The 142,683-nt window shown below is 49.4% G+C and overlaps 1 protein-coding gene and 2 long non-coding RNA genes across 7 annotated transcripts; 2 read left to right on the top strand and 1 right to left on the bottom strand.

Moving 5' to 3' along the window:
* Positions 1-48,291: 48,291 nt before the first annotated feature.
* LOC106823081 (uncharacterized) lies at positions 48,292-90,405 on the top strand. 5 transcript variants are annotated; one of them, XR_011502739.1, is made up of 8 exons: positions 48,292-48,424; positions 48,882-50,371; positions 51,743-51,773; positions 55,958-56,071; positions 57,775-57,876; positions 69,580-69,671; positions 75,483-75,653; positions 76,117-90,405. It is a non-coding gene; the product is annotated as an uncharacterized lncRNA (long non-coding RNA). The 5 variants fall into 5 exon arrangements; XR_011502738.1 differs by having other exon boundaries at positions 69,580-75,653; XR_011502741.1 differs by having other exon boundaries at positions 69,580-75,653; positions 76,120-90,405.
* On the bottom strand, positions 65,246-109,636 carry GYPC (glycophorin C (Gerbich blood group)). Its single transcript, XM_014828554.3, has 3 exons — positions 109,127-109,636; positions 67,683-67,742; positions 65,246-65,959 (listed from the first exon to the last, which is right to left on the bottom strand). Exons 1-3 carry the CDS (start codon positions 109,161-109,163, stop codon positions 65,763-65,765), a joined length of 294 nt encoding a protein of 97 aa, XP_014684040.1. The 5' UTR covers positions 109,164-109,636; the 3' UTR covers positions 65,246-65,762.
* On the top strand, positions 93,009-115,010 carry LOC123285348 (uncharacterized). Its single transcript, XR_006527089.2, has 3 exons — positions 93,009-108,936; positions 110,089-111,100; positions 113,793-115,010. It is a non-coding gene; the product is annotated as an uncharacterized lncRNA (long non-coding RNA).
* The last annotated feature ends 27,673 nt before the right edge of the window (positions 115,011-142,683 follow it).

Raw genomic sequence — 142,683 nt, forward strand, 5'->3', positions numbered from 1 at the left:
GGGGACAGGCTCGCCCGCCTCCTGGTCCCTGCTCTTCCCCTTACTCTCCTGGGCAACTTGGGCAATTCCTTTATTCTCTGACCTCAGTTCTCCATCTGTAAAACAGGGTAATGTCTCAAAATATCTGTGTGGGGATTAACTGAAACAGTGCAGGTCGTGCAACTACCTGAGGGTCCTACCTGGGAGCTTCGACCCACTGAGTGTGGGTAGGGAGGCCTGCCACGGGGCTGTCCAGCCACGAGCCCGCACCTCCCAGGAGACACCCCTCCCCCGACAGACACCTGCTCGAGTCGGGCCATGCAATGGCTGTGGAGGAATTTTTCAAAGGAAATGTCTGTTTAATTCATTTTCTGGAAATATGTGAGTTCTCAACACAGAATAAGAATTGTTCCAGAAATAATCATGCTTTTCAAATTTCAACTCCCTGGGGCTGAGCCAGATTCACCTTGCCTGGGACAGGCTGGGGGGCATGAAGGGGCCGGAATGAGACATTCAGAGGGTCACTGTGGCCATGTCCCATGTCCCCAGGTGCCATGCTCTGGGGGGTGGGGTGGCTGGGGCGGAGGCTTAGGAAGAAACTGGCCCTTTACGTCCTCCTCCTTGAAAACAAAACAAAAGGGCCACGTAAGAGAGTAGGGGAAGCAGGGAGCCCTTCATTCTCAGCTGCGACTCCGAGGGGTACCAGCTGGTTCTCTGTTTGACCCTTGATGATCCCGAGAGGAGGATACAGTCAGATGGGGGCTGAGGCTTCGGCAAGCGCAGCTCCTGAAGGAGACAGAGCAGATCACCAGCTGGACCAGATCTGAGCCCATGTCTGAGTCCAAGTCGGTGTGCCTTGCCCCTGAATGCTACTGTGCTGCTGTCCCAGAGAAGAGGTGCTGGGCCTCCGGGAGCAGCCTCCTCCTGCACCTCCAGGTCTGCTTGCCCTGGGGAGGGGGCTTCACTCCAGGCAGGAGCCCCCATGACTGCAGGACTGCGGCCACCTCCTTTTAGAAGAGAAAGGCACTAGTTATTGAGGTCCGATAGAGAGATGGGGAGAGAGTAATACAGGAGTAACAACCGCTGTGAAGGGAACTGTCTTCATTTAATTTTCCACAGAGCAGCCGTCCGCAGTGTAGAGATGGTGCCAGGAAGGGTGGGCGATCACTGGAAACCAGCGTCGCAGGACAGCTGTGGAATTTCCAGGCCTGCTGCCTCTTAATATTAGATGTCGAACATGTTGGCCAGTGGACTCAAATGTGATTTCAGTCTGCTGGCTCCAGCTGGCTCCATCTTTGTGGAAGATCCTGCTTCCAGGGGCTGCTTATCTCACGGAGCCCAGGGCTCCTCACCGAATCCATGCTGACTTGCTGTCTCTTCTTCGGGGACAGGGACAGGATCCCTGAGGCCTAGCACAATGCTGGACACTCGGCGCCTGGACTCTCTCCAAAAGCTGTTGCATTAGAGGACTCAGAGCTGCCGGGAGCTGAGTTCTGCAGAGTCGGGTGGTCCACGTCAGCAGGGACAGTGAAACCCTGCACATCCTGCAGCGAGGAGCAATGCGGGAGGCAGCGCGAGGAGATTCTCCAGAAAACCGAGCTTTCTCCCTCTAAGCACAGACACGCACCTGGGTGGGCTCAGTTAGGTCAGAATAGAGTGCAGTGCTTCAAAGCCCAGCGTGGCCTCAGAGTAATCAGTCCCCCAGGTCTGCCACTGCGGGTGCCCCGTTACCACCCTCCGCCGCCGCGGCCCCTCTCTGCTGCAGCCTCAGGCTCGCAGGCTCCTGTGCACACGCGGTGCTGGCCGTGGCGCCTGGTGCAGAAGGAGCGCTCGCCAAGCCGCAGCTGGTTTTATTATTGCTCCTTCTTACCCAGCAGTAAACGAAGGCTGCCAGAGGAAAGCAGGTGCGCAAAACCCCTTCCTGTTTAAAAGAGAGACGTCATGGAAACCATTGAGAGCTTGCGATGGTTTTTAGCTGTGTTTCTCCGATTTATTCAGTATTGATTGACTCCCTGCCGGGACATACGAGTGGGTCAGCGTTATCTACATTTTCCCCTGTATCGCCTCTTCACACCCGCCCACTCTTATTCGTTTTTATTTTATCTGGACATAAAACATCCTCATTCTATAAGCAGAATTCCTGTAGTTGTTTAATATTAGTAATAGATGTCAATAGATTCATTGCTTACTACCAGTTTTTTAATCGTTTCTCCGTCTCTGGATTCTTTCATTTCTCTCTTAATTGTCTAGACTTTTTGTAAAATGGTTTTTTAAGGGAAGACATATGGATTTGGTAATCTCTGAGTCTCTTCGTGTTTGAATATGTTCACCTGTTGCCTAGTGACCTGAAGGGACATCTCGGCTTCTGCACTCCCGCCTGGCCTGGGGGTTCTCCTTTTTTCCCTGAGGACCTGCAGACGGTGCTCTGCTGTCTTTGGACATTGCTGTTGCTATGGAGAAATTTGAAGCCAGATTGGTATTTTTTACCTTTCTTGGTTACTTATTGTCTGTCAGGATGCCTGAAGAATTCTTTCTTTATCCTTTAATTGTAATAAACTAGGAAATAAGATATTTCAGCATTATGTGCTTTATTTATATTTCCTTGATTAAAATGTGCTTTTTTAATCTAGAGATTCTTTTTAATTTCAGAGACTTTCTTTGAGTTATTATCTGCTCCACGTCTGGGGACATGTTCTGATCGTTTGTGTCTGTTTCCCTTGTGATGACTTCTGTTATCTTTCCCTTTTTTATCTGTGTTCATCGTCCAGCCGCTTAACCTCACTGAGCCTGTTTCCTCGTTAGAAAGTCGGGATAACGTGCTCACCATCAGGGCGTTTCCGGGATTAAAAGGCTTAGTCTAAGGAAAGCTCTTGAAACAGTGCTCCGGCCAGAGCAAGCCATATGCAGGCGGTAGTGTTTGATGCTCCTATGGATTTTTATTGTTATTATTATCAGTAATAGTGAAGTGGTTAATTGCAAGGATTCAGGGGACAGACTGCCACATATTAGCTGTGTGACCTTGGACAAGACGCTAAACCTCTTTGTGCCTTATTTTCCTCCTTTGTAAAATGGAGACAACTCTCCCTACCTCATAAGATTATTCCGAGGATTAATAGTGAATTTAGTAAAGTGATTAGAATGGTGCTGGCTCATATAATGGTGCTGTGTGTTGTTAAATAATTATCTTCTTGAGCTTTTCCTGCCAGTGAGCAATTATATGTGGTGGTTTTTATTCTGTTTCTTGCTGTTTCTGATATATTATCAGTCCTGTAATGATGCTGTTTTGTTGTGAACTTGCTTCCCTGTATCACGGTCTCTGTTTTGCTGTCATTCTGTCTTATCATTTGTCTGAGTTTCTTGTTACATGCTCTAGGCCCTTTCAGGTCTTCTTCAGTTAAAGGCAGTTGTGGGCCATTTACTGTCACTCCTCGAGTCTGTTCTCCTCTGGATTGGGTTCCGCGTTCCTGCAAACTGCGGCCCGTCCTCAGTGTTATTACCTGTGCGCAGGTAGGACTGTGCGTGTCTGCTGTTTGCTCACATAGCTGGCCCCATTCCTCCGGGCTCCTGCTCAGGCAGTGGTGTCCAGAGCTGCTGCTCTCTCTGCTCCACGCTATGCTCACTTTCCCCCGTTATCTGGGGCCATTTGCTTCCTCCTCAGAGCTTCTGTGGGTTCAGTGTTTTGTTGCATTTCTGTAGCCCTAGGACGTGATGGAGAGATGGGCCGGAGCGCAGTCTCCCTGGGAAGATCTGGGCCAGTGCTCGCCCACGTTGCTGAGCTGTCAATACTGGAGTGAATTTCTCATTGCTGTGAAGGTGACTTCAGCTCTGCCCTCCTCATTTCCCACAGGAAGCGTCCGTTCCCAGGCTCACCCCTTTCTCCCTGGTAGCCGGCACCCACTTCTACTTTTCCTCAGCAGGAAAGGTAAGACCCCCCCTGAACCCCCTAGTTTGCCTCAGCCCAGGTTCGAGGGGCTCGTGTGAAGACTCAGGATCTGCAGCCTCACTGGGGAGTTCTCGGCAGGGGTTGGGGGGGGCTGGGGGGCGGGGGCGGGACTCTGTCACTGGTTTGGGGCACGCAGTGCACTAGGGGACGCCCACGCCTCCTTTGGTTGCTGTCTGAGAACCTTTTTGAGGGGAGCAGGGCATTTACCTGATGCCGTCGCTGGCTTTTGCTTATGTCGTGGGTACTGGGCAGGGCGGTTCTGTGAGGCGTTTCTATCAGCCCAGTCCACTGGAGACCCCTGAGTGTCTTTTGATTAAACCTTCTCCCTTTTTGTCACTGCCTCCTGGGCAGTCTTTGAAAGACCACTGCATTATCGGCTGTACGAAGCGAGCCAGGAAAGCGCCTCTGTGCTTGAGTAAGGGCTTTAAGTTGTGGCTAATACATGCTCTTCCCTCCTTCTCTCCTGACCGAACAAAGCAAGTCAGCCACCCTGAAACGGGGCCGGTTCCGCAGCACCCCCATGACTCCAGAGAAGGGTGAATTCTTTTCACTGTCTACAGTTTTGAGGACAGTGAGGGTCAGCTTGGCTAATTTTAATTATATTCCGTTAGCAAGTCTTAAAGCCCATGAATCTAAATGCCAATAAATTAAAACGTCAAGCCCAAGGCTCCCAGCCCCAGCACTAAATCAGCTGTGCAGGGAGCGCCACGGAGAGTGGGCAGAACCCCCAGAAGTGCAAGCATTTCAACTTCACTGGATTCATCTGTCCTGAAAGGGGCCCTCAAGTCCCAGTGCCCACACGGGTGACCATGAGCACTGGGAATTTGCTGAGTATGAACTCAGCCCACTAGCCCCCTGGCTTCTGTGCAGCTGTCCACCCTCTGAGGCCTCCAAGATGGGTGCCACGTCGTCTGGGTACCAGAGCCTGGTACGGCTGCAGGGAGACCTGGTTCTTTTAGGGTGGGTAGGAATGTTACAGTCAGGCTCAATTATGGTGCCTCTGGCTCTGCCACTGACATCAGGAGGGACTTAAAAGCCTTTCCTTTGACCCTCAGGCTGGGGGGCTTGGATGTGGGCAGGGCTGGGATGGGGGTGAGGCGGTAGGTCTCGTGTATTCCACTTTCGTTTCATTTGATGATGGAGTCCTGTTGTGCACACCCAACTTTACGGCTTCTTGGGTCAGACAACACACAGTTCATGACATGTACCTGGGGTTGCATGGTAGCTTGGTGGCCCATGGTAAGCATTCAGTCTCCACTAAGACCCAGTAGCAAGCCATAAGCCATTTCTCAAAAGATGTTTAGTTATCCACAGAGGGTGGGAGGGTTTGCTCCAAAATCTTAAGGGTGTGTGCTGTGATTCACTCATAGGGGTCTGCCAAAGGCTCCGAACAGCATCTCTGGGTCCAGTCTGCAAAATGTCATCAATCTAAGGATCGGCATCATGTCCTATGGAAGAGAAAGCTGGTCCAGATCCCTGTGGACTAAATCATAGCAAAGGGCTAGAGAGTTGATAGAACCCTGAGGTAGGACGGGGAAGGTGCATTGGCCTTGCCAGCTGAAAGCAAACTGCTGTGGTGGTCTTTATTAATAAGAGTGGAGGAAAAAAGCAGTTTCCAATACCAGGCATATCAGGCATTGGGGGATGTGTTAATCTGCTCAAGCAGTGCAACCATGTCCCAGTGGCAGCTTCAGTTGGAGTCACTGCTTGGCCAAGCTTGTGATAACCCACTGTCATTCTCTAAGACCCACCCACCTTCTGCACAGGCCAAAGAGGAGAGCTGATTGGGGACGTGGTGGGAATCACCACCCTGCACCCTTCCAGTCCTTGGTGGGGCTCCATCTCTGCAGTCCCAGCGGGAATGCAGCATTGCCTTCGGTTTACTATTTTCCTAGGTAGAAGCAGTTCTAGTGGCTTCCACTTGGTCTTTCCCACCATTAATAGCCTTCACTCCACAGTCATGAAACCAATGTAGAGATTCTCCCAGTTCCCAAATATGTCTACCCCAATTATGCATTCTGGAACTGAGGAATTAACCGCAGGATGGGTTCAGGGACTAATTGGGTACACTATAAGATGGGCCTGAGCTAAAACCCCATGGACCACCTGACCCCATAAGTGCTACTCTGACTGGTGAGCACAGGGTCTCCCAGCGTTAGTATTAGAGCAGAGCCAGTGTCCACTAATCCTCCAAAAGTCTGCTTGTTTCACTGTCCCCAGTTCACAGCCACTCTGGCAAATGGTCATAGGTTCCTTAGGGAAATGCTGGGAGAAAGAGTAACAGTGTGAACTCTGGCAGGATAGTGGAGTCTTCTCCCAGGGCCTGGCCACCCCGTCATGCAAAGGGCTCTGGGTCTGTAACTTGGCTTGTCTGGGCATTGGTTCATCGGGGGGACTTTCTGCTTTGGTCATTCAAGTCAGACTCTGTCCACTGCACCTAGAGTTCTCGTGCTTATGAAGGTCAAGTCAGAATTTGGTTGGCTGCAGTCTACTTCTTTCCTAGGGCACCATGATCCACTAGCTGATGCTGCAGGTCTCTGTAGGTCAGGCCCTACTGCTTGCTGCTTTGGCTTGGCTGTCCTTTTGGTCCTTAGCCTGGCGTCAGAGGTTGTCCATGGTCTGGCCCCCACACTGCCTTTTCAGCTTCAGCTCTCTTCTCTCCCCGTCTTGAACTCCATGCTCCAACAACACTGAAGTGTGTACTCACTCTCTCCCTCGGTCAGTGTGTGCCCCTGCCCTCTCATCTGGTCCGTGTGTGTGCCCATGCTCTGCCCCAGTCAGTGTGTGTGCCCGCCCCATCTCCCGCAGATTTCTCATCCGGACTCTCACTGGTGCTGTCCCTGGTGGCCACCACTCTTTATGATTCCACTCAGTGGAAAGGAGCACCTGTGACCCCCAGCCCTTCCCTACATTTCTCTGCCCCTACACTTTCCCAGGTGTTTGGCGTTTCCCCAGCGGGCTGTGACGTTCTCGAGGAGAGGGTTGCGTGTGACACACCTATGCATCCTCAGCACGGCCCTCGACACTTAGCCAGCATGTGGTGAAGTGCAAGCTTAAACTCTGGGGCTGAAAGTATCTGAAGGATGCATTTGGTCTTTCTCTGACTGACCTGTCCAGGTGAGAGATGCAGACATTCCAGTGCATTCTCATGGGTTTAACTGGGATGTAAAAGCCGTCTTCCCAAATTTCACTTAAAACTTTCTCCATTCTGCACATCCACTCAGCGATGCTGGAGACTCGGCACTCTCTGCATGATTTTTTTTTGTTGCTTTTGACAGCCTTTGCTGTCTGTCAACATGATTCCCCATAAATTGTTCTAATTTATAAGGCGTTTCAAAGTACATGCAGCTGGCAGGAGCATGGGGGGAGGAGGTGGCGGGGGAGCCAGCTCTGTGGCTTGTAGGGCTGCTTGTATTCATGTCGAATGTTTGAGAAAGGCTGCTCTCCTGACTGCGTGTGGGGTCAGCACTGGGCAGGAATTTAAATTAAAGGCAAAAAGTTGGCACTTCTGGGCTTTACCACTTCCCGCAGCTCCTAGCTATGCTCTGCGGGCCCTAGAAACTCCTGCATCAAGCAGTGAATTATTCAGCAGGAGAAGACAAGTAAACAAGGAGGTGGAAGCGTGCACCTCAGCCCCCGTCTGCTGAGGTGAGCAGAGAGCTCACAGTGGCGAGAAGCATAAACTTAGCGTGGAAGCAAGAATATTTACAATGCAAATGACTTTTAACCAGCCAAATCCAACACAAGCAAAGAGTCAGTGCGTGTTTTTCCTACTACTTTTGTTAGGCTACTGATTTATTTATTTATCTGTCCTCTTTAGGGGCTGGCAATGTAGCATACATATTTATTTATTTATTTTTAGGGATTTAGTGATTTATTATTATTTTTCAGGTTATATATTGAAAGTCATTTCACAAGAACACATATGGTTTTATTTATGTTTGCCCAGAGATTAAACTTACAAAATACATTTATCTTATGAAGAAGTTTTCAGTATTTAAAAGTTATGTCAAGGTTGCAAGAATCATTTATCTTAGGCTTTTGGGGGGAGCAATTTGATGTTCTTATTTCAGGGTTTAAATAAAAAGGCAGAGAATTTATTTCTGGGATCGTTTCAGTAAGGAGATATATTAGAATATTGAGAGCGGGGTCTGTTTTCAAACCACACCTCCTCCCTCCACCTTCTCTCTTGCCCCAGTTCACCACCCCTCCGAGACTGGGAGCCGCGTCGGCGCTGAGCTGTGATGGACGTGAGCCGTGCAGCCAGGGCGCAGGCGCGGAGAGCCACTGCGTCATCGCCCGGGGGAGGAGCAGTGGACCCACGAACCTCTTGGGAGGGCTTAAATTTCTCTAGTTCCTTCTGGATGAAAATAAATGTCTCAGTTTTTCCTTTAACATCGAATTCTTGTTCGTGCTGCTGGCTGTACCTTCAAAGCTGTTTAGCAGACCCTCTCAGTTAGAACTTTTCTCAAACACCGTATTTCCACCTTACACTGTTTATCTCATTCTTCACTGTATTTCTTTTGTTTTGTTTACATACTTTGTCTCTCCAGACTGACTACAAGTTATCTGATTGCAGGATGCGGACTGAGTTGTCTCTGTGTTACTCATACAATTATTACTACTAATAATAAATAGATGGCTTATATATGTTTAATGAGTGAGTGAGTGAATGAGTGAAATCTCCAATCTTAATGTTCTGTAAAAAAAAGATACTATCTTTTGCATATTTATTTTTAACCTAACAAGAGCTCAGGGATAAGGAGGTAGAGTGGCATATTTATTACTTTTGTTGGGAATAACAACGTCGCTGTGATATGAAACGAGCTCTCACAGGGCCAGTTGACAGTGAAGGAAGCATTGTGTGGAGATGTGGGAAATCAGCAGTCTGGCTTTGCCCAAGACTGGTCCAGGGCACTGGGGGCCCCTGTGAGGTCAGACAGATAAGAGCTTCTGGCAGGTGCCACGCTCACTCAGGTGTTGGACAGGTGCAAAGGCCTAAGCATGACCCAGATGCTGTGTCCACTGTAAGGCGTTGGGGCGCTCCTGGGAAGGCCACAGGAACAGCATTTATTCAGAATTAGAATAGATTCAACAGAGACTTCATGAATAAAACCCAACCCTGGTCCGGGACTGTCAGCCCAGGGCGGGAGACAGAAGTGTTAACAGGGAGTTCTAAGCAGCTGGACAGCTGCCAGGACGCGCACTCTCCTGGGCTACCCGGGGCCATAAGTCAGCTAGCAGGAGTCAGGGCCGGCTTGGCAGAGGTGGCAGCATTTGAGTTGAGAGTTGACGGGGAGTCAGAGTTTGCTGGGAAGGTTAGCGTTTGCTGGAGAAAGACATCCTGGGAAGAGGGAACAGCCCTGGGTAAGTCAGCAGGTACAGGTGTGCGTGTGTGCTTGTGTGCGTGCATGCGTGTGCACAGTGATGCAGAGGATGTGGGGAGAGAAGCGGGTTCAGGTGAGGACTTCGGGTCATTGGGCTTTGTTGGAATACGGTACGTATAGTATTTCCCCTCACTTACTTGTCCCCGTCTGGTTCCAGACGGGATTGCTGGGGGCTTGCAAGGAAGTGTGGGCTGGGGTTCAGGCGGTCCCGGGGCGCCCGATTCACACGTCTTCCGTGTGGAGGGCGCTGCTCTTGGGGCCAGGGATGCTGAAGTGGACAAAATACATGGGAATCCCTGCCTGCGTGGGCCTGCGCTTCACAGGAAAACAGACTATAAATGGTACAAGTCGGTACAACCTGCACAAGCCAGAGAGTGACAAGTGCTGAGAAGAAAGACTCAGGGTGGAGGGCGTGAGGGATGGGCTGGGGCTGCTGCTTTGAAGCAGGTGGCCAGGGAAGGTCCCCTGAGTGACACTGGAGTCAGAGCTGAAAGAGGTGATGCTGTGGGGTGGATGCACCCAGGCTCCCTTGCTCTTTGACATGCGGATGACGTTGGCTCCAAGCCCTGAGACCTGGATTGCAGACACACCCTCCCAATAGTGCTAGCAACCAGTTTTCCTGTGTGTGACAAACACTAAAAGAGGGGGCCGTGAAGAGGTTTCACATGGCTAGTTTTCCTAGCTTCCAGTCGTGTGGGAAGGCTCCTGCCTCTCTTGGCCTCAGATTGGTGGCCGTTACAGAAGCCACCTTCTTCAAATCTCCACAATGTTCCACGTTTCATGAGGAAAACCCCTTCTGACCCACAGAGCCTGAGGTCCCCCCAGGGCCACTAGGTGGTTCTCTGGACATAGCTCTCCCAGCCGTCTGAGTTACTCAGTCCAGAACAGTACTGTCTAATCGGGTGCTCTGTGATGAAAGAGAGGTCCTGTATCTGAGCAGAGTGGTGGAAATGTAGCTGGTGCCACTGAGGATTTAAATTTTTAACCCAAGTGAAGTTTAATAAAATGTAAATTGCCACAAGAGCTTAGTAGCTCCTGCATTGGACAGTGCAGGTCTGGAGAACACCCCTGGAGTCATGGGGTCTGGTCCCCATGTGGTGTGCTGGTCCAGGGTCCAAGGCTCAGTGCTGTCGAGGGCTCCCCACCAGGTAAGATGTTCTCCTAAGTGTCTAGCTACTGAAACACACACACACACACAGGTCCCTCTAGGACAAACACTGATTTTCAGAGGGATTTCTACATCAAACCAATGTCACACCAGTATCAACAAGCACACCTGTGCCCAGACCTTGGTTTCTAAGTACCACCCTCCACCAAAGGAGCCAGGGCTCCGTGGAGAAATGGGGATGCAAGGGCTGGGACAGAGAAAATCAGGATGAACCTGGAACATCTTGTGCTAGAGAGAGTGTGCAAAGAGCAATAGGGACACGTCAGAGGATCAGGAGCCAGCTTGAGAGCCTACTGGTCACATCTAGGACAATTTGAGCATCAGAGAAAATGATGGTAATAATGGATTATCGGACATGAAAAAAATAAAAATCTGTGAGTCCCTGCTGATAATTAATGATTAATTAAATGGAGGAGAAGAGGAAACCAATACAGTAGAAAATCAACTCATAAATGTAGAAGGAGTGATGGAGTTGGCAAGCTGGCCCTCACCACATTGGAGCACCACTCGATTCGTAAGAGGCGTCAATGGATGCAAAGTGATGCGGGAAAGTTTGATGACAACTGTCCATTTCCATACTTTCAAAAGATCTCCCCACAAATTACTTACTAATTATAGAGGGAAAAATAGTAACTCCGTAGCGGAGAAACCTGGCAGATATCACCTTAACCAAACGATCCAAGTTAGCATTATCAGAAATGGGGCAAATCGTGCACTGAGCATCACCTCCGGGCAGTCCTGCCCAAAACGCATAGCCTGAATTTAATTATGAAAAGACATTGGACAAAGCCAAATGAGGGAAATTCTGGAAAAAAGAAAGCTCTACACTGCTAGAAAAAGTCAATATAATAAAAGACAGGGGCTAGCCCTGGGCCGAGTGGTTAATTTCACCTGTTTGGATCCTGGGCGCGGACATGGTGCCGCTCGTCAGGCCATGCTGAGGCGGCGTCCCACGTAACACAACCAGAGGCGCTCGCAACTAGAATATACAACTGTGTACTGGGGGGTTTTGGGGAGAAGAAGGAAAAAGAAAAAAAGATTGGCAACAGATGTTAGCGCAGGTGCAAATCTAAAAAAATAAAAATAAAAATAAAAAAAATAAATAAAAGACAAAGAGGCCAAGGAGCCGTCGTGTTAAAGGAGACTAAGGAGACAGGAAAATTCTGTGCCTGAAGAAAGCTGCAGCCCAGAGGAATATTATGGGAAAATTGCTGAAATTTTAATAAGGTCTGCAGAATAGGAGACATGTCTGTATCAGTGTGCAATTTCCTGATTCTGAGCCTCATAGTTTATTTTATTATTCTTACCATTTCCCTGCTGAAGTATTTAGGGGTCAAGGGACACGTCAGCAATGTACTCTCAAATATTTGAATAACTGAGGGAGAGAAAGATAAAGAATAAAGCAAAAATAGAACAAAATGTTAATAATTTGTATATAGAGGTTCTTTGTAATATTCTTTCAACTTTTCTGTAAATTTGAAATTAAAATAGGAATCCCAGCCTTTGGCTTCAGATTACAGGGCCCTGAATTCAAGCACCTCCATGTATTAGCTGTGTGTTTGTGGGCAAGTTACTTAACCTCTCTGGGTCTCAGCTTCTCCTTCTGTAATATGAGCATAGTGACAGTGCCCTTCTCAGGGCTTCAAGGAGATTAAAGAGTTAATAGATGTAAAGTGCTTAAAGGAGTATGTGGCCTGGGGCACACACTGGACAGTGGTGGCTGCCGTTGTTTGTGTCTCAGAGATAACCCCATGGGACCAGGGAGGCGCTCTCAGAGCGAGGACGCGTGTGAGGAGGGGAGCTGTGCTCTGGAGGGCAGCTCACGGCCCTCAGCCCAGGCCCTGGCACCACTCTCGGTGCAGTGCGGGGGTAAGGTGGCCCACAGTCCCACTCCCTGTTTTCGACAAGCCTGTGTCTCTCGGAGGCCCCTGAAGGCAGCGAGTCAGCTGGTGGAGTGCTGTGTCCCCTGGCCAGACCCCGGGCCAGGCCTGAGAAGCCGCTCATGTGCTTGGCCCTGGGAGGTCCCTGAGGCACTACTGGCCACCTGGAGTGCCTCTGGGTCTGCCACCGTCTGGCTGGTGATCCTCAGCCTGTTACCTGACTCCTCTGGGCTTCCATCTCACCACCTACGGTAAGGACTAAAACACCCGCCTCGAACAATAAATAGTAATATTTACTGAGCATGTGGAATGTGCCAGGCATTTTGGGGGGATTATCATTTTATCCTCAAAACAAACCTCTGAGGTAGGTACTGTCATTATCTCCATTTTAGTCGTAGGCCATTGAGGCCCAGAGAAATTAATTAAATTGCTCAAGGTCACACAGCTAGTAAATGGTGACATGGATTCAACCCAGGCCTGTGGTGGTGACTACTAGGCTCTCACCACTTTTTCATTACTTTCTAATAACCCTTTCCTCAGTTCTGAATATTTTTATCCCAGCTTTTACTATTCTTTTTTTGTAAAGGAGGAAAAGTGCCCAGAGAGGTTAAGTTACTCTTTTAAAGTCACAGAGCTTGTAAGTTGCTCAGCAGCTGTGTCTCTACTTTGGCCAGTTGGTGAACACTGCAGGGGGCAGGAAGGTGTCTTCGGACCTGGCCAGGACATCTGTCTGGTGGTCCAGCATGTGTGCTGAGTCAGTTTCCCTGGTGGCCAATCTCAGGCGGCCTCACTCTGCCCGGTAGGTGACAGGTTGGAGACAGACAGCCTGGAGGCTTTGGGCCCAGCCCGGGGGGCCCGTGCCCACAGAGGTCCGGCAGCAAGTTGCGGCTTCCTCTGAAGTGCCGGGTGGGCGGCTGCAGGGAGGGCAGCCCCGGCCCTGCTGACCCTCTGGAGGGTAGTACGGAGCCTGGTTCTCAATGCCCAAATCCAGACAAGCAGCCTAAGCAGAGCTGAACAGCTGCCCCCGCCTGGGGGGGACTCGGGGGACTCGGCGGCTCAGTGTAGCGGCCCCTGGCGCCCTCACGCCCCGGGAGCAGCCCCGAGATCAGGGAGCCGGATAGCGCAGGTGTGCAGGGCACTTGACCACCCCGGCCCACAGTGCACACTCGCAGGCAGCTTGGCCTTCCGCTTCTGCACACACGATCTGTGCCCACTGCAGACCCTCGCCGCACAGCCAAGCTGCCACCTCCCTGTCCAACCTGGAGCAGGGCCAGGCATTCCCTGCGGGGCCGTCTTTCTCCCAGCATCTGTTGGGGGTAGGGGAGTGTCCCAAAGTCTGCCCACCCGCCAACCAGGGCCACTGGTGCCGCCTGGCTGACCACTTCCTGGGCCCGGCTGCTGGGTCTGGGTCTCGGCTCCCTGGCCTGCTCCCCTTGCCGGTCCCTCTGCCAGGCTGCCCCTCCTCACTGCGCCCTACTCTCCGGGATGCGGTGGCTGCCTATGTCCACGCTGCTGTTCCCAAGAGCGGCTCGCGCTGGGGCAGGGCAGGAGAGGAGCATTCCTGACCCTGTGGGGCATTTGCCCCTTTCCTGGAGGACTTGGAAGATGTTCATTGAGGACGAGGGTGATTTGCACCCAGGGTCCAGCGGTGGAGCCAGGTGACAATGTTCTGGGGAACGGGGGACGTTTGCGCTCCTGGAGACCTGTTACGTGCAGGCCCTTTCCTTAATGTCACCGCCTTCCATCCTCCGTCCTTCTGGGGGCTGGCTGCTCCTCCAGTTGACACGAGGAAGCTGGGGCCCGGGCACGGTGAGTGGTCTGCCCAAGGCCGCTTCAGTAAGGGGATTCCAGAGCCTTTGCTCTTTCCGCAGCAGCAGACTTCCTGGGGTTGGGGGTGGGAGTGGGTGGGGAGACGGGCACACACTGGGTATCCTCAACATCTGAAGACAGCGGGAGGCCCAAGAGATGGGCGGGAGAGTTCGGCTGGCCGTGAAGAAGATGTTTCCCACATTTAGAACTTCCCAGGAGCAGTGACTGCCCCTCTCCCCATCAGAATTCCCAGGCCGGAGGCCGGCTGGTCAGGTGTAGGGGGTGCAGAAGGAGTGGCGTTAACTGCAGGTTGGACTTTGAGCCCGTGGGTCAGAGAGGTGGCATGCTAGACACTCAGTCCTCTATTCTAGTGAGAATTCACTTAGCAGACTGGACGTCCTGCTGGTTATCCCTGCTAAACATCTCTTGAGTCTGTCCAGTCCCCTTCGTCTCCAAAATCACGTGCTCTGAGTGCTGGCTCGCCTGGGCTGTGGCTTCCTCATTATCTGCCGTCCTTTTGGGCCCTTTATCCATCTTTTTCTGGTCTACTGCCACTGTGATTGACTCAAAATGTGAAGCAGTCAATGTCCCCCACCCGCAGCCCGCCCCCGTACAGACTCTTTGGAGGGCTTTTTGTTACTCTTAAAGTCTCCTGCCCTGACGACAGGCCCATATGGTATCACCCCTGCCCAGCCTCACCTGCCTCTCCTCCCATGTTCCTCATTCCTCCACGCTGGGCTGTGGGACAGTTGATTCTGGGGCCGTCCCATACAGGCCTTTGCACATGCTGCTCCTTCCCCTGATCACTCTCCACCACCTGCTCGCCTTCCATTTCTCTTAGTTAACTCCTGCCCAACCTTGAACTCTTAACTCAGGCTTCATGGTCCGTGGAAATCTTTTTGGATGCCTGCCTGCCCTGGCCCCGCAATTCCATCCTTAATAGTGCTCATGTTCTGCTGTAATTGCACACTGTTTATGTGATTATTCCTCCCTCCGGTGACTGCTGTCTGCCAGGGAGCGAGTTCCCTGAGAGCAGGCACCGAGTCTGCCAGCTCACCATGTAGCTCCAGCACTTGGCAAAACAGCAGATTCCCGGGCACACCTATTTCATAAATTAACTGCAAATCCTTGAGGCAATGGGACCCGGGACAGAGGATCTGAGAGATGAAGGGCTAGCCTGCGGAAGGCTGGGCAGGTGCGTCGGGGTCAGCTTCTGGCAGCCGGGGAGGGCAGAGAGGCCCCGGCATGGGCGAGCCCTCCACCAGGCCACCTGCTCCCTTGGAAACGCCTCTCCCGTCTCTTCAGTGCAGGCATCTGCGCCCTGGTGGGGGTGGAGGTACAGGTCACGGTGCTCAGACCCAGGACCTGGCAGGTGCCCTGCAGACTCTCCTGGGCAAGAAGCTGCAGCTCCCACCTGGGAGAGGAGTTCACCCACCCTTCGGTGGCTTCTCTTGTCCTGGCAGCCTTCAGGATTTGTGCGATCATGCATTCATTCATTTGTTTGGCCATCATTATTTCAACCCTTCCTGAGCATCAATTATACGGCCGAGAGGGAAGAATTGTGTTCATCGAGACAACTGCTTTACAAGTAATGTTAATGTGGGTGAATATTCTTATTTCCCTGTAAGAATAAAATGATAGTTTAACCTTTCTGAACATGGTTTGATATTCAGCCACAATGAGAAACCAAAATTCTTGCTAAACCACCTCCCTTCTGCTTGAGAGCTGACACCTGCCGTCTGGCTGATGGAAATGTGAGCTCATCCATTACCTGTGCTAAAGCCGAGGCTCGCGCTGACTCGGATGTTCCAAGCCAGCTAAATATTTCATGTGTGTCTAGTTCACTTTATCTCCTCCGCCCCGAGTTGGTTTCTCCCATGACTCTCATCCCAGCCTTCCTTTATTAAAGGGGCTTCCTCACCGAGCCGGGTCCCAGGTGGACTGAGTGATAACTACTGAGCGACGCTCCTCAACGCTGTCAGACCCAGGCTCCCCTTGCAGAAAACATTTCGTAACACTCCCTTTACAATACTGACATGAAATTCAAAGATGGAATGACTTACCTGGACACATGATTTTTAAAATGTCGATAAAGCCCTGACCACAACAACTGTGGTAAAAAGGGGAGACACAAGGGAAGCAGTCATATCAAAATGCTGTGTATTTTAATGTGTAAATGGTCAAGCCTGACTCCGTGAGAAACGTGATGGTCTCAAATGTTTGTACTGACTTATGATGAGTAAATGTGGATGAAGAGCAAGAAGACAGGGGTTTTGTCGAGATAGTTCTTTGTTAGGCATTTTGAAGGAAGGGCTACAGTGGGATGCTTGCCCACAGGATGTGCTTGCTCTTGGGATCACTGTGCTCACGCGATCACAGATGCAGATGTGCCCAGGTGTTCTGTGCTGGAGAAGACTCGAACACCTTCAGGGATTTTGCCATCGTGACAGGATTTTCCTAAAAGAAGAGCAATTCTCAGAAAGGAAGCAAGTCTTACCTTGATTCACATGATTGTTGCATTTGAAAATTCAGTGCGCATGAAACTGGGTAAATACACCTAGTGTTTCTGTGCAAAATGATGGAACATTCAAATAACAAACAGGTCTATTGCTCTACGCATGTCCAGCAGCCTGTTCAAAAGTGGGGTTGGGACCCCTCCATGGCCATCAAAGGGCAACTCATCATATGATAACCCCAAGAACCTCCACAAAATTCCAGAACATCCCTAGGGGCCGTCGCCCCTACGTGTGTGGAACCACTGATGGAGAGAGCTGGATGTCAGTGTGGCCCCTAGGAAACAGTGCCGAGTCCAGGTCTCTGCCCGTGGGTGTGAGGGAACCATGTCAGTCAGTAGCAGCGCTAGCAGGATGCTGGGCTCTCACAGCCTGCCGGCCACCATGGCAGCACTCCCCCTACGAGGTTAACCCGCATCAGCCCCCTCAGGTTGGTGCTATTCCCACTTTAAAGATGGACACACTGAGGCTCTGGTGTTAGGCAACTTGCTGAAGTTCTTAATTCCTCCCCTCTCTGATGTATGAAAAGCAAATAACGTGTATGTACTTTCAATAGAGGAGGAACAAAGGCAGTGGATGTAAGGTTTTCGTCCCAATAGGCTATGGGGGATCTAGTGTAGATTAGTCTGTGTTAAGCATGAAGTAGTTACAGAGTCATTCCCTGTTGTGTGTAGCCACGGGAGATGACCAAGGGTGATCAACAAGAAGCATAGAGAGGTCTAAATTTCATATTATGACCAAGAAGTGACTCTTGTGACCATTTGGGGTTTAAAATGTCCTTCCTGTTCTCACGGAGCGGACAAAGTGGATGGTGCCACTGGGTGTCAAAGAGTGAACCCTTGGTTTAGAGGGAGAGGGAGCTGAGTCTCAGGGAACCAACCTCCTAACGAGCAGAGCAGCTGGGGGTGCAGCACAGAGCCTGCTGGAGGGGAACACCCTTGAGGCATCAACTGATTAAGGATCAGCCCTTAAGAGGGCTGTGTTTTGGGCAAAGACATAGGCAAAAGCTGAGGAAGTTCTGTGATTCGTGGAGAGTGAGGATGGGGCATTGAGAAATCGGTGCTCCAGGCGTCGTTCCCCAGAGCACACTGGGGCCCAAACACTCCGCTATGAACCAGCACTCTCTCTTTGACACCTCTGTCTAAGGTTTCTCATCAGGTCTTTGGTGAAAGGGAAGTGAAGGCTGATATCCCGACCCTTTGAAGCTCCTTGTCCAGTGTGTATGCATGTGTGTGTGTGTGAGATAAGATATTCTAGCTGAATCAGGCCACTGTTTATCAGAGCAGAGGGTCTTCTTTGCTGGAAAGGGAGAAAAATCTTTGTTGGGGGACTAGGTGTGGTTTTGTTTCTCTCTGCTTACTCTTCTTCTGGTTCCAGCCAAGGGAGCTAGACACAGAAGAATCATGGCTAAATAGAAAAGCAACCATTCTTATTACTAGCTGGACATCCCCTCCTCTGTTTTCTGCCCCCCATTTTCCCCAGTGCATGGTTGGTTAGCAGGGCCGCAGCACAAGGGTTGGGGAGGACCCAGCTGTGCCCTGTAAAATGGCTATTGGTGAGCCCCGAACACATCACATTGGAATCCCAGGACCACTGGGCATGGAGCACTGGGGCTGAGCGATGTCCTGAATGATGGAACATCCCCTCACACCCCAGGAAACCCCTCTGGGATCCGAGTGAGTATGCACCCCAGGCTGAGTCCATCTGCCTTCAAGGAGCCTTAGAGGGAATCCTAGAGTCTCAGGATGTACTTCCGGGTTCTGCTCCAAGGCCAGGTTGGGATGGCCAAGTTTTGACTTTTGGATGTGACAGATCAGCCCTGGTACTTTTGGGTGTCAAAGGAGGGGATCTCGAGGTGGTGGGAGTGGAGGGGACAGCCCTGTACGTCTGGGCTGCCTCCTAATCTGGGCATGCAGTGGCTCTACGGAAGGCCGAGTAGTTGAACCTCAGCTGGGAAAAGCAGCATAAACTAATTGCACAGAGCAAATTCCACATAGTTTTCCTTTAAAGCGTGGGCTTAATTCTTATTGTTATCTTAATACAATTTTGAGTTAAAGAATCCATTTGCTTACTGTCACAGACTGATAACCTGGGTTGCTTGAACCCTACCTGGCTCCTTGAATTAAACTCTAGAGTCCCAGTAACTGTCTTCATAAGACTTCACAAGACAAGAGTTGGTCTGGGTGCCTGTGCCTTAGACACTATCTTTTCTGTTATCATCAGTGCTCTGAAAGACGGTCCAAGAGAGAAGGAATTGCTCGAGTCACCACTTCACCCGTGCAGGAAGCTCTTAACGAGCATCTGCTTGACTTGAAGGATCCTCTTTAACTCCTCCTCTTAGGGGAGATATCCTAAAATCTCCTCTTAGGAAGACAATTCCTGCCAGAGGCCACAGGGGAAAGCTTGTTGGATCTGGTTAGTTTGATCTAGTGCAATAAGGCAAGAAAATGAAATAAATGGCATCTAGATTGAAAAGGAAGAAGTAAAACTACTTTATTTGAAGATAACATCATCCATCTTTAGAAAATCCTATAGAAACTGTGAGGGAACACTAGAATAATGATAAATGAGTTTAGCAAGTTTGCAGGAGACAAGCTCAATATACAAAAATTGTCTTTTTACACACTGGCAATGAACAATCAGAAGTTGAAATAAAAATATCTTTGAATAACAAAAAACTAAATACTCTGGCATAAATTTGACCAAAAAACCTTGCTAGACCTGTACCCTGAAACTAGAAGACATTGCTAAGGGAAATTAAAGAAAATCTAAATAAATGGAGTGATAAATGTTGTGCATGGGTTAGAAGACAATAATACTATGTTGATTCTCTTCAAACCAGTCTATAGATTCAATAAATCTCTATCAAAATCCCAGCAGCTTATTCATCCATTTCTTCATTTACTTGTTTTGTATTATTTTGTAGAAATGAACATACTATTGTCTGGGGCTCATGGGGGTTAAATTACTAAAGTAGAGAGTGACAGAGCTAGGATTTATAACAGCAGACAAGCAGAGTCAAGGAATTTGAGAACCAGAAGGGACCTTTTCAAGGAGCTAATTTAACTTCCACAGAGTAGAAATGAGAAAAGCAAGGTCAGGAGAGAGGAAGCAGCTTCCCAGGGGCTCGCTGTAAGTTAATTTGCTGACCTCCAGACCCCAGATGAGTGGCCTTTCCAGATCAGAGCAGAAGCTGGTCAGGCTGCCCCGGCCACTGAATAACCATCCTTCCGGTGCTGGTCTTGTATAAAAAAGATTTATTCCTCAAAACGGATGTCCCTCATTATTTTTCCGTAGGTGGGGAATTGAGACAATATCAGAAAATGATAGTCCTCTTTTCCCTCTCCAAACTCGAAGTGTGACTGTGCTAGATGGGTTGTCACTCAAGCTGAGTTGGCTGCATTAAGCTGTTATATGGAACCGTGTTAAAATACTTGATTTTGAAAGAGGAAATCGTGTCTTAAGGCTGTGCAAATCCCAAGGCCATACGCAAAAATGCAAAGTCGGGCAATTTGTGAAAAATTGTGGCAGCATCAAATGAGCAGGCACCAACTGGGTGGTAAATCACAGATCTTTTAAAGTTCCTGGAGACCCTCTCAGCAGGAGATCCATCTGGCCTTTTGTGGTGAGAGAGGCGGTGGCCAGGCCATCTCTCTGAGTTGCTCACCTGCCGCCAAGGACATGGGTCCTGAAAGCTTGGAAGAGGGAATTTTTTCAAATGAAACTTTTAATTTAAGATAATTGTAGATCAACATGTAGCTTAAGAAATAATACAGAGAGACCCCATGTGCCCTTTACCCTGTTTATTCCAAGGTACCATCTTGGAAAACCATAGTACAGTGTGATAACCAGGACACTGACATTGATACACTCCACAGGGCTTATTTGGATTTCCCCACTTTACTTGTACCTATGTGTGTGTGTGTATGAGTGTGAGTGTGTGTACATGAGCATTTAGTTCTATACAATGTTATTTCATGTGTAGGTTCATGTGGCCACCGCCACGTAAAGCAGCTTCCATCAGCACAAGAATCTCTCATGTTGTCCTTTAAAAAAATTGTTATTGATCTGAAATTCACATAAAATAAAATTAACCATTTTTAAGTGGACAATTTGGTGGCATTTAACACATTCATGGTGTTGTGAAACTACCATCTCTATATTCTCCCCAAACAATTTCACCCCTCCAAAGTAAAATTGTTTGCTCATTAAGCAGTTTCTCCTAAATTATGCCTTCTCCTTAGAATCTGCTAAGTATCACAATGCTTTTTCTCTCTATGGGTTTATCTACTCTGTCTATTTTATATAAATGGAATCACACAACATGTGACCTTTTGTGTCTGGCTTGTTTCACTTACCGTAATGTTTTCAACATTCGTCAACGTCGTAGCATGTATCGATACTCCATTCATTTCTATCATTGAATAGTATTTCATAGTATGTGTGGACCACTACTTACCCATTCATCTGTTGATGGACATTTGGGCTGTATCCATCTTTCAGCCATGTGAATAGTACTGCTATGAACATGCTTATATATGCACTGCTTTGAGTATCTGTTTTCAATTCTTTGAGGTATTTGCTTAAGAATGGAATTGTGGGCTCATATGGTAAGTTAATGTTTAACTTTTTCAGAAAAGGAAAAACCCATTTGCAACAATGGCTAAACCATTTTATCTTCCGCCAGCAATGTATGAGGGTTCCGATTTTTCCCCATCCTTGGCAATATTTTGGGAGACTGTTTGCATTACTGAGACAATCTCCTTACCTGTGACAGGTTGTATTAGTCTGCTAGGGCGCTGTAACAAAATACTACAAATTGAGAGGCTAAAACAACAGAAATTTATTTTCTCAGTGCTCTGGAGGCTGGAAGTCTAAGATCAAGATGGTGGCAGGTTTGGCTCCTCCTGAGGCTTCTCTCGTCGGCTGCAGACGCCGCCTCACTGTGTCCTCACACGGCTTTTTCTCTTTGAGTATGATTCCTGATTTCTCTTCTGCTTCTTGTAAGGACACCAGTTGAACTGGTTTAGGCCCCACTATTACGAGCTCATTTAACCTTAATTACCCCTTTAAAGGCCCTGTCTCCACATACAGTCGCATCGGTGGTTAGGGCTTCAACATACGAATTTTGGAGGGGGTACCATTCAGTCCATAATACTCCACCCTCTGGAGCCCCAAAACTCATGTCCTTCTCACTTGCAAAATAGGTTCACTGCCAGCCCAACAGCCCCCAAAGCCATAACCCATTCTAGCATGGACTCTAAGTCCATACTCTCATCTAAATCTCATCTAAATCAGGTTGAGTGAGACGGGAGGCAGGATTCATCAAGAGGCAAGGTTCCTCTCCAGCTGTGAACCTGTGACAGCGTGTAAGTCATGTGCTTCCAAAATATAAAGGCAGGCTAGGCACAGGATAGCTATTCTCACTCCTAAAGAGAGGAATCGGAAGGAAGAAAGGGGTGATGGATCCCAAACAAGTCCAAAACCTGGCAAGGCAAATACCATTAGATTGTGAGACTTAAGAAGAATCCTCTTGGATTTGATGCTCTGCCTTCTAGGCCCCCCGGGGTGGCAGTGTTGCCCTCTCAGTCCTGGGTAGAGGCCCCACCCCTCGACTCTGGGTGATGGCACTGCCCCTGCAAATCTGGTCGGCAGCTCCTCCCCTGAGGCACTGGGTGGCTATGACCTGGCCTCCTGAAAATGGGAGGAGATAGACTTGCCCCCCCAGGCCTGTGGTGGCAGTGGCAGCCATGCCAATCTCTGAATCACCTTTGGGGTCACTGTTCCCTTTACTTGAAAGATAACATATGTTTTCAGCCAAATAGCCCTGTTGTCTCGTCCTGCAGAATCCCAGAAGTGCAAAAGTTTTCCTTCCTTTTGTCCCGTCTGTCCCCTTTAGTACAAACTGGCAGTGTCTCTGCTGGTGTAATCCCATTTCCATTGCTGACTTCTGCTGAGGTGACTGATTAAATCCAGGAACCACACCCACGATCTCCTTATCGAGTGATTTTCCAGCCACATCCTTGGTGTTTTCCCCAGAATATGCTTTCTCCTTTTTTGCAATATGGATAGGCTGAGAGTATTTCAAATCTTCGAATTCTGGTTCCTTTTTGCTTAATGGTTCCTTTAATTTCTCTCTCTCCTCTTGCATTTTACTATAGACAGTAGGAAGAAACCAGGGTGTACCTTCCACACTTAGCTTAGAAAGCTCCTTGCCAAATATCCAAGTTGGTTACTTTTAACTTCTACTTTCCTCATAACACTAGAACACAATTCAGCCAAGTTTTTCAGCACTTTATAAGAAGGACTGCCTTTCCTCAAGTTTACAAAAACATATCCCTCATTTCCATCTGAGATCTTTCCAGAAGCATCTTTAATGTCTGTATTCCTACCAAGAGTCTCTTCAAGGAAATCTAGACTTTTTTTAAACATGAACCTCAAAATTCTACCCATCACCCAGTTACAAAGTCGCTTCCATATTTTCAGGTATTTGTCACTGCAGCACCCCACTCTTGGCACTGGAATCCATATTAATCTACCAGGGCCGCCATAACAGAATACAGAATGGGAAGCTTAATCAACAGAAACTAATTTTTCCAACAGTTCTGCAAGCTGAAAGTCCATGATCAAAGTGGTAGCAGTTTTGGTTTCTCCTGAGGCCTCTCTCCTTGGCTAGCAGACAGTGGCCTTCTTGGTACATCCTCACATGGCCTTTATGTGTGTGCTCATCCCTGCGTGTCCTCTTCTTACAAGAACACCAATCATGTCGGATCAGGGCCCCACCCTTACAAGCTCATTTAACCGTAATTAATTCTTTAAAGCCTCATCTCCAAATTTAGAAATGTTGATGGTTAGGGCTTCAACACATGAATTTGGGGGGACATGATTCAGTCCATAACATAGATCTATGTAGATTTTCTATTTCTTGTTGAGTAACTTTTGGTAATTTGTGTATTTCAAGGAATTTGTCCGTTTTCGTTCAAGTTATCTAACTTGGTGTGTAATTGTTTGTAGTATTTTCTTATAATTCTTTTAATTTTCAAAAGGTTGGAAATAATGTCCCTGCTTTCATTTCTGATTTTAGTTATTTGTGTCTTCTCTCTTTTTTATCTGTATGACTGTCAGGTTTAGTTCATTTATAGTCCTGTTCAGTAGCTATTTCTTTATTGATCTTCTGTCTAGATGCCATATCTATTGTCAAAAGTGGAGTACAAAGTCTTCAACTATTATTCTAAAACTGTCTATTTCTCTCTTCAGTTCTGTTAATGTTCACTTCATGTATTTTTGGGCTCTGTTGTTGGTGTGAATGTGTTTATAATTGTTGTATTTTCTTGATGAAGTATCCCTTTTATCAGTATATAATGACCTGCTTTGTCTCTTGTAACAGTATTTGACATAAAGTCTATTACTCTATTAATATAACTACCCCAGCTCTCTTTGGGTTACTATTTGCACAGAATGGATTTTTTATTCTTTCACTTGTAATGTATTTCGTCTTTGGATCTAAAGTGTGTCTCTTGTAGACAGTATGTAGTTAGATCATGTTTTTTAAAATCCATTCTGCCAATACCTGCCTTTTTATTGAAGAGTTTGATCTGTTTATATTTTAGGTAATTACTGATAGGGAAGGACTTACTTCTACCCTTTTGCTATTGGTTTTCTGTGGGTTATAGACATTTCTTGTCCCTTATTTCCCCCCTTACTGACTTCTTTTGTGTTAAATTGATTTTTTTTTTGTAGTGTGCTTTTTGATTTCCTTCTCATTTCCTTTTGTGTAATTTTTTAGATATTTTCTTAGTGGTCACTAGGGGAATTACAGGTAACAACATAAACTTATAACAATTTACTACAATTTTTTGTTCTTATTTATGACAATGTAACTTGAATTGATATCAACTTGGCTTTAATAGCATACAAGAATTTTGCTCCTATACGGCTTCATCCTCCCTTTATGTGGTTGTTGTTGTGAATCATATCTTTATATATAGTGTATCCATAAAATGAATTTGTAATTATATTTTACACAAAAACTTTTAAGACATCTTTTAAATCACGTAGGAAATAAAAAGTGGATTTATAAAACCTCAAATACAGTAACATTGGCATTTGTGTTTATCTGTAGTTACCTTTATTGGAGATCTTTATTACTTTGTACAGCTTTCAGTTACTGTCTAGTGCCCTTTTGATTCAACCTGAAGAACTCCTTTTATTATTTCTTGCAGGGTAGTTCTACTGGTAATTAAATTCCTCAGATTTTGTTTATCTGGGAATGTCTCAATTTCTCCTTCATCTTTTGAAGGATAGCTGTGCTGGATATAGAATTCTTGGTTCATTGTATTCTCTTTCAGCACTTTAAATTGTCATCCAGCTGTGTCTGGCCTCCATGGTTTCTGATGAGAAATTGGCTGTAAATCGTATTGAAGACCTCTTGTACGTGTTGAGTCACTGCTCTCTTGCTGGTCCTTGGATTCTCCCTTTGTCTATGTCTTTCAACAGTTCGAGTAGAATACATTTCATTGTGGAACTCTGAGTTTATCAGACTTGGAATTTGTTGAGCTTCTTGGATATGTATATTCATGTTTTTCATCAAATTTGAAAAGTTTTCATCTATCATTTCTTCAAATATTTTTTATGCTCTTTTCTCTCTCTTCCCTGTCTAGGTCTCCCATAAACACGTGTTGTTCTGCTTGATTGTGCCCCACAGGTCCCTCAGGCTTTGTTAACTTTTCTTTACTCTTTTTTGTCTCTGCTCCTCAAATTAGATAATACGAATTGTCGTATCTTCAAGTTTTCTGATTTTTCTTCTGCTTGCTCAAATCTGCTATTAATCTACTATAATCAAACCTGCTATTATCCCCTGTAGTGAATTTTTCATTTAAGTTAGTGTACTTTTCATCTCCAGAACTTTCATATGGTTCTTACTTATAATTCCTATCTTCAGTGACATCCTGGTTTGGTTTCCTTTAGTTCTTTGTCCATTTTTCCTTTAGCTATTTGAGCATATTTAAGACATTTGATTTAAAGTATTTGTGTAGTAAACCCAACATCAGGGTTTTCTCAGGGATGGTGTCTATTAATTTATTTCGGTTCCATGAATGAACCACACGATCCTATTTCTTACGATTTTTTTGTTGAAAATTAAATATTTGAATATTACACTCTGGTAACTTTGAAAATCATATTCTCCCCTTCTCTAAGGTTTGCTGTTTTGGATAATTGAAGACCATTTGTCCATTTGCTCAGTGACCTTATCAATTCCTTTTTTTTTTTTTTTTGCAAAGAGTATATTCCTTGTTAAGTGTGGTCACTGAGGACTCTGTCCCTTTAGCTTATGTTCAGCTAGGGTTTTGAAAGCTGTTTCCTCAAATGCCAGGAGTTAAAAAAATTTAAAATGCAAACAACCCACTCCAAGAAAACCAAAACCAAAACAAACAAAAAGCCATATTAACAACAACAATAAGAACTACCTCTCCCATCTTTTCAGATTGGCTCTGTGGTGTGGCACTCCTTTATCACTTAGCCAGGCTATTTACTACTCTCCCTGAGCCTTCACTTCCTGCTTGGACTTTTGTTAGTCCTTCAGGTATCCTCCAGACCCACCAGAACAAACACAACATAAAGTCTACTCTGCTCTTTCTGAACCAGGGACCTGGGTCCCACACTGGGAATGAGGGTTGCTGTCTTTAAGACCACCACCAAGTTGGGGAGAGAGTGGGACATGGGCAAGTAAAAATGCCACAAAGTTTTCCTATCTTTTTTATTTTTGAGGAATATTAGTCCTGGGCTAACATCTGCTGCGAATCCTCCTCTTTTTGCTGAGGAAGACTGGCCCTGAGCTAACATCCATGCCCATCTTCCTCTATTTTATATGTGGGATGCCTGCCACAGCATGGCTTGACGAGTGGTGCATAGGTCCACACCTGGGATCTGAATTGGTGAACCCTGGGCCACCCAAGATGAGCATGCTGCACCACCAGGCTTGCCCCTTCCCATGATTTTTAAGTTGCCTCTTTATTGATTCAGTGTTTGCTTGGCTATTCAAATTTCCTTAGTTTTTACCCAGTGTTCTTCTTGTGTTCCAGGATCACACCCAGGATTGCACATTACATCTAGACATCTGCCTCTTTAGCCTCCTCTTGTCTATTACAGTTTCTCTGCCTTCACTCGTTTTAGAGTCTCTTGATAATTTTGAGGCAAACTGTTTATGTACTTTGTGGAATGTCTCTCAATTTGGATTTGTCTGATGTTTTTCTCACGATTAGACTATGGGTTAACCTAGTAGTTTAGGTTGTGGTTTTCCTGGAGGAAAGGCATAGAGGTAAAGTGCAATGTTCACACGACATATCAAGGATGCATAATTATCACTGTGGCTTACCACTGTTGATGTTAATATTCATCTGCATCAGAGCTGAGGTAGTGTTTGTCATTTTTCCACTGTAAAAACTATTCTTTCCCACCCCTCTCCTCCTTTATATTATGTTCCTTTTGGAAAGAAGTCCCTATGAACAGCCTACACTAAAGGATTGGAGAATTATGCCCCACCTCCTTGAGAGCTGAGTATCCACCTAAGTGATCTGCAAATCTTCATGGGAGATATCTCTTTCCTCCACCATTGACTTATTAATATATTCAATCATTTATCTATGTTAATATGGATGTTTACTTTATACTTTGGGTTATAATCTGATATGACTTAATTTTGTTGTTTAAACTGTTTTAGCTTTGTCCATTGGGAGCTCTTTCAGTTGGCTCTCGTGACCTTTTGACGACCATCATTATTGTGGGTTTTTTAAGCACATCCTCACTTTCTGGCACTACAGGACATTCTAGGCACTACAGAATGTTCCTGTTCTGACCCTAGAATCAGCCATTTATCTAAGGAGACTTGGTTCCTCTTATTGGAGAATAGTATTAGACACCATGATGTGGGCACTGGATGTGATCATTGCTACTCGGATATCCTTGCTTCTAGGCCTTCTCAGCTAACAGAGCAAGGAATACATGTGTGTATACTAACTCATGTATGTGCACACCTGGCATATTTCTATGTGCAATCCGTCTATGTCTATCTAAGCTAAACGTGAGCCTGCACTGATTCTCCAGCTCTAATTCATTACCATATGGATTATTCCATTCTCCTTTCCTTGCATCTTTTACCTTCTACCCCGACAGGGAGAAACCTTGCTCCCACCATCTTTCGTCCTTTTACGTAATTGTTTGATTCCAGTGTGTGTATAGCAATGCCAGAATCGTTAACCAGTACCCCTGTGGTAAAAAAGCAAACTCGATCAGCTAGAGTTTCTCTACAGTTTCCTTTGCCTTTAGCCTTACAGCCTCCACTCATTTCAAAGTCACTGAGATCAGTACCTTTTCCCTGCTCATTCAATGAGATTGTTTTCTACATTTGCAATATAGTTAGATACTTTTGTTGCAGTTTGTATTATATCCTGGGGTCCCCCAACCTCCTTAAATGATTATTTACAAATATTTGCATACGTTAAGATTCGCTTTTTGTGCTTGGGTTTTGACAAATGCATGATATTATGTATCCACCATTTCAGTGTCATACAGAATATTTTACCACCCTGAAAAGTCATTTGTGCTTCACTAGTCCACTCTGTCTCCTCCCTAAACCCTGGCAACTACTAATCTTTTTGCTATCACTATAGTTTTGCCTTTCTCACAATGTCACACAATTGAAATCATATAGCTTGTAGCTTTTTCAGACTGGCTTCTTTCACTTATCAATAGTATTTAAAATTCATCTGTGTCTTTCATGGCTTGACAGCTCATTCCTTTTCATCACTGAGTAGTATTCCATTGTATAGATGTGCCACAGTTCGTTTATCGATTCACCTATTAACGATCGTCCAGGTTCCTTCCAGTTTTTGGTCATTATAAATAAAGCTGCTATAAATGTTCACCTGCAGGCTTTTATGTCATAATAAGTTTTCAGTTCAATTGGTAAATACCTAGGCGTGCAAGTTCCGTATCGTGTGGTAAGACTATGTTTATCTTTCCAAGAAACTGCCATACTGTCTTCCAAAGTGGCTCTACTATTCCTCGTTTCTGCCAGCAATGAAGGAGAATTGTCAGTTTTTTAGATTTTAGCCATTCTAACAGGTGTGAAGTGGTATCTTATTGTTGTTTTAATTCACAATTCTGTAATGATAAAATGATATCATATGCTTATTTTCCATCCATATATCTTTGGTGAAATGTCTGTTCAGACATTTTGTGTATTTTTTGATTGGGTTTTTTGTTTCAATTGGGTTGAGTTTTAAGCATTCTTTGTATATTTTGGATGCAAGTCTTTTATCTACTACGTGTTCTGCAAGTATTTTCTCCCAGACTGTGACTCGTCTTTTGATTCTCTTAACAGTGTCTTTCACTGAGTGGAAGGTTTTTATTTTGATAGAGTTCAAATCGTCACTTTTTTGTTTCACGTATCGTGCTGTTGGTGGTGTATCTGAAAACTCCTCACCAAACCCAAGGTCACCAAGATTTGAGGGCAGAGTTTTGCCATAAGAAAAATTAAATTTTTGATCTTTATTTTATTTGATTTACAAGCAGTGTTTGACAAGGTAGATTACTTCTTCTGGATATATTTTCTATACTTGATTTCCAGAACACCACACTTTTTTTTTCTCCTGCATCATTAACCACTCTCTCTCAGTCTCCCTTAATGATTTCTCCTTAGTTCTTTGATCACATAGTGTAGCAGTGCTCCAGGGCTCCGTTCTATGACCGTTTCACTTTTCTATATACATTCCCACTCCTGGTGACTCTATCCAGTCCTCTGTATTTAAACACCACTGATGTAATATTAACTCATGAACGATTAGATCCTTCTAGGACCTCTTCTCTTTTTTTTTTTTTTAAAGATTTTTTTATTTTTTTCCTTTTTCTCCCCAAAGCCCCCCGGTACACAGTTGTATATTCTTCGTTGTGGGTCCTTCCAGTTGTGGCATGTGGGACGCTGCCTCAGTGTGGTTTGATGAGCAGTGCCATGTCCGCGCCCAGGATTCGAACTGACGAAACACTGGGCCGCCTGCAGCGGAGCGCGCAAACTTAAGCACTCGGCCACGGGGCCAGCCCCAAGGACCTCTTCTCTTAATTACAGACTTATGGTCAAATTTCCACAGTGATTGCTGGGAATTAAGTGAACCTTGATACAAATTCTTCATTTCCACCCCCAAGCCTGCACCTCCTGGCGTCTTCTCATTTCAGTTATGGGCAATTGCCAAGGGGTCAGCAATTTCCTGGGTGGTGGAAATTAAAGGTGGTAGCCATTTAATGGAAACAGTCTTGGGACTGGTATGTAGGGGAAGGAAGAAATGCCTCCTGTGGTTGCTTCGATTATTAACCATATGGCTGCCATTATTCCCTTTCCTTTCTACATGCTCTGGAGGGATTTCCTCTTATACCGACTCCTGTCTTAGACGTGTGACTTACTTTGGCCAACACAATGTGGAAAAGGTAATGTTGTATAACTTCTGAGCGTAAGCCTCAAGAGGCCTCACATCTTCTGTTCTCATTCTCTTGGAATATTTCCCTTGGAGCACCATGTGACAAAGCCTGGTCTGGTTCATGGAGGATGACACATGGAGCAGAGATGAGCCTGCCCAGTGAGAGCCCCTAAATCAACCACCTGCCGGACATGCGATTCAAGGCATCTTTGACCATCCAGCCCCAGCTGAGTCACTTACAACTGCAGTCATATATGTGACTCCAGGCAAGACAAACAGAAGAACTTCCCAGCTGAGCTAGGACCACATGGCCGACCTATAGAATTGTGAGCAAATAAAATAGCTTTTGTATAAGGCACTAAGTCTTGGGGTGTTTTGTTATGCAGCAAAAGATAAATGAAATATGGGGAATCGGAGAAAAGCTCCTTATCCTTCGCATCCCACAGGGCACAGGTCAGGTTTTGGGAACCTTGGAGGATGGGTTCCCTCGGATATGCCCCCTTGGCCTGCTATGTGAGCTGAGCTGTATTTTTGCTCAAAGGAAAATTTGTTTCATTATCTTGTTGTTTTCCCTTCTGATTAAGTGAAGTCTACAGAGTTCCTGCCTATACCAACTGGGTCCAACTACCTAAATACCAGCTTGTGAAATTTCTGGGACCAGTGTGTCAAAGAGAGTCCCCTGGGGTCAGTGTGGGAGGGTCACTGGGACCAGAGGGAGAGAATCCAGCACAGGTGAGACTGTCTGGAGGCCATTCATTCAGCTTCTTTCCTCAGAGAGTCAACCCATTAATGTCCTAAGACCTTTTCCATTGATGATGTCCTCTTCCTTCCTAGATTCCTTCGTAGCTCGCATATTCCCCTTCTAGGTGTTGGAATGATTCCTCTACTCATCTTTTATTCATTCATCAAACAGCTATTGAATTCCTCTCGAGAGTCAGTCCCTGTGAGCCAAGCATTACAGAGATAAAAGACTTAACTTCAGCCCCAAGGAGCAGACAAGGAGTAAGGTGACATTAATGTTGTCTAACAAGCAGAGTAGGAAGATGAGGGGAGTATATTGGAGACATCGAAAAGGAGTAGCTAACGAAGCCAGGGAGCAGGGAGTCAGGAAACATTCCTAAAGGCGATGGCACCTGGCGAGTCCAGAAAGAAAAGGGAAAAAGAGGGGCAGCTCCCCATCCACAGGGAGGTCCCGGGCTGGTGGGGGAAGACGCACAGTGCAAACAGGGGACAACAGGGGAAGACTGGGGTCCTGATCGCAGCCCGTGGCCCAGGTCCTCTGCAGCAGACTCTGCCCATGCTCCTGCATAAGACTGGTCTGTCGACCCACTGCCGGCACTGTCCCACTGTGGGACCATGCACAGCACATCTGGTTATGCATCCATGCTCCTGCGGATGAACATTCGGTTGTTCCAACTTGGATATTCTACAAATAGTGCTGGGATGAAGACGTTTGACTACACTACGGTGCATGTATATACACATTTCTGCTGGGAATACACCTGGGAGTGGACTATGTATGTTCGGCTTTAGTAGATACTGCCAAACAGTCTTCCCAAACAAGGTTTCATGTATTTATTTATTCTATGGTGAATCAATCCAATTTCCTCAGGTGAACCATACCTTAACTGGAGTTGTGGCCAGGGCCTCGATCCTCCACTGGTCTTGGTGAAGCTTTTTACCAGCTCCAAAATCAGCCCTGCAGGCGGCGCAGGCCACACGATGTATGGGAAGGGACGTGAAAGGGCTTTGGAGCCAGAAAGGCCCGGAATTGAATCCTGCCTCTGTCACCGCCTGGCCATGGGGCCCTGAACAAGTCACATAACTGCCCCGAGGCTGCTTCCTGGTGATGAGGTTGGGGTAAATGTTGCCCGACCTTATCATGCTGTTGGAGGAGCTAAATGAAGTTAGGTAAACAAAGATCCCGCAGGGTGCCTGGCACAGGGCGAGTGTGCAATAAATGGCGTCTGTTAATCGTGTTGTAATGGTTTTTGCAGGTGGCAACAGAGGAGGTGAGGGGGGCTTCAGGTTACCATCACAGACTTGCAGCCATCACAGCTGCTGCCAAAAGGCCACCCGCCAAACCCCGGCATTGAGTTTGCAAAGGCCCGAAGTTCTCCTTTAATGCCCAGTCCTTCCTATTTTACACTGAGTCCTGAGAAGTTTCTATTTCTCTTCTCCCCAGTTCACGGCAGATTTGTAGAAGGCATGGTGATGATGGCGGTGATCATTGTGGTTTGCCACCCACTGACATTCAGATGATAGTGGGCAAAAAGGAAAAGGGCAAAAAGAAAAGAAAAGAAAAGAAAAGAGAGCAGCCGCATCTATGCCTCTGCTCCCATGAACACGCTGGAGCCGGCATGTGAGGAAGCTGCTGCAGCCCTTGGCCTCAGCATGTCCCCAGGCTGCCCAGTGCCCATCTTGGTGGCTCTCCTGTGTTTTCGCCTGTTGGACTCCACGGCATGCCCCACCTGCATCGCCCCGAATATCCTGTGTCTGTACCGAGCTCTGTGCTCACATTCCTTCCGCTCAACACTTGAAGCCCACTCTCCACAAGGAAGACCCTCCTGGGGCATCCCCGTCCAGGCTTCCCCAGGTCCCCAGACAGGGCCAGGTCAGCAGACAGACTGCTGGCAAAGGAACCGGTCAGTCTAAGGTCTTCACGGGAGGGAGGGTGCCCTCTACCGCAGAAACACAGGAGCAGCACAGCACACGGTGCAACCCAGAAAGACACCCCCAGTCACAGCGAGGCACGCAGTGTGTCCAGGAGGCTAGAAGGCAGGCAGTGTGGAAATACTTCCACTGATAAAAGGAAAAGAGAAAAGAAGTTTTGAATCATAAAGAAATAATTTTGTATTATTTGGCTTCTACCCAGCCGTACTTGACCTCCCAGAAGGTAACCCGGATCAGATTCTGAGTGTGTGTGTGCGCACCCGCGTGTGTGAGATAGCTGATGACCGGGGGTCCTGGGGGAGAGGGGAGAGCCAGGAACGTGGGCGAGCCTCCCAGGCGGCCCAGCTCCCACTCTTAGGAAGCCCCGGGCCCTTGCTGCCTGCAGCCTCCCGGGCACAGTCGTGCTGCTCCACCGCTGTGCCTGCTGTTTGCACGTGTACCTGTGCCAGCCCATCTCCATGGCTGAGACACCCACACCTGGAGCTGGCACACACACATGAGGGGGTGCTCGGGTGGCAGGTGGGCTCCCAGACTTTGTGATTTTTGAGAGGCCAGTGAAAAATGGATACATTGAAAGGATTTCCAACTCTTAATTTTGCCAAGTAAGGCCATTTAAAATAATCGACTATTACTAACTACAGTTAATCATTTCTCCCAAGAAAGGGCGTTTGGACACTGAGACAAAGAAGACAATATCTTAGAATAAAGGACAATCTTTTATGTTGCTTAAATAGACCAAGTTTCTGATATTTCCTTTCTGTTTTCTCATTTCTCTAAGGACTAGAGGAAAGCTCACATGGTCTGGGACAGCTAAGAGGATTTCAGGCTATCCCGGGACTCAGACCTCCTGGCCTCAGAGAAGTTACCTGTCCTTGGGCACAGTGCTTAACCCCAGGGAATGTACTAGTCAGGATCCTCCAGAGAAACACAACTAACGGGGTGCGTGTGTGTGTGTGTGTGCACGCGTGTGCGTGTGTGTGTACATGTATTCCAAAGGCAGCTGCTGCAGAATTCTTTCTTGCTCAGAGGACCTCAGTCTTGGTTCTGTTAAGGCTTTAACTGATTAGATGAGGCTCGCCCACCATATGAAGGGCAATCTGCTCTACTCAAAGTCCACCAGTTTAAATGCTAATCACGACCAAAAACACCTTCATGGAAACACCTATAATGATGTTTGACCAAATATCAGGCAACATGGCCCAGCCAAGCTGACACATGGCATTAACCATTATACTAAGCTCAGTTTTATTGACAAAAAATGAAAATAATAATCCTTTCCACATAGATTGGTTAAAAGGACTTCATAACATAGCACATAAAGGCTGCCTGGCCTCGGAGGCCCGGCTGCACGTACTCTCCCTCCTCCAGACTCCCCGAACCCCTGTAGACGGTGATGGACTCTAGGCCCCTGAGGGTGGGGCTGTGTGGTCTTCCTGGTGAGCCATCCCAGCAGCCTGGCCCAGGGCCTCAGCCACGTCTGTGCCATGACCTTACCGTGCATGTCTTGGGCTGCACGATCAGCCTGTCTTCCCCTCCTGACGCCCTGCTCCTCTCTGCAGCCAGTGCCCAGCACAGAGCCCGGCACGCAGTGAGTGTGAAGTGCCTGAAGAACCAGTGAAAGAGGGGCTTGCAGGGGGAAGCTGAGGACTCCATCCACTGCTTCCCAGCAGCCCGACTCTCCCCTTACACGGCCTCTCCCCTCCTCCTGCCCTCCCAGCTGACAGGCAGGCCTCGGCTCTGTGTGCTGAGCAATCGCACCCACCTCTCCCAGGCCCCTCCCCTGGGCCCCAGGGCAGCCTCTGTCACTTAAGACACCAGGTGTTTGTCGCTGCTGACCTGTGCAGCCACCTCAGCCTCAGGAGTCCCATGCAGGCCCACACAGCTGCTCAAGGCTGTCTGTCCACACTGCGTGCTCCCACCTTCTTGGGGCCTTATGGAGGCCCCAGCAGCTGAGTCATCTTGGGGGATCCTCCCCCTGCTCCCAGAACCCCCAGGCACCTCACCATGATCCCAGACGACTGCCGTGTGGTGGCCAATAATTGGTTTCCTGCTTTACCAGGACACCTTTTTCCAGGTGGCTTCTCTCACTGGCATGTAGACCTTCTGACATCCTCAGCAACTGTCCGCACCCGCTGCCCCTGCCCCACACCTCCTCGCTGGGAAGACAGAAAGCAGATGCCATCCCTCCCCTCCATCTCTCTCTCGGAACCCTGAATGTCGGTGAGTGCTCCCTGTCCTCTCCTCGTCCCTCTTTCTCAGAAGAAGCAGCCTCTTGTTCAAGGCAATCCCCACCCCCAACCTCCCCTTCCCACCTGAGCCCTTGCAGTCTGGCTGAGCACGAAATGATGAAAAAGAGAATGTCTGTGGAGTTGGACAGAGTGAGTTCTTGGGACTTTGGGCGAATGGCTTCACCTCTTTGAACCCGTGAGTCCTCGTCTTCAATTCCTGTCACTCAATGAAGCCACTGCTGGGAATACATGAGCTACGGGACATGGAAGTGCCTGGCACAGGGCTTGGCTCAGAGAAGACGCACAAGGAAGGTGGTTCCCAGCACTAGTCACGCCTCCCCAGTGCTCAGCACCCCATCCTGCCTCCACCCATGTGAAAATGGACCTTGGTGCCTGGTCCAAAGGCATCTGCCCAAACACACACACACACAGACACACACACATACAGCGTGGGACCAGCCACCCTTCCTCCTCCTGCAAGCAGTGCAGGGCTGGGGTGAGAGGGCGGCCGTGCGGAGAGCAGGTGACTTGTCTTTCTCTGGGTGGTGGGGCTGGGGAAAGGCAGAGGCCTCAGGGCAGGGGTGAGGGGTGGGGACCAGGGTTTCCATGGCCTGAGAGCAGCCTGGGGTTGGCTGTGGGGCCCAGGATTCTAGACAGGGCCTGCCTGAAGCTGGCCTGGCTCCCCCACCAACCCCCCTTCTGCCCACTACTGCCACCACCCTCCCTTCTGGCTCTTCTCTGGCCCGCTGGCATGCTGCCCCTCAGGGTGAGAGTGTCCTTTGCTCCTCGCCCTGGGCAGAGGCCACTCCTCCCACCCACCTGCAGAAGCCTCCCAGGTTCCCACCCTCATGCAACCCTTCACCACGCTGACCCGATGTCACCCTGTGACCTTCCCATCCTGTTCCTCCCAAACCAGCTCTGTGACTCCTCCCTCCCAAAACGGCCCCCTCCACGCCAGGCTCCACCCAACTGCTGAGATGCACAGTGACGGCTCCCCTGGCGGCCACCCCACTCAGACCCCACTGGGCAGCAGCAGCTGGCCACCGCTGGGCCTGGGACTGCACAGGGGACCACCGTGCTCCCACCTGCCCTGACCGCCCCTGCCATGTGCTTTTATTGAACTATGAAGACCACATTATGAAATGACAACTGGCAGAGAGAAAGCCTTGAACAGGGGGCAAAAAAGAGACTAGCCTGCAATGTAGTGACCACCTGATTTTGGTTATTTGTTCAGTGGTGGGAAGAGCGTGTAATTAAGCATTCACTGGACCTCAGTGGCTCATCGTTCGAGCTTCTGCTCCAAGTGGACAGCTAGCTGCAGGCTTTGGGTACTTGAACGGCACCTGCTGGGAGGGCCTAGGACACAGAGGGGAGGCGAGCCAGGACGATGGGGGACAACGGCCACTAGGCCTTCAGAGCCAACAACTCGAGTCTACCCCATTTCCACAGATGGGAAAATGGGGCCCAGAAGCGGGCAGAGAGGGGTGCCCAGGCCCCATGTCTCTGCCATTGGGGAACCCCGCCCCATCTCTGTAGCTCGTGCAGAAGAAGTGCAGAGCATGTCACATACACCTGCCGTGATGTGTCTGCAAGCCCGTGGCAGGATGACCTTGTGTCCTGGGCCCCCGGTACTGGGCCTGCCACATGCTTATAGCTGTCTTTAGGTTGACAAGACCATACTGAGATGGCTGATTCACTTGTGCGTCACCATTTCGAGGCCGGCAGCTCTTTGAGGCAAGGACTGAGTCATACTCACCCCATGGCACAGGCCTGGCACCCAATCAACTGCTCCTATTACGTCTCCACAGCTCTTCTGGGGAAAGAAAGATTGAACCCCATGAGCCATGGGGCAGTCAACCGGCAGGTGGGAGCTGTACTTGGGGAGGCTGGATCAGCTGCAGTTCCCCCGGATTAAGGAGCAGACTGAGCTGCAGCTTTTCTGGCCAAGCATTTGCTGATGGTTTGCCTATCATTCCACGTGGCAGTTCCTGTGGCTGCCTCTGGGGGTGGCTTGCAGCCCCCTGACACCTGCTAGGGTGGGATGGAGTGCTCATGGTTTAAGCCCTGGACCCCAGCATGCCACTGCCAGTGTGAGGCTCATTTGAGAACTCAGTCATGCCTTCTTCCAAATCCGGCGGCTGATGATGTCTGTACTTTACGTGTTTTATGACATTATCTCCAGTAACCCTCTGCTGCCCTCCCTCTTGCAGAGAAGTGATCTGCCCAAAGGCAAGAGGGATTGTCAGGGCTGGACCCCAGAAACCACCCCTCAAGCCTGCTCTGGGTTCAGCCGGATACACCTTGCTCAGCCTTTCTTCTCTAGTCCAGCCACCGGGAAGGGGTGCTGAGCTGGAGTGGGTATGCCACCTGCCCTGGCATGGCTCAGTCCTGCCATCTCTTCCCACCCGCCCAGGCCTGAGCCTGCACGTTGGGCTCCTGGGCACCCCCAGGGCGGCTGCCAAGCCTCGCTGGTTTTCCTGCTCTGGCTGTGAGCCCATCTTTATGGTGCTAGCGGGCTACAGGCAGTGGTTCTCCAGATGGAGCTGCCTCAGTTACCCAGTGGTTCTGATTCAGAAGCTCTGGGGAGGGTCACTATGCTGTGTCTTTCTAGCAAGTTCTCAGGTGCTGCTGCTGGCGGCGGGGAGAGTGGTGGAGGGGGCAGTGGGAGAATTATCAGGGTGGGGAGAAGCAGGGCCTCGCTGGGTGGGTTTTGGCCCTGCTGCTCTCTAGCTATGTGACCTTGGGAGCCAGAAGCTCTCTGGGCTCACGCTCCTCCTTTCTAATGTGGGGATGTCCACACCTGTCTCACGTCATCGTTTCTAGAGGGACAGAGAATGCAGTGGTGACGGGGACTCCTCTTTGGTCCCAGGCAGGTGTGCCCTCTGTGTCCAGGTCCTCAGGTCCCCAAGGCACCCCATCCCCAGGGCAGGCGTGGATGTCTCAGCCCTCCTCACACAGCCACGCCCTCTCCAGGAAAAGGGCGAAGAAAGGAGAACTGAGGATAAGGGAGCCCTTCTACCCACAGCCTGACTTTCCTTGTGATAAAGTCGGTCACCAAACCTAAACCGGGCCAAGCATGTCAACGGTGGCTAAGGAGCCACCCCACCCGATGGGGCGGTGCTTTCTGTTATGTTCATCCACTGACCCTCACACCCTGGGACGGCTGCATACTTGTCTCCCCAGTTGCCTGGGTGCAGCGCGGAGGCCAAGGGCTCATGACGGCTCATGTGGAGCCAGGACAGGTGGGCAGACAGCCTTGTTCGGGGCTTGTTGGGGGGGGCGGGGGGCACATGCCCTGTATTGCCTCCAGCTGGGGCTCCTGGCTGTGCTCATGGTGCCGTCCCCTCCCCCTCCTCCCCAGCTGGTCCTCCTGGAGGACATGGCCCTCTCCTCTGCCCCTGCTCACCCCTTTCCTGTGACCTCAGACATCCTGCTTGTTCCATTGCCTCTGAACTGACACTTCCCCCCAGGGAGCTCAGTTTTAAATTCCATCCAACCAGAGTTCCCTGGGATCCTCACTTGGTGGCATTTCCAGACTCCTTTCACTTTTCTTCTACAAACGCCTCCCAGGAGAGGTCAGCCTGGCCTTCTTCAGGACCCAGCCTTTTCTGGAACCCTTAATGGAGGGCTCATAGGCACAGCATGAGGCAGTTCACAGGAACTCCTAGATTATAACTTCTCCTCCTCACTGAGTCTGAAATAGGGACAACAGCTAACGAGACACTGTGCTTGTATTCCTACAGCTAAATCTGTTATTTTACAATTAAAGAAACCCAGGCACAGAGATGCTGAAGAACTTGCACAAGGTCACACAGCTAGTCAGAGGCAGCGCTAAGAATCTGGCTTGGAAGAGCACAGTCTTAACCAGCATCTGTCTACCACGTGCGTGCTCATTCCTGCTGACCTGCCCATAAGTCTCCCCTTTTTCCTGGGAGAAGGCTTGTCCTCCTCTGCTCTGGCCCCAGCCTCCTCCCCAGCCCCTCTGCCCTCTGATCTCTGCTCCATGCTCGGTTTGTGTGTGCGTCTGCCTCCCTGGCTGGCTGAGGGTGGAGGGTGAGGACGCAGGCCTGATTGTGAAGACACTGCCACAGTCCCAGGGGCACCTGAGCAACAGTCTCCTTACTTCTTCAGGAGCCCTCGAATCCCATGTCAGCTGCAGCCCCTCCCCTGGCTTCCTGTCGACTCCTGTGGCTCTCACGGAAGGAAACCCTTTACTGGAGAAATTCCCTTTGGACCCTTTGCAGAGAAAAGACTCTCCGCCCTAATGAAACAGGGAAGGAGCGCCAGCAGCTGGGGCAAATGGTTCTTCTTAGCCATCAGCTCAGTGGGGCCTGTTTAGAATAACGCACTGGTTTTCAACAACACACTGCATTTTCCAGAGAAGGATCCCCTCCAAAAGGCAGTGCACTCTGGGCTTCTGGAACCCGTCTGCACCGCATTCACTGAGGGCCCCGCAGGTGTGGTCTGACCCAACCCAAGCCGGGTGCTCCCCCAGCCCGGGCTGAATGCTGGAGTGGAAACCTCTGCTCTTTCGGAGAAGAGAAGGTCAGGTGCGCAGAGCAGGTGGGAAGGGGCAGGCCAGGCTGGAGGAGCTGAGGAGAGCCAGGGCTGCTCAGCACTGGGCTCACTGAGTCCTGACAGCTCCCCATTCTGGAAGTGAGGGCAATGCGCCTCAGAGAGGTCTGGCAGCTTTTCCCAGGTGGCCCAGCCAGGGAGGGGCAGAGTCTTTCTGACCCCAGGGCAGGTGCCCAGGCCTCACACACAGGCTGTCTCCAGGTGGCGGTCTAGTTTCTCTCCCTGGACAGTCTCCCTTTTCATCCCACTAGGATTGCAGACCCAAACGCCTCGGCTGGATGTGAATTCAAAGAATGAAGAGGGGGCGAAGACAGAGGGTGTTTCCTTTGGAAAAGGCAGAAAACCCCGCTCGGAGTCAGCTGCCAAGAGCTGTGAGTTCTGATGGGACACTGGCCAAGATTTCCCCTCCATGGTCCCAGGACCTAGGAGATGCTTGGCGACTTTCAGTGAAAAAAGGATGAAGGAATGAATGAACTACCATCTCCATTTCTGCCACTTCTTCCTGCTCCTCGGCCTCATGACTGCTTTGGGAGCTGCTGAGGAAAGAAGCAACACCACCACCAGACACACAGCACGCTCCTGGCTGGATGTGGAGGATCTGGTGTTCCAGCAACAGAAGAGGAGGTACTGGGGGAGCCAGAAAGCTCGGTGGAGAGAAGCCCGGATGCTGGATCACACCAGACTCCGCTGCTCCCACAGCTCTCCTCCTGGGTCCCTAGAACGTGGGCTCCGGGAAAGAAGAGACTGCCGTTCACTGTTGCAGCCACCTGGCATTTTCTTTTAAAAAACAAATGTTTTTCAAATGACCAGGGCTTCCTGCAGGCACCATGTGGGAGAGTCAGGTCTGGGAACCAGGTGGCCTGGCCACAGGGCTCTCCTGAGAAGGGCTGGCAGAGGGCTGAGCTGCAGTCAGAGAGGCTGCCTGGAGCCCCGAAGCGCAGGGACAGGCAGGACAGAATGGCGGGCATCAGGCTGGGCAGGTTGGTGCTGGGGAGGACGGAGGGAATGGAGCCCGGTGTGAGGCAGGGCCCTCCTGCTGCCTCCCCCGGCTCCCTCCTGTCCCCACCCTGGCCGAATGTACCCAATGCTTGGAACCCCCTCCTCTTTCTCCTGAGCTCTTAGATTTATGGTGGAACAAGATCCCCCCATTAGAGGCGGAGAAGCCTCAGAGGTCAGCCAGTTCAGCGTCTCCAGTCCAGCTCCATTTTAGAGACACCCGCCCCCATGCCCTCCCAAATTCCTCAGCTTTACTTATTTACTGGGTTGTTTTCACGTTATAGTATGCAAACTTTTAAACACTTGCAAAAGTAGAGAAAGTGCGATGATTCCCCACAAGCCCATCAACGATCTTTTCATGATTCTGGAACTTGCTGATCTTGTTTCATCTACCTCCTTTCGCTTTTTTCCTGGGTCGTCGTCAGGCAGACTGGGGCATTACATCACTTCATTTGTCAACATGTGACTATGCACCTCTCACTAATGAGGACATTTTCTTTTTAAACATAACGACCGTACCCTCGCCTCCATGTGCCCGGGGAAGCTGGACTCCAAAGCAGCCCCTGCCGGTTCCCCCCTCTCCACACGCAGGAGCCGCCTCCTCAGGAGCCCGGAGTCTGTTTCCCATCCCTTGAATCTCCACTGGCCTCGCGATTTGCGGTGTAGAATGAGGTGGAAGCGACACCACACAACTTCCAAACCCAGGCTTTAACAGGCCTTGTAGCTCCTGCTTTTTCCTTCTTGGGACCCGGCTGCCATGTGGGGAACGTTGGGCTAGAGCATGAATGCTGAGACCCCAGGGAAAGACAGCCCCAGACAGTCCAGGGGCCTCAGCCACCCCAGCAGAAGCACCAGGCTTGTGAATGAAGTCTTCCAGAATGTTCCAGCCCATCTGGGTTCCCACCTGAATGGAGCCACACGAATGACACCAGCCAAATATTTAGCAGCAGATCCACTCAGTAGAGCCAAGCTCAGATTGCAGAGCAAATGGTCATCTTGCCTGAAGCTCCACCATTCAGGTGCGTGGCCCCAGCCCCTGGATGCCATTCGTTCACAGCTGCTCATTCCTCAGTAAAGGATGGACTCTGAGCGGTGGGGAGGGAGGGGTGCGTAGGGAGCTCTTCAACCAGGCAGGGCAGACAGTGTGGATGTGCCTCCCAGAGCCCCCAGGAGGCCTGACAGGCCGGGTTGCAGAGTGGGTACAGGGTCCTCATGGCCTCACCCACCAGGGACCTTGGGCCAATCACTTAACCTTTGGGGGCAGTTGCTCATCTCCAAGGCTGCGGTGACACGCCTTGAGTCCTGGGCGGCGATGAAGATGAGATGAGAACGTACGTACGGTGGTTCCTACCCAGAGAGTGACCTTTCCAGCTGTGAAATTCCGGGGCTGCGGCCAAGAGCCCAATGCACCAGCTAAGACGAGGCTTGCACATCCTGTACTTTATGCCTTTTGAAATTAAAACAAAACTTATCTCCATCTCCTCCTCTAGCTTTTTATTGGTGCATTTCTTTTATTGAAAGGCTCTCTCTGTTCCCCTACTACTTTCATAAACTGACCTTTCCCCCGATCAGGCTGCTCAGCAGTGGCTTCCTCCCCCATCCCAGAGCCCCCTCATCACAGCCGCTAAGCCTGGCGGGGCTGTGTGGTGGACATCGCCCAGCCCCCCACCGCAGGAACCCCTCCTTGGAGGGAGGGACGGACGGAGGGAGGAGAAGGGGGCGGAGGGGGGAGGGGGGAGGAGGGAGTGTACCCTGAGTGGGCCCCAGTCAGGAGCGGGGGTAGTCCCCACTCCCCACTCCCTGCCAGCCAGAGCTGGAGCTAGGGGCAGTTTTCTGAGCACAAGGCAGTCTCCACGTGGTGTTTACACCAAAGGCGCAGACCTGGGCTGGGGGGCGGGGGGCGATAGAAAGCCCCTCTAGTTGTGTCTCCCGTTGCCCTTTATTCCTGCGCAGACAAGATCGGCCTTCCCTGCCGAGCTCATTCCCTTTCTGGTCACTTATAGGCAATAGAAAATCCTATGGTCACTCAAGTCACAAAGTCTCTAACCTGTAATTAAAAAGCGTCTAGTCCAACACAGGACACGAGGCTTCACAATGAGAGCTAAGCCCTCCTCTGACTCCTGGCGGGCGCTCCCGCTCCCCGTGCTCTCTTTAAAGAGTTTCCTCATATCCCCCTTTCCTTCCAACTGTTCCCAACAAGTGGGTGAGGGGCTCCACGACCCAGTCATGGTTCTCAGAGATCTCCTCTGACAAGCTGCCGAGTGGCATCCGTCTCACCATCGCTTGGATGCTGTTTTTTATGTCTTGGCAACTCAAACTGCCCAGATAACCTCCTGCGCGCGCACACTATTTCTGAGCACGCGCGCATGGCTGCACACTGCATTGGGGCTCCATGAGAGGATGATACCACACCGTCTCCAGCTGGACGGGCTGCGGCAGCCTAAGGGCACACTGGGGACAGGAGTCTCAGGACTTCTCAGTCACGCGGTGAGAAGACAGAGCCATCCAAAGGGAGAGAGCAAAGTGGGAAGAGAGGAAACCAAGGAGGAAGTGAGAGGCTAACAGTGCTGCACAGGAAGTGAGAAAGGGGAGACAAACAAGAGGGGGGAGAGGAGGAAGGGAGGGCCGGCAGGGAGGAGCCGACTGAGAACAGCGAGAGGCCGCGCCCCCGCACTGCAGCCCCGCCCCTCCTTCACTGCAGCCCCGCCCCTCTCTCACTGCAGCCCAGCCCCTCCTCCACTTACTGCAGCCCTGCCCCTCCCCTGCTCCTGTCCAGGCCGGCAGGTCCTGCTGCAGGGAGCCCTTTTTTCCTCCCTGGGTGACATGGTTTTTGTTCCTTCTTTGCTCTGGCTCTGATCACTGAGGCTACTGCATCCACAGAACCTTGGTCTTCAGAGCCAGGAGAAGTTGTAAACGTAAACAGACCCATCCCAGGGCTGTGCCCAGGGAGTTGCTTTGCTCTTGCCGGGTCAGTCAGTCCAGGAGTGGAGCCTGAACTCCGGGGAGGCCAGCTATGGGCACGGCTCTGCTCACCAGTCAGGACCCTGGAGGGAGATGGGCAGCAGGCATTCCACACTCAGAGGCCTGGTGTGGATGGTGTCCCCTGAGGTCAGTGGCAAACACTTGCATGACAAGGTGCATCTCTGTTTTATATAGGACAGGCCTTCCATTCACAGGGTGAGCCTCCAGTCTTTGGAAGCCTTGCAGGGGATTGTACAGCGGCAGATTTCCTGGCTGCCGCGCCTAGACAGTCATATCCAGGAGGAGAGTGGCCGGGAGTGGGGTTATCAGACACAACACAGGACCCTCAGTGACATTAGGATTTCAGATGCACACAAATAATTTTTCATTTTAAAATATGTTCGAAATATTGCACAGGACATACTTATATGAAAATTTTTGCTATTTGTCTGAAATTCAAATTTAATTGAGCATCATATATTTTTATTTGCTAGGTCTGGCACTCTTATTCTGTGCAGTCCAGGAGGCAAGTGGTCCAGGGGGAAAGAGACTTAGGAGGTAAAGGTCTAAGAAACGTCCCGGCCTGAAAAGAGCTTGAACAGCCTAGGCCTCCCAATGCACCTCCACATCCAGGTCTGCATTGGTTTCTCCCCAGTGCATCCTTGACACAAGTACTTGGGGAGTACTTACATCAGTACTTAGATCAGTGAACTCCAGCTGATGGATGAGAGGTCTGAACCACAGTGGGGCCTAGCAAGTGAATGAGGACAGAGAGCATCCACGCTCCTCCAGTGGGAGGTGGCAGTCTTTCTGCCCTTCTCTTTGGGATTTCAGGTCCTGGTGGGGACCAGAGTCTGCTCCAGGCTGGGTCTGCTCAGGCTGAGCTATGGTGGAGCTCAGAGGCAGGTGTGGCCCCAGGATTATTGTAATTAACACATCAGAGCGTGTAGCCCAGGGCTGGCCCACGACGAGCCCTGTCAACATTGTTATTACCCTGCCTGGAGGTGCCCCCCTGTTTCTCTGAACAGGTAACTGGAAAACCAGAGTGAAAGCTGGTGATCAGCGCTGACCAGGGACCCTGCGCCCCTGCCCTGATCACGCCTCTCCCTTGTGTCCAGTCTTCAGCCTGGGTCGCCCTTTCTGGGACATGGTGACACCTAGAGGCGTTTGTCGAAGACTCGTGGGTGAGGATGGAGTTGCGGGAGCTTGCTGCTGGCTCTTCGGTCAGGACTTTCACTGCCTTGGCTGCTCTTTCCCTACCGGAGCTCCGCGGAGTTGTGGCTCCTCACGTTCAGTGGCGGGGCAGGCGCTGCCCCAACCCTGAGCTGGGGACGGGGTCCTTCCTGACCCTCAGAGCCCACGGGAGCTGCCTTTGCTTCCTCACCAGGCTTCCTCTGAGCAACCAGGCGATTGACTGCCCCTTGACCTCAAGGAAGAGAAAATGCAACACTCATTTTCACTAAGGTGTGAAGGTATTGACGTGTTAATGCCTGGTTGGAAATGTCTCAAATTTCTGGAAGGGTTAGGAGACCAGTCTATTGGAGCCGCAGTGTGGGCTGGCTTGCCTTCCCTCCTTCTTCCTTCTTTCCTCCTTCCTTTCTCCTTCCCTCCCTCCCTTCCTCTCTGCCTTCCTAGTTTTCTTCTCAAACCCATATAACATGCCAAGTCTACAGCAGCCCCTGTGTTGCTCTCTGGGGATTTAAAAGTGAATAAAAAATACGTCCCTGTCCTTCAGGTGTGGGAGACAGATAGCTATCTGAATAAAGCCTCTGAATGACAACACAGAAAGCCCATAGCAAGAGCCGACCCTCAGTCTTCCGCAGCACACAGAAGGGAGTGAGGGGGTAAAGCTTGGGAGGGCAGGAGTGGGTGTGGGTGTCGGAGGATGAGCAGGCATTGGGTGCACGGGCCTGGAGAAGGGTGATTCCTGGCAGGGACACAGCCACTTGAAGGCAGACTGAGGGAGTGTGGCCCTGGGGCTCCTGTCTGTGGTGTCAGGCGTTTTATGGTTGACCTGGAAAACCACTGATCCTTCACTGCTCCTCTCAAGGCTGCCTTGTCCTGAGGTTGTGGTGCTTTTCCTGGAGGCCTTGGGGAGGCCCTGGGGTGCTGTGCCCATGGGAGGCCCTGGTGGAGCAAAGCTGCAGCTCCCCAGAGCCTTGACCATGTTCTGTTGGCGTCTGAGTTCCCGGTCTGCCCAGGACGCATTTCAACACGTTGTAGGGTGCCTTGTGGGGCCAGATCATGAGGGGCTTGATTAAGGAGCTCGAGTTTGGGCTTTTCCTTTTGGAAATAGGGGGCTGTCGAAGGAAGTTGAGTGGGAAAGGGGCGGGTCGGATTTTATTTCACAGTGTTCTCTTTCTTGAGGGGCACATTACCACCTGCAGCTTGGGGCCCGGGGCCGGTTCTTACCTCCTGCCTGATCTAACTCTTCTGGGTCCCAAGCCATTGTGACAGGCAAGAGGGGGACAAGTGGGGGCCTGGCCTCACCCTCAGGGAGGGAGAAGCAGAGGAGAAGGCCATTCTACTGGTTCCCTTGAGCAGGGATCAGGGAACAAGGGCCAGGAGGATGGATCTGAAGACAAGCATCAAACGAACATCATTCAGGCTGCTTTGGGCTGAAAGCAAAGAAGCCCCACCTAAAAGTGGCGCTAAGAAGAAGGACATGCATGCACCATGTGCCACGGCAGAAGCACAGTGAGCTGATCCCAGAGTCCACTGGCTCCAGAAAGGTCCTCGGGGACCCAGGTGCTTCCCACCCTTGCCCTCAGCCACCACCTCCCGGCCGTGATGTCCCACAGGTGGATGAGGGGAGCCCACCGCTGCTCCAGGCCACAGGAAAGAGCACTTCTTCTCAGCCACTCCTTAGGAGTAGGGAACCCTCCTTCCCCTGGAGTCTCCTGCAGAAGTCCCTTCACGTGTCGGTGGCCAAGACTGGCTCCCACGCCTAGGACTCTGTGCCATTTTCTGCCTCTGGAGCAAAGTGGGCTTTGCCTGCCAAGACTAGGGTGAGGGGCAGCTGGACAGGCCCACACACCATGCAACCCCCTCAGGGTTCATTTCTGTCATCTCCCTGTTGGGGTTCACAATGGAATTCTTACAACAACTGGAGAACATGTTTTTATAGAAATGGGGATGCTGGGGGGTCGGCATCCTGCTTCATGGCCAGGCTTGGGAGTCCCAAGGAGCACTGGGCCACTGAGTCCACTGAGGCAAAGGCAGGCTGATCCCGTGGGAGGAAGACAGGCATCTGGGGGTGCTCTCCTGGGACCCTGGGGCAATCAGGGGCTTGATTAGTCCCCAGGTGACGTTCCGAGCGGCAGTGCTGAGCCACAGGAAGAACTAATAGCCACCAAAATGTGAGAGCCACTATGTGCCAGGCCGTGTGGGGGTTCTTTGCACACATTGCCCCTCATCCCGACTTGCCATGTGGGTTTTACACCTGATTTGCTGAGAAGGGCCAGAGGTTTCGAGCCATCTCGTGCTGGCCAACAGCTTCTCCCGTTTCTCTCTCTAGCCCCCATGCTCAGTCTCCTTGTGTGACTCTGAATTGGCACAAGGGCCTGAGTTCTCAGGAGGGAGGTGCTTAGTCCAGGCTCTCCCTGGTCTGGCAGCTCAGCCTGGGCCACACGAGGAGTGTCGTTTGTGGTCTTCTCATGTTTGTGATCTCACGTTGTTGGTACGCCCTGCGAGCTTTTGGGTGGTCTTCAGCAGATGGCCCAGCTCTCGTGGAAAATTGCTCCTTATGGGGTCACTGTGAGGAAGGATGGAAGGCAAGACTGTGGAGCACCCCAGGGTCTCCATGGTCACTCTGCCCAGTGCTGCCTGGTGCTGCTGAGAACCCCAGAGACCACCAGCGTCCTGCAGATCCGCCCTGGTTGCCTCTTTCCCAATCTCTGGAGCCGCGGCCTTGTCTGCTGGTCACGTTTGTTGTCCTCTGCCTGCCTTGGCCACTGCCCTGACCCTCCCCTCCTTCTCCTCCCTGAGCATGGAGCAAGGGCCTCCTTTGTGTCCCCAAAGCATAACCATGACTGGGCACTTATGAGGCTTCTTGCCCTGGCAGCTCCCGGGGAGAGGCTGCAGCTCTGTAGGAAAGCCGGCTCAGCTGGGGTGGGGGCAGCGCGGCGGGCAGGCCTCGAGGGGCTGGTGCTGCACAGTCTGTTATGGGTCTGAGAGTCAAGGGCCATGACCACCAGGACAGTCCCTGGGACATTCTCCACCTGTGTGTTTCCTTTTTAGGTTTTCTCTGTTCCTTGAGGGCAGTGCTTATTTATTTATTTTATTTTTGAATAAATGATTGCAGACTCTCCTGCTCCCCCTGAGAACAGCTGAAACGTGGTCACTCACTCTCGTCTCCCTTCCCAAGCCTCTTCTCTCTTCATAAAGAGGTTGAGATTGGGGGTGACTTCATTTGATTTGATTTGATTTGACCTGCTCAATACTTACTGACTGAATCTAGCCAGCTCGGATAGCCTCTTGCAGCCCCTGCTTCACCACGTTCACCCCCACCTGTTGCTCAGCAGGTGGCCCCTTATATATCTGGGCATTTTCTGCTCTTAGGGTACTTGGGGTGACATTCTCAGGCCTGAGATTCTGCAGCCAGCTTATCAATGGCCTCTGCCTGCCTTTCCGGCCGGCTGTTTCCAGTGTTAGCTGAGCTATTTATATTTTGTTGGTGAGTTGCCTTGGAACAATGCACAGTAAGCAGTTTAATTCCTTGGCTGACTTCTCTAGACTCTGCGTGGCAGAAGGGAGCTGGAGGGGAGGTGGGGTTGAGGGAGCCCAGGCGTTGGCACCTGCGTCTGTAATGCTGCTGATTTGCCCGCACCTCACTCTCCGGAAAGTAGGTTTCCTACCTCTAAATTCTGTGTGTTCCTTGATTGACTTGATTTGGGTCCCCTGGACCAATCAACTGTAGCCACAGAGTGAGTCTCCGTGAACACGATGGCTCCTCGGTAAATCTCAGAGGAGGGCGAGAGAGGGCATGTTCCTGAAGAAGGGCTGGGTGTGGGGCAGGCTCTGGGACATTTCTGATAGGGAGAGACAGAGGAACTCACCTGTGTGATCTAAATGTTTGCGTTCCCCCCAAATTCACGTGTTGAAGCCGTAACTCCCAGTGTGATGGTGTTGGAGATCGTGCCTTTGGGATGTAAGCTGGGCTAGACGAGGTTGCAGGGGAAGAAGGATTTTCCCTTTTTCCTCCTTGGTTCAGTAGCTGGGTCTATAAAATCATCTTACACCAGGCAAATTAATAAGAGAAAGGTATACAAATGTATTAATTTTTAATATTATGTGCACAGGAGCATCTCAGGAAAAGAAGTGAATGCTCAAAAGCAGCAGTGCGATTCGAGAGCTCGTGTGCCATCTCCGTGGGAAGGGGCGGAGGACGGACGCCACTGAGAGGAGGGTGGCGGATTTTCAGGAAAGGTGACTGGGCCCTGAAAAGGACAGACGGGAAGTGTCTTAGTTTGTGACAAAGTTGGTCTGGTGTGGTGGTGACCTCTAGTGTCCTCTCCTGTGACGAGTTGGTTGTTCCTGGTTGATGAAACTCCCAGGGAGGGCATCTGAGGCCACCGAGTTCCTTTTGGAGGAGGGTCTGGCTTTAGATAGACAAAGGAATTCAGAGAAAGCCTCTCCCTGCATTTGCTGTTTTTCAAGTGCCTTTGGCTCGATTATTTTAATCGATACACCAAAGTGGCATGTGTGAGGGTGACAAACCCTGAACACTCTGTCGAGGTCACGAGAGTGAGGCCCGCTTGATGGGATGAGAGCCCTTCTAAGAGACCAGAGAGCTTGGCTCTCACTGGCCCTTTGTCCCTCCACTGTGTGAAGATGCAGGCCAGGCAGCGGGCCCTCCGCAGAACCTGACCGTGCCGGCTCCCTGGTCTCGGAAGGCCCTTCTCCAGAGCTGTGAGGAATAAACGCTGTTTAAGCCCCCAGTCTACGATATTGTGTTCCAGCGGCCCAGGCTGCCTCACACAGCGCCGCGGGCCAGCTGGATTTGTTAGGAGAACCAGTCCCGTCGTTGCCTTGAGCTAGAACTGATTGCTGAGGACAGTGTCCCCCAATGCCACTTACCAGCTCTGTCACCTGGGCAGGCGTTTTTTGTTTGTTTTATGATTTACTCCCTGAGTCTCAGAGCTTTAATTTCTCCGGTGAGGCTGATTATGTTTATCTCCTGATGCTGTTGTGAGAATGAAATGAGATAATGCTTATCAAGCGTAGTCCTCAGCACATTAAATAATAGCTTGCTCTTGTTCCTGTCATTGTCACTGCTGCCATGGCTTTTGTTGACATGTCCTCTGCACTCCTCCTGCCCTGGGAGTGGCGGGGAGAGCTGGGGTTGGGTTCCGTAACCGGCAGCACTGACTGCTGTAAGGCACTGCTTTCGCTTGCTTCGCTTCATTCGCTGACTCAGTGCGGCTTTGCAGCAAATGTGGTATTGGTCCTCATGCTAATGGTCCCCCGGTGTTTTGGGAAGATGGACAGCGGGGGCTTCCAGGTAGGCAGGACGTGGTGGAGCCATATTTCGCAGTGATGGATGCTTTGGTTGACCCGTCTCAGGAGGAGTCTTGCCCACGCACTGCTAGAGCAAAGCACAGGCTTCTTTCCATTCAGCCTCGCTGGGCTCGGGCCTATCTTAACATCAGGCGGGAAGAGACCGTGTTTCCCCATCACGCGTCAGGACTGAAGCCCCTGACCCGAGCCTGAGTCCTGGTGACGTGCCCCCAGCCTGCTGATGTCCCAGGGCCCTCCACCTGCCTTGAGAAGGCGAAGGCTGAAGGAGAGGGTGAGTGCCTGGAGCCGAGCTCCCACGGTGTCCGGGGAAGCACTCTGGATGGGGTGACCATTTGGCTTGTGCCTTGAAGAATGAGCAGGGTCGTGGTGGGGAGTCTGAGGAAAGGCCTGACATGAAGAACAACTTGGAGCAAAATGTGGACAGAGGCACAGACAAACAGGGAATAAACCAGAGGAAACCAAGGCCCCGTGTCTCTGGGACTCTTAATCTTGTGATCGTACCAGTTTAATATCAAGCGCCTGTTTCTCAGCCCCAAACCATCCTGTCTATACTTCAGCTTGTGATGCTGAGGTCAGGACTCTGCAAACCGTCTGCGTTGCCAGCTGCTCCTTGTTAGGATCCACCAATCAGGGGCGCTGTGGGGCGACTGCGGGGCTGCAGGGGACAGAAGAGGCTCGCTCCTTGTTTCTTGTGGACTCCCTGTCCCTGGGAGCGTCCCCCAGCAGTGCCTCTTTGCCACAGCAATGACAGTCCCCTCCCGTGGCAGCAGCCACATCCTGTTTGTGGTTTTCCACTGGTTGCAGAACCATCCTTGTCATCCGCTCAGACTCACCAGCACCCCAGAGCCATGCCTCTCCTGTGGTCTCAGAGATACCACACCAATGACGGGGAGTAACAAGTCCAAATAAAGGGAAAGATAGATGGAATCTGTGTATTCTTTATTTCCTCAAAGGTCCAATTTTTCTCATGCAAGTGCAATGCTAGCTCTGTCGTAAACTAGGTTTCCTGTACGGGTCTGTTTCTTGATTCTCTGTTCATCTCCATCTGCCTTTTTCTCCCCTCCTGCCCCACTGTCTCATTCCCTACTCACCTGAGATCTGTACGAACCCTTAGGATGGGACGGGGCAAGTCTCCTCGCCTGGTTTTCTTCTTCAGGTCTATCTTGGCCATTCCTATTCTTTGCTCTTCCAAGCAAATATTAGAAACAGCACATCCGGTTGCACAACCATAGATACAACACAGCAAAACCAACGGGAGTCTCAACCACTACTGTGTTTTGATTGGAATGCAGTGAAGACGGAAATAACTGAGAGTCTTGGATGTCTTTTAATTGAATTTCTAATTTTGTCCATAGAGGTCATCTATGTCTTCTGTTAGATTTTTTTTGTGGACTTCATATTCGAGACAATCTTAAATGATACTTATAAAAGCAACATTTTTTTTAAACATTTATTGTTAGTATATAGAAATTCAGTTTAAAAAAACTAATCTTGTATCCAGTAATCTTATAAACTCTCTTATTAATACAATAATTCATCTGTAAATTCTCTGGGTTTTCTATAAGGACAGTTATATTATTTGCAAATAATGACTGTTTGGGTTCTTCTTGACCAATGACATTTTTTTTCCTTGCCTTACTAGGCCAGCTGGGACCTCCCGTGTGATGTTCAAGGTAAGTGATGAGAGTGGGTCCTTTACCTATTCCTAGTCTTAAGGAAACATTTTCCACTTGTCACTCATATAAGATGTTTTCGTTATAAGGTTGAGCAAATTTCCTTCTATTTCTAGCTTGCTAAGGATTTTTATAATGAATATATGCTACATTTTATCAAATGCTTTTTCTGAATCTGATAAATAAGCCTATGACATTTTTCCTTTGTTAATCATGACTTTCATTTATTGATTTTTTTAAGTGTTAAATCAACTGCGCGTTACTAGAATAAACTCAATGTGGTCATGATATCTAAGCTTTCATATCTATTGCTGGATTCAGTTTGCTAGTATATTTTTAAGGATTTCTTACATCTATATTCATGAAACACAAAGTGTCTGTAATTTTATTTCCTTACACCGTCGTGGTTGGTTCTGGTATCGTTTATGCCCACCTCATAAGTGAGCTAGTGCCTTTTCTCTGAAAGAGTCTGAGTGAAGCAGAATCGTGTATCTTGTGGATGTTTGGTATAGCTCTCTGAGGAATCCCGTGGACCTGGTGATCTCTCTGTGGGACAGTCTTAACTCTTGGTGAGCTTTCTTTAATGATTATAGGACCACTCAGAATTTCTGTTTTTCACTTTTCCTCAGTATATTGGTAAGTTATATTTTTTATGAATTTGTACATTTCATCTAAGTTTTCAACTTTATTGTTATAATGTTCCTCATAATATCCTTGTATTGCTTTTTTAATATCTGCAAGAAAGTTATGTTTTCTGTTTTACTCCTATTTATTTATGGCTTCTCTCATGTCTTTCTTGATTACTTCTGCCTCAGGTTTTAAAATTGGTCTTTTCAAATAACCAGTCTTTGGCGTTATTTTTCTCTCGATTGTATGAGCTTATTTTTCACTCATGTTTGCCTTCGTCTTTAGTACACTCTTCTTCCCATTTTCTTTAGGTGTGTTCTGTTCTTCACAAGTCAGATGCTTAGGTCATTACGTACAGTCTCTCTTGTTCCTAATATTAATATTTAAGGCTATAAAATTGCATCTACATATAAAATTAGCATCCGATTACATTTTGATATGCAATCTTTTACTATCTTCCAGTTTTGAGTGTTTTCTAATATCCATTATGATTTCTTTTTTGACTCGGGTGTTATTCAGAAGTATGTTGTTGAATTTACATACGTATAGTAATTATCTTTGTTATTGATTTCTAACTTAATTACATTGTGGTCAGAGAATGTACTTTGTAAGATACCTGGATACCAATCCTTTAAAAGTAAATATTTTTGTAAATATCCCACGTGTACTTTTTTTAGTGACTATTCCATGTGCACTTGAACAGAATGTGCATTTTTCAACGTTGAATGCCATGAATATTAACTGGTTATCTATCTATCTACCTATCTATCTACCTATCTATCTATCTATCTATCCATCTAATCTCTGTCATATCAAGATTGATTTGTTTTTCAAATCTTTCATGTCTCCGGTTTTTTGGGTATTTTTTTTTTTTTTTTGCTTATTTAATTTAGCTTTTCCCCAAACAGTTGTGTCAATAACTCCTAAAATAATTCTGGATTGGTTTATTTCTCCTTGCAGCTGTGTCAGTTTTTGCTTTATGTATTTCGAGACCATATTTTTAGATGCATCTAAGTTTATAGGTGTTATCCTAGCTTTTGGGGGAATCAATATTTGCAGGATTTTTTTTTTTTTTACTGTTTTAGTTTTATTCTTTCTGTGTCAATATGTTTTAGTTTTGTTTCTTATAAATAGCCTCTGTTTTACTTTTCTATTTTGACAATCTCTTATTTTAAATGGAGTGTAATAAATTTACTTTTATTATATTTCTGATGTAATTGGATTGATTTCCAATAACCTACTTTATACTTTTTGTCTGTCTGACCTTTTCTATGTTTATTTTTCTTGCTTTATTTTGAATTGATTGAATATTTTTTCTCACTCCATTTTTGCCTCTAGTTTAGAATTTATACTTTTTTCTGTTATTTTATTTAATATGTATATTTAACTTATCAAAGCCAAAATTTAATTAATATTGTTGTCATTTTCCCAAACAAGACCCAAGAATATTTTAATTTTAACTACCCTTTCTAAATATGGTGTGGACATCCAATATTTTAGTTGTTTCACTTTTCTAAGCTCATGAGACATTATTATTATTGTTTTATAAAGTTAGCTTTTGTTTAGATTTCCTTATATATTTACCACATTTTTGTTTATTATTTTATCTTGCATCTTATACTTTCCATCTGAGATTCTTTCCTCTTTTTGAATTATTTTAGAATTTCCTTTGGTGAGAGTTTATTTGTCTGAAAATGTCTTTCTTTTTTCTTGTTCTTAAAAGATAGTTTTGATAAGTATACAATTCCAGGTTGAAGTTTTCTCTACTTTCTCTTTGAAAGTATTATTTCATTTTTTATGGTTTCCTTTTTTGTTTTGAGAAGTTATCTGTCAAAATAATTGTTGATATTTTTAAATTCAATCTATATTTTCTCTCTCATTACCTCTAATATATACTCATTGTGTACACTGTTTCGCAATTTTACTACAATGGGCCTAGTGTGAGCTCTTTGCTTTCATCTTGGGAATCTATGAGATTTCTGTATTCTGAAGATTGGTGTCTTCTGTTAATCCTGGGAAATTCCCAGCTAGCTGTTGCCCCTTTCCATTTCTCTCTTCTTCTAGAAATCTGACTAGATGTATGTTAGATTTCCTTACTCAATCCTCTGTATACCTTTCAGCACCTGACTTCTTTTTTTTCCATCTGTCACTTCTGGGTGATTTTCACTCACACATTCAGATAATCCATTGCCCGCTGACTTCCTTTGCTGCTGTTGAGAAGTCAACTGTTAGCCTGGCGGTTATTCCTTTGGAGACAATGTCTCTTTTCCCCACTCTTCTGTGGTTTCAATAGGGTGTGTCAAGGTGTGAACTTAATTTTGCTCATCCGTCTTCGTGCTCAGGAGGTGAGTTTTGTCTAAAATTCCTGATCTCTGAACTCTGGGTCTCCCTTCTCAGGCCTTTACTTCCTGGTCCCCAGCCAGAGCTGTTTCTGAGCCAGCAAGCCAGAGCCTCTCTGCATCTCTATTCCTTTTCTGACTCCACAGAAATGTCTTTCTCGCTTTTGAGGCTGCCTTCTCTCTTTTCTGCTTTATCTCTTATTACCAGATGTTTAGAATAGAGGTGATGCATCTAAGGAGGGCATTTACTCGTTCCGTCTTGACTGGAGCCATTACTTCTAAAAGCATATAAAAATGATGTTAATAATAAATTAAATGACCTTTCTGTGCTGCATGATCTTGGGGCCTAGATTTTCTTTGTCACCTAATCTGAGAAGGGGACTGAGGCTCACGTGCTGTGGGCATTTTTGTGTTGGTGGGTGCTAACGTATAGTAGGTGAGGGTTAAGGAGTTACCCAGGGAGACAAGGAGAGACACCCAGGGAAGGTGTTCACATGCTGTTAACTTCTTTTCTAGAGAGAATGTATTTTTCCCAGTTAGAGATTTAAAAAGTGGTGAGACTTTCCATCACTTTGGCCTGTGGAGGGGGAAGATTCCATCTAGTCCATCTCTCATGACACTAAAAGTAATGTTTGTAAGTCATAAATCTGATTGGGCCACCCCCTGCTCAGAATCTTCCAGAGGGGCCCATTGATTACAGACCAAATGCACACTTCCTCGCTTGACTCTCAAGGCTGTTCGTGAGCATTCTCCTAGGACCCTGGGTATGCCACATCCACCTCTGCCCGTCACCCACCTCTGTCTGAAATTCCCCTTTGTTAATGCAAATAATTGATAACTCAGTAATTTCTACTTATCTTTCCAGACTGACAAGCAGAGTTCTTCCTCTAAGAAGCTTTGCTCGGCCAACCCTTCTTTTCCCTTCCATCCTTTCCCTTTTCCTTTGTTTCTCTTCCCCATCCCATTCTCATCTGGGTCATGTGTGGAAACATCCTGTCATCCCCTCTGTCCCTTTACTTAGCAAGCTGTGTTGCGTTTCGAGGTTCCTCTCTATCACTGTCTCTGTATCTATGGCCTCCTTGAGAGCTGACCATCATCCCTGCAGACACAGTGTGCACACAGGAGCAGGCACACGGGACATTCTCTCCACATGCTCTGGGGCTTGGAGTGAGGGCGCATTCTCCTGCCCTGGTGTAAGGTGGTGTTCTGCCCCCGCAGGGCCCCACAAAGTTCTGCTCTACCATGGCCATGAAAAAGCTCCCTGACTCGGCTCCTGGACAACACCATCCCTCGGGTTTCCTGTTATCCTGAGAATTGAGTGTCTTCATCCAGGTAGGATCTTTCTGGAAGGCAGTATCTTCCCTCTTCCATTACCCCATCCCATGCAGACATCCCTGATGGAGCGGGGAAATCCTAAAGAACGGATAACTTGCTGGGTATCTCTGAGAATGTGTTTGCCTGGCCTCTGGGAGTTTTCTTGGGAAAGCACTATATCAGTTGGAATAAATACCAGCTCTCAGCAGACAGGGATGCTGGCTTGGCTGGTCAGGGCTGCAGATGCACACCCTCACCTCATGCTGGACGGGATGGCCCTCTGGGCACCCTTAGAGCAGTTCTGCAGGCCCACCAACTGCAGGCTTCTAGAAATGCAGCGTAGCTCTTCTGAATCAGCAGTTTCCAAAAAATCGTGTAATGATTAAGTGCACAGGATGAAACCTACATTCAAATCCTGCCTCAGCCACGTCGTGCTACACAATCTGGATGAGCTTCCTAATGTCTTTGTGTCTCAATTTCCTCATCTGTGAAATGGAGAGAAAATAACAACACCCACCTCAAAGGATTGTTGTGAGGATTAAACGGGTTAATAGTGCGTACTGAGTACATGATAGGTGCTCAGTAAACTTAGAAATGTTAGTCATGGCTCACCTCCACTTCGTGGTGTTGCATCAGACAAGCCCTCACTCCGTCTTCCTTCAGTCTCCCGTCTGTTCAGTGAGAGAGCTGGCCTGTAGAACCCCCACTGTGCCTTCCAGCAGCTGCGCCTCCTGGTCGTCTCCCATCTCACCAGCCCCACACCCAGTCAGCTTCCCAATATGGATGACATGTCTACCGAGCAGTGTGGCCGGGCCTGTGTCTCGAGCACTTTCCGTGTGCCTTTGTAGTTTGGGCAACACTCCTGTACTGTTTCTCTGTTCGGTTCCAGAGACCACCCCTCCTGGGTAGACAGCCCTCACGAGGGGAATTTGCAGAGGGGTTCACAGCCCCAGGGCTCAGCGGGGAGGATGGGCTGTAGAATACTCTGCATTTACAACAGTGCCAATTCTTGGGTGAGGTGCATTTAATTTATACTGCTTTTTCTCTGATTGTATATTTTTGGCAGAATATTTGGAAAAGTACTTGATAGGAGGAAAATATCAGAAAACAATGACCCGTGGCTATTACTGTCACTGAAGAACCTCTGCTTAGGAGCTAAGGCCCTCTGGATTAAGGATTATGCAGAGAGGGAGAGGCCTGGTCTGCAGACTCTCAGGGGACTTGGGGGCCTTGCAGTGCCACCTGTGGACACTTTGACAGGAGGTGGAGGGCAGGGTGAGGGAGCCCATGAAGGCACCTCATCCTGAGGGCAAGGAGGGCGGAGGCTGCACTGAAGCTCCAAAGGGCCGGAGTCTCAGAAAAGCTTCCTCGATTCCGGTGGAAACGCCTCTCGATGGTCTTAGCAGCCTGAGTAGTTACATTAGTACGGGGGTGGGCTTCCCGAGCTTTTCTGAGACTTTTTAGCTTGCCTGAGTTTGGAACTGGTATATTGTGTATTTTAATGTTTTTCACTTAACATTATATCTCAAGCATTTCCCTAACCTGTTAAAAATTCCCCATAACATCATTTGATTGCTGCAGAATATCTAATTGCGAGTCTGCATCCTAATTCTCTTAACATTCACTTAATGATAAACACTTAAACAGTTCCACGTTCTCCTTACCGTAAATAGAGCTATTATGGACCTTTTCTTAAACTCAAGTCTTGGTGTGTATTTCAGGATATTTTCTCAGGATAGACTTCCAGAGGTGGAATTTCTGGATCAAAGAAAGTGGACATTTACAAGATTCTCAGCACACTGCCAAGTGCACTGCCCTCGAAGGTACGCTCATGCCCACCCTCCCCGGCGGGTGCCCCGGGGCCCCTGGTGGCCTCAGTAAGACTCTGTTAGACGGGCTCTGCAGTCATTAGCAGGCTCAAGCGTGAGGTACGCATGCATTTTATTTTTGTGTTTCTTTGAGTAGTAATGCCGGGGCACATTTTTTCCTCTTGGAGTCACCTTTCAATGGCAGGTGATTAATAGTGGGTGGAATGAGCGAGTCAGAGAACTTCTTCCACCTCCCTGGGGGGCAGCTGCTGGTGGCTGCCAAGAATTCCAGCTCAGCTCGGCTGTTCAAACACTCCAGCCTTGTTTTCTTTTTGAAACTCAAAAATATCTGTGAGTGGGTGAGAAAACCCTTCATATAAACAAGGAAAAATATCTTTCTGGCGGTACATTTCAAGAGGGCATTGAAAGGAGTGGAAGAAGACCTGTGGCAGAAGGCTCCTTGTCCCTCCTGGGCAGCTCCGTGTCTCACGGCCTTGGCCCGTTCTGCAGTTTCATAAGGAAGGGAGGGCGGGCTTTTCCTCCCTTTTTATTGATGAGGAAGTCCAGGCTCAAAGAGGACAGCCTCCTGCCCTTGCCCCACGTCCTCTCCCAGGAAGCAACTGTCTCCTTCAGCTAGCGACAGCAACTGCAAGAAGCCAGCAACAGGTTCACTTCAAAGGTCAGGCCGCAGCTGGGTCTGGCAGAGGCCGCCTGGAGTGGGGTGTGGGGAGGATGGTGCCGCTCAGCCTGGCAGAGTGGGAGAGCGTTATAATCAACTGGCGATGGCTGCCAGGCACACAGGCGGTGGGAGGGCGTCCACAGGCGCCCAGTGGTGAGCAGGTGCCAGCATCGCCCGGGTGCAGGTATCTACAACAAATGTGAGCCTGCCCCCTCCGGAGTCTCCAAGACCCCATGTCTTCTCCTAGGGAAATTAGAAGGTTGGACATCAGCACCCATATTGGTTTCTGTGGCCTTGTGTGGAGTTGGTTGTTTTGCCTCCTTTCTGTATCATAGTCCTATGTGGGCCAGGGTGGAGTTCTGACCTGAGAGGGGTGTCAGAGCTGAGCCTTTGTAAATCAATGAATTAAGAAACATCTACCTTTTCCGGCCTCCTGCCTCCATCCTGCCCTCCGCAAACATGCCCAGCTGTCCCACCCCAAGACTCCGGTGCCCTGAGTCCTCTGCACAGAGAAGAGGGTTGTGCAGAGCCTCGCTCTTCCCTCTGCTTCCCCCGTGCCTGGAAGGATGTGTGTGGCCGAGAGCTTTGCAATACTTCATCCTAAAGAATAAAACTTGAATTGTGGAATTTCTGGTTTACTTGAGGTTGAAAATTTAGGTGGAATGCCTTCCCTGGGCGTCTCAAATGCCCTGTCGGCAGGCTGTAAGAGGCAGCCCTTCTCAACCAGTTTGTGTTTCCCCTCTTGGATTCTAGCCAGGTATCTTTTGTCCCAGAGGAGCAGAAAATGTGTCCACAGGATGCTGAAGACCTTGCTTCAGAGGTCAGAAGACCTTGTGCAGAGTTCAGTGACAAAGGCGGATGGGCAGTCTTCATCCATGAACCCAACAGATCTATTCTGCACTTCGGTTGCAGCGGCTATGGTCTTCTGTACACACGGCCTCCCATAACCAAGGCAGAGTCAGGTGGATTCACAGTTGTGTCAAAAGTGGGCTTTGCTTCTGTCCTAAGGGATCTGTTATAGGGTGCTTTCTCCTATTCAGGCCTCAGCAATTTCTAGACCATCTTTCTTCCAGAGTACACCTCTCACTCATCTTCAATGTTAACTGCTAACATGTTTTGCAAATCTGACCATATCTGCACCCTGTTCACTCCTGTAAGTCCTTCCAAGGTCTCTCTCCCACCCACAAGGCAACATCCAGGCCCCAAAGAATGGCAGCCAGACCCCCCATTACCTGGTTCTTTGTGGTCTCTGGATCCAGCCTCATCCTGTTCACTTCTGCACAGGACTCACGTTCCAGGTATAACAGCACACCGGAAGTTTCTACACGCACCTCTATTTCTCTGCATTTCTCACTCCTTCATCCTGCTCACTCCTTCAGAACCAGGCTCAGAATTTCTCCTCCAAGGATCCTTCCCTGACCTCACTCAGGCCTTAAGATCTCCTTCCACTGTGGACTTTCACAGCCTGAGCAGATTGAACACGTTTTCTATTGTGGTGAGTGTCCTCCAGGGCAGTGGCTGGGCCTGGCTCGCCTCTAAATCTCTGGCACTGTGCCTGCAGTGTAGCATAAACCCAGAGAACATGTGTGGAAAGAATGATGGAATGCACGAAGGTGCATCACTGCCCGGATGCTGAGGTCCGGATGCTCACCATCATTCTGTCCTGACGTCTCCACTTGTAACCCATAGAGGACAATGTCTAATGGACAACAGCTGTGAATTCAATGCTCCTTCGCTGGAGGAAGGCACGGCCTGCCCCTGGGGTATCTCCGAGGTCCACAGAGTGCTCATGTTCAGAGCACTGAATATAGAACTGCTTGCTAAGTACTTTTTGACTTGGAGAGAAAAAGAATAATAATTTTAGCTATCTGAAAACTAAGAGGTGACCAGAGTGTTTGGTTTGACGTTAAAGACCAGGAGGGCTGCTTATCTTAAGCATCTTTAAAGATCTTTAATGTTGGCCGGAAGAGATTTTTGGATCACAGGAGGACCTTAGAAATAGAGGCTGGCGAATTCCGTGCAGCCTCAATGCCAGGGCTCCGGGGGTCTGAATTCATCCACAGACTGCGACATTCCTGCAGTGTGTGCCCTGATTTGTTATGTGATAGCAAACCAATAAAAACACCCAAGCCTGCAGCCCTCTCTCTCACGCAAAGGGATGGAGAAAAGCTTTCTGCTTGAAACTCCCTCATAGGTCTCAAGAAGTGGAAGATGCTTTCTGGCTTGCTGGTGAGAAGGCAGGGTGCTTTAAAGGGCTCTGAGCCCAGTTACTTCGCGTGTTGCCAGGGGTACACGCATGTGCACGTTTATTCAACAAGTGTCTCCTGAGCGCTCGCGGGCCAGACGCTCTGCTCTCCATGGGCTTCTCACACTTCTCATATCTTGCGAGTGAGGCACGACCTGCCCTTTGCTCTGGACTACCTTTTCAGGGATGTTTGTGTAGCAAGCAGCCTTGGAAGATGGAGGAAGGGCCTCCCCCGGAGCAGAGGGCAGGCCTGCTCACTCCCCATTGAGAGTCTCTGCTTCGCTAGCTCAGGGCTCCTCTTCTGGAACTCAACCTGCCATGTGGGCAAGCATCCGTCTGGGACTGTCCACACTGCCACGTGGGACTGGGGGACAAGGAGAACTGAGGCAACATGCTGATGCTCATGCCCTTGTTGTGCTGAGGGTAACAAAGCTCTCCGTCTTGGACCCAGGAGCCTTGCGGCTTCTGTCAGCAGCCACGAAGTGTTACAGGCAAGCAGGTCACGTTGCGCAGCCTTCACAGGTCCTCACACGCTCATATCCTTATTGGATTTTATATTCAAAACACCCTAAAATGCAAATATTTTTTATCTTCACTTTGTTGATTAGAACTGAAGCAGAGAAGTTAAGTAACTCTTCCCACGTCACAGAGCTCGTTAGTGCCAGAGGGGAGATTTTTGTCCCCCCCCCCCGTCTCACTCCAGAACCACACTCTTTCCATGATATGTTGACGTGTTAAAGTGCAAACACTGCAGTGCCTGCAGTTCTGTCCATGGGCCGGGCCCGTTCAAATCCTGTGGGCCCTAAATCATTCCATTGCTGTGATGATAAAAGTGCTCAGGCAGAGAATGGAAAACGATTGAGCAATGTCTCTCCCCGAGGACACACACAGGACAAAACCACTGGGAGTCCCTCCCACGGAAGGCCGTTCTCTCTCATATTTACAGAGCGGTTGGCTTGGAGCCCTGACCTGCTGCCCTTTCTTCTGGTGGACAGAGGGGATGTGTCTTCCACCAGGCAGGAGGGGTCGGGTCAGGGGACATCCAGACTCGACAACTGGGACGCTGGAGCAGTGGGCGTGCATGAGGCGTGTCTCCAGCCCCTGGGCAGGGTCCAAACCTGGATCAGCCTTTAGAAGCCCCCTTGTACATTTCCACAGTGCATTTGATCTTGTGTCCTGTTGAATTTGATCATTCCCATGTCCTTATGACAAAGACCGACCTGTTCCTTCAGCGGTTCCCTATTGCCCATGGGGCGAAGTCCTATTTCTTAGCCTGGGCCCAAGGCCCTCCGTGGTCCAGCCTCAGTTTACGGTGCCCCAACCCAAACCGCCCTCTCCTCTGCAGTCTTTTCCAACTCCGCTTGTTCCCCAGGTGGAACCTGCCCCTCCACTTCTCCTTGGTGTTCACATTTATCTGGATCACTTCCCTCACGGCATCCAGAACACCTTAGGGCTGCCTACATTTGCATGTTTATCTTCTCCACCGAGCCATGAACCCCTTGAAGCAGGGCCTGTTATATTCAGCCGTCATCCCCACACTTACAGAGGCACCTAATGCATGTTCGTGGATTGCAGTTGTGGACTCAGACACACAAACACAATGTGCATTGATCGATTTGTCTCTGAGTTTGAAATTTCATCATTAAATACTCTTATTTTGGGGTTGAAAACTTTTTAAAAGCACGAATCATTCAAGAAGGATTAGTCTGGATGTTTTGCTGTGCTGTAATCTAGCTGATCATTTCCTCTCTGATGAGAGTGACCCGGGTGGAGAGATTCTTGGGGCTTAAGGTGTGGATGAGGTGTGGTTACCCTGAAAACCATCTTCATCTTGCTAATCATTCCGCCAAGGGCCCAGAGCCCAGGACTCCACCTTGTCACCAACTCTCACCACCCAGAGCTGACCAGGCCAGCCCACACCAGGAATGGGGTTGTTGGCCCAGGACGCCAGGTCACCGCTGGCCAGGGCCACGAGATGGCGGAGATCCCAGCACTGAGCCAGCACTGGGAGCATTCCAGCATCCCTGAGTCCTGGTGGGCCTGCTCAGCTCCCACAAGGAGCTCCTGCTGATTCACCTCACTCCAGCCTGCTGGTCAGACACACTTGCGTTCAAATGCTCCCCTGGCCGTTAGGAGCTGTGTGACCTCCGGCAAGCCCTTCGATCTTCCTGAATCTCAGTTTCCACGGGTCTAAAGGGAGAATGAGGCCATCCACCTGCCAGGGTTATTGAGAGGCTGGAAGGCAGAACCGCGTGCAGAGAAGCTGGGATTTCCCAGAGTGCTCTTCTCCCTCCTCTTCCAGCCCCCCTTCCCCCACCTTCCACTCTCTTCCTCTCCTCTCTACCTCCCAAGACTTGGTGTGTGCGTGTTTGCCCATCAGCATTTGTTGCAGGTATGCTGCATAATGCCTTTCTACATTGGTGCGGAGGGACCAAAGTGGCTCCCTGGCCTGAGGGAGCAGCGTTTATTTGCATGCCAGTGTGTACTGGATGCATGTATGCGCACACACGTGCACATCATCTCACTGAGTTGCTCTACTCGGTGTGGTGCTCTTGCCTCTGCAGTTAGCCTGTGACAGCTCCCTCCTGAGTGGCATCTGGACTGGGCCACCGTGGATGACCCAGCTCTGCAGCTTCCATGTCACCACTGCATCTGGTTCTGGCTGGGCTGAGGACCCAGTGTGCTGGGGAGTGGGCTGTGCTTCCATACAGTTTTCCAGGACACTGGGTAGGCAAGGAGGGTGAGGACAAGGGGAGGGTGAGGGAGGGGCAGGGAGGGGCCAGGGAGTCCAGCTCCAGGGGCCAGTCTCAGAGAGCACAGTCAGGGCAGATGGCTCCCCTGGGCCAGCAGAGGGAGGGAGGGAGGAGTGACCAGCATTCCTCTTCCCCACACAGGCTCCAGCCCTCAGGGAGGCTCGGGGGCTCTGGCTCAGACTCTCCCTGGAGTCTTTGGTAAGCAAGGCATGTCTGCTGTGAGTTCTGGGTGCCTTCTCTGTGCCCACTGGGCCATGATCTGTGCTGACAATCTTTGCCGATGAGGCCATATGCCCGCACAGTCTCAAAAACCTGAAGTGATATCACAACAGGAAGGGATTTTAGAAGTCGTTTAGTTTAGTGTTTCCCAAAAGTGTGCCCAGGAACCCTTGGCCCACAAGTTTGTAACAGGTATTCTAGGAAGAAATGGGATCTCTGGCTAAATCCATTTGGGAAATGCTGCATTACTTTCCCCACCCCCCACGCCCAGGAGTCAGCACACGCTGAAACATAAAGATGCTGGGAAGCCTTGCACTGGTTTAACTTTGCTTAGTATATAACTTTCCAATTTATCTGCACATGGAGCACTTCTTTTGTTTGGGCTGTTTACCAACATTTTGCCAAGCTGGTGCTCCATGGATCAGAGTTTGGAACATGTGGATGGGGCCAGACCCTTTATTCGAGAAATGAGGAAGTGCAGGGCCAGTGAGCTTGGTCACCCAGGGAGACGTCTCGCCTTTGGACCAAGTTTCTACTGTCACCACCTTCTTTTGTTCTCTCTGCTTCTCTCTCCCAGGACAGCCCTATAACTTGCAGCTCCTGTGGTTGGTGGCCATTCCGGACTGACTCAGATTCCGTTATCTCCCTAGGGAGAGCGATGCGGGACTTCTTTGCTTGCCCAGGTGTAGATGGTGCAGCCTCAAGAAATCGGAGCCCTAGGGAGCTCCCTGCAGCCGGGCTGCAGTCTTTAATCTCTGGGCTGCTGATCTCTGACTGATTGCTGAACTGCTGAGAGTCTCAGAAAGAATCCTGAAAGGTGAAGGTTAGGACGTTCATTTTACATTACGGTGATTCCTCGGGAAGCGTTTGGAAGTGGTGTGGTGAGGTAATGTCAGTAACCAGTACATACATCCTATGTATCCAGCACCAGTTACTGGACATATTTGTTCCTGCCATCAACCCTGAGAGTCAGACCATAGTGTCCTGTCCACTTGAGGGATGAGGGACACGGTGGCCAGAGAGGTCACGCAAGTTGCCCAAGGTCCCAGGTCCAGGAACGGAGGAGCCAGGGCCCAAACCTAGGGAGTGGGCTCTGCAGCCTGCGCTCCAGCTACTGTTATTCCAGGAAGGATGGTTCACGTGTATTTTCCTAACAGGGCCATTTTTCCTAATACCGTGCATTAGAGAATCAACGCTTCGGCCAGTGCCCTGGCGGCTGGGGCAACCTATTTCTAGAGGAATGTTCCATCCTTACATTTGTTTCCAGAAGCTGGTGCCTGTGTGAGGAAGAGGAATGCTGGTCACTGGTCCCTCCCTCCCTCAGTGTGCCCAGGGGCACTCTGTACCGTGCTCCCTGAGAACTGGCTAGTGGAGCCAAAAGTGGGGCGTGCAGCCCCATGCACACAGGAGCACGCAGACATGCCTAGGCAGAGGGCACGCCCGGGCGGTTCACCTTTCCCCAGACATTACAGTAATGCTGCTTCACTCTGAATGCCCACATACGTCTCCAATTTATTTCCAATCGTTTAGAGCTGGATCGATGGGAGGCAGAGGTGCCTTTGAGCTCCAGCACCTGCTGCTCCCCCAAATGTCAAGCCCTGACATTTGATGCCATTTCCCCCGTAAGCGTCCTGATGACTCACGGCCTCGCTTCCCGGCCCCAGGCCCACCCACCCGGCTCACACCCAGCGAGGACTTTCATACCACTCAGATGGCAAACTATGCTGCCCAGGAGGACCCAGACTTTCTCTGGCAAGGAAAATGCCAGCATCCTGGGTGGCCACTGCGTCCCTGGGAGAGGCCTCTCCTGGCTCAATTCCTCCTCCTCCTTTTGTCCCTCCTTCCTGGGTCGGCACATTGTGTTCCCAGGCCAGGCGCAAATCTCGGGAGGAGGTGGGTGCTGTCGCGGCCTGCCTGGGGGTGCAGGTGGCGGGGTGGGGTGGCGGGGTGCATTTTCTCCCGTGGAGGTGGAGGAGGCACTGGGGGAGGTGAGGTCTGGTGCCTCTCAGATAAAGTATTCCTTTCTGCTGCTGTCACCGGCATCCTGGAGGGACGGGTCGTCCTGCAGGGCCATGTCTGCGCTCTCAGCAAACTCTGTGCCCTTGGCCTCGTTGGTGTGGTACGTGCCCCTTTGCCGGTACACGTAGCGTAGCATGATGACAAGGAGGCAGATGAGGACGACCGCCACAGTGGTGATCACACCTGCAGGAGGGAAGAAGCACACGGCTCTGTCTGGGGCAGGCATCTGGGACCTGGGGCAGGGCGTCCCGACCCACAGGGGTTGTGCTGTGTGTAGTGTGCACACAGGCCACTACACCCAATGTCAACCTCAGACAGGCCGCCCGTTCTGGCCCCTCTTCCCCTGCTGGTGTGCGCTTTCATCTGTGCCCATCTAACCTTGCCCCTCCCTCCTGTCCTCTCTCCCTCCTGCCCTTCACTCAGCACCCTGCAGACTGAGGCTGGAACAGCATCCCAGAACCGTCCTTGCTCAGAGGCACTCACAGTCTGTGGAGAACAGAACTATGTGCATAATTTGCGTAATGCAACTATGTGGATTTGCCTAAAACTGAGAGTTTCACAGGACTCAGAACTTCCAGTTTTAAAACCAGGACAAGCTCAACTGAGGAGTTTCCTGGGGCAGGGTACTCAAACTGGCCCAGCTGGCTGCCTTAAGCGGGCCACAGAGCGGGAAACGACAGGGGACAACAGCGGGCCTGGGGATGGGTTGGCTGCAGTGTGGTTTCACTGCTCACCCCTCTCCTGCTCCGCTGAGCTCCTGGGTGCGGGCATCTGTGATGAGCCTGGCAGGGGAACGGGGCTTGACCCAGCAAAGGACTGAAGAGGGAGGGGATCCTGGAGGCCGCCGTGCAGAGGCAGGGTGTGGGGAGCCGCCAGGCCTTCCTTTCTGTTTGGACTCAGGAGGGTCAGGAGGTGAGGCCTGAGGGCCGGGCAGGGCAGCAGGGCCGGGTGGTGCAGTGCCGTGTGCTGGTGGGCTGGGGGGGAAGACTGGCGAGTTTTCGAAGGGGTTTGAGTGTGGCAGCCTCATGGGGGTTTTGAGTTCAGGTCTTTGCTTTGAAGCTACAGAACGAGCCCTCTGTCTTGACTTGGGAGGGTTTATTTTATTTGGGGGCCTTGGGGAGTGGCTGTTGGAGAGCATGGGAGGCTAAAACTGTTCCTGAGTCCCACCTTTGAGGAACAATGTCCTAAACTTCCTACTGCCTTCAGGGGCCCTCTGTCTGCATGATGTTAACACTATTGTCTGAGAAAAAGAAGGGTCAGTGGTCCAGCGAGGCGCAGAGCGCGGGTTTGGTGGCCTGGAACGGGAGTCTGGGATCGCCTGCTTTTATTGATTGACGTCTGAGTGCAGCCGTTCCAGGGGCTCTGAGTGAGTTAGTGAGAAGTGTGAGCCCCAGAAGGAGACAGCAAGCTACCCCTCCTAAACGTGGTGGATCCTGAAACACAGTTTGGGGTCACAGCTGTGTCCAGCAGGGTTCGGTACAGGTCTGAAGCAAGGCCAGGGCGGGGTCAGACTCCCTTCAGGGTGGAGGGACGGGTGTGAGACCCAGGGCAGGGAATAGTGTGGGATGAGTGAGACAGAGGACAAGTCCAGGGAGCCCTGGCCGTCCTCCCACCAGCCACCCACACCTCCCTTGCCAGAGCTGCTCTCTCTCCAGCCCCCAATCCCTGTGGACCTTGGGACCCAAGGGGGTCCTGACATGGGGACCTGTCTTGTGTCACCCTCACCCCCTGGGACACCACGTTGGACATTTTCTTACAGGGTCAGACTATCCAATCTACATTCGGGACCACCTTCAGGGAGGGAAAGCACTGGCCACAACCACCCCTGCCCCCGTCCTCAGGTGGGTTCTCCCTGGGCGTCTTCTCTGACCCTCCTGGCCGCTTGACGGGCCCCAGAACGGCTCACCTGAAATGATGGCGATGTCTGTCTGGCTCTGCGTCAAGGAAATCCAGGGGGAGTTGGGCTCTGTGGACAGAATAGAAGAGCTCGAGGTGAGACAGGAAGGCTCCCCACACCTGGGTGCCTCTCAGCAGAGCCGCAGCCTCTGCCCCACGGGAGCGGCTCTGTGAACCGGCCCAGGGTGGACAGGAAGCAGCGCAGGGCAGCAACGGGCCTCTGGCTGAGGGTGCGCAGAGCTGGGCCCAGGAGAGCCCCGCATGAACCACCAAGGGTGTCAGACCCCATTCGGGCATCTCTGGGAGCGTGCAGGCAGCATGAGGGCTGGGCTCCCCACGGTATCCCTGGCTGAGAGCTGTGCCTGCACCTGCAGATGCCCAGGAGAGCCCAGTGCTGGGCAGGATGGCAGGCACTGTCGCTGTGTTTAGGGCCAGCATCACCTGCCTCCCAGGCATCAGCTTTTCTCATGATAATGGTTAAAACAGACCATTAGTGCAGTGTCTGCACATGCCGGGTGTTGGTTAAGTTGCCTTCCATCTGTCGTGCCACGTGGTCTTCACAGTAAGGCGCAGGATATTATCAGCCCATTTCACAGGGAGGACACTGAGGCTCAGAGGGATGTGTCTGCGGTCAGCAGCTCGTCCGCTGGTGGCCGGAACTCAGCCTGCGCTCTCGCCCCAGGCCTGCATGGCCTCTTTTCTCTCTGGAAGAAGTCCCTCCCAGCAGGGCTCCTGTCAGGAGGTTCCTGCCTGAGATCCCTCTCCAGGCTTCTGCGTGGACTCTCCTATGTGGAGGCCCTGCCCGTGGTGCTATCTGGGTCACTGAGTGCTTTTCCGAAGCTCAGTGGTCTGGCTGGAGCGCCAGGACCTCAGGCAGAGCAGGAACCTGCACATCGCCTCGAGCTGCTACACAGAAGGTCTCCGTCTCCTTCGGGAGAGGAGTGAGAGGAAGGACTCATTAGACCACGGAAGTATTGGTGTTAACATGGAAATCCCATGTTCCCATTACAACGGCGATGCATATTAGAACAGAGAGGCTGCTTCATAATAGTCATTTCCGCTCAGATAATCACTTTAATTATAGCGCAATGAGGTCATTCTCCCCAGTGCAGCTGCCAGATGCAACTTTCTGATAGGAAATCGGCTGCTGGTGGGACAGAGGTGGGAGCGAAGCAGAGGCTCCAGGCTGGAGGCCTGGAGGAGCAGGGAGGCCAGGGCTCCGGGGCCAGCACTGAGCCCGGAGGTGGGGGAGACCATGACACAAGGCGTCGAGTTCGCACAGAAACAGAGCAGGCACACAGGAGGAGTTGGGGTGGGCGAGGAGGGGACAGGCAGGACAGCTCAGCGTTCAAATGGCTTCACAGCACCGAGACCTCAGGAGTGGGGGCGGGGGGTTCAAGTGGATGGCCGACCCTGAGACCCAGGGGGCACAAGTGCAGCCTGTGTTTCTAGCACACAGTAGGTCCTCATTAAACATTTCTGAATGCATGAGTGCAGGAATAAATGCGTGCATGTGCAGATGGATGGATTCAGACCCTGGCAGGCGTTCCAGAGCTGCCTCAGTCAGTGAGCACGTCACATTCAGTAAGGACCAGGAGCGCCTGACTTCGTCGGTGAGGATGGTCACAGAAGCTCAATACCCAGAACTGCCCTGAGGAATGTGCCAGGTGGCGACAGCATTTCTTATGCCAGTTTGTCCAGCGCAGCCAGGGTTAGAAGGGACTGCGACTTCCTCTTCCTTTAAAAACCGTTAGCGATTGCTGGCCAGGCACAGGCACTGCTCTCTGCATCCGGCAGGCTTTAACTCATTTAGTCCCCCTGACAGTCCCATTGGGCAGCAGTCAGTATTACTCCCCTTTGACAGATCTGGAAGCCGAGTCCCAGAAAAGATTTCCTGTTTCCCCCAGGTCACACGGCTAACACCAGAGGCAGGCGTGAGCTGACCGCAGCGTGGAGTCAGCGCTCTTGGCCCTGCAAGGCTGGGTGAGCACCGGATGAGGTATTTGGCTTGAATCGCTTGGGGTGAATTTCTTGGGTTGTGTTTAGAGACCCTGTACCCAAATCTGTCCATTAGAGTGCGAGAAGCATGTGCACAGGCCAGGTGGGCTGGGGCAGGTGGGCCCCGGACCTTGGAGGAAGCACTGTGGAGGCTCCCAGGCCCCGTGCTCTTTGCGCACACGCTGCCCCGCCGGGGTGGGGTGGGGGTGGGGACAGGAACGCCTGCTCTCCCCCAACGCCCCTCCTGGTGTGCGGGGCTGAATTTGCTCAGGGTGCACAACGTGACTGACTGCAGAGTAGTGCAGCTTCAGCGTGGCCATAACCGCCACACAGGTCAGAGCTGGCCCAGAGGAGGGGGCTCAGACCCTCTGGGAAGGTGGGGATGGTGTAAGGTGGTGGCTCTCAAAGGGCGCTCCCTGGACGAGCAGCATTTCCTGGCGGCTGTTAGAAATGCAGATTCTCGGGACCCACCTCAGACCTGCTGTATGGGAAGCACTGAGCCGGGGGCCAGCCGCCTGTGGTGGCGGGCCTCTGGGTGGCTCTGATGTACGCGTGGGGTTGAGAACTGCTGGTGGAAGAGATGGCCTCCCAGAGGGCGCTGTTTCAGGATTGGCCCTCGAAGGATGAATGGAGTTTGCTGCACAGATGGCAGAGAGCTCGGCACCCCACCAGTGCCCACTCTCCCTGGTTCTCGGCTTTCTCCCTGAATGTCTGCTTGCCACCCAGGGCACTGAGGCGCCTGAAGCCTGGATTTTGATCTCTTGCCTCTAGAGGTGGTGGGGTGAGAGCCCTCATCAGCCACATGACCTTGTGCTGTGTCCATTCAGCCAGCAGCAATGATACAGGATATTCGGGAAAGGCTGGCTGGAGTGAGCTCAGATCCTGCCTGGGCTGTTGATGGTTTAGCTGCGACTGGATTAGGAACCTGGAATGGAGGTCCACCCGTTGCTGGGGTTGAAGGGTAGGCATGTGGCTGGGATTAGGATCATTCTGAGCTCAGGAATTGGCGGAGAGGGCCTATGGGCAGCCTTAGGGATGCGTTTATGGCAGAGCAAGGCGTGGGTCAGACATCAGAAACAAAGTGTCCGGCCCCGAGACGGGATGGGTGTGAGAGGCCCCAGCCCTTCTGTGGAGACCCAGAGCGCCCCCCATCTTTCCCTCCCAGCTCTCCTCAAGGTTGCAGCCCCCGCCCGAAAGGAGGATCTGCAATCCCAGCACTGTGTCCGCCAGCTCACGGCTCCACACTGGCCAGCCTGTGGGCCTGGCACCTGGCACAGCTGCTGGACGTTTGAAAGGCTCGTCCCTTCTGGGGAACCGAGACTCCAACTGCACCCTGCACTGTCCACACCATTGTGGTGACAGCTTTTGGTTTAAATCCTGGCTTGACCAATTTAACAGCAGTGTATTCAGCAAAATGCTAACTTTGATTGGCTTTAGTTTCTGCATATGTAAAACAAAGAGAACCATACCCAGCTGTGGACGGGATTAGAAATGATATGCACACGAGATAAATATTATATATATATTACGTAGACAACAACTCCATGGTACGTGGCTCAGAATAGGTATTTACTCAGTTGGAGCCACTATTTTGATTCTGATTCTTATTAACACTCTCATTCGCACATAATTCAACGCCAGCCCCCTAAGTGACCAGCTGACAGGTGTGAGGAGTCCATGCAGAGGATGGACGCTGGCCGTGGAGTTATCCTGGCCTGGTGTTATCCTGGCGGACACTGACACAAGCCCTTGTGCTGAGTCTGTGTGTTCCCAGCATTACTGCAGGGACCCGGGGAGCTTCCCAGAAATGGAGAGTGACTCTCTGACTTCAGGGGGCTTACGGTTTCCCTGGGAGGCATGACTGTGACTGAAGACTGATTTAGGGCAGTGTTTGTCAAACAGCAAGTCCCTGCCCACTAGTGGGTCCAACCAGAGAGAGGGAGACAGAGGGAGGGAGAGAGGGAGAGGGGAGGAGGGTGGGAGGAAGGAGAGAGAGATGGGGAGAGAGAGAAGAAAGAAAGAGAGAGAGACAAAGAGAGAGAGAGAGGAGACAGAGCCGAGAGCTCCGGAAGCATCCGGCGTTGCCTGTAGTCCAGGTTGTGGAGCTCTGATTCCATCTGCGCACACACCACAAGCACACGCATCTGAGTCACAACGTAAAGGGCAGTTCTTAGCAAGGCTCACTCACCACGATCTTTGGAAACCATGATTTAGACAACAACACTACAAGAGGGGATAAACCAAATCCTTAGTCCCATAGTGTCAGGTTCAAGGGGCATCCAACTACGACATCAAGAAAGGGTCAGGCAGGGGCCGGCTCTGTGGCCGAGCGGTTAAGTTCACGCACTCCACTGCAGCGCCACAGGGTTTGGATCCTGGGCGTGGACATGGCACCGCTCATCAGACCACGTTGAGGCGGCGTCCCACATCTCACAACTAGAAGGACCTGCAACTAAGTTATACAAAACTGTGTACAGGGGGGTTTGGGGAGATAAAGCAGAAAAAAAAAAAAGATTGGCAACAGTTGTAAAAAAAAAAAAAGAAAGAAAGAGTCAGGCAGATAGAGAGCAAAACACAGCTTTGTGCCCAGGAAAGCTGATGTGGGTGATGGCGGTAAAGTTGTGGACAGCTCTGGGCTTCTGAAGCCCTTCCCCCTACATGTGGCCATCCAGCTGCAGGTCTCACCTCAAGGCCAAGGCCGGGGCTATGTGGCCAAGTGTGGGGACAACAGATGCTTCCTGTGACCTTATGGATCTGGAGAGGGAGAGGAAAGGGAAGGGCGGTCCTGCTCCCAAACTCATGTTCAGGGAAGTGACGCCTCCCGGGGTGGCCGGGGGCAGAGGGGTGCAGGAGGCAGGCCAACCACTCACAGAGACCTCTGGAAATTTCAGGTGTGGAAGAATGCTCCCCAGCGATGGAAGTGATGCCATGTGTCCTGGGGGTTCACTTGTCCTTATGAGGCAGAGGAGGTGGGGGCTGCCCCTGTGCAGTTACCAGGCATGGGCACTGGCTGAAGCTGCTGCAGGGCTCCCTCGTTTAATCCTACAGCAGCCTGCCAGAGGGAAGGGTTTCCTTTCTTTAAGTTACTGATAATGAAATGCTTGCCCAAAGAGCACAAGTAACTAACTTGTCTGAATCTCACAGCCACAAAAGGGCACAGCCTGTGCTCTGACCTGGGACGCCCCGGCCCCAACCTGTGTGCGTTCCCACAGCCGCGCTTGGGAACAGCTTTTCTCCTGCGCAATCGGCAATTCGGCTGCCGCCAAATCCCTGCTGAGTCTCCAGGTCCGCAGAGTGGCCAGCTGCCTGTTCTGCGGTCAAAGGCGGCAGTCCCTGGGAGGCCGCAGGGCACACCGGTGCTGCCCTTCTCCATGTGGGTGACATTCTCAGCTCCAGCTGGCAGCTTGGGCACAGCTAACAAGACAGGACTTTAGGGGCAGCTGGATCCTTGGGGGAGGGGAGATGCTGGCGGTGTTTCTCAGATGTTGATGGAGAGCAGTGGTCAGGCGGGGGCCCTTCAGATGCAAGCTGACCTTCCTCCGTCGCCACCAAGAACCCCTGTCTCTGTGTTTTCAGATGAAGCTGTGCTAGGAAGTTCTCTTCTCTCCTGCAAGCTTTGTCTTCACATCCCCTGGTCCATCTCTAATGGTTTCTCCTTCTGCCTCAGGGACCGCGGGGGAAGCGCCTCACTTCCTGTTTCCCATGGTCCACTTGGTCCAGCAAAAGGGGAGAATTCAGGCACAGAGAGAGTTAGTTCCTTCGAGTTGAGAGTGACGATGCTTCAGACTAGGAGGCCTAGGTGTTCTCCGAAGAGGAAGATGCTTTTAGCCTTGAAATCACGAAGGGAAACGCAGGTTTGTCATGGATGCCTTGGAGGTCCCACCATGACACCCGAGCTCATGACCGCAATGGCGGGGGGCGGCCACATCGATTGTCTGATGAGTTGCCAAGCTCTGGGCTCCTTATTGGGAGCGTTCTATTTCAAGGACCCTACAGATCTAGTTAGAAAAGTCACTCTACCACGTGCGCTCAGGCAGCGATGGCTTTGCGTGAGTCTGACGGGTTCAGGAGCAGGACAGCTAACAAGGGAGGGACAGGAACATTTGTGGTCACAGAAAGTTCTCCTTGGCTCGCACTGCAGCGTCTCCTTCCTGCTCTAGATTCTGGCCTCAAAGTGCTTGCGCAAGTGAAGTAGAAATCAGTTGACAATTATTAACCGTCTTCTTTTTGGTAGGAAAATGGTCATATACAAAGAAAGAACTTTCTTTGATGGTTTGCTGTTATTGCTCCCTGAAAGGATGCAGCATTCAAGCACCGGTTTCAGAAGATAAGTGCCCCAAAGAAATAATCGAATAGCTTATTATCCACCTGTCCATCTCTCTTGCAAGCCAGCCAGTGTTGACTAAGCAGTTAGCATTTACCCAGCCCGAGGCGTAGAGTGATGTGGAGAGGATGGGGTCTGTCCCCAGGAAGCTTGTGACTTGGTTAGGGATATGCAACCTATTTATGTGAAAATTAGACTGCCAACACTCTGTGTGATAAAGTGTCACCATGAACACACAATGCTGTGCCCAGGGGTGCTGGAGAGGGGACTCAACCACTGGACTCAGGCCCAGGTCTCCAGGATTCCACGACAGTCAGGAAGCTCAGGGTTTTGTTTGTTTATCCTGTCCTTCAGCAAACTTTTTCTAGCATCTTCTACGTTCTAGCAACGTGCTCCCTAGTCAAGGCAAGGTCCCTGCCTTTCAGGAGCTTGCTGTGTAGCAGAGAGACAAATGTATCTGAGGCTAAGTTAGGAAAGGGTAGTTCTCTGACGTTCTCAGGAAAGGCTTCCTGGAAGAGGAGGTCCCCAAGGCTGGCCTGCTGAGATGGCGAGGTGGGCAGTGCCAGCAGGGAGACTGGGCAGAAGGGTGGGGGAAAGATCTCAGGAGCAGGGTCAGCAGGGCTCCTGGTGGGGCCAGAGGGCCTCAGTGATGGCCCAGATGCTGTGGTGCCTGGTCCTCGTGTGTCAGGGGTGCGGCTCCGGTGAGCTGATGGCTCTATGCTGGGGGCTCACCCTGCCTGCACCTCCAGTACAGCCCCCTTCCTGGCGGCGCAGAAAGCACACATCCACTGAGCTCTGCTGGTGGACGGAATTCCCAGGGCAAGGCGAGGCTGAGGTGAATGTGACCACGTTGGCCAGAACGCGCCTCCCAGTCTCAAGGTCAAAATTGTTGCCGTCATGGTCCCTACGTGTCACCTTATCAACAATCTCCTCAATCCAAGGGCTGCCAAAAGGCTGTGCGATGTAATTACACTGCTCTGACACCCTATAAAATGATCGGATCACGCTCTCCTCCTAGTCGCCACGATCTGGTCTCCCCTGTTGCCCCTGCGCCTGTCGCACTCTGTAAAATCGGGGCCGGCTGTCGGGCGGGTATGGGAGCCTTGCAGGCTGCAGCACACCCACCACGTCAACACACTGCGTGGCGGCTGAGCGTGGAGGCCTGCGGGGCTGGGCGGCCAGGGGCTGAGGCCTCTCTGCTCTGGAGAAGACAGCCATGCCCTGCGTCAGCGAACTGGGGAAGCCGCAGGACCTCAGCAATCAGAGGTGGACCGCGGGCAGAGGCAGGAAGGGGACCCTCTTCCAGGGGGACACCTGGAGCCTCGCTCAGGGATTCCTCACGTCTCGGCCTTTGTGTGGGGATGTGCTCAGGGGAGGGTAACAGGAAAGACAGGGGAGGGTGCCCTAACTCTCACCGCAGACTGTCTGCTCCCCAGGTTTTCTCCACCTGCATGTCCCTGAGCTTGTTTTATTCTTATTTTTTCACAGAGCTTCTTTGAACACCATGACCCGTCTCCCTCAGTTGAGCTCCATGGTCTAAGTAAAAGGAAAGAATCCTTGTCTCCATTCCTGGGCCGGAGTTTAAAACAACGGAGCCGCCGTCTCCTCAGCCCAGGAGGGCGACAGCAGTGGGAGTCAGCAAGAAGCCCTCAGGGGAAGGTGAGTCCCGGGAGATGAGGGTCAGCTGAGCAAGAGGGAGTCCCCTGTCCACAGGGGGATTCTCCTGTCAGACAGGGACCTTGTTGACTTTGGGTGTGTGGTTTGGGGCTTCTGAAGGAGGCAGCTGTCTGCTCCCTTTATTCAGGTGTAGAGTGGGGAAGGGTGAACCACTGCTCCCTCCCCCAACCACCAGCAGACACACCTGCTGAGGATTTCTCAGAAATTAAATTTAAAAGAGACGGGAAGGGGGAGAGACGATTCCATCAGGCTGCTGTGTCTGGCTCCCGGGAGGAGCGCGGCTGATTGGGAAGCAGCCTGGGGCTTGATGAGGTCTGGCTGCTGGGCTGGGGCAGGGGGCAGGGGGCACGAGGGGGTGTCCAGTATCAGCATCAACCGAAGAAGCTCCAGCTTAAGACAATGCTGAGATGACCAAAAGGGAGCTTAGTAAATTTGTTCTTCCCAGAAGGAAAGTCTACACTTGAAACAGTTGGTGTGGCTTTAGCACACGGCGAGAGGAGACCCAGCTCTTTGACTTCTAATTTGCACCTGTCTCTTTGTCAAGCCGCTGATCTGCACCTTGAGCGGAGACAAAGTTCAGAGGGAACTGAAGGTGAGGAGGAGAGGCAGCAGACGCGGCCTGACAGTGAGGCAGCGTCCCTGCTTTGACCACGTCAGGATCCAGGCTCAGGAGACCCTCACGCCCCACCCCGGGGGAGGGACAGACTGGACCCCTTCTATCCACGTGCGCATGTCTGTGGCCTGTGTGATGCCCGGATCTGTGGATGGTGCTGGCTGCAAGGCCCTTCCTGCTCTGGCCCAGTGTCCCAGCTGATGTCTCTCTCCTCGTCCTTCCTCTATCCAGCTGGGACAAGCAGCAACTTGGATGTGGGTTCGTCCTCGTTGCCAGTTCTGCAGCTCCATCCCAGACCCCTACCAGGATCCAGCCCATTTCTAGGCCCCACAGTCTCCGGGCTCTGCGGAGCTCAGAAGTCCCTGGACATGATCCACCCCTGAGGCCCCCTGTCTTGGGCCTCCCTGCAGAGCTCTGCCCTCACTCGTCAGACTCCGTGCTCAGACACTCACTCCTCTGCCTCCCCCTGGAACTCTCCTCTCACAGCTCACCACAGGGACCACTCTCTGACCTCTGACCCCGACCCCTGATCCCCAGAGTAAAGAGATGCCCACCTCCAAGGTGGACACATGGCCACGGGACACAGAAGCAGTGTCAGTGCATGTGCCTCTGTTTCTCTTTGGGGCTAAGGGGAGACTGGGGGCACGGCAGCACTGGTGGGAATTTGCTGATTATGGGTAAAGAGGGAATGGGTTAACGGGCTCACCATCCCCTAAGCACAAAGCAAGGCCCTCAGGACGGAAGGAGTGAACCACCCTTAGGGGTGTCATCAGTCCCCTCGAATGGCCCTTCTCCCACCTTCCCATCTCCAGGTACGAGGAGCGGCTGCACCTGTGGTGTAGGGCAACATTCTCAGGCAAGTCACCTCACTTCTCGGGGCCTCCTTCCTCACCCGTAACAGGGTGACAGCCTGATGGGGTTACTGTGGGGCTGACAGCCAAGGCACTGGCTCTCAAGTTTGAGTGAGCCTCAGAACAGCCAGCAGATTTTACACCGCAGATCACTGTGCCCCCACCCCCGAGATCCAGAGTCAGCCGGTCCGGGAGGGGCCTAGGAATGTGCATTTCTAACGGGTTCCAGGTGCTGCTGGTCTGGGAGGGTCCCTTTGAGAACCAATGAGCTCGAACTGTGAGTGTGTGGACCACGTGCTCAGTTCGAATGCTGTTACACACCAACCCTTTCAAGGGGTGATACTAGGTGTCAGTCAACAGAACCGGGGGCTGGGACCCTCTCAGCAACGTAAATCAGAAGTCACGGTCACAGTTGCCCCGGCCACAGCCCCGAGCTTAGTGTCCTTCTTTTAGGAGCCAGCTGACACAGTTGGAGACCCGGCACAGTGGTAAACCAAGAATCTGTCACCTCTTACGGCTCCCCTTCCTGGCCCCAGGACTGGAGCTGGGCGAGGGTCCGGGCCCTGGGCCAGGGCCTGAGGTGTACACATCCTCTGACCGTGACTGATCACTGGGCTGCCGGCTCCCCAGCCTGTTCTCTGCGAATTCTGAAAGGGTTCTCGGCCGTCCCGGATGTCCTTTGTGTGCTGAGTGCCGGCAGCGAGGCCGTGGAAGGAAGAGCGCCCACTGCGCTTTATGGAAGTACGCCGGGCTCTAGGGAGGCCGCAGGAAGCACGTCTCCTGGGGAAGGCAACTGCAGCACCAAAATGGCGAAGGAAGTGGATGCTCGGGGTATTTTGAGGAACCGAGTGAGGGGGAGCTGTGTACCCCAATCAGCCTTTGCTTGGTTTCCCAGCTCCAAGCTCCACCAGAACTGGCTGGCACACAGAGGCCCTGGCTACGCCTGTTTACAGCCCCGACTCCATCCAGACATGGGGGAGAGTGAGGGTGCACAGGAGGCCCCAGCTGCACACCTGTGAGGGAGCACGCTGGCTGTGCAGGCCAGGCACAGAGTGGCCAGGTGAGGGCCGATCAGGGCGGCGGAGCTCCCACACCACCCGGACCATCCTGGAGAGTGCCGAGGCCTCTCCAGCTGCCGCTTCCTCAGCTGTCAAATGTGACGGCGTGTCGTGTCGGCTCCCGTGCGCTAGTGTGTGTTGAGAGACAGTACAGTGGCCAGCGCACAGCGGCTATCTGAATATTACTTATTGTCATCGTCAACAACGTTGACATGGCCTCCGTCAGAGTGGGATTCTCAGAAACGAGCAGCTTTGATGCTCTCCGGTACCGTTCAGCAAATGCATAACTTGAGAATCAAAAACTCCATTTCTAGTAATTTATCCTAGAGAAATAATCTGAAATGGAAACAAAAATTAATGCTCAGGGAAGTGTATTGCAACTTGGTTTCAAATGGAAAATAAAAGAGAGAGAACAATGTAAATGCTCCCCATTAGAGAGCTGGGTGTGTAGATTATGATACCCCATATGACAGAATAGCACACAGTCGCAGAAGTGACGCCTGGGAATTCTTAGTGATAGGAAGAAATGCTTACGGTGTGAAGTAAGGAAAGGAACAGGATCCTGTAAATATAAATTACGTTAGGTATTAAAAAATGTCTTAGAGAAAAGAATGAAAGGAAATCCCCTTGAAATGTTGAGGCAGTGGCTTTTGGGTGGTGGATAGGGGTTATGGGTGGCATTGTTTTCTTCTAATATACAGTTTTATGTAGTTTCCAAACCCTCTACGATAAACATGCTACTTTTAAGGACAAGGAATGGGCGTGGATCTTCAGAACTGGCTATCGTAACTGACCTCAGATTAGAAGGTCCATGAAGGTCGGTCCCCCTGCCTGCCCTGCCCCATGCCCCATGGGGTGTCTGCACCCCCTCCGCAGTGGCTCCCACAAGCCACCTTGGGCCATCACTGGGCAGGGGGGCCATGCTGCACTCTGAATGGTCTGTCTTGTGGTCACACACCCTTTGCCTGACCAGGTAAGGAGAGGATTCGGGCAGACATATTCACTTCCAATAAAGAAACGCACGACGGGACAAAGAGCCGGTTGTTCAGTGACCACAGTTCCTCGCCCGCTTTCCCCGGGCTGCCCTTGTGCACTGAGGAATTTGAGCTGTGGCTTGCCTCCAGAAGTCTTCACCTCGACCCTGTTTTCTGCAGGTGAAAACAAAGGGAAACTCCAGCCCCTCAGGGAATGGGTCCGAGGCTGGATAGTGGTCCGAGGCTGGATAGCAGAAGTCACAGGGCTGCTAGGTGACAGGTTTTGCTTCTTTGAGCTCCCCAAGGTCATCATGGGTGTCCTGCTTGGCTGGCTTCTCCAGGGCCCCCGGATGGAGTATCTTCCTACAGACACTGGAAAGGTCTCTCTTACTTCCTGGGCTAGTTAAGCATCCTCTGGCCAGGAGTCTCTGAGGGGAGGCCTTGGTTGTCCCTCTGATTTTGGTCTCAGAGGAAGGACCCTTAGAGCACAGACTCAGTTTCTCCTCTCAGCCTCCTGTTTCTCCATCTCTGCCGTCATCTTCTTTTTTCTTTATCCCTGTGGCCAGCTTCAACCTCTTCATCCTTATCCATATGTCTTGCTTCTCTTTTCAAGGAACAGTGATCGTCCATCAACGATTTTGTCCCCATACTTTTGGAGTCTGTGTCTATTTCCATATTCCTACAGAAGTTGTGGGATTTGACCTCTCAAACCAAGGATCTCTGGGTTTGCCTGCAGAAGGTGCACTAAGCCGTGCGGGTGTCAGAGAGCTCAGTCTGGGAAAATCTTCTACTCCCTGAAAGCCGATTCTTGTAGCCTCCAGATAGTTGCACCCCAAGGTCACAGAATGTCACCTCTTTCAAAATGTGCGGGGGAGAGGGATGGAGGAGTTAAGATCATCTGTTGCAGACACTGTAGTGAGCATGTGTTTATCAGTTGCTGGGATCATAGCAGCTTTGGGTTGGAAACGGCCTGGGACGCTCATCCGGCCCGCCTTGCCTGCTTCTTCCGTTGTTTCACCACCTCCTGACGGCAACCCTACACTGCATCCACAGCTGCCCTGGACTCAGCAGCCCAGCCCCTGATGATTCCTCCTCTTTCCACCTGTGCGAGGTGGCTCCATGCCCCTGGGACCCAGCCCTCCATCTGGCCCTTATCTTAGTTACTTTATCTGTCTAGAGAGTTCCAGGAGCTGGCCTCGGGCTGCCACCATTACATTTCACGTTGTTTGGGGGAAAAAGACCCAAATGGACTATAGCAAGGCTTTGTCAGCAAGTTTATGTTACACATTCCCTCACCAAGTTGAGCACATGGATATTCAAAGCAGCTACTCATTCACAATTTAATTCTCACTCTGGGCTCCCACTGGTATACCTGAGCAGGGAGGCGCTGAGGCGGGCTGCAGGTGAGGAAGAAGCAGGGCCTTACACTGGGGGCAGCCTCTCCCCTCCCCTCTGTGCTGACAGAACACGCTCTGCGTGCTGCCCTTGGCGGGGACTGCATTCTGGGCAGCCTCTATAACTTTCCGGTCCCTTCCAGGAAAAGTCCAGTCAAAACAAAAGCCGTGGGCTCACATCCATTGTAAAGCTCCTAAGTGAAATAAGCTAGTGATAGAAAGACAAACGCTGCGGGGTTCCACTGACGTGGGGAATCTGAAATAGTGGAATTCATAGATTCCCAGGGAGGAACAGTGGGCACCAGGGGCCGGGGGGAAGGCGAGCAGGGGCGTTGCTGGCGAGGGGCATGGAGTTCCCGTGAAGCCCGGGGAGCAGGCTCTGGAGAGCTGCTGTAGCCCAGTGCACCTACCATCAACAATAACGGATCACTCAGACATTTGTCAAGAGGGTAGAGCTCATGTTTAGTGTTCTTGCCACAATAAAAAAACAAAAACCGAAACCCAAAAAACAAAAAGCAACTCCTCCCAAGTGCTCGGCCCGCTCAGCAGGGAAAAGGGGGCCCACCTGCTTTCTCCCCTTCCTCCCCTCCTCCGGCCCTGAGCTCGGCCCTCTCCAGAGCTGCTGTGGGAAGGGGGTGCGAGGTGAGGGAGACACGCCTTCTGCCTAACTGGTGACATGTTGTTTTGTCTGGGCGGGGACGACCTCGTCTGTGCGGGCTCTTTCCGAGGGCACAGCGATGGGCTCTGTGAAGAACAGGGGCAGGGAGGCCCGCCCTGCCTGCTCCTTGACCCAGCTGTCAGGAGCTGACTGACCCTGCCTGGCCCCCTGCCCAGCCTGGACGGGGCTGCCTGGAGGGGCTGGGGGATGCTCTGAAGATGGTTCACGGCCAGCCCCTCTGGGCCCGGCCCTGCAGAGCCGGGACTGTTTTGGGTGAGCTGCCGCATCTTGATGTGCCTGGGGAGACACCACACCTCCTCCCAAGAGTTCCCACGTGGCTCTCCCTGGTGGCAGCACGCATGGACAAGCACGCACGCACCAGCGGGAGCCGGGCTCCCCTCTGGTCCCAGCCCTGCTTGCTTTGGGGACTCCCTGGGGCCTTTCTCACTTGGCTTGAGGTGGAGAGAGGCCCAAGCAGCGTGGCGAGGCGGGAACCAGGTGGAGCTATCTTCTCCCACAGCTGCCCCCAGGGAAGCGCTTGGCAGCTGTCCCGCCTCCTCTGGGACGATGTCTTGTGGCAACCACGCTCGGACCAGTGTGGAGTGTACTTAGGCAGTGTCTAGTGTCTGTCTTGAATGTGAGGGTACTTATTGCTCATTTTCCTCTGGTTTGAGTCTTTCGTTGAAATGCCTATATAAGATGCCTACATATATAATTTATAAAATGGGGGCTCATTTTATAAATGCATGCATTGTTCCGGTTTCTCACAAGAATCATTGAGGTGGATGTTACAATGCCTCTTACTTTACGGTGGAGGAAATAGGCCCAGAGAGGTTGGGTATTGCCCAAGGTCACACAACAGTTGCCAGTGGGATTAGAACTAGGTCTGTCTGTTTCCAAAGCTCATTCTAGAATCATCTATTCAACAAGTGCTCATGGAGGGCCTATTGTGTTCCCTGTTCCAGAGCCTGAGGGTCTAGCAGTGAGCAGCGCACAGCCCTGCCCTCTGTGGGAGGGGGCTTCCATTCTAGGGGAAGCAAGCAACAGCTAGTTTAAGACGTGGATCACAACATAAGGCCAGGGGGTGACAAATGCCATGAAGCATAAAGAAAGGAGATGGGGAGCGAGGGTGTGCTTTCTGAGAGAGGGCCATCCAGGAGACCTCGTGGAGGAGGTACCTTTTGGGCTGTGCTACCAAGTGGATATTTTGTGTCTCCCCAAAACTGACATGTTGAAGCCTAATCCCCACAGTGATGGTAAAGGGAGAGGGGGCCCCGGGGAGGGGATTAGGTCCTGAGGGCAGTGCCCTCATAAGAGAGACCCCAGAGAGATCCCTAACCCTTTCTGTCACGTGAGGAAACGACAGGGAGACGGCCATCTGTGAACCAGGAAGTGGGGCCCCATCAGACACCACGCCTGCTGGGGCCTTGATCGCGGACTTCTCAGGTTCTAGAACTTTGAGGAAGAAATGTTTGTTGTTTAAGCCGCTCGTCTGCAGTATTCTGTTAGAGCAGCCCAAACGGACTACCACTGGTTGAAATGAGGGAGATCATGAGCCCGCGGACATCTGAAAGTGGGGTGGTCCAGGCAGTCCTGGTGAAGGCCCAGGACAGGGCAGCACAGGCGTGCTCCAGCGTGAGCCAGGAGACCGTGCAGCTGGAGCTGAGTGAGTGAGGGGCAAAGTGCTGGCAGGTGCAGTGAGAGCACAGAGGCTGGACGGGGTGGCCTCGGGCCGGAGGAAGGAGTAGGCTGTCACTCTGGGTGGGAAGGAGGCCGGGAGTACGCACATGTGTCCATCTGAGCAGCATCATTCTGGCTGCCAGGCTGAGAACAGACTCGGAGTCAGGATGGGAGAGCCCACGGCTGTGGGCCAGGCAGGTGCTTGGACTAGGACCGTGGTGGGACAGGTGATGAGGAACGGTAAGATTTTGGATCTATCTGGAATGTGGAGCCAACAGGGTTTGCTGATGGGTTAGATGTGGAGTGTGCAGAGAAGAAAAAAAGAGAGAGAGACAAGGCAAGGTTTTGGCTGGAGCAAGAAGGACGGGGTTGCTGTATGCTAAGAGGGGCGCCTGCGGAGGAGGTCTGGGGGTGCAGGTCAGTGCTGGGTGCAGGACATGTGATGCTTGGAGCCTGTGAGATGTGAGGGACAGGTGCAGTGAGGTCATCGGACACAGGGGTCCAGAGCTCAGAGGAGAGGTGAGGGCTGGAGACCTAGCTGGTGGGACTCCAGCATCTCAATGGCCCTCAGGGCCATGGGCAGGGACAAGACCCCAGAGGGTGTGAATGGAGAGGAGGAGCAAGAGCTCTGGGCCTTCCACACGTGAGGCCTGGGAGAGCAGGGCCCGGGGGAGACCGGGAAAAGGCAGGTGGTGAGCGAGGAGGAGACCAGAGACAGCGTGTCTGGGAAGCGTGCCCTGCACCCCGGCAGCGGACGGCGCCTGTCACAGCGTCCCTCTGCTGCCATCCACAGCCACCCTGTGCTCCCTGCACCTCTGCGTGTGGACTAGACCCCGTCTCTTCTCACACACTCAGACCCTGCACGCTGAGCTCTCCCCTGCATCGTCAGATGGTCCCTCCAGCAGACCACCGCTGCCACACACTGTTCTCCAAACCTACAAAACCACCGCCCTGCCACCCTGTCTCCCTCCAACCCCTGGCTCCTTTCTCTGCTCCACCTCACAGCAAAGCTCCTCCATGGGCCTTCCACATCTGCTTCTGACGTTGCAAATGCTTCTTTTTCATTGAGCTAGGCTGGAACGAAGCCTTCCTCAGAATGTTGGTGCTCGGAGAGAAGGAACGGACCAGAGAAAGGCGGTGGTTCGCCAGACAGTGCACTGGGGGTCCTGTCAGAGCGAGTGTGTGTGAATGTGCAAGGGTGTGAGCGTGTGCGAGTGTGAGGGTGTGAGTGGGTGTGTTTCTGGCCACGGTGGGCTGTCTTGGTTCATGCAGGCAGGCGGGGAAGAGCTGGATTCAGCCAAGCCTGGCCTGTGGGGAGCAGGTGGAAAGGTTAAGAGAGCTCATTTATTCATTCAACAGAAAGCACCTGGGACACAGCAGGAAAGGAGCTGGCTGAAGGCTCCTGTGCCCTGGAGCGCACACACTAGGGAAGGGTGCAGACAGTGAAAAGGAGAAATGAAGACGCTGTGCAGTAGGCCAGAGAGTGCCCAGACAAAAGCAGAGCGGAAAGGAGGGCGGGGACTGTGAACGTGAGGTGCTCAGCTAAATAGCGCGGCCAGGGAAGGAGTCTGGAAGGAGGTACCACTCGACTAAGACCTGCAGAAGGTGGGGGGTGATGTGGCTATCTGGGAAGGAGCGTTCCAGACAGAAGGAGCAGCAAGTTCAAATGCCCTGAGGTAGGGGCAGCCCCAGCGTAGTTAGGGAACACCCAGAAGGCCAGTGTGGCCAGAGTGAAGAGCATGGGGGGAGATGTAGAAGACACAGTCTGAGAATTAAGAGGCTAGACCCCGGGGGACCTGGAGAGCGCTGTACGAGCCTCAGCTCTCCCTGTGAGGTAGAAGGGAGCCATGGGGGGATTCTGAGCAGAGGAGTGCCATGAACTGACTGACATGTTGACAGCATGGCTCTGGCTGCTGTGCAGAGGAAGGCGACCAGCTGGCCGGCCATGGTAAAGTCCAGGGAAATGACAGCAGCTTGGACTTCAGTGAAAGTGGCGAGAAGTGGTGGATTTTGAATGTATTTTCAAGGGATTGCTGACAGGAGTTGAGGACATATGAGGGACTACAGTGGTGGGCGGTGGAATCTAAGGTGCGCAGGGCAGAAGTGAGGAAGCGAAGGTGGTGGACGGTGGCAGTGGTCAGGTCACTGGATGGGAGGTGCCCATGGGCTGAGGAGTTGCCAGGGTGGAGGGGAATCAACAGGGTGTGAGCTAGACACGCTAGTGGACAACTGCAGGAGCCACGGACTGATCCAAAGAACGGAGTTGAGATAAGTCACCTTTGTGTGCTGATGGCACAGACAGCGATGACAGAGGTGATGATGCTGAGAGAGATGGCACGGACGGCCACCTTGGGGAGGAGAGCGCCATGAGCACTTTTTGGAAGGAGGGGCATTTAGGGAGGCAGGAGGCACAGTGTCTTGGAAGAGGCCGCTGTCTCCCTCTGCGTCCAGAGAGAAACGGCCACCACCCGAGACGTCAGCAGTGTCCTCAGGGCTGGAGTCATCGGTGTCCAGGCCAAAGAGGTCCTGAGAAGCTGAGTTATCTGCCCTGCCCACTGCCTCAGGGTTGGGGGCACCCACGTCTGGCCCCATAGCTGTTGGTCCTTCTGCCAAAGATCTAGTCCAAGTTCCACTGCCTGACATTTCAGGCTCTCTGGACATTCACAGCCCTTATTTCAGGTACAAATGTTCTAAATTTGTCTTCTATTGTTGTTTTTCGTGTGTGGGTGGCTGGCTGGAAGGGAGCTCCTGAGAGGCGGATGTGCTGCGCCATGCGACAGAGACTCTGGGCCTTTGCAAACTCCCACTCGGTCATCGAGTTCAGGTCATGTCCCCTCCTCCGAGAAGGCTTCCTTGACTTCTGCACAGGGCTCGTGTGCTCTTTCCTCTATTCCTGCAGGGGCAGCAAGCTTTCTCGCACATATTTGAGGCTTTGCAGGCCACATGTGGTCTCTGTCGCATATTCTTCTCTGTTTATTTTATTGGTTTGTGTGTTTGTTTTCTACAATCCATTAAAAATGTAAGATGTAAAATCGTTCTTAGCTGGTTGACTGTACCGAAACAGGCCACAGGCTGGACTTAGCCACAGACTGTAGTTTGCTGAACAATTTATTCAAATCACCATTAAAAAGCTTTTCGGTTGTCTGTCTCTGCACTAATTTTTGAGCTACTAGAGGGCAAGGACTGTAAATTCTATCTCAACGTCGGACACAATGCTGGGCGAACGCGCGAGTGATGTTGCGTGGAATATCGTCTGACACATCCCTAGTGGCTCTTCCATCCTTATTTTTCTGCACACCTGTCTCTCAGATGTTAAGCGAATGACCTCCCCGAGTCCCCAGCCATTAAACAGTCACTCTGCAGAGGGACACTAAGCTTCCAGGGGCATTAGTGGCTGTCATTTACTAAGTTCCTCGTATGCTGCAGGCCATTGTCGAGTCCTGGGGTCCAGACGTGAAGCTGACATCCTGTGTGTGCGCGCATGTGTGTGCATATGTGTGTGCGTGCATGCATGCCTGAATGACGTGCACTTATGTGCTCACGCGTGTGGTTCAACTACAGCCCACTCAGCCTCTGTGCAGCCCAGGGTCACACTGTGCCCTCTGTGGTCCCAGCTCACCAGCTATGTCACGTGCACTAATCCTACCACTTCTCTGCAGGACTTAATTCACTTAAAAAATCATATAATTGCATTTTCAGCATAATTAGGTACCTAATTACATGACTAAATGTCCTCAATCAGGCTGCATGTGTAAATAATGATGATTTAGTTAGCTACGCTTTGTTACTGGGTTTCCAGAAGGCTCATCAGTTGGCGAACAAGAGGCGGAAAATGTTTCCTCCCTCCCTCGGCGGGTGGACCCGCGGGCTGGGCAGAGCCCCGCAGTGGCCATCTGCGGTCGTGGGAAGGCAGGCAGACGGGAGGGCCCGGGAGGCAGGGGCTGGTGCAGCCTCAGGAGAGCGGGATAAGGCCTCAGGGAGAGCCTGTCCACGGAGGGCGCTGCATGCTGCCTTCTAAAGACAGATGGTAGCCCTTCCCACAGGAGGAGCTAAGGGCAGGCCAGAGACCCAGAGACGGCAGACCGCCAGTTTACGGACCAAAAAGATGAAGACGCGGTGAACGAGTCTCCAAGGAAGGAGAGCCCCAGGAGCAGGAAGCATGCTCGTCCCCCTCCGTCCCCTGGAAACGCTACCCCTGCTCCCAAGCTGGTGAGGGGCCTGCACCAACGGGGTGGCCTTCTCCCTGCTCTGGGCGGAAGGGTGCTGAGCCTCGCTGTGCTCACGCATGCACTGGGGCCACGAGACAGCGCCCCCCCCCCCGCCCCCCCGCACTGGCGGCTGTGAGGATGACGTGAGAGGATGCATGTGGAGGGTGCTGTATGAGTTCATAAGCGATGCATGTCAGCTGATACTGGGAGTGACGCCACTGTGACTTGTTTCTTCTGCGGGAGTAGTGTTTGAGGTGCTGGAAAGAGAGGGTGCATTTTGATCTAAGTACTGGGAGTGCATTGCGTGGGGCAGTGCTGGAGAGAAGGGCAGATGCGCATCAACAAACTGCTCTTTACTAAAATCGTCTTACATGCTTCAAGGGGGCATCCTGGCGCACGGCATAGGGGCATAGGGAGCGTGGGTTGTGATGCCCCAGAAAGAGACAGCATGAGTGCTGGCTTCCCCGCATCCCGGGTGCCTGAGGCCCTCTCTAACCTGCAGCTGTAAAGAAGGATGCACCTGCGTGGTTCCCAGGGGGCTGATGTCCAGCACATGAAAGCTCTTCTTATCCTCGTTTATTTGAGAATAGTGCATACACACACACACACACACACACACACACACACACTGCTCTGGATGCAGGGTCCCTGGGGGGAGGTGCCGGGGGCGAGTTCCTGTGACTTGGGGGGCAGTGAGTGCTTATCCTTGGGAATGGTTGGGCTTCCTGAGCACTTCCCTGTGTGCTGGTGGCCCTCCTTTGTCCTCTGGGTATCAGAGCAGGAAAGGGGCTTCAGGAAGTCACTAATTCACCTCCTAATTTTGCATTGGGCTACAGAGCCAGGAAGTTGGTGCCCCTGGTTCCAGCCCCAGTGCTGCCTTTGTGCGTGGGGAGGAAAAGCCATTTCTCCTCACCGCTCATGCCCTGCCGCCCCTGTGCCCCATCCTCCCACTGCTTTCCGGGCTGATGAAAATACTCTATAAAATGCCTCAATCCATCACCCTGGAACCCTCCTGCTCTGTCCTCCTAGCCCCCCCGTCAGGTCTTGTGATTTATGTTTCCTCACCATTAATCTTTTAAAAGCAAAGAAGTCATAAACACATCCATAACTCTGCCTCTTGTCAGTTGAAATCCCATGACACAAATCAACTGTCATCTAAATTAAATGTTTCTTTCATAGAAAGTGATGAACGCCCTGTAGACTAATCAAAGAAAGCCAACACACTTAGACTTTGTCTCCCTTCGGAATGTCGTAGGTGGTGTGGTTAAATCCAACAGCTGGTTAGTGACCAGTGACAACAGCAATGGTGAGCTGGCCACTCCTCAGTGCAGCCAGCGTCAGCAGGATGCTTTGTCCACCTGTCCTCGTCAGGGATCTCAGCACTTCAAAGTGGGTTTGGAATCTAACACACAATCTTAGGGGAGAAAGGTAAGTGCAAACACAATTTACTATTCTGTCAGACTGGTCTACTAATTTCTTAAGTAAATCAAGTAATAGAGTGAAACCAGTTACCAGAAAAGACACTAGCCAGCTGTAGAGTGGGAGCTGTCTGTGCCATCAGGATTAGGCACGCCCAGACAAGCCAGGTGGTCCAAGACAAGACAGATTTCAAATAATTTTATCATTTTTAGTATGGATGATTTTATATTGAAACATGCAATTTTTTTTACTTTACACCTTTCAAGAAACTATTTTGAATTTTGTTTTGGAAAACATAAAAGCTATGGTTTTAGGAGAAGGAAGGAAAAAACATGAATGACTAAATCCAGTACGTATGTTGAGTTGATTTTCCTCTCTTCCCTCTCCTTGTCTTATTCCTTCTTCCACCATCACTACCACATTCAACATCGTTAATAAACTTTATCATTCATCTGCTTGGTGAGTGATGGGCAATGAAGAGTCTTAAAGATCAGGTTAGGGAAGCTGGGTCTTCTCTTATAGGCAACGAGCAGGTGAGACTTTACAGAAAGAGGATGCTCTAGTCACCCTGAAGTAGTACAGGGAAGGGAAAACTCTTCCAACTTTACCCCTGAGATCCCTCGGGAGCTACCAAGCAAGGATCTGCATGATGCGACGAGAGACTAACAGGGCTGAGAGCAGCAGACCTGCAGGGACAGCCAAGGGGTGAGGGGGGGGCTCCAGGAAGGCACACCTGACAAGGCTGGGGGTCTCGAGGGTTAGAGAGTTTGAGGTTCTGGCAGGAGTGTGATGAGAAGTTAATGAGGGAGACACCAGTGAGATGGGAGTGGAAGGAGGGTTAGGAATAAAGATTTATTATTTTGTACTTAAATGTATCCATTTATTGAACCACTTCCAAAGTTAGATTATTTAAGATATTAAAAATTAAGATGTTTCCGATTTTCAAATTTACATGAAAAATAGGTTTTTAACCTTTGTGGGAGGCACGCATGAGATGGATGGAAAGGATGAGTAAGAAGGGAATCTCAAAAGCTTCCCTGAGGATGCTTTTTAAGAGCAGTAATGTTCCATCTACTCAGAAGTGTTGTCACTGGGGACCTGGCCCAGGATGCGGGCGGGAGGGCTTGTTCGCAGCAGCAGGAGCCTGTTGCTCATGGTTCTCAACTCTAGCTGTCCACCAGAATCACATAAGACCCTTTAAAAACACCCACGCTCAGCTCCCATCCTCCTATGGTTGCCAGATACAACGCAGGATGCCAGTTAAATTGGAATTTTAGATAAACAACAACACATTTCTTAGTATAAGTATGTCCCAAATCTTGTATGCCAGCTGCACAGACTGTTCAGTTCTTTGTCAAATCACCAGATACACTGGGAGTTTCCTAGTGGGGACACACACAGGGGAAAGCACTGGGATCTCCCTGCCTGAGCCAGAACCATAAGCACACCCAGCCTGAATTCCCATTTTCTCAGCTCACGCCTTCACATCCTGCCTGTTCCATGTGGCCCCCTGTAGCACATGGACTCCAATTCTATTTCACACCCTCGGGTTCTGGCTCGTGCTGTTCCCTCTGCCCGAAACGATCACTCCATCTGGCCTACCCCTAGTGGACGTCCACACATCAGTAAACACTGGTCTAACTCCACCCACGGGGGACGTCTGTTCTGACCACCCAGGAACAAGTGACCTCCTGTTACTGTGGACAGACTCATCAGACGTGTCAAAACGACTCCGAGGGGGCGGGGGCCGGGAAGGCTGTGGCATCTTCCTCTTGGTGTCTCGGCATTTTGCAAAGTGGTCGGCACTTAGTAGGTGATCATCAAAAGCTTACTGAGCAGCTCCTCTCAGCAGTCCGGTGAAATGCAGCGTGAAAACGACCTGGACAAGTAATTAGGAAAGCACGAGTTTGCAGTGATCGCTAAACCGACCCAACTGAGCGCTAAGCCGACCCAACTGAGCACCTACAAGGAGCCTGGTGGTACAAACCATGTCTGCATTTACCTCCCCACGCTACAGGGACTTTTACAGACACCAGTCCCTGGGCTCTAACGATTACCAGTGAGCTTTGACTATATCCAGGGAAGGGATACGGGGGGCCGCCTTGGTGCTCCCCGGGTCATCTGGAGGCAGGCCTCACTCCTCGGTGTCCATCCTGAGGGGCCGCTCTGAGTAGCAGCACCTTCCAGGGAAGGCTCCAGTCCTGGGCCAGGGTCTAGGCGGCCCTGCCTGCCCTGCCTGCATGGACGGCTGCTGTCTCTGGCTGTCGTGGAGGGCTCTCCGGCTTCCACCTGCATCCATGTGCACAAGAGGCTGGGGAAGAGGTGGCAGACCCCGCGGCTCTGTGGCTGCGTCTGCTCTGTGCTGGGGCTTCACTTGCTTCAACTCAGCTTGTGATGCTTCCCATTCAAAACCCGCTCTCACGGGACAGCCACAAATCACAAGCTGTCAGCTGAAATCCCCCAAAAAGCCCTGTCAGAGGCATTTCCATCTGCGCCTTCTCGCGAAAAGACGGAGGCTCAGAGGGAGCTCATCAGGTGCCAAGGACAGAGGAGGATTCAAACCCAGACCTGAGCCCTAGGGCCTATGGCTGGTCCCGCCCTCCGCCGGCCCCTGGCCCTGCCTCCCAGGGTAGTGACGGGACCCTGGCAGCTGATGGCCGTGATCTGCCCTCCATCTGTGGAGTCCTGTGTGCTCCTGGCAGGGCACTGGACACAGCAGCTCTGTAAGGCAGCGATGGCCATCCCATTTTACAGACGGAGCAACTAAGGTCAGAGAGGCCAAGTCACCTGCTCAAAGACACAGCCTACTACCCCAGCCTGTCCTACCCTAAAGACAGAAAGGGTAACAGTGGCCCAAGCTTAAAGGAAAAGGAGTGAACTTCTGAAGGCGGAGTTTCTGTCTTCAAACAGGGGGCGTGTGTATGTGGGGGGCGGTGAGCTCTGATGGCCCTCAGATCAGCTCTCCCAGGAGGGAGCAAACCTGGCTTCAAACCTGTTCAAACCACATCAGACGAAACACCTTGACAGCTTCCCTTTCCCAGTCTCGGGGTCCCATCCATAAAATGGGAATGACAGCGCTGGCCTCACAGGGAATTCTGAGCGGACTCAAACCACACACATGTACTCTCATGTGCTCCCACTGCCATGCTCCGAGGTCGAGGGCCTCCTGGAGTCCTCTTCTCCACCACTCCTCCTTGCCAAGCCTTTGTCCCCAAAGATCCCCGTCAGGCCCTGCTGTCTGTGGCCACTAGAAGCCTGAGCTGGCGTCTAGGAAAGTAAAGAAGCTTCCCGGTCACACTGCCCCACGTCTAAGCGGCGGGTCTGAGAGAGCAGTCGGTGAGCGGCTGGGCCCAGGCTGTTTTATCAGCACCAGGCCCGCCCAGCGGGCACCAGCGCCCCTGCGGCTGCCTGATAAGAGGCTCAGCCCTGCTGTCTCTCCTGCTGCAGCCTTATCAGAGGCAGCGGCCCAGGGAGCCATTTCTACTGGAGTCAATGATGGGAGGGAAAAAGGCCCCCAGAAGACGCTAAATGCTCCTGCGCTCAGACTCCGCCCCGCCCGCTGCCTGGGAGGCCAGGATCTGCGCAGCTGGTGCGGATGGAAGCGCCACGTGTCCCCGGTCAGGAGCCAGTGGGGACCCTCACACATGGGGTCTGCAGCTCGCAGAGACCTGGGCTGAAACCAGAGGCTGGTTCTTTGAGAGTGCTGCTGTTTGGGTCTCCTCCGTGTGTGTGTGTGTGTTGGGGTGGGAGCCAGGGCTGGAGCATGAAGCCAGTTGTCTATTAACACCGTAGCACAGAGTACACACGACGTCATGGAGAGGAGGATGCTGTCTGCCTGCAGTGAGCCTGTGGAATTGAGTAACACCCTAATTCCAGGGCTGGTTCCGCCATTTGCTCCTGGGGCAGCCTGGGGACAGTTACTTTATACATTTTCCAGAACACTCAGGATGCCGAGATGTGGAGGATCCCAGGCCCTCTTCTCCTCCCCGGTGGTACAGGGACAGCCACACTAGCATGCTGCATAGGAAGAGCTCAGGAAACGCTGACCTCGCTCCCCCTCCCCGCCACTGTGCGGACTGCGTGGGACAGCGAGACCAGAGGGGTGGACGTGCTTGGTGTGCACGAGGACTCCAGGACGCCCTGGGGACTGGACTTTTCGCAGGGCTGTTAGGCAGAGACGTGAAGTCAGTCCCTTAAAAAGCAGCTGGATGCTCGCGCTGGGATCCTGTCACCTGAGGGCAGGAGGCCACGGAGCAGCTCCTGTGCCCGAGTCCCAGCAGCTTTGGTCCTTGACCAGCCTGCTCCCTGGCTGCTCGGCAGACTAAACAGAATGTACGACAGTAGAAAGCAGATGGAACACCTTCTTCACATCATTCCGGGACTCATGAACCCAACACTGATGGGACCTGCCTCCAGGGGCGAGGTGTCTAATTTGCAGCTCTGACAGGGGTGGGTCGGGGCAAGACTGAGGGGGTGGACCTGCGCTGTGGGAGCCTGAGCTGGTCTCTTCACCTCTCTGATTTTGGGGAGAAGAAGGAGCCGATGTTTCTGGGCTGTGCTTTCATTCTGCCAGGGAAGACTGGGTGAGGCTGAGCAAGTGGGCGACTTCCTTCCCCAGGCAGCTGGCAGCTTGGGCCCCAAGAGCAGTGGGCCCGAGACCACCCTTGTCCACACCGTTCACAGTTCACCAGCCCCTCCTGGGCCAGACCCTCCACCCCAGGGGGAGGGTCGCTGCCCTGTGCTCTTTGCTGGGCTGGTGCCCCAGGGCTTACACCAACCGGAGCTGCCGCCGAGGGGCCGAGGCACAGCCTCTGGCCCTGTGTGGGGCTCTCTCGTGTGTGTTCAGTCACGCTCCTGGCTGCTCCCTGAGGGTCCTGTGTGCCCTGTGGACTGCAGGTGCGGAGCCGGGGGACCGCATTCCCACTCGTCCCTGCAGAGCCTGGCACCGCCCTGCAGAAAAGCTTCACCTGGAAGATGCACCTAGCAATTTCAGAGAGGCTTCTGAAAGCTGGCCTCTGTGTCTGTGTGTGTGGTTGTGTGCACGCAGCTAAGGCATCTCTCAGGACAGCGGGGAACAAACTGGGCCCTTGGAGAAGTCTCTCCTGTCGCCCTGCCTCCCTGCATTTCAGGCACTCCTTAGGCATTCTCTGCTATCCTCTTCCCTCCCTCCTGGCTCCCACCACATGTCATGGCTAACCCAGCGCCCCGCTCTCAGTCCCTTGCTAGAGTGTTAGCTCATCCCCAGCCACACTGGCCTCCTGGCTGTTCCTTGGTCAGGCCAGGCCTGCTGCTACCTCAGGGCCTTTGCACTTGCCATGCTCTCTGCTGTTATGTCTTCTTAGATATTCCTGTTTGGCTCCCTGGCTTCCTTAGTTCTTTCTTAAACATTACCTCCCCCAGTGAAGATCTTTTGGCCACGCTCTTTAAAATGGCACCCCTACTCACCCCTCGGCCTTCCCCATCTCCCTTCCTGGCTTGACTGTCCTTCCTAGCGCTTACTACCATTGACACACTGAGCATTCCGCCCCTGTGTCTTGTGTCCATCGTCTATCCCCACTAGAATGCAAGCTCCCTTTTGGAATTACTGCTGGTTTATTCACTGTCACATCCCCTTGGCCTGACACATAGTCGGTGCTCAATACACATTCATGAAATGTGACTCCTGGGCCACGAGCTTCCTGGGGCAGGTGGCAGAGGCAAAGAACAGGCCATAGACTCAGGGAGACGGCAGCTGAACTTGGGTACCACCACTTTATAACTGGCCACGTGTGGACACGCTTCCTCCCCCACGTCTCCACCTCCAACTCTGCAAAGAGGGCTAATCGCCCCCGAGATGGGGAGAAGTCTCAGTAAGGTCAAGTGCAAGGCACTTGGCCTGACGCTGGCCCCTGGAGGGTCTCTCCCCTCGCCTCGGCCCTAGCTGAGAAGCACTGTTTTCTGAAGGGGGGTGAGCTGGCTGGCCCTCCAGCTGTGGGTGCCAGGGAGGGCCTGCGGGATGTGTTGCCCTTTCTCCTGCACCTGCCTGCTTGAGGTCAGGATATTCTGCAGGGTGGCAGCAGAGCCCCAAGTGCCTGTAGTTACAGAGGGGGTGACAGGAGGGCAAGAGAGACTGAGGACTACAAGAGGGACCCTCCCCATGGCAGCCTGGGCAGACCAGGTAAAGGGAACTGAGGGCTTTGTGTGTGCCCAGGTCAGCTGGGCCTGGCCTGATCGGGCCTCCCTGGCTGCTGCCTGGTCCCTGACCTCAGCTGTAGGTCTCTCTTCTCTGGCTTCTTGTCCTTCCATGAGGCTGTGGTGTCCCCAGAGAGAGGTACAATGGGGGCCAGGTTGGCTCTAGGCCTAGAAGTTGTGCCATTAGAGATGCTCCTGTGGGTTTAAGTCAGGAGTGGGCAAACTTTCTCGATAAAGGGTCACACAGTAAATAGTTTAGGCTTTGTGGGCCATATGGTCTCTCTTATAACTCTGCCATTGTCGCACGAAAGCAGCCATGGACGCTCGTAAATGAATGGGCACAACTGCCTTCCAATAAAACCTTATCTACACAGGCGGCCGGCCAAGCTGGATTTGGCCGAGAGCCCTAGTGTGTGGACCCCTGTTTGAGTCTGTGTCACACGGTCTCTCTCTTCCTCTCAGGCTGATGGTTACCCGGTGGGTGCCCTTGCTAGGCCTGGGCCTTCACCTGTCCTCTCACCCCAGGTGGAGACCATGGGATGGAGCCACAGAGAGGCCGAGCTGCACGTTGAGCCCAGGTCTGTCACACCTGAAGCCCGTACTTCAGCCCATGTGATGCCCAGCTCTTAAAGGCAGGCACACCGTCCATGGCCGTGGCCACCTTCCACAGACTACAGAGTCTGGCCGCAGCTGGGGCACACGGCGTCCTGAATGCCCACCAGGCTGTGAGGACTCAGGCGGTAGGGAGGCCGCATGGAGAGACTCTCTCTCCCAAGGTCATCTTCACTGATGGACCGTAGCTGTCAGTCGCAAGGGCGGGGTGGGGTCTCCGATTTAAACCTCGTATGGGGTGAAGGTCATCCCTCCAGGCGGGGGCTGCGGCCTGGGCCTCTCTGACTCGGCTCTGGGGACCTTCTCTGGCCGATTGCCCTGATTGGCAAGGCCCTGTCACAGGGGGACTCTCCAGGGAATCCCGAGCCCAGAACAGGACAAATGGCCTATCCAACGGGCCACGGCCGGGGCTTGGTCCAGGGAGGCTGGAGGAGTCTGGGTAGTGTTCTGCTGCAGTACAAGGGTCCCCGACAGGAAGCTGTTGGCTCAGAAGGAGAACTCATGAACTGAAGCAGAGGAGAACGGCTGCCCTCTGCTCCTCTCTCTTTGGGGACGGCCCCCTCAGGGGAGCTCAGAGGAGAACCATCGTGACCTTGCAGGCAGCAGGCAGGGCAGTGAGAGGTCAGCCTTTTATCTGCCCAGACAGTCACACTTCTGTTCTCACAGCTCAGGGACAAGGGGGCAAGATATGGCCAGGAACTCAGATAATTGTGCCTCCAGGGCGGTGCAACCTCTGAGCCGGCTTGTCCCAAAAGCACCACCCTGGAAACAGGGAGAAAAGGACAGTGAGGAGAGTCAGGCAGAGACCAAAGCCCCAGGAAGCAGACTGCCCAGCAGCGCCCACGGGTGGGAGACACGGCCGCACAGGTGGCTCACTGGGACGGAAGGCCAGGGATTTCATCGGCCTCTACTGCAGGGTCCTCAGAGACGATTTTGACTTTCTCTAGCATTGTTAGTTCTCAGGGAGTGACAAAGACCATTTCACTCAAATGAGTCGTTTAAAATAGCATGTTCCAGAAAGACTTTTCAGAAGCTCCATGATTCTTAAATAGAAAACGACCTAGGGGCAATTACCAAAGCCTGACGATATAAATAAATGTAGTTCATAAGCCCATTTCAACCAACTTTCTTTCACTCCTCCTGCGCAAGAAAATCTTCTCCTTTGAAACTCCCCACGTCCTACACACGAATGGTGGCAGCTTTCAGGGACTAAAAGATGGCACCCGGGTTCAAATCACAGCCCTGCATCTCACTGTCCTGTCCTGTGTCCTGAAGGTGGGGTGGCACCCACAGACCCACCTCACAGTGAGGGATGGTGACTAACGATGGACAAAGACTACAGGTTAACATGTGCTGAGCACATGTGACACGCCAGACATCTCTGCAGAGAGCAGGGACCACGCACATCTGCACCATTTTTCCTCTTTTTCACATCCTTACAACTTGTCTGTACTTAAGTCATTCCTCAGAGTTAGAACATTCTCAACAATCAACATTGATCATTGCTACTTCCTTCAAGCAAAAATGTGAGTTCAACAAAATAGAACTAAATCTGGTTAAGCAGAAATTCACCATAATTTAATATTACCTATCCATATCAGCTAATATTCGGTATCAATTTACATTTGGGGGGCTTATACTACTTGAAGTCATTCTTTAAATATCTGGATATCTATTTACGTATTTCAGTGAATAATCACAACAAGACATAGGCAATTCGATCTGAAACCTGAATTCGTGTGATAAGAATTTCTCACTAGAAGGACTGGATATTGTCATGATGTATATCTTGCTGCCCCAAGAAATCCAAGAATGATTTGAGGACACAGATCTTGTCTTATACTTCTTCGTCTCCTCCTTAAGACCAGGACAGATGACATGATGGACACACCATAACCCTATGTGTTTCTATTGATGAACCAGGAATGTAGATGGTGGTTAGTGAACATTTGTGGATGAATTGCTTTCATAATAAAATTTCCCGTTCAATTTCCTTTCCAACTTTCCAGATTTTCTTCATGGACTCTGAGTGGTCACAAAGCTTGATAAGAACTTGTCTCATGGAATTGCTTGGTAAAGTGATCGGCAGGTGAGCGTACATTGCAGTCTGGCCAGAGGCTAACGTATACCCACAGTGAGAGTATTTTATGGCTTCATGTGACAGAAACATCTAATATGGAAGGATCCTCTGAGATCCAAGCCCCGAAGTATCATCACTGACAACAAACAGTGACTGTGCATAGCCAACTGTTCCAGGAGGTACCGGGCAGGAGTCTGCAAACGCGCTACATGAAGCCTGTGTCCAGCGATCACTTGAGTGAACCACCACAAGGGCCCTGGAGTGTGGTCGCCAGGCCTCTCACCCCAGCTCGGCAGCCTCAGGTGGGTTTTTATCTCTTTTATATTTCCAGATTTCATCTAAGAATTTATTTTGTAGAAATGTTATTTCTGCTGAAAATAATTGCAATGGAGATTTGTAGCTGGGACATCATTTTTCGTGTATGCTTTCCAGACTGGGGACTCCAGTGGGAAGCCACTTCTTTTGGAGGTTCGTGGATACATGGCCTTCCTTCCGGAGGGGACCAGCACCATGACCTGCACCCGGGCCAGGCGTGGCTGGCAGGCTGGTGGGCCAGTTGGCACTGGACGGTGTTTTGACTAGCTTTGCCCTCTCATGCTCTTCTTGGGTCACAGAGTCTGTGTCCCCTGTGTCTCCTGTGCAGAACTTTGCACACAGGATGTGCTCACTGGATTAAAAGCAAAGTGCACCCGATTCAATTGTGACGATCCAAAGGTCGAGCTCTGGACTGAATTCACTAGAAGTGGACAGAAAGCTGAAGGCTCATGGCTCGCGTCACATGCTACCCAAGCGGTCCCTGAAAACATGGGACTTTCAAAAGGACCCCAGGTCATGTAATAGGCTGGGAATGAAGAGGGGTGTGTATAAGGGTCAAATCTGGAAACTGGCCCCCACTTTACCTACAGGCACATGGTTGTGCTGCACAGGTAACCTGCCAGGGGGAAGGCTGCCTTTATTAATAGACTAGTAATAGATTGTTGTCTTTGTTAATAGACTTGGGGTAGATTCAATGAGGGACGGCACGGGAGAGGCAGTGCTGAACCCAAACCCAAATAACCCGAACAACCCTGCTGAATTCTCCAAACCTGAGGGCCCCTGTCTGCCACGTGGGGTTAAAGGGATCTGGACTGAACATCACACCGACCGTGGTGAGATCACCGACAGAAAAGGCTTTGAGAAGCGGGATACACTGGCCATAGTTGAGTATACTGCAGACATGCTAGACTGAGGCAAAGAGGTGGGAACCGTGTCTGAAAAATGGCGGTACAGAAAACAGTTTCAAAAGCACGTCCAAGGCCAAAGATGCTGTGGGCAGCAGTTCTCACATTTGTTTCCAGTTCTCTCTGGGAGGGAGTACGACCCATGGACTCAGTGCCTGTCTGCCCTGCCCCAGGCCAACCCAGGCCAAAGAGATCCCCAAGAGAGCTCCCCTCTGCCTCGAGCCTGGGAGTGATACCTGTCACTGAGGGATGCGAGGAAGTGGTAAGGAGTATACGTGTGTGTGTGTGTGTGTGTGTGTGTGTGTAGGGCATGGAGGAAAGGGCGAAAGATACAGGCTAATTTAGGGCCAGCTTGCCTGCTTTGACAGGTAAATAAAGTGAAGCCCAGAGAAGCTAAGTAACTTGTAAGATTCCACACAGCCAGATATAGTAGATGGGGCAAGACTGGGCTGCAGGTGTCTGATGACTCTGCGAGTGCCCTGTTTGCGCCCCAGAAACCCATTCGTCAGGTTCTTAAGTCAGGGACAGGATGGAGTGACGTCAAGGGGCTGCTGCTGGGACTGCAGGGTCCTGTCAAAGAGAGACAACGTCTCTCTTGAATGAAGAAAGGAAACAGATCTGACAGCACCCAGCGAAGTATGACACGCAACGCGGCGACGGCCCCACGGCTTGTGATATTTCAACCAAAGACAAAGCTGCCGGCCCAGTGGTGGTTCTGCGGGGGCGGCCTTCCAGGAATTGGCCGGGAATTGGTGGGGGCATTATTCTCTCCGGGTGCCCTTGCAGTGACCCTGAGACAGCTGCCCATTCTTCCCCGGGGGAAGTGCGACCTGCGTGTGGGCTGGCCTCAGCTGGCAGAGCTCACATGGTCACAAACCCGGCCCTTGTGCACCACTATGAGCATTTCATTAGCAGCTGCTAGGTGGCCAGGTGGGGGTGATGGAGGAGGGCAGAGCCAGCACAAGTGGCCCGGGGTGGGGAGGGTAAAGAATGGCCTTTTCTTCTGAGGCGGGAGAGTGACCTCAGGGCTGCATGGAGCTGAGCGGAAGGGCGAGGGCTCATGGGCAACCCGGCCCCTCAGTATGGCGGCTGCCACGTCCCAGAGGCGGAGGGACTCATGTGGCTCAAGGCTGGAGAGCGTCAGTGAGCACAGTGAGGCTCGGGGGAAATTACCTCTTTGAACCTCAGTCTCCATATTTCTAAACTGGAATTAGTAACATCTACACCCACATAATGTCTTCAGGATAAAACGAGGTACCACTTAAACCTGGCCAGGGGTGGAGGAGAACAGAGCCGGTGCGCCAAGTGGGAACGCGACAAGCACTCTTCCCTGCCGCACCCTCTGCGCTTCTGCTGGGATCCACCGCGTGCCCTCTGGCCCTGATCTGATCTAGAGCCATCAAGGCAACCCCAGCAGGCTCTTCAAGGCTCCCCTCGGGGCCCTTCCCTGGTGGCCTCTTTACTCTGAGGTCCCTTCTTTATCTCTGCCCAGATCTCCCTCTGAACTGCCTTCCAGCTGTCATCTGGCTGTCCTGTGCGGGTCTGAGATTTACCTCTGCTCTAGAATCTCCTGACATCCTTCCTCTTGGTCTTGTATACGTACTTCAACAATGAACGTGAATTACTTCCATAATAATAAAACACGGGAAAGGAAACATTTTTAAACTTTTAAGTGAAGAGCAGCCTAATTTCATGGTTTAAAAAGCCAAGAGACTAAGAGAAATGAGACAGAGGCAGAGACAGAGATAAAGACAGAGCTAGACACAGAGTGAGTGCCGCGCATCCTCACGCGTTTCCTTTTGGCACTGTGAACCTCCCGAGGCGGGTGCAGGGCAGGCACGGACACAGCCACTGCAGCTGCCCAGCCCCGGGTTGCTGCAGTGTTGGGCAGGGTGGCCAGGGGCAGTGTGAGGATTTGAAGTGGACAGCCACACAGAGGAGGGTCAGAGCGCTGGGAGCAGGGCAGAGGTGGGCAGGGAGAATGGCAATGCCGGGACGAGTGGTCACCCAGCCCCTCGGCCTCGGATGGGCTGAGCCAGGGCCGCAGTGGGACATCCGTGGGCCTCCATGGGTCCCTTCTTCCCCAAAATATTAAAAGTTGTTTTACATAGTGACATTGTTATAAAGACAAACGTGATGTTTAGTCTTAAAAGTTCATTTTTCCCTTCTGATTTTAAAAGAAACATTTTTGTGGATCTCTAAGAGCACTGTGGGCCCTAAGCACTGTGCCTAACACGAGCCCTCCTAGAAAAGCCTGCCATAGGAGTGTGAGGGTGAGCCTGAGGGTCGGTGGCTGTGGCTCCCAGTAAGTCACACGCCTGCAAGTTTCAGTATCATCACATGCAAAAAGGAGATAAAAATACCCCCCCTGGGGCTGCCAGAGGCCGAGATGAGATAACTTGTGCGCAGTTTCTATGCTCTGAGTCAGGAAGGAAGTCACCAAGAGAAGAGTGAGTCAAGATAATTTAAGGAATTTGTGGAAAAGGGAAAAAAAACGAGATGTGAAATTTAAAAAAAAAGGGACGACTCAGGATTTCCAGCCATAGCTGAAATTAATTTCACTAAAAGGAGAACTTTGGCAGAAGCTGAAGGAGGGTGACCCAAAGGCAGCCCCTCTAGAGCATGACCAGAGGGAGCAAGGAAGGCCCAGCTTCCCTGCGGGGGCTCAGGCCTGGGGTGCAGCTGGCAGGGGGAGGCAGTCATCCAGGGAGAGAGGGAGCCCAAGCTTGAGAGCACTGGAGAGTCCCAGCTGTGACCCTGGGCCAGGGCAGCACCAAGGCAAAGAGAGAAATGGCTGGTGAGAGAAGACAGGGATAGTGGAGAGCAGGAGGGCCAGGGGAGAGGGAGGGGCTCCACACAGCCACGGGTTAGAGTGCACAGGAATGCCAGAGGCCGAGAGGTCGGGGGCTGAGCCAAGAGGAGCTCAGAGGCCACTTCGGGCCACCGAGGCATGCGGCCTCACACAGGACTGGCAGAGCATGCGAGTGACTATCAGGACACTCAGCACCCTCTGTGCAGATCAGGCTTTGTGTGCACTGGTTGGACCTACACATCCATCCATCCATCCATCCATTCACCCATTCCCTCATTCATGAGTGTTTGTCAAGAGCCTACTGTTCCCTATGGAGAACAAGACAGCTGAGACCCCCATTATTAAGAGGCTGGTGTTTAGGGGAGGTCGGGGGAGCAAGGTTGGTCCTCTTAGGGTGCCACGTAAGGAAACTGAGCTGCAGAGGGTGAACAGTTTGCTCAAGGTCACATGGCTAGTCACACAGCTAGTGTGTGAGGCCACGGGCCAGGCCCGCACCTGTGCTCCGGGCTGCTGTCCACTGTACCTCCCCCTTGTTGGAGGCAGCCCTCCCAGGTCAGCAGGGAGCAGCTTCCCAGAGCTCTTGCAGGAGCGGCTCCCTGTCGGGTCTGAGGGCCTCGCCCTGGCTCTGGGCAGCTGTGCCATCTCGTCCTGGGGTACTATTTTCAATGGCAAGTGGGCATACAGAGACAAGACTGGAATGAGGAGGGAGCTGGGCAGTGAGGAGCGAGCCGGCATGCACTGAGGACACACTCAAACACTTGGCAAGTGCCAGTGATCACCAGGTACCAGGCAGGATACTAGGAATAGTATCTGTGGTAATACAGCCAATCCTCAGACAAACCCCTAAGGCAGAAAAGATTATTATCCCTATCTACCCAATCACGACTACCTATAGAATTTGTGGGGGAGCCCTGTGCAAAATGAAAATGTGGGGACCATTGTTCAAAAATTAAGACTTTGAAGACGGCAATAGCAGAATATTAAACCACACGTGTGTGGGGCCGTCTGAGGGCGGGGCCCTGCCTGACCACACAGGGTGCAGGCCCAGGGGGCCAGCCCTGCCCTGGATGATGGACTGAGCTGCCAAGAGGCCCTCAATGTGTTCAAGGTAAAAGCCAGGTCAGAGGGGGGCACATTCACACCCAAATCCTTGAACTCTAAAGCTGGTGTTCTAACTTTGTCACTAGCAAATTGGTGCAAAGTGAGTGCGGGCTAAATAGTTTTGAAAAAGTACAGAAGGGGAACCTGAACTTGAAGGCTCTGCTTGCTCAAGGCTGCGTGCAAAGTTCCAGCAAGGGTGTTTGGTGAGCCTCTCAAGAGAAAGCGGCATTTCACAGCCAGGGGACTTTGCCGCCGGGGAATACGGGCGTCACAGACGGAGGCCCCACACAAGAGGCGGGCAGGCATGATTACTTTGTCTGGTTTTGGTCTGGAAAACCATAATTTCCCTCACTTTAAGACTCTGCTGAGAATACACGTGCCCACAGCTACTGATAAAATGTGAGGATTCTCCCTTCCAGGGTCCAAGGGGAAAATGGTAGTGCTGAGGCCCGGGGTCAGCTGGCAGCCACCTACCCGAACCCCTCACAAAAACGTGCACTGTGTGCAGGAGAAGTGGGAGCAAGGGCTTCTGGCTGTGCCCTCTGCATGTGATGTGCCAGCCGGCAGCATCACATCTGAATGGAGATAAAACGCCTCCGTCAGGGTGTAACGGGAGCCGGGAGATGACCCGGCAGCCTCCCCCGGGTCTTGCCTCACAACTGCCCAAATGAAAGCCTCCTGCCCTCAGGGACCCTGACGGGGCCTGGGCGCGTCCACAGAGCCCCCATAGTATGCTGGCCGCAAAGTTTAGGCCACAAGAGAAGGGAGGTGTGCCTTTAACGTATAGAAGGAGTTTGCTAGAGAAGCAGAGACAGAGTGAGTACAATAAAGTGTCGCCAGAGTTATCAGTCATCGTTGTTTCAAATTCCCAGTCTGATAATTCCAACATCCCTGCCGTGGCTGGTTCCAATGCTTGTTCTGGGTCTTCTCTTTTGCCTTTTACTAGGCCTTGCACATCATGCCAGACATGATGGACTGACGTCCTGGGTAGAGGGAACAACTGTGATGAGGGGGTTGGGGAGGGGAGTCACCCTACAGTCTCCGGGTTAGGTCTCTACCTTTCAGCGAGCCTGCGCCTCTGGGCGGGAACTTCACAGTGTTTCTCAGCTTTTGTCTTCTCCCTAAGTAAGTGGGACAGGATGGCTAGAGGGGGCTGAAGTGGTTCCCCTTGCCCCAGGTCAGCTCAGTTGGTGGTGGTGGTGATGCTGAGTGGATCCCGACTCCTAGTGGCCCTGTGGACAGCAGAGCAGATCCCTGACTGGTCGTCTGCGCCATGCTCTCACCTTCCGGTGCTCTATCAGACAAGGCTCCGAAGCTGTTCACAGGGTTTGTGTGGCCAACTTTTTTTCAGAAGTGAGTGGTCAGGTCCTTCTTCCTAGTCTGTCCTAGTCTGTCAGTTCTGCTGAAACCTGTTCACCATGGCTGACCCTGCTGGTATTAGAAATACAGGTAGCACAGCTTTCAGCATCACAGCAACAGGCAGACACCACAGTCTGACAACCGACAGACAGGTGGTGTCATTCCCTGACTGGGAAAGGAACCCGGGCTCTGGCGAGAGTGCTGAACCTTAACCACTGGGCACCAAGGCTGGCTCCCAGTCACTCAGACTCTGATAGTATGCCAGCAGGTCGGTCTCTGTTTAACTAGTTTCCCCTGAGGACAGACCTGGTAAGGACAGGTGCTGTAGTGTATTTCAAAATACACCTGCTGGAAGCTCCGGGAGGTAAATCGCACAATATTGTGACCCCTCTATGGCTGGGTCCCCCTGGAGTTTTCAACTTTCAGAGTTGTCCACACTGAGCCTCCAGTAATTAGTCAACTGTAAAGAGTCATTAATAAGAGGAGGTGAAGTCATCGGGCCAGGAGGAAGGGCAGGGCCTGGGAGCCAGGTGGGTGGGCAGCAAGTCGTGCTCTGCTGCCGTCCACGGGCAAGGCAGGCCGTCTACGCAGCCCAGCGGCTCGTCTGCGCCATGGTGATAACCACACAGGCTCTCCAGTGGCTGCGAGGGTGGGCGAGGGGGAGTCGTGCAAGGCTGCTGCTGAGCCCCGCCCGCCTAGGATGGAATCCAGGGTCTCGGGCTGGGGCTCTGGCTGGCATGAGAGGAGACCAGTGCTCACCAACATGTGCCACTGGCTAAGATTTTGCACACTCACATTCGTTATGGAAGAATGTACAAAAATTAAAATTTATAACAACTAAGGGCAGGAGCCAGCATTCCCTCAGAAGTTCAGATTGCATACTGATCTTAAGAAAACTCTCGGCAAAGATGGGGGGAGGGGGTGGGAGAGAGGAGGGCAGAGGGAGGAAACTCGAATCAGCGCTGGATGGGGAAGGAGAGCTAGGTGGTGATTGCTGGGGCCCGTCAGTGGTGTTCTTAGAATTTGTTCTGTTTGGACTTTCTGTCCATTTCAGTTATTATTTGCTGCCTCCATGCATACACCAAGTTCTTATCTTGGAGCTACTGAGCGCATAATTTGTAAAGGGCGTTCAGAGTGGACACAGGCCTGGGAGCGCGGACGTTTGGGTCACCTGTGCAGTCATGGATTCATGTCCCAGTCACTTGCTGAGCACCTCTCTGCACCAGGCCCCCAGTGGGGGCAGTTGGGGTCGTGGAGTCCCTTGGGAGGTCTGAACTCCTGGAAAGGGATGGACTCAGGAATCTGTCAGGGCTTCAAAATGTCCCCAGGGCCACGGCGGGTGGTTTTCTAGTGTTCAGGGAGGGCCCAGGGAGGCGGGAGTGAATAAACCCGGCCTTAACTGTCAAGCAGGTGGCTGCCAGGCCGACAGTGTGTGTGCATGTGTGTGCGCGTGTGCGTGTGTGTGGTGGGGGGAGGGCACCCAGAGAGCCCAGGGGCCTGAAGCGGGCACTTGTGAGAGTGAAGCTGCAGAATCAGGGCGGCCCGGCAGCAGGATGGCCCTGAGAGAGGGCTCCAGGGAACAGCCTGAGCTGGTGGGGAAGGCAGGGCAGAGGTCAGCAGCAGGCCCAGCGTGGGTCAGGCATGACCACAGAAAAGGGAGAGACGATGTGCGTCGGTGCGCTGAGGTTGGCCCACAGGCCGGCTGAAGAGCTGTGGGATGGTGGGCAGGTTCTGAGCGTCCGCCGCACGCAGTGCTGCTGTGTGCAAAGTTAGAGCGGTGATGTCCCAGGCCCAGCTCCCAAGGTGGGTGGGCGGCGGAACTCCCCGCCTGGCCCCAGGCAGCAGACCACATGCACCCTAACGGCCCCCTCGGTTGGCCTCTGCTGGCTCTGGGGTTGGACAGCCTGTGCCCACAGCCTGGCTGTGTCCTCAGTCAGTGTGTCCTCAGACAATGTCCCCAGGAGCCTCCAGTGTTTCATTTGGAAACAGGTAAGAAAGTGCCTCTGAGAGCAAGCTGCAGAGAGGTGACCCAAGCAGGGCGGGACACGGCTCAGCACATAGGTACCGACGTCATCGTTGTTGTTACATTATCAAAAGCAAAAACAGCAGCTGTCTGCCAGGAGACTCAGGAGATTACCAGCTGCCGCAGGCCAGGTTTGCTTTGATAACTTCTGTTAACAACAGCACAGATACCGCTATCATCGCTGGGCACGGGCCAAGCCCTTCTTCTCTCATTTATCGAACGATTCCTGTGAAGTAGCTGTTATTACTCCCACTTACAGACAAGAAAACCGAGGCTCTGAGGTATTTTGTACCTCCTCGTAGCCAATAAGTGTTGGAGACGAGATCAAACTCAGCTCTGACTGCACAGCAGTGGCGCTGCGGTCCCTGCTCTGCCTCCAGCCACTGGGGAAGGAGGACCCGTCAGGAACTCCTGGGGCAGGGGTCCTCACGGGGGCCGGGGAACCTGACAGGAAACTGGCAAAGGGCAAAACAGGTGGTTCCCAGGAAAAGAAATACAATGTCGTACGGAGGTAGGAAACCCTGCGCAGCCTCACAGCCAAAAGTGACAACGTGTTTCACTCATCAGATTGGCCAAGATAAGAACTACGCCGTGTGAGAGAGGATGTGGGGAAACAGCCACTTTCATTGGCTACTGGTGAAGTTAGAAATTCATGTGACTTTTTGGAGGACAATTTTCAGTATCTACTAACATTTTAAGTGTACTCACTCTCTGCCCCAGAAATTAAATTCTAGGGGGCAATTTATCCTAAAGGTATGCAAATATACACATGTAAAACCCTACTTACAAAGGTTGTCATGGCGGCACTGTATCTGGTTAAAAAAAAAATCAAATAAAGACTACACAACCTAAATGTCCATTTGTGGAGGAATTGATTAAATAAAATAACCAATTCATTCATATATTAACACAGTTCATGCTATGCAGTCCCAAGAAGCATGAGTCAGTCTATACATGGTGTTAAGGTATAATTAACTATTATTAACTCTTCGTTCATTGTTCAGATTCCTTTGCTTGGTTCTTGGCATGTTGGGCCTGTTGTGCTGGCTCAATCTCTGGAGGGTGTTTGGCTGGGGCCTCAGAAGGGCTTTGGTATATCTATCTGCCACCCAAAGAGGCACACTGACTTGACTTGCCAACTCCCGCCGCTGCTGAGGGTCCTCTTCCTGCTCACTGTAGTGGGCTCATGTGCTCCCACCGCAGATGCAGAATCCCCCCGCCTCACACTCCTCTGTTTCCCAAGGCACACTGCAAGTCCCCAGAAATAAGTGCCCACCCATGGGCACCCTTGGAAAGGTCCAGCCGCCGACTGTGCCAATGCCGCGTGACTCCTGACACCACTGATATCTGGAGGGGTTGAGCAATGGCTGAGATGAAATTTCATTGGCATTTAATGCAATCCCTTCTGTTTCTGCTAGAGGTGGTGAATTCTATAGAAAGCTGCCAGACCTGGCCAGCTCACTGAGCGTTGACCCCTTCCATCCAAGGGCGAGGCAATGGATGTCTGCAGATGACTCATTCGCAATAACTGTGGCATTCGGGCTATGGGACTTGGCTGAGCCCAGCTGGGTAGGGCAGGCCTGGCAGGGCGGGCGGGAGCAGCAAGTCCTCTCCATTCTAACCTCTGGCTCAGAGGAGCAGTGATGTAAACTGAGACAGGATATAGACACATCCTGCCTGAGTTAGCAGCAAGGAATAGGGCCCCACGGTTCTCCCACAGCAGAGATCCTGCCATAAATCAAGTCCTAGGGGGAATGTGGAATGGTATGCGCGTTCGGGCTGCGTCCCATCAGTTCCGGAGGGGAAGTGCCCACAGTCATTGGTCAAGGTTTGAAACTCGAATCCTAGAGAACCACTGGGTGGGGGTGTTGGGAGGCAGGGACAAGGCTGGGGGCCAGCAAGTCCATCCTCTCCAAACAGGGGAATGGCTGCAGGCCTGCACTTCCTCAGTGCCTGAAGTGGAAGGATTACAGCAGCTTCGGCCCCTCGACTCTGGCACGATACACACACACACACACACGCAGGAGCTCACTAGTGTCTGATTCACACACGCTCACTTACAGACACACACACATAAACACTGATGCCCACAAGCCCAAGGATCCACAGTCTCACGTGAAATGAAAATAAAGACGCCTGACATTTATCGAGCGCTTAGTATGAGTCAGTTTCTGTGCTGAGCCGTTTATACGCACTTGATTTCACAACCCAAAGAGCAATATCTTATCATTCCCGTTTTGTGGATGATGAAACCGGAGCTAAAAGGAGCTGGCTCACCTCAGGTCCTTGGCTAATAACTGGCACACTTGATCCCAATGCAGGCAGCTAGTCCCTCACTCCCAGGACTCCAGGCTGTGCACACCCAGACGGAGGTGAGCACCCTCACGTGCACACATGTGGCTGTGTACACACAGAGGCACATCGTGCACAAATACAGCCCTCGCCACACTTATTCCTGCTCAAGTTCGCTGAGTAAAGCCCCACAGCCACCTGGATTTTAAAGACGTATAAACCACTGGGTGTCTCCAATACCCAGATCATTATCATATTAATTACTTAACAGGATTACATTATAGGCTCAGAATGTCTCCTCTCTGACAGTTTCTAATGATCAGACCTAGCCAGAGTGCGCCTAAGAAGGATAAACATTCCCCTCTGTTAAAAGAAAATTTTAGTTTTTCATTGCAAAAGCCCAATGGCAGAGGAAGTCGGGGGAGGCCCAGCAATGTTTCCGAAAATCTCACAAAGAATCTCAGGGTATACGATTTCCTGTCAGCAAGAAAACGTGCTGTTGTAAAAAGAAAAAAAACGGGCCGTGAGCAGTTACAAACCCCAAACGGTCAGGAGAGCAGATGCCTCCAACATCTGTGTGTCTCTCGGCCGGCCGGGACGAGGCCAGCCAGCGGGGCTGGGAGAGTCCCCGAGTTTGCTCAGCGTCGCCTCCAAGTTCCCTGCCTGCCGGCCAGCCGGGAAACAACTGGTGGCGATGTGCTCGTCAGCCTGCTTCCAGCTCGGCCTCTCCCTCCCAGCAGGTCCTTTTCTTACTCTCTTCGGGAGGGAAAAGTTTTAGCCACCGACGCGTCCCGACCAGCACACAAAGAGAGGGGCAGGGGCGGCCGGGGCGCAGAGCCCGCGCGCCAGGGGCCACCCGAGGCCGGCTGGTCGCCGCCAGGCCCTGCGCCCCGGGGCCCGCGCCGGCCGACCCCCCACGCGGGTACTCACCGCGGCCGGGCGGCGACGTGTCGTTGAGGCTGTTCATCGCCGGGGGTGCTGGGCGCGGCCCGGGCGGCCGAGGGGCGCGCGCGGAGGGTGGCGAGGGGCGCGCTCGGCCGCTCCGAGCCTGGGCGGCGGGAGGAAGCGGCACCTGTGTCACACTGCTCCCGCGCGGCCCGAGGGGAGGGGCCCCGGCCCCAGATAGGCAGGCTGCGTGTATTTTTTTCTGCAGACTTGGCTGGTGGGGTTTCCACCCTTTCTGTTTCTCTTTTTTTTTTTTTAAGCACACACCCGCCCACTTGTGAACTCGTCTGTTCCAACTTTCCTGCGCAAGAATCACATTTTTCTAACTCTGTTTCTGTTTCTGTCTGCAACTACCAGACACAGAGGTTGTGGTTGAGAAACCCCACCTCTGTGGACTGAAAACTTCCAGATGTGACACAGTGGCCTGCCCCAGCACTGTCGGAGACGGTGACCAAATAGGGACAGACCTGCCTTTGAATCTTGGCTGGCAGATCGGCTCTGCGGCTCAGAGCTGTGTGCCTCTCAGAGCCGCGAGGCATTTGTGGCCTGGGAAGAGCTCCCGCCTTGATGGCCCTTCAGGGGTGCTGTCCCAACCCATGGGCTAAGTTTGGGAAAGATTCTCAGAAAAAAGGATTGCTGGATGTGTGATTTATTTGGATCCCCTTTGTCTGAGGATTCCAGACATGGTGGAGTTTGTGGCGACTTCGCTTTACTTAGACAATTAAAAACTGACAGGGACTTAGACACTCTGGTTAGTTAAATAGAGCCTACCCCCACCACCCACAAAGAATGTTGTTATAGATGTGGCCCCCTCCCCCCAAGAAAGGCAGAGAGCTTGAGACCATGTCACCCTTATTTGAAATCCCGGCCCCAGGAGTCACGCTGTTCTTCTCATGTCTGATGTCTGCTCCTCCTGTGGGGGCTCTGCGTTGTTGTTTACTTGACAGCCCTCGGTGCCTGCTGTGGCCCCCTCCCCACCTGCTCCTGCTCCGGTCACTCTGCTGCAGTCCCGGACACCATTTTCCAGCTGTCTGCACATGTGAGCCCTTAGGAGTACCACCCGCGCTGAACAGACTTGAGGCTGCCCCCTGGAGGTGTGCGGTGCAGGCGCCTGCTCAGTTCTCCGTGGGAGGGACCCACTTCAGGAGTGCTGGTTAGGGCTGCCTGTTTGACACAGTGGGACGCTGTTCATAATTCTCTTTAGTTAGGTAACGAAGAAGTCCACATTGCCTGTAGATCCTTAGTCAAACCTCCGTGCCCAACATGCACGTGTTGCCTTGAAGTGAACTGTTCACAGAAGGCCTTTAGCCAGGTGTGGAGACTTTCGAGTCTCAGTTTCCTCAGCTAGAAAATGGAGACAAGAACGCTTACATTCCCGAGTTCCACTGAGGCAATGTCTGTAAAATAACAGTGGGACCGAAAAGGCCTTACTAGAAGCTGGCAATGATACCGTAACATTTGGTGTTGCAATACCGTAGGCAGGTAATAGCCCCTGTGTTCAGAGTTCATGAATAAAACAACTTCCGTGATGTGAAATGCAGCTGGAGAGCTGGAAGGAAGCCGAGGGACCTGCCAGGTAACCAAGAACGGGTCCCCAGGTCACTGCGCCTCACTTCAGGGAGGCTGCCTGGAGGCTCACTTCCAGCTGACTGGCCTTAGACATCATCATAAGAGCCTTGCTTATTTAGTTTCTCAGGGTAGGACAGAATAAGAGCTTCAAAACGTGACAAGAACTCCTTACAGAAAGAAAGCCAAAAAACCAGCTAACTGAACAACTAAACGACGAAGGTGGAAAGCCCAACACACTGCAGAGGTCAGAAACGAGAACAAGGTAGCACTCGTCACACACCTAGAGCATCTGGGCTCCAGCCGTCAGCAGCAGGGGGCCCGCCGTGGGCTATCAGGAGCCGACGCTTTGGGACTCCATCTGGGTTTGAGTCCTTACTGCCTTCTAGCTGGGTAAGCTTCAGCATTTTATTTAGCTTCTTGGAGCCTGAAATTTTTGTCTGTGAAATTGGAGCAAACTGTAAAGTTCGGCTGCTGTGAGCACTACATTAGAGAATTAATGGCATAATTGCAATGTCTTACTTAGCACATAGGAGTTAAAGATAACGGTCCCCTCCCCATCGCGGGCACTCCTGCTTTATAATAAGGACCCCGGAGCATTCTGAAAAGAAGGTAAAGAGAATTTAATACTGAGTAGTAGTTTGGCTAGCAGGGAAACATTGGGTATATTTTTGAAAATTTAAGCATGGACGTGTCTGATTTTAAAGAAATGAGTGCTATTTTAGGAAGGTAAATAATTATATGAAAAATTAGAGTGCATGGTCAGAGTCTGCCGCCAAGTCACAGAAATGCATTACTAATGTGTCTTCATGTGTTGGATCTTTGTTAATGGAGTAGAAAGAACTCAGTTATGTCGTGTAACAATAAAGCAGTTCTTATTTCATTTAATTCCCATAAATGCTCTCGAAGACAGGATTGCCCATGGCCCGTCTCAAAGGTGAGAGAGCCGAGGTTGGCAGCAGTGACAAGAGCTTGTCCAGGGCAGTGGGCAGGAGGGGACTTGACCCTCGCAGCTCTGTGATGCGTGTCCGACTTGGCTAGTATAACCCGCCCAGCCCTCCGAAGGGTGTGGGGGTGGATGGCGTCCCAGAGGGGAATTTTCTCTTCCGTCCTTGCACTGTACAGGACAGGAGCTGCCCATGGGAGGGGAACCTCTGCTCGCCTTATGCCCACCCCAAAGTAACACACACTCAGTGCTGGCCCCTTCCAGAAGGGGCTGGGAGACCCTGCTGCAGTCGCTGTCCTCTGGGGGTGGGTTCTTACAGGCGGAGATGGGCAGATTCTCCATGCGTCCTTTAAAATTTCTAATTAAGAGTTTTGCCCTTCATCAAAGTAATAGATGCTTTTTGTGTAAAAAAATTAAATGAAGAGAAAAAAACCCCGAAACCCTAACTACTGCTCATCATCTCTAGCACATTAAAATCTATTTATTTCTAGTCGTTTTTATGCATTTGTGGACATTTGCTTTATACTACTGAGATACTACTGAATATGTGATTTTGAGTGCTGAGTTTTCACCACCAAACATTATGTCACAGCCACTTTCCCATATAAAAGTATAAAAGCTCTTTAATTCCTTTTAATTACTAGGTTGTTTGATTTCCTTGCCGGTTAAGTAGTGCTCTGATAAACCATATGAACATAAATACATGCAGTTCACGTTTTTTTGTTTAGTTTGTATTCTAACAAATGGAACTACTGGATCGAAGGTTAGGAATGTGCTTAAAGTTTTCATACATTCCTGAGTTGTGGCTGTAACAATTTGTATTCTCCCAAATCAAGATGACCAGCTCTCGTCTCAGAGCCCCCTGTCAGACTTAAGGGTTAGATTTTAAATCATTGATAATTCTGTAGGTGAGAAACATACGTAGTTATCTGAGTTTGCATTTTCTTGATTACTAATGAGGTTGAATATATTGTTATATGCTCATTTACAAATTGCATGTTCTTTTACGTGAATATTTTGTTCATGCTGTTTCCTCATTCAGAAAAGTGGTTAATGCTTTTCTTATTGTTTTATTTGAACTCTTTATACAGAAAAGACAATCACACCTTTTCATGTGTATTGAAAATATTTTCTCCTTGGGGCTTTTTCTGGTTCTTTCCCATTAGCACGGAAAGATAATTTGACTTATTTGATTGGCAACTTGGCAGCTTTTAAGAAAACCAGACTGTGGCTATGCATATTTTAAGAGGAGTGGAGAGAAGAAACAGGCGTTTGGTTCGTTAACGCTGTCACAAGCTGCGAGTAATGAGAAGCATGAGGGGGGAGTGGGGAGTGGGGAGGGTGAACCCAGAGCACAGAGAGGTCAGTGGTGGCGGCTCTGCAGCCCAGGCCAGGAGCCTCTCCCCTTCCAGGCAGCACATAGGACTTTGTGAGGAGAGTCCCCAGGTGAGAAGGTTTGCTGCCGAGAGGGAGGAGGCCTCATGTTGACTGTGTCGCAAGGCCCTCTTGGTCTAGACTTTGCTAAGGCCGGCTCTGGGCAGGCCAGGCAGAGAGGAGGTGCCCAGAGCTCCAGCCTGCGCCCCTAGCTGACAGTGGCGCCTCATCGAGGGTAGATCTTCAAGCCTCCAGAACAGCCTGCTTCTGGAAGCTTCCAAACCATATCTCTAAGAGATGAGGAACAGCATAGAAACCCAGCAGGAGCACCAGGTGGTCCAGGATGGTTTGAAGTGACCATAGGCAAAATCTCATGCACTGGTGACAGCTCTGAAGCCAACTTGTAGTGGACTGGGGTTGAGAAAAGGGACGAGGAGACTTCAGAATGGGGAAAAAAGAGCACAGAGAAACGTCAGGGATGGGTTGGCTTGCATCTCGGGCAGAGAAGAGGAGTCAGTGAAAAGGACACAGCGCACAGGTCAGCCTGGGTGGGTCCCACACGTCAGCAGGTTTGTGATTTTCCATGAAACATCCCAGCAGGCATAGGATTCAACAGATGGTGGCCATGTCTTGAGCACCAGAATGCCGGACCTGGGGCTATGCCGGGCCCTCCTTCATGCGGTTATTGCTCACATCACAGCGTCTTTACAGAGGAGGTGCCTTGTGGTTATTTGTTTTTCTTTTTCTCTCTTCCTCATTTTACAGAAAAGGAAACTGAGGACTAGAGAGGTGAAGTAACTGCTCGTGCTCACACAGCTCCTCAGTGACAGCTGGAATCTGAACCAGGTCTGTCCAACCCTGACGCTCTGCTGTGGAGGAAGTGCTCCCAGCTCACTCTCCTTGGCACCCCTCCTGCCCACCCGGTGTCCCTGGGGGACCCCCTGGTATTACTGCTCAGCTTGATGGGGCTTTTCATGCTGGAGGCCCTGAGACACAAGGACAGCAAGCAGGGAGCTGCTGAAGGAGTTTCCCATGGTTCCTATCAGAACATTTGGAAATGGAAACCTAGCAATTACAGAGAAAATTATTAACTTTCAGGGAGCCTTGTTTGGGTCATAGCCCTTTCCTTTGGGCGTAAGTTGTTGGTGTGAAACTGAACTGAAAACTTGCATCTCCAGCTGCCCCAGCTGAGCCCTCGGGCCACGCCGCTAAGGGAAGGAGCAGCTCTCCCCTTAGACCTTTGTTGTGGCTGTTATTCTCTTGGGCAAGAGGAGGGAGGAATTCGGGGTATGTGGCCCCATGACTGAGAAGGAGGAGCAGGAATGGTACTTACATTTGTCAAACTTTTCCTATGTGTTTTCCATATTTTGTCTCGTTTAATCCTCAGAACAATCTCATGAGCAAGGAAAGAGTGGCATTTGGATCGTGGCAGACGTGGCTTCTCATTCCTAGTTCACCACTCGCCACTTTGCTAAGTGACTTTGCCTCCAAATTTTCTCCTGTGCAGCATGGGGTTACTGCTGCCTCCATCCGAGGTGCTCTGAAGGGGTCGGTGCAGGGATCCCTGGGGGCTTGCACGTTCATCAAATGATAAAGACATAGCGCTGTGGAAAAAATTGAAAATATCGTGTGAAATACGCACACACACAGAGATAAGTGTGTCATGACCACAGCTGGATATAACTGTGTCCACCTACAGATGGGAGCGATCTTGCCAAGGCCACAGGGACATGCTGACTATTTATCTATTTCTCTCATTTATATACTCCTTCAAGTGTATGGCTCGAGACAACAGACTCAGGATACTTTGTACTTTCTCCCTTTCGACAGCCCATTACAATTATATTAAAAGAAAAATAAAAGAAATAAGCTCACAAAGTGAAGAGGCTCTGTGGGGATCCTTCAGCATGTGTGCGATTTCAAGAATTCCGGGAAGATGGGTGGGATGTAGAGCATGTTGAGGGGAGGAAATGGAGAGATGGAGGTTTCCGTCCAGAGAAGACCACGGAGGAGCTGCAGGGTGGCTGTGATGGGGGTGGGGGTGGGGGGGACTGAGCCGGTCAGAGCCACAGGGGTCTGGGCTCAGAGATGGCAGGTTGGAGGGTGAGGTTGGAAGTGGGGACGAAGGCAAGAGGATTGGCTGAAGATCAACCTGGGGTGAGGCAACTCCTCCTCACTTCCTCACCTTTGCCTACAAAATGTCAGGCTGGCTGCAGAAGTTTGCCCTTATGGAGAAAATGTCCGGATATCTCTGAGAAATCAAGAAACTATAAGTGAACCAAGGCTGCTAGCGTGGGAAGGAGCCTCTTTCAGCATACCTCCCCTTTCTGGAACCTGGGGGCCGGCAGCCTGTCAGGAAGCTCCTCTTTCACACACCCTAAAGCACAGACCATATAATCCGGAAACAGATCTCCCAGCCAGACTTTTTCCCCCAGAAGAAGGGCTGGGCAGGAAACGGATGGATTCGGACAATGGAAGAGGAAGCCCTTCACAGCTTTTAGAATAATCAGTCTGGTCTTTCGTTTTGAAACGTGAGAAACAACTATATATGACAACCAAGTCATATACAAGAACCAGAGCATGCAGTTTTTGATGACACTGACATTTGTAATTCCAGGTAACTTTGGTGACAGAGGTGGAAGGGAAGGAGCTGAAATGTGGTGGGAAGGGGGAGAAGGCTGATGTTCCCATTTCACACAGAGGGCGTGGAGATGTGGACGGCAACCAGCTTGTGTGCCCTCAGCATCTTGTTCAAGCTCCAAAGACAGTCAGCCCAGAGAAGCACCAAATCTAGTAAGACAACTACTTGACATTTGGAGAGAGAGGAAAGGAAGAAGGGAGTGTGCCAGAGTGGTGACGACCATCAGACCATCATTCTCACGCAGGGTGGATCAGTCAGCATCCAGGAGTGACAATGAGGACACACTCAAGGGGGATGAGGCACAGGGTTTTGAGGAGTGGGCCCGGTTAAAGGCCTCACATCTGAGGATGAGCACCAGACCCAGGTCTCAAAGGGCAGGGGAGGAACAGTGTCATGAGAGCTGGGTGGGGCAGAGGCCTTGTGTGGGGGGCTCCCCGCAGCTGTTGCTTCAGAGGAGCAGAGCCACGGAGACAGGGAGGCCGCAGGGCGGGCGGTGGAGTGATGATGGCTCGCTTCTCTCTCCACCTGCCTCAGGCTGGGCCTTCTTTGGCCTGACCTAATTGGATGCTCTGCTGAAGCAGCCCTTACATCAGTCTCTGTCCCCTGGGTGCCAGTAGGGGGAGAACGGATTTGGGATGGGATAAGGAAGAGCAACTGGCAGGAGAACTCAATACACATTGTCTGAAGTTCGCGAGTCAAAAACGAGAATAATGAACATATTAGGTAGAAAAATGAAGCAACCACCTGGAGACCTGCTATTGGAGATGGTGAAAAGAGCCTTGGGAGCGCGGGCCTGTGGGTGGGGGAGTATGTGGTGGGAGAGAGCTGCTCTTAAAACAAAAGCCCTCTGTACTATGTGAATTGTTTTTTATTAATTTTTGAAAAACACTTGTAAACCACAGGGAAAACCTAAACTAACAAAAAAAACCTCAGTTGGCTGAGAAAATGGGCTTGACTTAGCAAGATGAAACTCAGCAGCAATTAATTAAAGTCTCTGACCTTGTTTCAAAAAAATGTACATGGACAGTACCAAGGAGACATAACTTGGCTCAGTTTCCCAGCCTCAACTCTGCCCGCAGCGTGACTTAAAGGTGTGGCCGAGGGAGGCATCTCAGTCTCTGTGATCTCCCTGAACGACTGGCCCTGAGCTCCCCACCCCTAACCAATCCCAGCTGAGGCCTTAAGTGGAAATGATAACCCGCCTTCTCCCAATTTCCCGTCCAGATTAATACCGTTGTGCATTCTTGGTTACTTGAGTCACCACCCAAAGTTCAAGCTTTGCAGTCTCTTCGTCTCACTCAGCTCTTAAATCCTTAATGGGAGTCTATCTCCGGTTCCTTTCTGTTCCCCAAACCCTTCCCACTGGGGCTCCGAAACTCACAGTCCGACAAGTGAATTTCTCTGTGTTCTGTAACTTTTTGTTAAATGTTACCTTCATGTTTTCACTCTTTCCGGAGCCTGGTTTTCCCTAAAGACATTTCTTCCTCTTTGGTCCTCTCAAGCAGAGATTGTTTCTTTTTTTAAATTGTTGTTTGTTTTCTATATCTGTGTCTATGTCTGTATCTATAATCTACGTCGACATTGACATCAGCATCCGTATCTATATACTGAGGAGGAGTGAACTTGCTGGGTTATAATAGAGTATGCATTTGACTCTGTTAGATAATGTCAAATTGTTTTCCAAAGCGCCAATTTCCACTGCCACCAGCAGGATATAGAAATATTCTACATCTTCCAAACACTTGGTATTTCTGAGTCTTTTAAATTTAGTTATTCTGTTTGGCGTGTAGGAGTGTGTCATTGTGTCTTAATTTGCATCAATCAATCAATCAATCAATCAGATAAGATGACCAGTGAGGCGGAGCACCCAAGAAACCGGAGGGAGGTCATGGGAATTAGGTGGCTGCCAGAACTGGGCTTGGCAAGTGTCTGTGGCATGGACTTAGTGACCCTGGACTACATACTTTCTCTTTGATCTGTAGCTTTCTCATATGTAATGTGGGCATGACAACTCTTACCTTATAGATTCGTGGTGAGAGTTAAAAATAATATATATAAAGTGGCTGGGGCAAGGTAGGTAAACTCAGTAAACGGTCACTCTTTTCCTTATATCTTTACTCCTTGGGTGGTAGAAGCCACCAAAGCATAAGAAGCAGGCAGAGCTCCAGGGGACCGCAAGGAAGCAGCAGGAGTCTTGGGAGTTTGCTTTTGAGTGACCCTTGTGCTAGCTTGTATTATTATCCAACAAATATTTACTCTTCCCTTCCCCAGCATGAGCCCAGTGTACTGCTCTGCTCCATGGTATTGGAACTGGCCATGGAATGTTCGTGGACATGACCTAAGCCACATCCCAGCAGAGGCTTGGAATGTGCTTGCATGGTTTGCCTTGGCCGCTTGGCCTGGTGTCCTCCAGCCCTACACCATGGGAAGAGCCTGCCCCGGGTAGCCGCTGCTTCTCCAGCCGGAGCATGCTTCTTGAAGCCTCTGGCTCTTATTATTCCACCACGATGCCTTGATTCAGCTGTGTATGACCGTTAAGAATTGCTGGCAGTGATGACAGTCTGAAACATATCAGCATTTCATTGTGTGTGGCAACAATAAAAGATAATAAACATGAAATAGATTTCCTTTGCAGATAAGAATTAATATGACAGTGGACAGATGCTCTGATATTCATCCCTGAAGCTGTTAATGTCTGTTTTCTCAGAAGCATGAAACAATAACTACAAAAGATCTGTCTGCTTTGAAAGAGAAAAAGCAGCTAAAGGACACAGTACCATTTTAATTATAGTTTTCTCTCTGCTGGTGAAGCTTCAAGGGTGGAAATAACTCCACAAAACTGGAATCTTGAAGGTTAGGCATAAGCTAGATCAGAATATAGGAATGTTTGCAGAACGGTAAACCCTAGACAACATCTAGTGCAACCCTCTCATCCACATATAATAAGGAGAGCATTAATACTAGATGTGAGGTATTCACTTGCCCTCCCATCCACCCACCTACTTGTCTGTTCATCTATCCATCCATGGATCCAACTGTTCATTTATTCAACAGTTATTCACTAATTGTCCATTGCGTGTTAGACACTGGACTAGGTATGGAAGATACAGAGATTAATCAGACATAGAGTTGCCATCAAAAAGAACAGAGACAGGCAGTGGAGATAAACGCTTGAGAGAAAATCCCTGCATAGTGCTGTAGATGCTGCCTAGATGTCTGGGCAGGGCTCCTTCTCTGGGAGGCTGGAGCAGAGCACACAGTGTCCCCACGGTGATGTCTAGACCCTCAGAGACAGAGACTGTCTTGTAGTTCTCCCCTAAGCCCATAGTGGTTGGCACAGTGGAGCAGGCATGGATAGCAGGTAATGGAAAATACTTGGTGTTGGGGTAGCGAAATCTTCTCCCATGGTTTTCAGATTTTGGGGACCTGCCTAGCCCAGCCCTGTGACTTTATCCATTTGGTTCCATGTCACAGCCCCTTGACACACCTGGGCAACACTTCCTGATCTATGCCTGGTCTCCTCCATTCAGCCATTTAACAAAAGATTTTTGCCTTGTCTACCTAGTGTTTGAGGCAAAGGCAGATACTATTTTCGCTTTAGTTTCCTACTTCACTTATCATTCAGACTGAGATATATCTATTGCTTCTGTGCCATTTTGGAAATTATATGAGTTAATACACATAAAGAACTAAGAACACTATCTGGCAAATAGTGAGCTCTAAGCAAATGTTGATATTATTAACAGCTAATATATCTTTGTGTGCTTTTATGAAAATTTCTGAATGACAGAGTCTTAACAATGGGTCCCTGAATCAAATGTAGGTAAATTTGAAACAGAAGACATACCCGTCAAGTAATGGTTTCCATTCCTACGTCCATAGTACATGAAAGTCCCACTTTCACCACCGTACATCAATGATGCATTGTATACATTTGTAACTTTTAATGCAGTGTATGAAAAATAGCATCTTATTTTGCTATTTTAATTTTCATTTTCTTTATGAAGAGTGAACCTAAACATCTATCAGATGTTCTCTTTGTGAATTGCCTGTTTAGATTCTTTCTCCATTTTTCCTTTGTATTGATTCCCTCAATTCTTATTGATGTTTTAGAACTTTATGTATTGTTAATAACTATTATATCTTGATCTGATGGGAGTTATATGAATGTATACATATGTAAACACACATACAGTTGTACAATTAAGATTTGTGCACTTTACTGAAAGTTATAATCCGGTTAAACATTTTTTAAATAGAAAAACAGACAATAGAAACAGACCTAGAGAAAATCCAGGTATTGGATTTATTATATGTGTACTCTATAATAATTTATCTGAGGAATTAGCTAACAAAATGGAGAGTTTTATCAGGAAACTATAAAAAGATTATATGAAAATTCTAGAAACAATAATATAATAACCTATATTGAGAACTGAATAGCTGAGTTTCACAGTAGATTGGACAAACTTACAGCAGAATTAGCAAGCTGGAAATTGAGTCAACAGAAAAAAATCCACACATGATGCTCCCTGATTTCAAATTATATTACAAAGCTATAGTAATTAAAACAGTATGGTATTGGCAAGGACCAGACATATAGATCAATGAAACAGAATGCACAGCCCAGAAATAAACCCACAGATATACAGTCAATCAATTTACAACAAAGAAGCCAAGAAAATACAATGGGGAAACGACAGTCTCTTCAATAAATGGTGTTGGGAAAACTGGACAGCCACACGCAAAAGAATGAAACTGGACCACTATCTTACACCATACACAAAAATTAACTTCAAATGGATTAAAAACTTGTATGGAAGACCTGAAACCACAAAACTCCTAGAAGAAAACAGGTGGTAAACTCCTTGACAGAGGTCTTGGCGGTGACTTTTTGAATCTGACTCCAAAAGCAAAAGCAACAAAAGCAAAAATAAATAAGTGACTACGTTAAACTAAAAAGGCTCTGCATGGCAAAGGGAACCATTGACAAAATGAAAATGGAACCTACTGAATGGGAGAAAATATTTGCAAATCATATGTCTGATAAGGGGCTAATATCCAAAATATATAAAGAACTTGTACAACTCAATAGCAAAAAAACAATCTGATTAAAAAGTGGGCAGAAGATCTGAATAGGCCTTCTTCTAAAGACGTACAGATGGCCAACAGGTACTTGAAAAGATGCTCAACATCATTATCATCAGGGAAACACAAATCCAATCCGCAATGAGCTATCACCTCACACCTGTTAGAATGAATGTCCTCAAAAAGACAAGAAATAACAAGTGTTAGTGAGGCTGTGGAAGAATGGGAACCTTTGTGTGCTATTGGTGGGAATGTAAGTTGGTGCAGCCACTACAGAAAACAGTGTGGAGGCTCCTCAAAAAATCAAAAATAGAACTACCACATGACCCAGCAATTCCACTTCTGGGTATTTATCTGAGAAAACAAAACACTAACTAGAAAAGATATATGCACCCTATATTCATTGCAGCATTATTTACAATAGCCAAGATGTGGAAACAACCTGAGTGTTCACTGGTGGATGAATGGATAAAGAAGATACAGCATATAGATGTACAATGGAGTACTATTCAACTGTAAAAAGAATGAAATCTTGCCATTTGCGACAACAGGGATGGACCTTGTGTGCATTATGCTAGGTGAAATAAGTCAGACAGAGAAAGACAAATACCATATGATCTCACTTATATGTGGAATCTGAAAACAAACAAACAAAAAACAAGCCCATGGATACAGAGAACAGCTTGGTGGTTGCCAGAGGCAGGGGGTTTAGGGCTGGGAGAAATTAGTGAAGGAGGTCAAAAGGTAAAAATTTAAAAAAATGAATTAAGAAAAAGTAATGGGGAATGCAGAATAACCTTTTATGGTCTGTGCTTTATTAAATCCTTGATTATTTAACAAAACAAAGATTTCTCACTTAAGAAACAGCTAAGGTTTTTTACTTCCTATATTTACTTTAAAAAATATTTTATTGTCACTTTCGTTTAAATAGATACTCAAGTATTTTTTCTGAGTAACCCACAATCCTACCTTAATCAAGTGTTCAAATCTCCCGACAACTTTTGATTCCCCAAAATGAATCTTAATTGATGTCTTTTACACACACCATTATCTTCCTATGGGCTCCTAGAAAATCACAAAGGATTTGTTCTTTCATCTTGTATAAAGGTGCTCAAAATAATTAGGTTTATTTGATTAGATTATTTGATTATGGATTGAGTGATGAATTTCATGGGAAGCATTGTCAAAAAAACACTCAACATCATTAGTCATAAGGGAAATGCAAATTAAACTCAACAGGAGATTTTATTACACACCTATCAGAATGGCTAAAATAAAAAATCATGACAACATCCAACACTGGTGAGAATTTGGAGAAACTCAATCACTCAATATACTGCTGATGGGAATGCAAAATGGCACAGCCACTCTGGAAAACAGTTTGGCATCTTCTTAAAAAAAATGCTACTATATGACCCAGAAAATTGTACTCTTGGGGCTTTTATTCCAGAGAAATGAACATTTATTTTCACACAGAAACCTATCCATGATATAGCCTTATTCATTAGAGCCAAAAATTGAAAACAAAGCAAAACAAAACCCAGATGTCCTTCAGTGGGTGAATGAATGGTTAAACAATCTATGGTACATCTGTACCCTGGAATCCTCTCAGCAGTAACAAGGAAAGACCTATTGATACACAGAACAGCCTGGATGAATCTCCAGAGAATCGTGTGGAGTGAAAAAAGCTAATCCCAAAAGATTATTTAAAAAAAGAGAGAGAAGAAATAAAATGAATAGACTGAAGCATGAAAGACAAACGATGCAAAATACAGAAAAAGAGTGTGAGACATATGAAGCACAGTGAAAATATGTGAGTTATAATTGGAGTTCCAGAAGAAGAAGAGAATTAAATGAGGTTGAAGATATATTTGAAAAAATCAAGGCTGATAATTTTCCCCAAATGACAAAAGATCTCAAGTCTCAGTTTCAAGAAGTGCTATAAATCTTAAGCAAAGTAAATGCTAGAAATAAACCTACATCTAAACACATCACAGGAAAACTGGTAAGAACAAAAGGCAGAGAGGATCCTAAAGGCGGCTAGAGAAAGAAGCAACGATTAGACTCAAATTTGACTTTCTTTCTTTTCATAGTGAGAATAAACTTGATTTTCTTTTTATCTGTATACATTTTAAACAATAAGCAGGGAAATGATATAAAGCTATTTCCATTTAGGGAAAGATCCAGATGTAGAGGCTACACGCATATTCCAGTGAAGTGGCCCTTCTTTGAAATGATTTTCCATCTCGTCTTAACGTTACGAATTGTCTGTAGGTTTAGTTTGTACGCTGCTTAAGCATCGCACGCCTCTTTCTCTTTTTACAAAACCAAATCTACCTCATCAGCCATGCAGTTTGTCCGCTTTGGTTCAGAAAAACTGGCAGCTCTTCTCTAAAGTCAGCGCCTCCCAGGAGATGTGCCAGTGCCGGGAGGCGCAAAAGGACGCCCTGTGGGTCCCACAGCGGCTCCTGTGAGCCGAGCTAGAACGTGAGCTCACATGACTGGTTGTGTGAGCATAAATAAAATGGGAAGTGTCAAGCTTCAAAGGCAACTATTTTGAAGGAAAAAAAAAAAAGACTTACTTGGACATATATATTATAAGATGCGAGATGAGAAAAGCGATTCTTAAAAAACTAATAAACTTTATTTTTTTGAGCAGTTATAGATTTACAGAAAAATTGAGCTGATAGTGCAGAGTTCTAAATACACTTTCCCCTACACACAGTTTCCCCTAATATTAACGTCTTGGTTTAGCGTGGTACATTTGTCTCAAGCGATGAACTGATATTGATACATTATTACTAACTAAAGTGCAGAGTTTACATAAACATTCACTCTTTGTGTTGTACAGTTCCACCGGTTTTGACAAATGAATAATGTTATGTATCCACCACTAATTATCATACAGAATAGTTTCACTGTCCTGAAAATCCCCTTGTGGTCCACCTATTCATCATCCCTGAACGTGTAACAACCACTGATCTTTTTTGTCTCTGTGGTTTTGCCTTTTCCAGAACATCATATAGTTGGAATCATACATGTAGCCTTTTCAGGTGGGCTTCTTTCACTTAACAATGTGCATTTAAGCTTCCAATGCCTTTTTGTGGCTTGATAGCTCATTCCTTCTTATTTCTGAATAATATGCCATTGTATGGATGTACCAGAGTTTGTTTATCCATTCACCTACTGAAGAATATCTTAGTTACTTCTAGTTTTTGGCAATTATGAATAAAGCTGCTATAAACGTTTGTGGACATGTTTTGTGTGGATATGAGTTATTCAACTCAAATGGTAAATACCTAGGAGAGCTGGATTACATGGTAAGACTAGGTTTAGTTTCATAAGAAACTGTCAAACTGTCTCCCAAACTGGCTGTACAATTTTGCATTCCCAGCAGCAATGAATGAGAGCTCCTATGCTCCATATTTTTGCCAGTAGTTGGTACTGTCAGTTTTTTGGACTTTAACAATCCTAATAGGTATATAGCGGTATTTCTCTGTTGCTTTAACTTAAAATTCACTAATGATATATGATGTTGGGCATCTTTTCATATTCATATTTACTATCGGTATATCTTCTTTGGTGAGATGTCTGTCCAGATTGCCCAGTTTTAACTGAGTTGTTTGTTTATTATTTTTGAATTTTAAGAGTTCTTTGTATTTTGCATAGAAGTCCTTTATCAGACACGTTTTGCAAAGATTTTCTCCCAGTCTCTGGGTTATCTTTTCATTCTTTTAACAGTGTCTTTCACAGAACAGAAGTTTTTAATTTTAATAGGCTCCAACTGAACAATGTTTTCTTTCATGAGTCATGACTTTGGTGCTGTGTCTAAAAACTCCTCACCCAACCAAGGGCACTTTGAATTTCTCCTACATTAAATTCTACAAGTTTTCTGGTTTTTCATTTTAAATTAAGCATATGACCCATTTTGAATTAATTTTTGTGAAAGGTATAAAGTCTGAATCTAGATTTATTTTTTTTTGCAAATGGATGTACGATTTTTCCAGCACCATTTATTGAATGGACTATCCTTTCTCTATTGAATTGTCTTTGTTCCTTTGTCAAAAATCAGTTGACTATATTTGTGTGCCTCTATTACTGGGCTCCTCATTCTGTTGTTGATCTTTTTGTAAATTTTTTACCGTTCCACACTGTCTTGCTTACCATAGTTTTATAGTAAGTCTTGAAGCTGGGTGGTGTCATATCTCCAACTTTGTTCTTCTCTTTCAGTATTTTGTTTGCTATTTTGGATCTTTTGTCTCTCCGTATAAACTTTAGAATCACTTGTCGGGCTGGATTTTTATTGGGTATGCATTGAATTTGTAGATCAAGTTGGGAATAATTAGCATCCTAATAGTACTAAGTCTTCTTATCCATGAATGTGGACTATCTCTCCATTTATGTAGATTTTATTTGATTTCTTTCGTCAAAGTTTCATAGGTTTCCTCACATAGACTATGTAATTTTTAAAATGTTTATACCTAAATATTTCATTTTTATGGGCTAATATAAGTGGTATTGTGTTTTTAATTTCAAATTCCGGTTGTTCAATGCTGATATATTGGAAAGCAATTGAGTTTTGTATATTAACCATGGATCCTGCAAACTTGCTATACTTATTTATTAGTTTCAACAATTTGGGCTTGATTTCTACATAGATGATCATGCCACCTGAAAATGAAAACAGTTTTATTTCTTCCTTCTCAATCTGTATACCTTTTATTTTGTTTTCTGGTCTTATTGCATTAGCTTCCAGTACAATATTTAATAGGAGTGGTGATAGGGGATATCCTTGTCTTGTTCCCAGTCTTAGGAGGAAAGCATCTAGTTTTTCTACATGAAGTATGATGGTATAAGTGGGTTATTTGTAGATTTCCTTATCAGGTCAGAGAAGTTCCCTCTATTCTTAGTATGCTGAGGTTTTTTTTAATCCTGAAAGGGTGTTGGGTTTTCAAAAATGACTTCTCTGTCCCTTTTGATAGGATCATATTATATTTCTTTAACCTATTGATATGATAGATTACACTAATTGATTTTTTTGAATGTTAAGCCATCCTTCCATACATAGAAGAAATCCCGCTTGGTTGTGGTGTATAATTTTGTTTATACATTGTTAAATTTGATTTACTAATATTTTGTTGAGGATTTTTTTTGCAGCTATGTTCATGAGAGATATAGCCTGTAGTTTTCCTTTCTTATAAAGTCGCTATCTGGTTTCAGCATTAGGGTAAGATGGCCTCATAGTTCTATTTTCTGGAGATATTGTAGAGAATTTGTATCACTTCTTTCTTAAATGTTTGGTAGAATTCACCAGTGAAGCCATCTGAGTCTACTACTTTCTTTTTTGGAAGTTTATTAATCATTGATTCAATTTCTTTAATAGACATAGGCTTATTTAGATTATATATTTTTTCTTAATTGAGTAGGGGTAGGTTGCATCTTTTGAAGAATTTCATTCAAGTTATCAAATTTGTGGGCATAGAGTTGTTCATAATATTCCTTTATTACTCTTTAATGTCCTTGGGCTGAGTAGTGATAGACCCTTTTTCATATTAGTAATTTGTCTGTTTTCTCTCCTTTTTTTAGCCTGGTTAGGGGTTTATCAATTTTATTGAAAAATCAGATTTTTTATGTCTTTGTTATTGTCTATTATTTCTTGTTTTCAATTTCATTGATTTCTACTCTAATTTTATTATTTATTTTCTTCTGCTTCCTTTAGGTTTATATTGTTATTTTTCCTCTAGTTTCCTAATGTGGAAGATTAGATTATTGATTTTAAGTATTTCTCCTTTTCTAATATACGAATTAAATGGTATAAACTTCCATCTAAGCACTGCTTTCCATAAATTTTGATAAGCTCTCTTTTCATTTAGTTCAAAATGTATTTTTATTTCTTTTGAGACTTATTTAAGGCATGTGTTATTTAGAGGTGTGTTTAATCTGTAAGTATTTTGAGATTTTCAAGCTACCTATTCTGTTATTTATTTCTATTTGGATTCCATTATGGTATGAGAGCAGACACTGCACAATTTCTGTTTTTTTAAATTTAAGATGTATTTTATACCCACAAATGTGATCTGTCTTGGTGAATGTTTTATTTGAGCTTTAGAAGAATGTATATCCTGCTGTTGTTGGATAAATTCTTGCATAAATGTTGATTAGATTCAGTAGATGGATGGTGTTGTTCAGTTGACTGAGTTCTTACTAATTTTCTGCCTGCTGGATCTTTCAATTAATGATGGAGGTATGTTGAGGTCTTTAACTATAATATTGGATTTTTCATTTTCTCTTTACAGTTCTATCAGTTTTTGTCTCTTATATTTTGATTCTCTGTTGTCAGGTGTATACCTGTTAGTGACTGCTACGTATTCTGGTGAATTAACCTTTTTATCATTATCTGATGCTTCTCTTTATCTCAGATAAAGGCTGCTTTGTCTGACATTAATATAACTACTCTAGTATTCTTTTGATTAGTGTAAGATTCGTATGTTAGTCTCCATCCCTTCACTTTTAATCTATCTATGTCTTTATATTAAAAATGTGGTTTTTGTAGACAACATATAGTTGAGTTTGAAAAAGTTCTCTCTAGAAGTATGTCTTTTAATTTGTGTATTTATGCCATTCATATTTATTGATATTGTTGGATTAATATCTACCATGTTTGTAACTGTTTTCCATTTCTTGCCCTTGTTTTTTGTTTCCTTTTTTGTCTTCCACTATTTTTTCACCTGCCTGATTTTAATTGAACATTTTATATGATTCCATTTCTTTCTTTTCTTGGTATAGCAATTATACTTAAAATTTTTTTTGTCATTTCCCTAAGGTTTGTAGTTAGATTTACTAGTAATCTAAGGCTACCTTTAAATAACATTATTAGCTTCATGGGTAGTACAGGTACCATGTAACAGAATATTCTCAATTTCTCCCTCTCTTCCCTTATAACAGTGCTGTTATTCATTTCACTTATCCATAAGCTGTAATCGCCCAATATATTATTTTTAACAAGCAGTTATCTATTAGATCAATTAAGAATAAGAAAAAAAAGATTTTATTTTTATCTAACCTCTTTTATTCCTTTTCTAACATTCTTTTCTCTATATATAGATCCACATTTCTGACCTATTTCATTTTCCTTCTCTCTGAAGAACTTCTTTTAACATTTCTTGCAAGGCAGGACTACCAGTGACATATCTTCTCAGTTTTTGTTTTTTTGAAGGAATGTTTATTTCTTCTTCACTTCTGAGGGATAGTTTCAGTGGATTCAGAATTCCAGGCTGGTAAGTCTTTTCCTCCAATACTTTAAATATTTCGCTTCATTCTCTTCTTGCTTGTATGGTTTCTGAAAAGAAGTCTGATGTAATTCTTATTCTTGGTTCTGTAAACGTAATGTGTTTGCCCCCACCTCTCCCACCTCTGGCTTCTTTCAAGATTTTCTCTTTGTCTTGGTTTGCTGCAATTGTAATATGATGACCTAGGTATGGTTTTTTTTGTTTGTTTGTTTTTGGAATCTATTCTGCTTGGTGTTCTCTGAGCTTCCTGGATCTGTCATTAATTTTGGAAAACTCTCTGCCAGTATTACTTTAAACATTTCTAATTTTTTATTGTTATTTTTGGAAAATCAAATTATTTTTGTGTATGGCCTTTTATCCCACAGCCTTGCCAAATTCATTTATTAGGTATGTGAATTCACTATGGTTTTTATTTTGTGATATCATTAGGGATTTCTACATAAATGACCACTTTGTCTGTGAATAAGGACAGTTTTACTTTTTCCTTTCTAATTATGTGACTTTTATTTCTTTTTATTGCCTTAGTGCACTGGCTAGGATCTCCAGTGAAATGTTAAATGATGTGATGAGGACTAACATCTTTGCTTTGTTCCTGATGTTAGACAGAAAGCCTTGAGTCTTTCACTAATGAGTAAGATGTTAGCTGTGGGTTTTTAGAGGGCTTTAATTAGGTTCAGAAGTTCTTTTCTATTCATAGTTTTTTTGAGTTTTCTCAGCAATGGAAGAGAGTTTGATCAATTCTTTTCTTTCATCTATTGAAACAGTCAAATGGATTTCCCCCCTTTATTCCACCATTCTCATCCTCATGGCAATCTGTCTCAGGTGCCTCCAGGTTCCTGCTCACAAGAAGGGGAATCAATGCAGGGGAGGGTGCTTGCAACGAAATGGCAAACATCCACTTTGTATTGGTGAACCCTTAATCATATGCCCACACCCAGCTGTAAGGAGGCCTGGGAAAAGTGGTCCCTTGCTAGATGGCCATATGCCCAGCTACAACTCAATCAGTATACAAGAAGGGAGAGCAGATTCTCCTAGACAAGAGCCAAGAACCCATCGAATTTCTGTTTGAAACTCTCCAGTGATGGGACACTTACTAATGACTAAAACAGCCAACTTCTTCCTTACAAAATTCTGAAAATAAAGTGGGCCCTTTAGGTAGCCAAAGTCTATCTGCTTATGGCCTCCCCCAATTCTTCTGAATTTTACACCACAGGCAGAAGAGGGCTTATGTGATTTATATCAAATAGGTTCTAACTAGTTTCACTCTAAGATAAGTGATGATGTCAGTCCACCACTCACAAGACCTCGAGGCTTCTATTGCCTATTTAAGCTAGCCCAAACTCTTTGCCTTGTATCTGTGGTCTCCATATTGGAAGGAGGAGAATCCACAGAGCTAGACGCTATGTGACATTGTTTTCCCAGGAGCAGGTGCAGAGATGTCTCAAGGCAGCAGAGAGCTTGGCTACTGACCAAGGTATTGATCCTGAGATGATCTCTCTTTTGCCATTTTGCTGTGTTTCCTGAAATGCCACCATTTACCTTTCATTCGTTTGGGTCAAGGCATGGCTTCCTCCTAATGTGCAAATCAAAATTTTGATTGGACTAGCAACTCTTCACATTGATTAATTCACTGGAGGAATTGCAGAAAAGCATGGCAATATTAGGTAATTCTCAGTAATTATAACCTCAGTGTGATTCATTTTCTTTAATTGAGAAAAGTAAGGTTTAGAGAAGTTAAGTGATTTGACTAATGCCACTTGGCAATTTGGTAACAGAGCTGTGCAATCAGCGCTTCTGAACTTTAAATACTGCATGTGTATGTGTGTATTGGTTCATTTGTGTTTTCCTTAAGGTGTGTGGTTAATTTCACAGCGTGAGAAAGTGCTAAGAGCAGGCCATGCAAACATCTTTATGTTGGATGCAGAGAATTCCCCGTGGCTAAAACAGCGACCACATAAAGTTGGCTATGGAGCTGCAAGGTCAGATCGACCTCAAGTTGAAAGCTGCTTCCTTCACTTACCGATGTCTGGGGAGGGATTTAGTCTCTGTGAGCCTCGGTTTCCCCATCTGGACAATGAGGATACTTCATCAGCCGGGTTTTCTCAATCTTGACAGTGTTGACATTTTGGACTGGATAACTCTTTGTTGTGGGAGGGGGGCTGCCCCGTACTACACATCCAGTGTAGAATGTTTAGCAGCATCCCTGGTCTCTACCCATTAGATGCCAGTAGCACCTTCCCTCCTAAAACTGTGACCACCAACAATGTCTCTGGTCCTTGTCAAATGTCCCTGGGACGTAAAATCGCCCCAGCTGAGAAGCACTGTAGTGAACATTAACTTACGTGTTCAGAGCCTTCACGAAGCGCCTGGTGCAGTCAACGTTCAACGGTGTCAGTGTTGTTACCTCTCCCCAACCCCACACCCTTCACCCCGGGACCACTTCCATCTACCGTCCCTCCTTCATTTTGAGGAGATCCTCTGTGCTTATGTCTGTAGGAGGAGAGATTTGCTGGATTTGGAACAAATGATGGATCAGGTCTGTGTCTTAGTCACCCAGATGGGTTTAAATTGGAAAGCAAACCTGATGGCATCATTTTCAAAGCTGCCTCAAACACTCCATTCCCCTTCACATTTTCAGTGGACTCATTCCCAAATTGCATCAGCTAAAAAATAACATGTATTATGCTTGATAGCTGTCATTTTGTTTGTGGGGGAAGGTGTAGAATTTTTTTTGTAGCCCACAAGAAAATGTATGTTTAAAACGTCGGTTTGGGGTGCAACCAGCAGATTTGGGATATATTGCAGAGAAAATTGAGCCCATATGGAGTCACTGATTGCTGGGTGTGGAAAAAAGAGCCCAGTGCAGAAGAATTTCAGAGCTCCCGATTAAAATGCAACCCCCATGAAGCAGGGAAAGTGAAAGATAAATGTCTACGTGCAGGCACTGGTCGTGGCTTTGAATAGTGGTGGTGCAGGAAACACCCACGCTCAGGAGGGACGGAGTGGAAGGCGCCTGGGAAATGAATGGTGTGTGGCCAGAGCTACCGTGGTTCAGAGGGAGGCTCCCAGGGCTTGGAAAAGCCAGGCCAGCCTGCCTGGAGAATGAGTTCAGGGCCAGGGGGTGCCTCTGGCTCTGGCCATCTGAGCAGAGGTATGGTCAGGGCTCATCCACTACCTGCCACCCAGGCAGGGGTAGAAATCACAGTGATGATGTTAAAACTAGAAGCTGTGTGGGAGGAAGAGCTCCATGCAGTAGTGGCCTGGCTCTAGTGTGGGCATCTGTCATGTAGTAGTAGTAATAATAATAATAATAATAATAATAATAATAATAAACTGCCCCAGAGACTGATGGGGGCTCCTTCTAGCTCCATGTGAATCTGGGAAGCATCATTAGCTTGGGAGGCTGGTGTATTGAACAGATACTTGGTGCTGGATTCAGTCAGCAGACACTTTTGATGACAACTACATCATCAGGCTTCAAATATGCAATTCCAGCCGTAACATGCCTAGGAAGTAGATATTCTTGTACTAATATTACAGATAAGAGAACTGAGTCTCAGAAAGGCCAATGGTGATAAACTACAGATAGTGGATTCAAACTTACTTCTGTTTGACTCCAAAATCTATGCTTTTTTCCCTCTGGGATGCAAAGGCTGTGATAAGCCTGTCTGGTTAAGTGAGGAAGTCTGGGTATATTAGATTTCACGGCAGGAGCAGCCTGTTCCCTGAGGGTAACAGAAGTGGGACACAGTCACGCCCACACCCCCAGTGCCTCTGCCTCCTGAGTCTGTGAGTCCACTTGGAGGCTCCCCAAGGCCTCTGCTCACACTTTCAGCATCAGCCATGCCAAATTCCTGTGATGCCCAAAGCTCAGGCATGGCTGGCTGCACACACGTTCCCCAGGGCCTGTGAAGCAGAGTACAGGACCCTGCCTTGGGGCTTCTGACAGTGGGCACGCAGACAGGGCACTCCAGACAACTGTACCTATGAAAAGCTCCCAGAAGGTTGGTTCCGCTAAGCTGCCAGCTCCCACTCGTGTCCTTTGCCCTCTGTCTGGGACACCTCCTGCCGCCCCCTGACCCCAGCTGACTCCTCCTCATCCTCAGGCCAGTGTTCATGGCTCCACCTCACTGGTTCCGTCTGAGCAGGTGATAAACTGGACGTTGAAATCATCTGTAGTCTTGTCTGTCTCTGTTTCATTCTAGGACCCTGGTTCTCCAGTGGGGGTGATCCTGCCCCCCAACGGCCATGTGACAATGTCTGGAGACATTTTTGGTTATCATAGCTGGGAGAGGGGTGCTGCTGGCATCCCATAGGTAAAGGCTGGGAATGCTGCTAAACGTCCTATAACGCACAGGAAAGCCCCAGGGCAAAGGATGGTCCGGCCCAGTGTCAGTAGTGCCACAGTGGACAGGCTCTGAGATCACATCCCTCCTCTCTGTTTATTGGCTGTGCAGCCAGCACGTTTCTCACCTTCTCTGTGGCTGGCGTCTTCGTCTGTAACATGGGTTCCCTGAGAGCATTTGCTGTGCAGCTGCCGAGAGGACGAAATGAGTTAATAAGTGCAATGTGCCTACAACCTACCTGTAGGCAGGGGCTCCGTTACCGTTCGCTGAACGCCCAGCACGGTTCCCGGGTGGAGTGTAGGACCTGTAGGGAGCCACGGGCCCTCTGACCACACCGCAGGCAGCAGGCCCCCTGGTCGCTGGCCTGGGCTCTGCTCCAGTGCGAGGATCCTATTTCCTCTGGCTACGTTTGCATTGCCATCCCCCAGCCAGTCGGAGCTAGCCGTCTGTGGGTTCCACCTTGACCCTCTTGCTAGCTCCCTTTCAGGAAGCGTGCCCACAGGTCAGTCCTTGACCACGTCAGAGCCTCAGTGGGGCTGGGTTATTTAGGGGAAGATAAAAGAGAAGGGCCTTTCCCGTTCAGGTCTTCCTTCCCACTCCAGGCCTGCATGGAGGCAGGTGTCCTGTGACTCCAGGTGGCCTGAGGCCTTGCTGCTCAGGGATTCGCTTTATCCTGGAGACATGAGGCAAAATAAGACGTACTCAACGTTTGCCCGCAGGAAACTTGGACAAGCTGGACACACGGGACAGGGATCAATGCTCACAACGGGGGACACCTCAGCTGATCAAGCTGCTAGAATCTGGGCCTGAGATTCTGGGGCTGCAGGTCTGGCTGGACAAGAGTATGCAAGCTCACATTCACTGCACACCAGCGACCTGCTACACGAATATTACACAAGGACCCTGCTGACGGTCCCTGCCCTCCCTCTGGCCTGGGAAGCTAAGGCTTGGGAAGCTAAGGCTCAGGAAGTTACGTCAGTTGCCTGAGGGAGTGGGGCCCAGGGGTGCCTGCCGCTTTCCACGCTTGGCAGTAATGTCACGCTCATCTCACGGCCCCACCCTTTCCTGCTCTCGTGCTTGCACATCACGAGGCCCTCCCAGGGAGGAAGTGGTCCGTGGTCCCTTCCAGATCCCGCCTGTCCTTCTCTGTGCCCGGTGATGACCTGTGAGCTGCCCATATGCCTGTCCACAGGAGCACGCCGCTGGCCCCCACCCCACGGCCCCCACCACAGCGCCTGGTCGTCTTGCTCGGAAAGCCTCGTCTCCAGAAGTAAATCGATTCCCTCCCCAACCCACGCTGTTGATCGGGCTGCTTTATACGCTGCTCCCAACCTTGCAAATCATTGCCCGGCCTTGTCCTCAGAGCTGTCAAACCTGCTTATCTGACTGGGAAGGCTGGAGGAGCCAGGCCATAAAATTAAATGAAATTACTGTGGAAACGAGGGTGTTAGTGACAATGAGGTGGAATTATAGCTCGGAGAATGGAAGGGAGGTTTATGATGCCCCAATACCTGTCTGCAAAGCCGTTATTCCAAAGCTCCTGTCCCCTGCTGTCCAGGCTTAAACACCGTCCTTCACCGGCTTTGGGATGGCCCACAGCCTGTCCACACTGTTCTTCAGGTTAACAGAATAGGGAACATCAGAAGGCTCTCAGGTTCAGCTGGTGCAGCCCTCACTCACGGAAGCGGCAGCTGAGGTCCCAGGAGGTGTCGGGGCCTCCTCGCTGCCACAGAATGTGTGAGTGACAGAGCCAAAACTCACCCTCAGACCCCTCGGCTCATAGTGTAGTGCCACTTTTGCTGTCATTTTGGAACACTTTTTAATAAAAAAAAAATTGTATCCACACACCACTGTGAATTAGCATTTAAAAACAAACAAGGCTAGGTGACAGGAGTGAGACCGAGAGAGACCGGGGCTCCAAGAGGAGGGTTTAACCATCTCACTGGGTCCCATCCCCTCCCTCTGCGAGGAACTCCCAGCCTGAGCCAGATCGGAAACCCGCTCGCACGATCCAAGTCCCACGCCACCACGCGCTTTGTCTTCTGGCACCAGCTTTTTGCTGGATCTTAGGAGAACACAGGAAGCATATGTCACAGTGCCTGCTCTCAGTGAGTTCAGTCTCTTGGGGAAACAGGCAAGTAAGCAAATTATCTCTCAAACAGAAGCCATGTTCAAAGACAAAAATGTGCCTAGAACCAGGAGGCAGAAATGCTCACAAGAGTGGTTATCTGTGGCAATGAAGGAAGGCTTCCTGGAAGAGGTGCTGCCTGACCAGGAGAGGGTTCTAGCCTGGGGTGACATGGACGGCTCATTGCCTTGAAGTGTGGCTTCTCTCCTTGGCATGCCTGCCGGGCCTTGCGGAGTGCAGTTTAGGTTTTCATCAGTGCCCCAGATGGACTGATGGATCGATTGACTGTGCATCATCAGGTGGAACAGGAGTTAGAGCTTCGGTCTCATCATAGGTGACATGGAGATGACCATGCTTACTTTGAAGGGTCATTAGGAATTTAAACTGTGTGCAGTCCCTAGAATAGTCCTTGGCATAAAGCAGCTCCGCATTTCGTGTGCTATTCCACACAGCTCTGCAGCAAGGGTGACCAGTTAACGGCAGCAGGCATTCTGTTAGTTATTGTGCGCCAACTCTGTGTTTCCTGACTGCGTTGCTGAAGCAATGATTCTGTTTTTCTTGCAAGAAAGAGCAAGTCTGGTGCCGTTCTTATTGTCCTGGACTAATGGGAAGAGCATGGCCTGCAGCTGCCCTGTAGGATGTCACTGTCACTGTGGGCGCTCAGCACAGCGGAGGCGGAAGAGCAGCTTCTGTCTTCTGATGGGGTGACATCCTGCTTGTGGGGCCAGGTGCAGTTAATCCCCATCGGGCTTTCTGGCTTTGGGGATATAAGGGGAATCTGCAATTCCGCGAACTCTTAACCTCGCTGGAATTTACAGAAAATGCTGCACATGAGCTTTATTTCACGATGGCTCTGAACAGCTCTGCCCACATTGACGCCTGTGTTCGTAGATGTGTGGACAGCCCGGAGCACGTGTCGACTCCAGCTCCTTCCCGCCAGCTCCTGCTGTCCAGGAGGGTGCAAACACAAGCCAACGCCCCAGCCTTTGCTGGGCTATGTAGTGGAAGCTATTTGTGAGTGACGGGGAATGTCCAGGTAACATTGCAGCTGTGCTGAGAATGGGTAGGCCATTCCACTGCAAGAAACAAGAAGAAAACTACAAGCCCAAACATAAAAGCCTCATCACCTTCCTGATTTCGAGGGCACCTTTGCCTTCAGGGCCCGGGAGGGACGATTCCTCACCCTCACCCGCTCTCTTCCGAGTGCAGGAACCCCGTTAGTGACTGTCCGTTTTTTACAGACTCTCATCGTTCCTTGAAGATGCCTTCCGGGGTTTTATGGTGTCCAGAACGGGACAGACAAGTGTGATAGGAGCTGTGACAGAAAGTGGCACGGGGTCAGTGGAACCTCTACGCTCCCTCCTGTGATCACACTTCAGGCCCAGCAGCACTGAAATAACTGGAGAATTACTAAAACATTCATTTGAGCACCTTGCACATGCCTTTGGGTGACATTCCGACCCAGTTTTTCAGGCAAAAAATAGTACCGCCGACAGGCAGGGACCGTGTGAACGAGGATAGACCGTATGTCCCGCATACAGCAGCTCTGTGTCCTCAAGGCCCAGGCGGCGGGTGCCCGGTCTCACAGGCTGGTCTTCTACAGGAGGCTTTTTCAGATTTCAGGTGCTCATGGCTGCGTTGTCACTATGAATAACTTAAAAAACAGCTTTCAGGAGAGAGAGAAAGAAAATGAGCGGTCAGCAGCTTTCTTAAGGACGGCTGTGCGCTGAGGCGGGACTCATTCTTATCTGAGGATGAGGTTGCACCGGCGGCCGTCTGGGTTCTGCCTCCTGCCAGCTGGGAAAACAGGGCGTCTTCGAACGTTTCTGGGTTCACGCTCCACCAAGGACGTTTCTCACTTAGCCGCATATCAGGGATTTTCCTACGTCAATACATTCTTCACCTTATTCATTTTAATGACTAGGTAACGCATTTCCAAGTATTGATGTACTGTAATTTATTTAACAATCTCATATTGATGGTTGTTTCTCATTTTTTTTTTCATCCAAAACGATGCTGCAAGGAACTAGCTTGCCTATAAATCTATGTAAAGTTCGGAGAGCATTTTCCTGGAATAGAGTCAAAGTAATTGAATTGCTGGTTAAATGACAGGAACCTTTAAAATTTTAATAGTTTCGACAAGTTGTCCACCAAAAATGCTGTGTCTAGTTTACACTTCCTCTGTCCGTAGAGTTCAGCTCCCCACAGCATTGCAAATTATACATTGCTATGTCCATTTTAAAGACGAGGAGCGAGAGTCAGAGAGGTTAAGTAAGTTTCCCAACGTCACACAGGTATTAAATTATCCAACGGGGATTAGGCCAAGGTCAGTTTGTGTTTGTTTCACTGTCCGTGCCACATGGCTTCTCTCCTGGTCCATCCGTTTCCATGAGCTGTGGACGTTAATGGTTCGTTTGTGATGGAATGAGACGTCGGCAGAGATCCTGCAGAAAACACGGTAGGACTGGAAGGGTAACATCGTGGGCTACAAGTAAGGCCACACCTAGACAAGCGGGTTCTTTCTCTTTTATTAAATGTTAGATACAAAATAATATTTATGAAATATGTATGAGAAGTATAAAGTATTAATGCAATAAACGCCAATATCCCCCCACAGTTTCAGAAACAGAACATTACCACAATCTTTGAAGCCCAGGGGGTACCTCTCCTGAATCCCATTTTCTTCCCTTCCCCAGAGGTAACCACTATGCTGAATCTGCGTTTATCGTTTTCTTGTGTTTCTTCCTAGTTTTAATGACTATGGCTGCATCTAGAACAGGGTCAGTATATAAGCTTCAGACGATACGTGCTGTACACTTGCAGGCTCACCTGCTGATGTAGGGCAGCACCGGGCCAGCACAGCTCTGCCTTGCAGCCCCAAAAAGAGTACAGTGCTTCGGTTGCAAATTGTAAACTTTGTTTAAACTGAATCGTACCATATGTACTCCTCTGCAACTTGCTTTATGCTGCTCAGCATCCTCTCCTGAGGATGAGTCACCATATGCTCCCGGCTGCGGTTCATTTATTTTCACACTGTTCAGTATTGCATGGTCCCACGTCCCAGTCAGTGTGCATTCCCCTCCCTGTCTTTGCATGTTTGGCTTGTTCTGAGGCTTTGCTATTATAGCATGTGCTGCTATGAACATTTTGCAGATATTCCCTGGAGCACAGTGTGCAAGTGTCTCCATGCAGCCCTAGCAAAGGAATGCCTGTGCCTTGGGGACACACAACCTCATTTTTACCAGCTAATGCCAGGTTGTCACTCACAGCAATAGACGGGGTTTTCTCAACATTCTTGCCAAAACTTGATTTTGTCAGACTTCAAAAATTCTGCCAATCTGATGGGTGGAAAATGGCATCTAATTTTGGTTTTAATTTGAATTTTCAACAATGAGTTGAACATCTTTCATATTTTGATTAGCCGTTGGCATTTCTTCGTGGCACATTCCTTCAAGTCTTTTGTGCGTTTCTCTTTTGCATAATCTTTCGGAAAACTGATTACGAAACTGGCTTACAGTAGTTCTTTGAGTATTTTGTATTTTCATTCTTTGTCAGTTATGCATGTTGCAAATATGTTTCCCCAATTTGTGGCATATGCTCATTTTTACAATGGTTTCTTATGACAAAGAGATGTTCTTAGTTTGAATATACTTACATTAATTTTTTTAATGATTTGCCTTTTTTGGATCTCAAGAAATCCATTCCTATCATGCAGTCATAAAGATCTTTTTCCGTATGGTATTCTAAAATGTCTATATTTTATGTTACATATTTAAATCTTTAAAGCATCTGGAACTTTGCATGTATGGTGTGAGGTAACACTCCGGTTTCTTTCTTTCTGTTTTTCCTCCTCAGGTGGATAACTGGTCATCTCAGGATGGATTACTGAACAGCTCCTGCTTTCCCTTTGTTACCCCTCATGCTTCTCATATGCAAAGCTGTGTGTGTGGACTCTTTTCCTCTCAGTCGGTCGACTAGCACATCCCTGCACTGGTGCACGCTTTCTTAGTGACTATGGTTTTTCACTAAGTCAGGTGATGTAGGACTCCCTACCCGGTGTCTTCTTCAGGGGGGTCTTTGAAAATCTTGCTCCTTAGGTCTTCCATTTGCATTTTAGAAACTGCTTGTCAAGTGCCACAAAATAGCTTTGAGGATTCGGGTTGGATTTGCACTGAACTGTATATCATTTTGGAAATAAGTGACATCTCTAAGCCGTTTAGTCCCTGATCCGTGAAAAGGATATATTCCTTCATTTACTGGGATCTTCCGTTATATCTTTTAGCATAGTTTTATAATTTTCTTTAAAAAAGTTTATCTTATGCTGCTAATTTATTCCTAGATACTTTATAATTTCAAGGTACTTAGATAGTATCTTTTTTCAATCATAGCTTTAAAATGTTTGCTGCTGTTGTATATAAATGATTTTTAAATCAAATACTTTGCTAAATATATTTTTTAATTCCAATAATTTATCTGTATACTTTAGTAATCACTTTATCTATACGAGTTTCCTCCGTTCCTCCCTCCGTTTTTTCCTTCCTCCTCTCCTTCCTTCCATTCTTCCCTCCCATCCTTTCTTGTTGTTACACTTCTTATTTCTTATCTTGTCTTATTGCATAGTAAATCATTGTAAATGTTGACTAGAAAGGGTGATAACAGGCACCCTTCCTCCTCCTGTCCAGAAAGGAAATGCTCTCAACATTTTTCTACTTAGTATGATGTTTGCTTTAAGGTATTTGTAGATACATTTTAGAAGTTTAAGAAAATTTGTCTCTACTTTTAGTTTACTAAGAATTAATTTTTAAAATATGAATGGAATTCTCTTTTCATCAAACAAAAATTCTTTGTTCTCTTTTAAACTGTTAATATAGGACTTATATAAACTGACTTCTAATATTAAATTATCCCTATTGACATGGTGTATTATCTTTCCCATACATTTTGGATTAGGTTTGCTAAGATTTATGTGAATTTTTTGGATTTAAGTTCGTGAGTGGGATGGGCCTATACATTTGTTTTCTCATGAAATGAGTTGTAGAGCATTTCCACTATTTTATCTGCTGTAATATTTGTTTAAGATTAGACTTATTTGTCCCTTGACAGCTAGAACTCATAAGGAAAACCATCTGAGAATTATATTTTCTTTGTAGAAAGATTTCTAACTTCTGATTTAATTTATTGAATATTTATAGGATTCTTTACATTTTCTATTTTTTCTAGTGTTGATTGCTTGTTTTAAGCAATTTATCCATTTGATATAAATTTTCAAATTTATTGGTATAAAGTTATTCATTAAATGTTTTTACTTTATGCAGCATCTGCAGTTATATACATTTATTATTCCTAATACTGATTATTTTCTTCCATTAGTCTTACAAAGGATTTGTCAGTTTTTATTGGATTACTCTCTGCTCTCTATTTCCTTCCTTCCATTTATGTTGTGACCTCTCAAATTGGATTCTTTGTTCATTAAACACTATCTGTTTAGCTTTGTAACATAAATTATTAGGTTATACATTTCTCTCTACTGCGTTAGCTCAATTCTGCAATTTGTTAAGCTACAGTTTCATTAGTGCTCAACTCTAAGTATTTTTAGCATAATTATGACTTATTTGATCCATAAATCATTTAAACTATATTTTAATAGTAATTCTTATCTTTTTGTTATTGATTTCGAATTTATAGGAATATAAGAATATATCAGAGGGGCCAGCCAGTGGTGTAGTGGTTAAGTTCGTGCACTCTGCTTTCGAAGCCTGGGGTTCGTGGGTTTGGATCCCAGGCATGGACTTACACACTGCTCATCAAGCCATGCTGTGGCAGCGTCCCACGTATAAAATAGAGGAAGATTGGCAGCAGATGTTATCTCAGGGCCAATCTTCCTCACAAAATAAAAAAAGAATATATGGGAAATTCTAATTTCTAAGAATATCAAGAGTTTTTAAATTTATCTTTTTGTTACTGAGATCTAACTAATTGCATTAATTTTGATGTTTAAATTTTGGCCTTGTTGATCAGTTTTTATCAAATGTTACATATGTGCCTAATAAAGATGTGTATTCTTTACTGGTTGGGTTAATGTGCTAGCTATATGTGTTTAAGTTTGCAAGTTGCATTGCTCAAATTTTGTATATGAATATTGACCATTTTTCCTGATATACCCACCATGTACTGTGAAAATTGTGTTAAAATCTCCCACTATGCTGTTGTTGATGATGATCATGATGGTGATTTTTTCCTTCTAGTCCTTTCAATTTCTGCTTACTGTGTTTTAGGCTATGTTGTTGTGTGCATACAACTACAATTATTGTATCTTCCTCGAGAATTAAACCTTCAGTTGTTTAATAGTGATTCTCTGTTAATGCTTTAAGCCTTGAAGTCTGTTTTATCCATTATTAACATAGCTACATATTTGTTTCGATTAGGACTTGCTGGGTACAATTTTCTACATTCTTATTTTATTACTGTTTCTGATACTTATGACTTAGAAATGTTTCTTCCAAATAGTGTAAGGTTAGCTTTTGTTTATTTGTCTAGTCTGACAATTTTTGTCTTTTAATTCTTAAATTTAGTTCTTTTACATTTATTCTAATTATTATTATAATTACATTTCTTTCTATCCTCTTTTTGTATATTTGTGTTTTTTGTGTATTGTACATTTTCTATCCTTCTCTCCTATTTCCTCTTCTTTTTGATCCCACATATTTTCTTGCACCTTTGATCTTTCCTATGATCCCACATTTCATGCACCTTTCTTCTCTCCTATTTTGTAACTGATTAATTCTAGTTTTTGTTCTGTTAATGGTTACCTTAGAAAATTTAAGATGCTTACTATCTTTATCTTTCTCCTGAACAATACAAGAATTGCTTAATAAATAACTGTAATCTCACTCCTTCCTTCTGATATATATTGTGGGTAGGTGTTTTAGATCTATTTTGTTTCCTCCCCAAGTCTTTGTGAACAATATTATTATTGTCTTATATAGTCAATATTTGAATGGATTTACTTTCATATTTACCATTTTCTTTCTTGTGATTTATTCTTACATCTCGGACCCTCCATCTGACTGCTTTCAATTTGCCTACAGGATAATGATCTTGCCTTTACAACATCATTAAGTGAAACTCTTTTGGGTACAGTGTTCACTTTTTGTTAGTCAGTATGTTTTTCTTTTTTCTTTCCTCTTTTTTTATTTCATCTCCTTTCAGAAAAATATTTTCGCTGGGGAAACAGTTATTTTCTCTGAGCACATTCAAGATATTATTCCACTGTCTTCTGACTTTCGTTTGCTATTTGTCATTCCTTTATTGATTATCTGTCTTTTCTCTCTGAAGATTTTTCAGTCTTTTTCCCTTCAGTATTGTTCATTTTCACATTGATGTTTCTAAGTGTGGATTTTATTTTGTTTTTATCCTGCTTGAGATTCACTTGCTTTTATAAGTAGTAATGTCTTTTATCAGTTCCCTAGTTTTTCATTCATTATTTCTTCAAATATTATCTCTCACTTCACTCTTTCTGGGCCTCCAATTAGACAAATATTAGACTTTATTCTTTCCTCCATGTCTTCCTAACCTTCCTTTGTTATTTCCTGACTTGTGATTTGTGCAACAGAATAAAGGAAATCCCTTTGAAAATGAGATCAGGAGGCCAGAAGAGGGAGCCCTCACACACTACTACTCATGTCAGGTTCAGATCCCAAATAGGAAGAATTATTAATTACTACTCATTAGGAGGAAGGAAGATTTTCTTCTTGCCCAGCAACTCAGCCTTTGAGAAATCATCACCTTCTGAGCTCTCACTTCCACCAAAGGATGTTCATTCAAAACAACCCCTACCAACTTCTTCCTTTTTCTCTACAATGTTCCTCCCCTTTGTTTGTTGGACTTGCCTATGGCTTTTGCTATAAATTGCTTGTCTCAAATTGTAATTCCTCTGCTATTACTGAACAAGCGCATTTTGCTGATAAAATAGCTGGCTGATTTATTTGTTTAGATCAACAGATTCTATACTTCATTGTAGAAAATATCTCTGGATTTAGCTTTTGTTTTATCAAATATCTCTTCAGCTTTAAAAATTTTTCTGTTAAAACCATCTATTGGGCTTTTTATAAAAATTGTTTTACTTTTTTTGGCACTTTTTTTTCAAAGGGTTTGTACGTTTTAG

This window comes from Equus asinus, chromosome 4 (genome assembly GCF_041296235.1).
Source record: "Equus asinus isolate D_3611 breed Donkey chromosome 4, EquAss-T2T_v2, whole genome shotgun sequence".
NCBI classification, from domain to species: Eukaryota; Metazoa; Chordata; class Mammalia; order Perissodactyla; family Equidae; genus Equus; species Equus asinus.

Coding starts and splice junctions, on each gene's coding strand:
- GYPC (XM_014828554.3), bottom strand. CDS start 109,163: ATGAACAGCCTCAACGACACGTCGCCGCCCGGCCGCG. Junction 67,743..109,126: donor CACGTCGCCGCCCGGCCGCG/GTGAGTACCCGC, acceptor TTCTGTCCACAG/AGCCCAACTCCCCCTGGATT. Junction 65,960..67,682: donor AGACATCGCCATCATTTCAG/GTGAGCCGTTCT, acceptor TCCCTCCTGCAG/GTGTGATCACCACTGTGGCG.